Source organism: Myxine glutinosa, chromosome 5, assembly GCF_964187855.1.
Source record: "Myxine glutinosa chromosome 5, kmMyxGlut1.1, whole genome shotgun sequence".
Lineage (NCBI taxonomy): Eukaryota > Metazoa > Chordata > Myxini > Myxiniformes > Myxinidae > Myxine > Myxine glutinosa.
Window position 1 is genome coordinate 69,570,530 of NC_136265.1, and position 127,542 is coordinate 69,698,071.

Consider the following 127,542-nt stretch of genomic DNA (forward strand, 5'->3'; position numbering starts at 1 on the left):
AACTAGGAGGACGACCTTTGACCTTTACACTACGGAGGGTGATATTTACAACAAAATTCATGACACTTACAACAACAAAAAAAACACAGGATTCTCAAATCCGCAACAATATATATATATATATATATATATATATATATATATATATATATATATATATATATATATATATATATATATATATATATATATATATATATATATATATATATATATATACATATACATATATACATATACATATACATATACATACATATATATATATATATATTGTTACGGTACGCGGTTAAAGATGTTATATTTGCCGAGCGGAGGCTCCGCGACCGAACAGTTATTCCCCGTTTCTAAAACCCGATTTATCCCAAACTTTGGCCGGATCGCGCCACCGCTATTCAATCGGGAAAACTCTAAAGCGACCGAATGCAAAGAGGAAGAAGACGTACAGAAGAGTAACTGGGTTTATTATTTACACATATAAGCAAGAAGAAAGCAGTCACGTTTATTTACAGAAGATATTAGATACACAGTGCAACGCTAGCTTACCTACAGTCTTAATTAACCCAGGGACAGAACAAACAAGGACAGACTTATGCGGGGAATGATGATAGGACTGGCGGGAGATGGATGGATGGCTGGCGGGATAGGGAGGTCCAACTGGTCCTGCAACCGATCGACTCGTTGGGCAGCCGCCGCTCCTTCGCGGCCCTGCTCCAAACTGCCGTCCAGGCCTCACGCTGCTGTGGCTGCAGTTTTGGTGGCTCCAGCTGCAGTAAATGCAGTTTCGGTGGCTCGAGCTGCAGTAAATGCAGTTTCGGTGGCTCGAGCTGCAGTAAATGCAGTTTCGGTGGCTCGAGCTGCAGTTCAACTCTGGACTTCTCTCGGACTCAACTCAAAGCGCCTCTCTTGGACTCAACCGCTTGGACTCCCTCTCGTCTCTCTGTAAAAGCTCATCTCTCCGGGAAACGCCCTAGCTGCGGGTTATATAGGCCCCGCCCCTCAACCTTCGCGAACCTCCTCGATGTTTCTCTCCACACCCTCTCCAAGTCCAACCCATTGTTCGTGGTTGGTTGAGTGGGGCTGACTCACTCCTCCCCTCTATGACGAGGTGGGGACCCGCCTTTCTTCCCCAACCCTGCCTCGTGGTCAATGGCGGCAATTGGAGCGGAGGTAGTTTCCAATCGACGAAAAGGGGGAATGGAGGTTTTGGGAATGGGAATGAAGGGAATCTATCTCTTTCACTGGTGCAATGGAGTATTTCAATTAATGGGAGACACAGCCTTACCCTAAAACACATAATAAGATATAAGCTATCGAACAGGGGTATTCTATGATTGGCTGTGGTGTGGATGCTTTATGGACTAATTATGGGACGCCCTTTGACCTTTACACAGCTCCGGAGGCAGGAGGCGCAGAATAAACAATAATAATAATAAAGCACACAATCAAAAAAAATACAGTCCTCATATCCGCAACACTGCACCCTCCTCCTCTTAGGCACGTCCCGGGCCTACAACTTTTATTTAGTGTGACACGTAGGTGTAGTTCCCTCTACTTTTAACCTGACCCTGAGTGCGACAGTTTTTAAAACATAAATAAATGTGTCCCGCTGCTCCATTGCACCCTGCCTCACAGACTTACGCCCACAGTTAACCGAATTGCGGAATGGTCTTCAAACTACACACTGACGGTGGGGAGCATTATTTACAATGACTCTGCTTTTATTTACAAAACTAACCCAGGACCTGTAATTGTTCTTTCTGGGGGGGGGGGGGGGGGGGTGAGTCTGCTCTGCATCGACGCACCATGAAAGCACCCAGAAACGCACCAATATACCCCCAAGCACCAATCGGTGCAGTCATCACTGTTCATCAGTGTTCAATGCATGAAAATAAACTCAACAACCCCTAACCCTGCAGGTGGTCTCTTGCTCTTCGGCTCCCTCTGCTGGTTATTATTATTGTCTTCCAGTTGTTGTCATTTTTCTTTGCTTTCTTACTGGCGGCCTATTTGCAATAAAGCTTGCCCAAACGTGTCCATTTTATTTATTTTATTTATGGCCCACAGGGCCGACTACGTGTGGTTCACCTGTGGGGCATCGGTGCCCTGTGGCCAAGGTCCGCCAGCAAGATTTCGGGCCCTCATGGCTGGTTCCAGCAGAGGGGCCATGCCCCAACCCATGGGGTCCATAAGTGGTGCTCGGCCACAGACATGTGGTGCATCGATGCAGACAGCTGGTTCTGAAAGTTCCGGGCGCACAATGGCCGACTCACGCACGCTCCCCTCGGCGCCCAATGGCGCACAGGTCATGTGGGAGACAAAAGGGGAAAGACAAATGAGCGAGGGGTAAGGTCACAAGGGTACACGTCAATAAGGCAATGCAAGGCGAAAGGCGTACGGAGGGCGAAGTGAGAAAGCTCGTCCCTACCGTACGTCACCCCCCTGTCACCTACACTACCCTTGCCCTTACCCCATATGTACAAAATCTACACATTACAAATTCGTCACTACTGTCACGTCTTCCCCTTATTTCCCTTCTACCAAATTCATCTCCACAATCCCTCCACTTCAAAATTTGCCATCACCCAATTCATCATCAATCCTCATAAGGAGGAAGAGATGGAACATCAAAGCACAATGTCACACCCACGTCATGATGCGTCTCACAATCCAAACATTTGCATCATAAAAAATAATCAAAACATGGCATGGTGTGGAGTACCTGTCACCTCAGGTGAGTGGATGCAGATGGTGCGAGGAGATCCTTCATCCTATCTACCCTTTAAATGACTTTAACACTCTTTACTCTACCTGGGGTCTTGCCCTGCCAATCCATTGGCCACTTACACTATGGGTTCTAAAAACCAATTCCCATTGACCAACTGTGGTGCTTCTCAATTTGGGGTCTCACTCCCCCGATTCATCTCCCGGTGCCCTTGCACAATTTCTGGGCTGCGACGTGTAGCTCTCCCAGCAGGTCTACCCACCTGCACACCTCCACCACTGCAGTTGCCACCCGAGCTTACCTAGCTCCTCACCCTAACCTAACTAACTGGGGAAGGCCCCTCCTGGCTCTGTCACCCCACTCGGTGCCCTCTGGCACTGGGCTACCCAGGTCCGTCCTCCGGATCCTCAGGCCCCATCCACAACAACTACCGGCTCCCAGAGCCCACCTGCGGCCTCACCTGGCCGACATCCTCACAGTGGTGGAGTGCCCAAACCAACTACACACACTAACAGGCTACACGCCCAGCCATTTCCACAACACTAATGCACCCATCCAAACATCATTCTTCCAACCGCACCACAGATGCCAATATCCAACCACAATTTACCTGTACCCTCTACCTAACACTTACACTACCCGCCCCGGGTATCCGTGATGGGGGTCCATCCTTCCCCCATTCACACCTTCGCACCATCCACTCCACTCCACAATTTCCACCATACTCACTCCACGACCATCCATTCCAATACTCCAGATATTCCACACTACCATTTATTCCACACAACCATTCTCCATACCTGTTGTTGCACACCTGTGCACTCACACCTGGTGCCACCTGCACCCTCCCCCTCTTCCTGGACCATTCGGTCAACACAACACGCAATCACCACTACTCCCTCCTACACTGCTCCATACACCTGTTCAGTTGCACACCTGTGCAATCACACCTGTTCAATCCTCACACACTGCTCAATACACTTGAATACACCTCCATCACTCACACGGCATCATCTGATCTACCTGTTACCCTGCTAACTTAGTGCTCCCCGTCTTCCCTTTAAACTAAGCACATACCACGTCATTATCATCCACTCTCATCTACCTGCGTCCCCACTACAGGTGTCATTGTCACTAACTAACCTTAACGTTACCTAATGTCATCTAGGTCCCTACACACAATATCCTAACCCACCCGGGCTAGTTTTCACTGCCATAAACCCCATAAACTAGTGCTCCTTTGCCCCCCGTGTGAGGGATGACAGAGTTGCTATCCCACCACATGGGGGAGGTCCCACTATCAATTTTGCTCGTCCAAATTCAATAAATCAAAAATTTGCCAATCATCTGCCAATCACTGTACCATTACCAATCATCACTCTGCCAATCCTTTGCCAATCATCAAATTTTGTTTTTCTAATTTCGGGGCCAAAACACTATTCTCGTCACACAGTCTACTCACTAATGCCTCTCGGTGCGCCAATTCCTGTCCAAAGCCCGGCTTCGTAAAGCCGCGCAATGAATGCGGGTTGTTTGGTGCCGGCGGCTGGATGCGTCCGACATTCGGTGCAGGGAAGGAGGTTTACCCGGGACGAGATCCCACGCACCACCTCGGCGCGGAGCCATCCAATTGCCCGATCTCGACCTGCCGGAACGCCTTAACAAAAAGGGATCGCCATGACGACCCTTCCTATCGGGCTGCCCGTTCCGCCTAGTGGAGCACGGACGCAGCCGTTCCCAGCGCGGCCCAGCGTGGATCACGTACGGCGGTCCTTTCGAACCCGCCGTGCTTCGGATCCCCGCTGGTTCTCGCGGCACGCGAAGCCCGGCACGCACCGAGGGCCCGATTCGGTTATAAGTCGCTCTAACCGCTAACCCGGTTACCGTCGGTGCCTCACCTGCATGCTTACACGCATACGCTACCCCTTTCTTGCTCATACATCCAGCCGTTTCCCTGCTCTTGGTCATTGCACCTTCTCTTACACACCCAGGTACACTCATTCCGCTCACAGACTTGGTCACACACCTGACCACCGAACACCTTGGCACACATTCGTCGCTCGCACACCTCACCAACACACCTCTTCGCGCCCCCTTCTCCTTCACCTCCTCTGTGACAATCACAGGTGTGCTCTCACTCGCACACCCAACCACGTGCCTCACGACCAACTCAAGTGTGCATTCCCACACACGCTCTACCATTCCAGGTGTGCATCCTTCCATTCCAGGTGTACATCCTCGCTCACCTGTCACAACCAACTCACGCTCCGTGTCACTCTCACTACTTGCACCACCACTCTTGACAGCGCACTCACCCTTACTCTCGACAGCGCACTCTTTCCTCATGCCCCTGTCCGTTACACACCTTTCTCGCGCACACTCTTGCGCACACTCTCCCATTACACCCTCTGTAACACTCACCACAGGTGTGCATTCTTCCTTACTTTTGACAGCGCACTCTTTCCTCATGCACCCGTCCGATACACACCTTTCTCGCGCATCCTCTTGCGCACACTCTCCCGTTACTTCCTCCGTAACACTCACCACAGGCGTGCATGCTTCCGTTACATCCTCTGTAACACTCCTCACTACGCGCTTCCATGTGCTCCCTCGCACACGCGCTACGACCGACTCACTCTCGACAGCACACTCACTCCTCGGCGCACACTTTTTCCTCACACACCCCATGGTCGGACATTCTCGCACACCTCTTTTTTCGCACACCAGACCTGTCGCACACTTCACCAACGGCCTCTCACGAACACCCGGGTCCACAACAACCCCCAAGCCGACTGAAGCTCCCCTCACATCATGTACATTTCCACGTATATCGCCACTCACCTTGGCACCTCGCCTCCGCACCTCTTTCGCCACCTGCAAACTCTTTATTTGGTTAGTGAGCACATCATCATGAGTTGAGCACCGACCTTGTACATATTCCATCACCTCCTGTATTTCTCTCTTAGTTTCTGTCCGTCTCTTCTTAATTTCACTCACCCCTTCCTCCACCTCCTCTAATTTTTCCTTTACTTCCTTCATCTCCCGGTGCGCCCCCTCTATCTCTTCCTCTAACGCCACCTTAACCGTTTCTATGTGCGTCCTCACCTCTCGGTCCTTCGTCTCCATTACTTCTGTCACCTCTTCCAACTTCTTCGTCAACCCCTCATGTACCATCTGACATTCCTTCTGTGTCGCTATTAATTCGTTCTTAATGTCTTTTTGTGTCGCTTTTAACCCCCCGATTATTGCCGTGTTCTTTTCCACTTGGTCCACTAGTTCCTTTTGTCCCACTGTCAGCTGTTCTACTCCCTTCGTCAGACTTTCTATTCCCCCCTGTAACCTAGCCGTATTATTCCTCACCTCTTTCTCTATACGCTTTTCACCTCGCTTTACCTCCTCGCGTACCCCCGAGACCTCCTCACTTACACCTCGTCGTATCTCCTCTTTCATCTCCTCCCTCTCTTTTGTAGATGCTACCCTCATCTGTCCCAGTTCATCCCTCTGAGCATCCAATTTACTTTCTAACCCGATTTTCACCTCCTCTATCTGGTTCCCCATCTGTTCGATTTCCCGGGCGGATTGCTCCCCTATTTCCCGCAATTTGTCTTCCATCCTATTTTCTAACCCCATTAACCCATTTTTCACCCCCTCTGACTGATTCTCCTGGGCAGCCATTCTATTTTCCACCCCTGTTAACCCATTCTTTACCTCTTTTATCCCGTTGTCTAACCCCTCAAATTTGTCGTCTAACTTCCCAAATTTCTTGTCTAATCCCTTAAAATTATTGTCTAACCCCTCAAATTTAGCTTCTAGCCGTTCCCCCATTTCTCCCATTTTGCCCCCCATTTCGCCCCCCATTACCCCCAATTGCTCACTCTGAGCCCTTATTTGCTCACTCTGAGCATCCATCCGGTTCCCCATTTGCTCACTCTGAGCATCCATAATGGCCTTCATTTGGATCATAAAAAGATTCCAATCCACCAGTGGCACTGCTACGGTCGCGGGCGCGGCAAAATTTGGTGCCGCTACACCCACGTGCGCGAGGACCCCATTTTGCGCGTCTGATACTCCCTCAACCACATTGCCAATGTTCTCCTCTACTTCGTCCCTCTGATCCTGGGTTACTCCTAACCCCTCCTCTAGCTCACCCACCGGCATCCGATCGCCTTGACCAGCCATGGCGCGATTTCAAAATTCGGGTTTTTCTTTAAAACAATTTTTCAGCAGCTCGTAATTTTGAGCGCGTTAAGCGCGCTTCGGGCCTCGTATCCCACTCCCGGACACCAATTGTTACGGTAATAACACAATTGGTGTCCAAAATTTGGGCTAAATAAATTTAGTCCCAGGTTCGAATCCCAACTCCTGACTACCAATTGTTACGGTACGCGGTAAAAGATGTTATATTTGCCGAGCAGAGGCTCCGCGACCGAACAGTTATTCCCCGTTTCTAAAACCCGATTTACCCCAAACTTTGGCCGGATCGCGCCACCGCTATTCAATCGGGAAAACTCTAAAGCGACCGAATGCAAAGAGGAAGAAGACGTACAGAAGAGTAACTGGGTTTATTATTTACACATATAAGCAAGAAGAAAGCAGTCACGTTTATTTACAGAAGATATTAGATACACAGTGGAACGCTAGCTTACCTACAGTCTTAATTAACCCAGGGACAGAACAAACAAGGACAGACTCACGCGGGGAATGATGATAGGACTGGCGGGAGATGGATGGCTGGCGGGATAGGGAGGTCCAACTGGTCCTGCAACCGATCGACTCGTTGGGCAGCCGCCGCTCCTTCGCGGCCCTGCTCCAAACTGCCGTCCAGGCCTCACGCTGCTGTGGCTGCAGTTTCGGTGGCTCGAGCTGCAGTAAATGCAGTTTTGGTGGCTCGAGCTGCAGTAAATGCAGTTTCGGTGGCTCGAGCTGCAGTAAATGCAGTTTCGGTGGCTCGAGCTGCAGTAAATGCAGTTTCGGTGGCTCGAGCTGCAGTTCAACTCTGGACTTCTCTCGGACTCAACTCAAAGCGCCGCTCTTGGACTCAACCGCTTGGACTCCCTCTCGTCTCTCTGTAAAAGCTCATCTCTCCGGGAAACATCTCTCATCATTGCTTCGGATATGAAATCTTTCCTCTTCTCCAATGGCTTGATCTCTGATCATCAATTTGGTTTCAGACCAGGTCACTCTACTCTGGACATGCTGCTTCTGCTGTCTCAACAATGGATGGAGGTCCTCAATGCCAAACAGGAAATCAGAGCTGGCTCCCTTGACATATCACGTGCCTTCGATACGGTCTGGCACCCAGCTCTGCTCACCAAACTCTCCTCCTATGGTATCCATGGAAATCTCCATGCATGGCTTGCGGACTTCCTCTCTGGTCGTAGTCAACGTGTGGCCCTGAATGGATTTCTCTCATCTGCCCTTCCCGTTCAGGCTGGAGTTCCCCAAGGCAGTGTGCTGGGCCCTGTGCTTTTTCTGGTCTTTTTCAATGATCTCTCCGACTCTCTGGAAAATCCTCTGTATCTCTTTGCTGATGACTCCACTCTCTGCCGCTCCATTCCTCTTCCCTCAGATCGGCAGTCTGCAGCCTCCTCACTCTCTGAAGACCTGTACAAAATCACAGACTGGTCAAACATGTGGAACATGTCTTTCAATCCTGACAAATCTCACACTCTTACTATGTCTCTCCGAAAAGATCGACTGGAAAACCCTCCCATCTACTTTCTCAACAATCCTCTCCAAGAAGTTCTGTCGCTCAAGCTTTTGGGTCTCACCATCTGCCATGATCTTTCTTGGGAAAACCACATTTCCAAGCTGGCCTCCAAAGCCAGTTGCCGACTGGGCATCCTCCGTCGTGCGAAGTCCTTCCTAGGCACACCTGAGCTCCTCACCACATACAAGGCTTTCATCCGCAGCTCAATGGAATACTGTTCTCCCCTATGGGCTGGTGCTCCTGCCTCACACCTGGCTCGGCTTCACGCTGTTGAATCCAAAGCTTTCAGAATCATTGGAATCTCCCGCGATGAAGCTATCTCTGAGGGCCTTTCACTCACTCACCGCAGTCAGGTAGGTGGTCTTTCTGTCTTCTACCGACTCCTCTCCGGCCTTGCTCCCCCAGCTCTCTCTGTGCTCTGTCCCCCAAATATTCCTACAGGTCGCACAAGATCTGCCAGCCACCCTCTGATGGTTAAACTGCCGAAATCTCGGCTCTCTGCTCACCTTCACTCTTTCATTCCTCTTTTCTCCCGCCTCTGGAACAAACTCCCACACTCACTTCAATCACACTCCTCCCTCCAGGTCTTCAAAACAGCTGTTCACCACCATCTCTTATCTTCCCCCATCCAAAACCTTGATCTTTTCTACCCCCACTAATTCACCCCAGATCCACCTTGTTTGAAATTCCAACTTCTTTCCTGGAAGTCTTGGCAGTGTCCATATGTTTTATACCTCTCCCACCCCCCCCCCCTTCCCATGCCTTCCCCCCAAAGCCCTCTCCCTCCCACAGTTCTCTCGATGTCTCCATGTCTCTCGGTCCCTGCTCTCAAATGTTGTGTTTGTGTCCTTCCCCCCCCCTCTCTCCCCATCTTGTCTACCGCTCCCGATGTTATTTGTTTTGTGTGTCTGTTTGTCTTTCTGTGTGATTAATGTTCGCTCTTTCACGAGCCTCGATCTTGTATACAAAAAAAAAAAAAAAAAAAAAAAAAAAAACGCCCTAGCTGCGGGTTATATAGGCCCCGCCCCTCAACCTTCGCGAACCTCCTCGATGTTTCTCTCCACACCCTCTCCAAGTCCAACCCCTTGTTCGTGGTTGGTTGAGTGGGGCTGACTCACTCCTCCCCTCTATGACGAGGTGGGGACCCGCCTTTCTTCCCCAACCCTGCCTCGTGGTCAATGGCAGCAATTGGAGCGGAGGTAGTTTCCAATCGACGAAAAGGGGGAATGGAGGTTTTGGGAATGGGAATGAAGGGAATCTATCTCTTTCACTGGTGCAATGGAGTATTTCAATTAATGGGAGACACAGCCTTACCCTAAAACACATAATAAGATATAACTATTGAACAGGGGTATTCTATGATTGGCTGTGGTGTGGATGCTTTATGGACTAATTATGGGACGCCCTTTGACCTTTACACAGCTCCGGAGGCAGGAGGTGCAGAATAAACAATAATAATAATAAAGCACACAATCAAAAAAAATACAGTCCTCATATCTGCAACAATATATATATATATATATATATATACAGTGGAACCTTGACTTACGAGTGCACCAACTTACGAGTTTTCCGAGATACGAGCCGTCGCTCGGGCGGTTTATTGCTTTGAGATGCGAGCCGAGATTTGAGTTACGAGCTTTCGCCACCCGCCACCAGGTGGGTTCCGGTCACGTGGTTATCTTGCCGTGCAAGCATATCTGCCGTATATCGCTGCTGTTTTGTTTTTGCATGTTGGTTATTTTGGAGCTTACGCCAGCCGCCACCAGGTGGGTTCCGGTCACGTGGTTATCTTGCCGTGCAAGCATATCTGCCGTATATCGCTGCTGTTTTGTTTTCGCATGTTGGTTATTTTGGAAAATTTCTTAGTTTTAACCATGGGTCCTAAGTAATTGAGTGCCAAGGGCAGTACTGAGAAGAAGAAGAGGTTGATGTGCTTGGATATAAAACACGCAATCGTCGAAAAACATGAGCGAGGTGTGCGTGTTGTCGACTTGGTGAGGCAGATGTGAAGGCAGCTGAAGATTTTATTATAACTTTTGCCGAACTGATAGAAGCCGAACGATACATCCCCCAGCAAATCTTCAACTGTGACGAGACAGGGCTCTTCTGGAAAAAGATGCCGAGGAGGACGTATATAACGGCAGAGGAGAAGAGCATGCCAGGCCACAACTTGTTCAGAGTGCCGGCGATAGCTCGCCTTCTCTTTGTGGAAGACACGGTGAGATTCTTAACATCCAACAACTAATGGGACGCAAACGGGGCGCCCAGTTTAGCGGTACACACATTGATGAATCACCCTGCCTGTGAAACACCGACATGACAGGTTATAGCTGGGTCGGATTCAAACCCAGGCTGGACAGTTTAGAGTCAAGTGTGCGTACCTCCAGTCCAGGCCATCCTGCCAACTTGTATGCTGCATATACAGGTGAAATATAAAGCGCGAGATATTTTTATATATACTGCATATTTAAAAAAAAATTGGTGTGGTTTTTGGCGGGCTGGAACGGATTAATAGCATTTCAATGCATTTTAATGGGGAAATTTGATTTGAGAAACGAGCAAATTGAGTTACAAGCTCGGTCACAGAACGAATTAAACTCGTAAGTCAAGGTTCCACTGTGTATATATATATATATATATATATATATATATATACACACAGTGTATATATATATATATATATATATATACGTATATATGTCGGATTGGGACTTAGGACTTGGGACTCAGAAGACTCAGAAGAAAGGAGCAACGGATATATTTATTGGAACTCGAGTACTCAAGCTTGAGGACAGCAAAGTTGCATTGAAACTCACAAGGAATGACCAACAGTACAACAAGATGCTCTGAAATAATTCAATTAACATTGCTTTATATAAAGAAAGTCAGGGGTGGAGTTAGCTCACAAGACACAGAGACAGAATGGGCTCATTGGGCCTCCCACCATAGTCCCATCCTGTTGTTCAGTTAATTAAAGGAAGTTCATCCAAGGCCAGTCATGGGTTAGCTCTGATAAGGAGATGGTCAGCATTATGTGGCAACATGTTTACAACTTTCTGTATAGCAGCTGGCTTGGGAAAGTACAAAGGGGAGTGGACACTCATAAAACTGTCAACTTGCAAGATAATGGCAGAGTCAGGAGAAAGGCAAAGAGAGATAAGAGTTGCCTCCAAGGCCTGAAAAGGGGAACTAGAGATTGTGCCCACGCAGGCCAGAGCACACAGGCAGAGAACTCCTTATTAGGATATTACACATCCTCAATGCAGTAGAAAGAACTCAGTATCATAAAAGAGTACAGTAGCAAGTCAAAACAAAACATATAATTGGTTATACTTGGTAATTGGTAAAGCAGAAAGGATATACAAAGGGGGAGGGGCATTACAGCTCCCTACATACCGCCCTTTTGGATCTAAGATACAAAGTTATCTACGAGCCAATCAAAGGCCTTTATTTCAAACAAAAACAGAAAAATCATTCAACATATCACGCGAAGGCAGCCCCGTAAGAATGTCCCGTACCAAAGCACCACACAAACTCAGTAGGATGATTCGCGTCTGTATGTGAGTATGCAAGGTAAGGCCGTAAAAGCAGAGTGATCAAATGGCACACAAAATCCACCAAAAGAGGTGGGAGAGAGAGAGAGTGTAACTAAACGTAACGTACCACACGAATGCAGCCCAGTGAGCATGTCCCGTACCCAGTACCGCACAACGAACCCAGCAGGCTGATCCGCGGGTGTGTGGGTGCAAGTGGGTGTAAGTGGATGTATGATGTATGTAAGTCGGGTGTAGATGGGTGTATGAGGTGAGACCGTAGAGACATGAAGATCGAATAGCGCGCCAAATCCACAACGAAGACCTCTGGTTCCACCGGGGTCCACACCCAGGAAGATCTCCGACCCACCCTTGGTCCACAGAGGTGCAGCCGGACTCCTCCCCAACTGGAGCTCGCCCAGGCTTCCCCAAGTGAAATCCTTGTAGATCTTCAGCGCTCAATCGATATTCATGTTCATGAGGTCTCTTACGTGCTGGTGATCTGGGGAAGACACAACATCGTCAGTATCAGGTGGCTCAAACCTATGGCCATGAAATAAAGCATAACGATCCAAAGGTGGGAGAGAAACTTCCTTTGGGTCAAAGTCGAGATCGTCCGAGGCGATGCTGCTTGCTTCGCTGTTATTCAAGGGCGAATCTCCAAAACAATCAGACTCGGAACTCAGAGTATTTTCACGATCGAGTTCCTCTCCATCCGGGCTTGGGTTCACAGCTGGGTCCAAATCCCGAACTGGGTCAGTGGCGTTTGACTCACTGTGGGCTTGTGAGACATAAAGGTGAGCTCGTGAAACATGGAGAGGCAGAGCCTGCATTGAAACATAAACATCAGCCGGGGACCCTCGCAAGTGGCCCACATCATCATTGGTAACATCATCAGTAACATTATTCTCAGGTGGCGTAGGCCTGCGGAGTGGACGGCCCATAGTCATAGCCACGGCATGGCATATCGTGAAGAAACGAGAGGAATCCTTCAGGAAATCGTCGATTTCTTCTTCCGACGTGTCGGGGCCCAGTTTAAACGGCCTTCTGGTAGCCTGAAATGCTTCGAGGTCCGCATAAGTGTACTCGACATCATTATCGGTAATATCAACAATGGAAGAACAATCTTCGGAAGCGGAGATCTCATTGTCGCGGCCCAGGGACTCGTTCAGGTCGTCGTCCCAGGATCCGCGATTGGCAGTTGAGTTGACAGCTGGTGTGTCATCCGGACCCGCGATCCGCTGGTCGATCATCACCATGGCCTTTTCCGGTGTCGTCTTCAGTGTCCATCCTGTGGTAAACTTTCTCGCACACGCAAGGACTAAAGCCTTGATTAGTACACAACAAACCACTAGTCCAAGGACTATTGCCAAGGCGGTCAATATCCACTTTACTATTGTCCCTGTCCATCCTTTAAACCAGTCGGTAAGCCACTGGTGGGAGGCTTCCCGATCCATGCGATCCTTTGTCAATATGTGAGCACTTTCTCTTAACCTTATAATAGCAGCACTGACCCCTTGTGAAGGGTCAGGAATAAAAGTACAACATTTACCCTTAATTATCCCACATACCCCTCCTCGTTCTGCCAGTAGCATATCTAACGCAACCCTATTTTGCATAACCATTGTACGCAGGTGGACAACCGTGTCCAACATTTCGTCGTGTGCTGTAGCGGTGTCGTTGGCCACCCTTTCTAAGATTAACGCAATTTTGTCAATGCGGTAACTGTTCATGACCGTCCCAGCCCATGGGAAGAAGAAGCTAACGGCTTTCTCCCAATCAGCGCCGTGTAAAGTAGTGGTGTCGTCGTCGTGCCAATAGGTGCTTCGTTGTGTCCTTATGAGTGCGGTGGTATTATGCAAGTGCTGTCGCATTTCCATCTCTGGGAAAACTGATCCTAAATAGCAAATTCCTCCCCAATTATCAGGTAAATACGGGTAAGCTTTATTCCCGCATACAAACATGGTCCCGTGCGGAGCCACCAAATGGGTGGTCATGCAAGTGAGAAGGCCTGGGATAGTGTTTGTCCCGTTTTCCCCTTTCCATGCCAACTGGAGGTGTGTGAGGTTATGCAAGGGCGAGCTTGTAACGTTCACTAGCAGCGTGTGTTTCCCTTTTCTCGGGTCCGCGGGAAGGGTATCTCTACACACGGATTTGCCTACCATTACTTGGCCCTTTCCTTCTAAGCAGAGGGCCCCCCATGCCGGCTTGACCCAAACCGGCGCCGGACGTTCCTCAAAGTGTCGGGACAGAATGGGAGGGGAGTACTGGAAAACTCGTTTACACGCGGTTTCATCAGAACCTTGGCTTGTCAGAGTTGTACTAATGCATTTGGTATCTAATGGCTTCGAGCACAAATCATTGAGTGATAGGGGTAACACTACCATTGGTATGCCTGCTGTGCTGGTGCGGGGAAGGTGCATACACATCCAACACTGTGTCCTATTCTGTACTGTGGCCATATGCCGTGCGACCTTCCAGTATGTGTTCTCCTCTGGCTTCCTTCTTACTTCCTGGGCAGGAGGGGGTTTAATAACGTAGGCGGCACAACTAGGCCGGAATTGGTGTTGGGTCTCTCCCCTCTTTTTGTTCCTTCTAATCAGCGTGCGCGGGGGCCATATTCCACATTCAAGTATTATCGTGGTGTGTGGGCCGACGAGGGCATGCGACAGTAGGAGAGTAGTATTGTCGATGCCCGTGCCCCATTGATATCCTGCGGCGGCGTGACTATTCACGGTCCCAGTAAACCTTCCATTTTCCACCTGTCTAACTTTAGTTAAGACTATGCGTGGGGTTGTCATGCGTGCCTGTGGTGTCCCATTATGTACCACCATGGCTTCCATCCATCTTACAGATAACCACTTGAAATGTGTCTCCAACTCACAGCAATGTACTACTATCCCCTGTCCCCGGGGAGCCGTTATGTATTTGACGGAGTAAAGTTTAAATAACGTGTAGTTGTCGTGCCCTGGGTATTTGGGGAGATCCTCTCTCAGTGGGTTAAACTGCAGAAGCCTATCCTTGGCGGGGTTTGTTAGGCAGCTGCCCAGAATTCCCATCATCATGACCGTCATCGCTGCCCTTAGGAGACTGTGGTGCCCTAGACGGTGCATTGTCTTCAGCGGTGTGAGGTGTGGTGTCTGCAGCAATGTGAGGTGCGGTGTCTTGTGTGGCTTGTGGTGCGGGGATGGACAACTTACAATGGGTGGCGTGGATCCACGAAGGTTTACCCTCGCAGAAGACTGCCGTCGGTGTGACCAGTAGCACCTGGAATGGTCCCTTCCACCGTGGCTCCAAATCAGCCTTGCGGGTGAAGTGCTTCACGAGCACCCAGTCGCCGGCCTGAAAGTTGTGGATGGCGTGGCCTATTGGTTCAGGCAGCGCCTCTCGTACTCGAGCATGGATGCTGCGTGCCACATTCGACAAGCCTATGCAAAATCTCAAAAGCATGTCATCCATTACTGGCAAAGCAAGGGTGGACATGTCTGTTGGTGCTGAAACGGGCAAGCTCATAGGTCGTCCCATTAATATTTCGTGGGGGGAAAGGCCCGTAGTGCGACCCGGGGTGGAACGAATGCTCATCAATGCAAGCGGAAGAGCCTCTGGCCACCTCAAGCCTGTGTCTGCGCAAAGTTTCGCTAGTTTATTCTTTAAAGTCTTGTTCGTTCGTTCCACAAGTCCTGAGGACTGTGGGTGGTAGACGCAATGGAAGGATTGTTTAACGCCCAACGCCTTCAGGATGCCCTTAACCACCTGCGCCGTGAAATGGCCTCCTTGATCTGACGAAATTATCTGGGGAATGCCAAATCTGCACATAAAATCCCGCACGAGGCGCTTCACTACTGTCGGAGCATCGGATTTGACGCATGGGTATGCTTCGACCCATTTGGTGAACGTATCTACGATTACCAACACATAGCGAAACGACATGCTTGGTTCCAATTCTGTAAAATCGAACTCAATAGTTGCGAACGGCCCACTAGGCGGGGGTCGTCCCCCATCATGTGCATGTCTCGGTGGCGCCCCTCTATTGTGTTGCTGGCAGACCACACACGATCGGCACACTTCGGATACAATCCGTGACAGTCCTGGCGCTGCCCAAGTGTAGTCTATCTGTCCCATCACCCCCCTCTGGCACACATGACCATTCTGATGAGCCATGCGTGCCAGCCAGGGCAGTAAAGCCTGGGGTGCTATAGGTTTTTCATCAAGGGTCCACATTTCCCCTGGCCCAGGGCGTATCGCTCCTCGTTTGAGCCAGACCTCGTGTTCGGCCGTCGGTGCAGCATTTTGCAAATTTATGATATCGTCCTTAGTTGGTGTGGCGGGTGGTCCCGCAGTCGGTATGTCAGCAATCTGTGCGGCTGTCTTCTGTGCTCGTGTCACCATCGGCATGTTGCGTTCTATCTGTTGGTTGGCGGCCTTTCCTGCCGCCTCGTCCGCCCTTGCGTTGCCCCGGGCAACGTCAGTGTCCGCCCTTTGGTGGCCACGACACTTAATTACCGCGATAGCGCGGGGAAGTAAAATGCTTCGGAGGAGCCCTTCTACCAACGCGCCATTCTTTATCACTGAACCGGCAGATGTGAGAAAACCTCTCATCTTCCAGATGGCTCCTTTATCGTGGACTACGCCGTGAGCGTAGGCCGAATCTGTGTAAATGTTGACGGCAAGGCCTTCCGCCAAGCTGCACGCTCTGGTCAAGGCGCACAGCTCCGCCTGCTGTGCGGAAAATGTAGGTGGAAGACGCCCGCTCTCTACCGTTTCGCTATCCGAGCACACGGCGTACCCGGACAACAGGGACCCGTCCCATGCGCGCCTAGCTGATCCATCGACATAATATGTACAGTCGGGATATTCTAAGGGATTGTCCTTTAAATCCGATCGCACCGTGGAGACCAGCTGCACAACGTCGGTGCACACATGAGGTTCGCCCTCCTCAGGAGTGGGCATCAGTGAGGCTGGGTTGAGCGTCGTGCAACGTTCGATCGTGATGTTGGCTGCAGTGATCAGTGCAGATTCGTATTGCATTAATCTAGTGTTAGACAAATGCTGTGTGCTTTGCTGTAACAGCAGCGAAGTGACGCAATGTGGTACCCGTAGCGTTACTGGGTGTCCCATAACAATGTCCGCTGTTCTTTCTACTGCGTACCTGGCCGCTGCCACGGCTTGCAAGCACACCGGAAACCCTTGTTCGACCGGGTCTAACTTTTTACTAAAGTAGGCCACCGGCCGCTCCTTATCCCCATGGGTCTGTGTCAAAACTGACTGGGCGAAACCTCCCACGGCGTGAGTGTAAAGGGTAAATGGTTTCGCATAATCCGGGAGTCCTAATGACGGTGCCGTAACCAGCGCCTGTTTCAGCCCGTCAAAACATCGCCTCAATTCATCCGTCCATATCAATAGGTCCGGGGCATTTGATTTGGTCGCCTCGTACAGTGGTTTAGCCAGCAGCGCAAAATCAAGTATCCAAGTGCGGCAGTATCCCGTCATACCTAGGAAGCGCAGCATTTGCCGTTGCGAGCGAGGGCGAGGCAGCTCCGTGATAGCGGTCACTCGTCCAGCATCCAATTCTCGTTTTCCGTGCGAAATGGCGTGTCCCAAGTAAGTTACAACCTGCCGCACAAACTGAAGTTTTGGTCTGCCTACTTTGTGGCCTTTGGCCGCCAAGGCCTTTAATAGGGCCAAAGAATCCATTTCGCACGCCTCCTTTGAAGGGGAGCAAATCAACAAATCGTCAACGTATTGCAGCAACACTGACCCTCCCTTCAATTCCACATCCGCCAGGTCGCGGTGCAGCGCCCGGGAAAACAGAGTGGGGCTATCTGAAAACCCCTGAGGTAGTACTGTCCAAGTATACTGGTGCCCCCTATGGGTGAAAGCGAACAAGTATTGTGACTCAGGCGCGATGGGCACAGAGAAAAACGCAGAACAAAGGTCGATGACCGTGAAGTATGTTGCGTCCGGCGGAATTGACATCATGAGGGTTTCTCCGTTTGGAACTAGTGGGTGTATGCCCTGTATCACCTTGTTCACCTCCCTTAAATCCTGTACAAATCTCCATTTGTCCTTTGACGGCTTTTTAACTGGCAAAATTGGTGTATTACATGGGCTGTTAGTTTCTACGATAATCTTCTGTTCCACTAGGGATTGAATCACTGGTGCTATGCCTACGTCGGCCTCAGGTCGTAGCTTATACTGTTTTACGTTTGGCAAGCGCATCCCCGGCTGCACTGCTATCACTAGAGGTTTGGCGTCTCGCATCCGTCCAACCTCACCGTCGCTTTTGGGCCATAAATTGTCTGGCACCTCCGCTAGGAGGTAATCCGACTCACCCGGGTCCGTCAGCACTGCCCTCATGGCATAGGTGCCTTTGGGGGGCAACTCTGCCTCTTCGAACTTTCCGTCCCTCCGTTCTGCCTTAATGTCAATTGAGAACCCTTCACCATTTTCGAGCTGTTTCAAAGTCCAGCGGCCCCTCTTACACCGATAACCATGTAAGGGAACTTCTCGTAACCTCCCTACCATCCAACCTACACTTTCCGGCGGCCACCCTTTGGCAGTAGTGAGGGTAACATGGGCGACCGCTCCTTCGGGGTATTGGGTCAGCGCATGCTGACTCGGGGTTAGGACTACCTCAATTCCTATTCCCTCACGCCCGATCCATACCCGTGACAAGTGTAGAGGCATCCATTCGCCCAGCTTTTCCTTAACCCTTTCCCGGTAGTTCTCGTCCTCACCCGTTGCATCATAGTACGCAGTGCAATGGGGTGGATTATCCTTTAAGTCCTTTATCGAAATTTGGTGCTGTTGCATCCAATCTCGCAGCACTGAACTGTCCAAACACACATTATCTATGATATATGTCCAAGCAGACAAAGCCCCTGGATCCAAGCGCCACCAATACGCGGTGGGGCCGGGACGAGCCAGTGCCGTCATCAACAAGTCGCGTTTAGACTCCGCGACGTCTACGAAAACTCCCTCCTCGGTACATGAGATTTGACAGCCCAAACGGCACAATAAATCCCGTCCCAGCAAATTCGTCGGGGCGGTAGTGGTCATCAAGAAAGCATGTTTAGCCTCCAGCGGGCCGCATGTTACTCGCACTTCCTCCGAAATAGGAAGCGCTTGGGGTAAACCCGAAACACCCAGTATTTGAACGTTCCTGGCCGTAGGGCGCAAAGAGGGCAATTGCCCCTTGTTAATTGTGCTGCGAGTCGCGCCCGTATCTACGAGAAATTCTAATTGTCTTCCCTCCACGTCCAACATCATGGTTGGTTCCTCTGCCGGTGTCATGGTCAAGAGAGGACACTCCTTGGGCGACTCGCCAGCGTCCCGTCAATAGGCCCCTCTATTGTATTGGGGCTGAAACCCCTTACGAGCCTTTGGGCAATCACGTATCCAGTGTCCCATCTGCTTGCAATAATGGCACGGTTCCTGCGGAACCGGTGGTGCGGAGGGCATAGGTCGTCCCTCTACAGCTCCCCTTCCGCCCTGCCTGCGTTCTGGCGGCCCCCAAAGTGACTGGTTCACTGGTTGCCACTGCGGCGGACCCCGAGGCGGGGCCCAGTTCCCCCTTGGTCCGTTCTGCATCCCACTATTGGGGGGTGGTCCGGGGTTTTGGAGAAGGGGTCTTGGTGGATACCAATTTTGGGGAGGGGGCCCTTGCACATTCCAAGTTTGAGGGTTTTGAGGAGGAAGGGGAAGAGGGGGTGGTATTGTCCATTGTTGTTTTACCTCGTTCATATTAATTAGTCCAAAATCTTCCTCAGTACAACCGTCGCAGTTTTCATTTTCGCTGTGGATCCACTCTCCGTTGGGGAATTGGCCCTTATAGAAAAAAGGATAACAACTCCTCCTATGTTCCTCTGGACCTCGAACAGGTCCCCACTTCTGGCACTGTTCGTGTATGTAGTTCTGACTCTGATCCCCTTTTTTATTTTGGTTAAATTGAGCCCGTTTCTCCTGGACAAACATTTGCAATATTTCCTCCTTAATATCCTTCTTCTCCTCTAGGGAGGAGCCCGGGCATTGTTCCAGTTTGTCGCATAATTCGTTGGTTGTCATTCCCTTCCAGCCGAAGAGGACGGTCTGTACCTGTTTCTTTAACACCGGCCGAAGCCCCTCGATTAGATATTGATTTACCAATGGTTGGGGTAGCCCTCCCAGCTGCATCGGTCCCAGTCCTCCCCAGCGCGCCATGGCCTTTTCCAACCTTTCTCGGTACTCTCCAATTGGTTCTCCTGCCTTTTGTTTTATGGCCCCAATTTTTCCCCAATCCGGACCTCCTGCTGGCAACAGCGCATGCTCGATGGCACCCAGCAGCCGGAGCTTCAGTGCGTCCCATTGTGGTACTGTTATCTGGGCCGCTCCTGCTGCCCTTGGATCGACGTGCGGCCAGTGTGCTCTTAATCTAGCCCTTTCCCATACTTTGGGTGGGAGCACGGATACTCCCATATGAGTTATGTCTCGATAGTCGCACTCGCCGGCTAAAAACCAATTCGACATGGTCGGCACTATCTGCCGTGGATCTTCAATAAGCAAATGTTGAATCCTTTCCCTCATTACAGTTAAAGAGGATTCTTTCCATGGTACTCTTTCTCGAACCCCCTGTCCTTGGGCGTCAACTCCGATAACTTGTACAGGGCACAATGTTTTCCTTTCCTCTATTTCCTGACATTCCGATGGGGTAGTTTGTGAGGTCCTTTTCCCCTTACAACCTACCAGTGAGGGGTATAACCCATCCGGTCCTATCGGTGGCGGGAACCCTGCGATGTCGGTCCCGTCATCTATTCCGTTAGCCCCGAGTTGTGCAAACGGCCTTCCCTGGCTCGGGTGGTTCTGGGGTATCTGGGGCGCGATGGTAGCGGGGTTATAGGGAGGTGGTAGCGGGGGCGCAGAAAGGATAGGTGGTGCCTGAAACCCCGGGACAGGGTTTAGGTCTGGGGCTGGGGAGGGTAGATTGGTCGCTACCTCCCCTCTCGCGGGGTCTGGTTTTTCAACGAGCGGCATCAGTCGCGCGTTGGCCTGCCTCTCTATTTCCTTAAGCGCTTCATCCTGCTCTTTATTCGCCTGTTTCCTCAGACCCTTGAGTTTTGTTACCTCACCAGCCAAGCTGGCCTGTTTCGACTTTGCGTGTCGCTTCATCGCTTCTTCCTTCCACCAGCCAAAGACTTTCCAATAGTCAGGCGGAAAGTGTTTCGTGGCCTGTTCGAACTTTTCTAATGTCTCATACAACACGTCCAATTTTTCCAGCGCAAAAGACCCTCCTTCGGGCCACGGTTCTCCTAAATCCTTCGTCAATGCAACCCATGACTTCCCTGGTCTCACAGCAGCATAGCCATACCTCTTAAACATAAAAAATGCTGGGGTATGTCTAAGCGGTTCACCTGCCTTTACTGTCTTATTACCTATACTGTTACCCATCCTAAGAAACCTTAGCTTACCGACGTAGCCTTGTACTCGTGAGGATCTCCCGCCTCGCGGCACAGCTACACTACCTAACTCTGAGAGGCTCGCAGCCTTGTACCCGTGAGGTTCGCCCGCCTCGCGTGGTACGGCCGCGCTACCTACTCTCCTGAGAGGCTCGTCCGCCTACACAGCCGTCTATCCTACCCTTACTGCACTTTCCTGGCGTCCTACGCCCGTGTAATAGTTCTGATCTTACTTAAAACTAAAATCCCGACGTCTCCCGGGTAGGCCTCGGATCGGGACGCCGCCCTTATCCTTACCCTCACAACCCAGAGATCTATTACCCCTTAACCTCAGGCGCCCAACGTGGGGCACTTCTCCTTACGTAACGTTACCCTAACGAGTCCATAAACAATCAGTTGCTCCAGGACCCAAGCGGTCCGTAATTAAATTTAGGTTCGTGGAACAGGTATGAGCAGGGAACGGAACGTACGGCGACCGAGCAAGAGAGAGTGGGTTACAATTTGGACTGACCCCCGGGCTAAAAAGGAAAAAACAAAAGAAAACCACAGCTCACCTGACCCGGATCAATTGCCAGCTGGTCTCTCACCACTCCCTTGCCTGGGACCGCGTCCCGGACTGCCCAGACTGATCCCACCGCTGCCACCAGTCATCGGATTGGGACTTAGGACTTGGGACTCAGAAGACTCAGAAGAAAGGAGCAACGGATATATTTATTGGAACTCGAGTACTCAAGCTTGAGGACAGCAAAGTTGCATTGAAACTCACAAGGAATGACCAACAGTACAACAAGATGCTCTGAAATAATTCAATTAACATTGCTTTATATAAAGAAAGTCAGGGGTGGAGTTAGCTCACAAGACACAGAGACAGAATGGGCTCATTGGGCCTCCCACCATAGTCCCATCCTGTTGTTCAGTTAATTAAAGGAAGTTCATCCAAGGCCAGTCATGGGTTAGCTCTGATAAGGAGATGGTCAGCATTATGTGGCAACATGTTTACAACTTTCTGTATAGCAGCTGGCTTGGGAAAGTACAAAGGGGAGTGGACACTCATAAAACTGTCAACTTGCAAGATAATGGCAGAGTCAGGAGAAAGGCAAAGAGAGATAAGAGTTGCCTCCAAGGCCTGAAAAGGGGAACTAGAGATTGTGCCCACGCAGGCCAGAGCACACAGGCAGAGAACTCCTTATTAGGATATTACACATCCTCAATGCAGTAGAAAGAACTCAGTATCATAAAAGAGTACAGTAGCAAGTCAAAACAAAACATATAATTGGTTATACTTGGTAATTGGTAAAGCAGCAAGGATATACAAAGGGGGAGGGGCATTACAGCTCCCTACATATATATATATATATATATATATATATATGTATATATATATATGTATATATGTATATATATATATGTACATATATATATGTATATATGTATATATATATATATATGTATATATATATATATATATATATATATATATATATATATATATATATATATATATATATATATATATATATATATATATATATATATATATATATATATATATATATATATATGTTATACATCTAGTTTGTGAAGTGCAACATCATACTCTGTTTTTATGAATTCCGTTCGCGAGGCGATATGTCGGCATGGCTCATTCTGTTTGAATATCTTTCCGACACACTCGAACCTCATGCATTTAATCATGCTGCACTTTAATTTAATTATTCATTCAAAACGATGGTTGCGTGAGATTTTTCTCACAGTAAAATGATAAAATTCGAATGAACTCTTTAATTTATTTCCTCGTACATTTTCCCGTTGCAGGTAGAGGTCATTGGCGGTGCAGATAAGTACCAGTCTTTGTGTCGTGTGTGTTATTTGGATCGCTCGACCAATAAGGAGAATCAAATCAACTTGAACATCAAGCTTTCAAGCAGCGGTGCCTTGAAAGTGCGTCCGCTCACCGACACCACGTGCAGGCAGCTGTTTAACTGAGTCTTTTCAGCACCAAGATTCCCATATAATTCCCATTTAATTTTTTTGCCCCTTCATCTTCAACACAGTGAACACCCTCCCCAAGGTTGATTTGGGGGACGGTTAGGATGAAAATATCCCATTGAGTTCCCACTCTTTGACGGACAATTGTTCTTCCACGGAACTGCCGTAACTCCTCCGTGATCGGATGTTCTGAAAGATCAAGCACATGTTCCTCACCCCAGCTTGGTGTTCAAGCGTATGGTATGTTAATGGAATTGGGGGCGTGGTTGTCTCGTACCATAAATTGAGTGGTGTACGGGCAGTGTACTACTTTTGAGTGTTCTTCTGAACCATATCGACCCTAATAGTCATGAAACGTCTCAACCAGCATCAACTGAATGTACTTGTAAGTTTACTCCAAGTTAACTGAGAAATGTCTTTTGGTGTTAAATAAAATATGTAATGATTATCACAACTTACAAAAGTTTGAACAAATTTTAATATCTGTAAATATTTGTTTTATTGATCTATTATTGGGATCTTTCATGTGTGAGAATGGTTTTTTTTTTGGTTTTTTTATTTGAATAAAAATTTTCTCCCACAGAGTTGTTTTCTTTTCAGATTGTCCAAGGTAGCTTCATTAAATGTTCTAGTGTTTAAAAACCTGATCGATTTTGTCTCCGAAGCCGCAGGTATCAGCTTCTCCTTCCTCCATTGGAGGCATCTTTTTTGAGTTGTCCGTGTGTGTGTGTCGTGGATTTTCGTTGGCGCGATCGCTCGTGAACCACTCGAGGGATTTTGACCAAGCTTGGTACAAGTATGGATTCTGATACAACGATGAACTGATTCAATTTTGTGTTCAACAGGTCAAAGGTCATGTGCCCTTTGAAAACCGTTTTGCCAATCATAACTCGAGTTTTGGAGCATTTGACGTTTTCTTTCTTCTACTTATCTTTTTTATTGCACCCTCCCTCACGTGACCTTTAATTTTTCATTTGATTGAAATTATCAGGACTTCACCATGGATAGCTAAGTTATTGAATGACAACACAACCATGAAGTTTAATTTGAATTGTGATCTCTTTGATTGTGTCATGTTCAAAGGCAAAACGTGTACACAGACGATAACAAATTTACCATTGAGCAAAATACTGCAGTTTCTGGAATTCCATAATCAATTTTTGCATTATTTTCTTTGTTTTCATGTCATATTCCAAGACATGCTATTGCCTCCGCCTCCAAAGGTGGATGGAGGTTGTTTTCACTGACATGTATTTGTCTGTGAACAGGATATCTCGGTGGTGGACGGATTCGGATGCAATTTGATGGAGAGGTTAGGTGTATGAAGAGGACGAATTGATTTGATTTGGGTGAATATCTGGATCTGATAACTTTTTTCAGTGATTCTTCACTATTTAGTGATTGTGCCAAAAACAATATATTGCACGATATTTCAAAAGTTGTAAACTAGTGATGACAAAACTAAGTGGATGAGTTCATTAGGTGACCAGAAAAAGCAAATTGGAGTTCAGGAAAAATCTGGCCTATAGGTGGGATACAAAGCAAAATGTTCAGCCTGGTGAAGATACAGTGCCTTCAGAAAGTATTCACACCCCTTGACTTTTTTCACATTTTGTTGTGTTGCAGCCTCAATTTAAAATGTATTGAATTGAGATTTTTTTTTCTCACTGATCAACATATAATACCCCATAATGTCAAAGTGCAATTAATTTTTTTCGAACTCTACAAAATAATTTAAAATGAAACCCAGAAATATTGAATTTCCATCACCAGTATTCAGCCCCCGAGTCAATACTTCATAGAAGCGCCTTTGGCAGCGATTACAGCTTCGAGTCTTCTTGGGTTATTTATCAGATTTGCACATCTGGATTTGAGGAGTTTCTCCCATTCTTCCTTGCAGAATTGCTCCATCACTGTCAAGTTAGATGGAGAACGTCGGTGAACAGCAATCTTCAAGTCTTGCCACAGATTCTCAATGGGATTGAAGTCTGGGCTTTGGCTGGGCCACTCAAGGACTTTCACGTTCTTGTTCTGAAGCCATTCTACTGTTACTTTGTCTGTATGCTTGGAGTCATTGTCCTGTTGGAACATAAATCTTTGCGGCAGTCTAAGGCCTTTTGCACTCTGGAGCAGGTGCTCCTCAAGGATTTACCTGTATTTGGCTCCATTCATTGTTCCCTTTATCCTTACAAGTCTCCCAGTCCCTGTGACAGAAAAGCATTCCCATACCACGATGCTGCCACTACCATGCTTCACAGTTAAGATGGTAATACATGGGTGAAGAGCTGTGCTCGGTTTCTGCCAGACAACGCTTTGTATTCAGGCTAAAGAGTTCAATTTTTGTCTCATCAGACCACAGAATCTTTTGCCTGAGTACAACATGCATTTTAAGGCCATTTTCCCTGCTAGAGCGGGGGTTAGCCTTGCGGTCCCCATGACAATCTTCTCCATTTTGCCCTATTTTCTGCATCTCTCCTTGTTAACCCCCTTGCCCGCATTTCCTCTTTCGCCATCTTTAGCCTAGTCTTTCTCGGTCTTCCCCATCCTCTACTTCCTTCTACATTCATTTCCATCACTCTTCACAACCAGTTACTTTCATCCTTCCTCAACACATGACCAAACCATCTCAACCTGTTCTTCTTCACAGCATCAATCACAGGCTCTATTCCCATCATCTTTCACAATTCATCATTTGTCTTCCTCTCTCTCAACGATACTCCGCACATCCACCGAACCATTCGCATTTCCACCCTTTCCAGCCTTCGTTGCTGCTCCACGTTCATTACCCATGTCTCTCTCCCATAAATCATAACACTTCTCACACATGCAGCATACACCTTTCCCTTCAGCTTCAACGACACTCCCCTCCTCATCAGCACGCCACTCAGTTCCCGAAACCTCTTCCATGCACATCTCACTCGAGCAACCTTTGCCGAGTCTGATCCACCTTCTCCATTCAGCATGTCTCCAAGGAAGCAAAATGTTTTCACACCTTCCAGCTTCACGCCGTCTCCAAGATCCAACTCAACATTTCCTCCATCTGCAGCTCCCTCTGTGCACACCTTACATTTGAATGTAGCTGCCACACTGGTTAATGACCCTTTCAGACCACGACATTTTTGATGAACCCACTCAGCGCACATTGTACATTGAATGGAGTTCACTCCGACACCCTTCCTGCACACAGCACATGGCCACTTCCCAGTTCTTTCCACCTCACCACATGCTTTACCACTTGCCATCACCTTCATCTTTCCGATATTCACCTTCAGACCTTTTGGCTCCATACATTCTTTCCACTTGTTCCATCTTTTCCTTCAGTCCATCCATACTTTCCGCAATCAACACCAGATCATCTGCATACAACAACTCTCACGGTAAACCCTCCTTTACGTTCTGAGCCAGCACCTCCATCACAGCTACAAATAGTAGTGGATTTAGTACCGACCCCTGATGCACTCCCACCTTCACCTCAAACTCACCACTGTTCCCGTCCTTCGTCCTTACAGCTGTGCGCGCTCTTTTGTACATTGCCATCACTACTCTGATCAACCATTCCTCCACTCCTAACTTCCTCAATGCCCATGTCAATACTTCACGTGGAACTCTATCGAATGCTTTCTCCAGATCAACAAACCCAAGAAACAACTTCTTCCTCTTCTCCATGTACCTCTCCTGCAACTGCCTCACAATAAAGAGCGCGTCTGTCGTTCCCCTTCCTGGCATAAATCCAAACTGCATTTCGTCGATCTTCACCTTCTTCCTTATCCTCCTCTCCAACACCCTTTCCAATACCTTCATTCCATGCTCCAATAACTTTATCGCTCGATACGAGCCACACTCCAGAGGGTCACCTTTCCCCTTGTATAGAGGGACGAGGGTACTCAGTTCCCAATCCACTGGAATGTGGCCTTCTTTCACCACCAGATTACAGATCTCTGTCATTCTCTTCACACCCCAAGTTCCTGCTGCCTTCAACATATCTCCCACAACTCCCGTCGGCCCTCCCGCTTTTCTACTCTTCATTGCTTTTATCGCTTCCTCAACGTCCTTCTCAGTTATCTTCTCTGCCGGTCCTAACCAGTTTATTTGATGTATTCATGGTCCTAACCATCTGTATCTGAGTGAACCAGTTTATTTGATGGTGCAACCTCGTGAGCATGCCAAAGTCTGAAGCCTGTGCCTTGTGTCAGGTGTGCTTCGAACCTGTATTTATTATACAGCTTTCGGATGTAAATGAACACTCGGTTTACTTGCGTGTGTTGCACATCATGTGCAGCGAATTTCACCTCCCTGCGCCTTGTATTTATTGTGATAAATTAAAAAAAACGCTTCTGTGCATCACCCTTGAGATTCTGTTTGCATGCCACCATCTACAATTCCAATGTAAGAGACAATTACTCTTATTTTGGGTCTTTGGAGCCCGTTGGGTCTTTTGGGTGCTCGGGGTCTTTTGCATCCTCGGGATATTTTGGTTCCTTGGTGTATTTTGTGTCCTCTCGGTCATTTGGGTCTTTAAGTGTTTTTGAGATATTTTGGGTCTCTTGGGTCTTTGGTGTATTTTGGGTCTTTTTGGTTTTCTGGGTCTTTGGGATTTTTGGGGTCTTTCAGGGTCTTAGTGATATGTTGGGTCTTCAGGGGACTTTTCAGTCTTCAGGGCCTTTTGTGTCTTCAGGGTCTTTTGTGTTTTCAGGGTATTTATGGGTCTTCAGGGGATTTGGGGTTTTTGAGGTATTTTGGGTCTTTAAGGGTCTTCGTGATATTTTGGGTCTTCAGGGGACTTTTCAGTCTTCAGGGCCTTTTGTGTCTTCAGGGTCTTTTGTGTCTTTAGGGTATTTATGGGTCTTAAGGGGATTTGGGGTTTTTGAGGTCTTTTGGGTATTTAAGGGTCTTTGGGGTATTTTGGGTCTTCAGGGTCTTTTGCATCCTTCGGATCTTTTGGGTCCTCTTGTCCTTTTGGGTCTTTAAGGGTCTTTAGGATATTTTGGGTCTCTGGTGTATTTTGGGTGCTTGGTGTATTTGGGGTCTTTCAGGATCCTTGTGATATGTTGGGTCTTTGGGGTCTATTCAGTCTTCAGGGTGTTTTGGGTCTTCGGGGTATTTAAGGGTCTTTGGGGTCTTTTGCATCCTCGGGATATTTTGGGTCTTTAAGGGTCTTTGGGATATTTTGGGTCTCTGGGGTATTTTGGGTGCTTGGTGTATTTGGGGTCTTTTTAGTCTTCTGGGACTTTTCGGTCTTCGGGATATTTTGGGTATTCGGGGGTCTTCAGTCTTCAGGCGCTTTTGTGTCTTCAGGGTATTTTGGGGGTCTTTATGGGTCTTTGTGGAATTTTGGTTCTTCAGGGGCTTTTGGGTTTTTGTGGTCGTTTGGGTCTTCGTGGTCTTTAAGGGTCTTTGGGATATGTTGGGTCTTCGGGGTATTTTCGGTATTTAAGGGTGTTAGGGTCTTTTGGGTATTCAGGGTCTTTTGGCTTTTTGTGATCTGTTGGAGGCTCTGGGTCCTCGGGCTCTTTTAGGTCTTTTAACCGGTGGACACAGTCGTGTTCAAAGATTTCCCAACTCAAATCCCTCCTAACTCAAAGCCTTTAAATTTTTTAAACCTACCCTTATGAAGGGGGTCAGATATCACACAACGTCACAAACACACATTGTGTTTTATTATGGGGTATTATGTGTAGATCAGTGGAAAAAAAAAATCTCAATTCAATACATTGAAGTGCGGTGCTACGCGCGCGACTTGCTACCAAGGAGGAAGCGGACAACGCGGTTAAACAAAAGTGTCTTTATTGACAAGAGGTCACTGTAGCACTGGCGCGCTCCGGGCTGCGCGCCCGGTGTATATCCTGAGGCCACGCCTACCCCTCGGGCGTGGCCGCCGCCCACTTGGTGCGCGGGATGATGTCACCACGCCAGTGGGCTTTCGTGCCCGCCACAACATTTTAATTTCGGCTGTAACGCAACAAAATGTGAAAAAGTAAGGGGGTGTGTATACTTTTTGAAGGCTCTGTATACGCCCCGTAAATACTGAACAGCAAAAGAAACGTCAGTCAGAATCAATATTTTGGAGTTTTTATTTTCAAGTCATGATCAACACGAATTGAGAGTTAGGAACAACATGAAACATTACAGGTATGGTCACCACATTTCAAACAATAACGTGAAATGTTCTGAATAAGAAAAACAAGACCAGATGAGAACAAGGGAGGTCAAAATCAGTATCTTGTGTTACCCCCGTGAGCGTTGATGACAGCCATACATCGTCTGTACATGGAGTGGATTAATCGGTTGATGAAGGCATTTGTCACTTGGGCCCACACTCTGAGAAATGCCTGACTGAGTTGAGCTGCAGTTGTCGGCCTTGGTCGAACGTCATTCAGTCTTCTTTGAAAATCGTCCCACAAGTGCTCTATCGGGTTTAAATCGGGGCTGAGCGCAGGCCAGTGCATGGTTTGGATGCCATTCTGTTGCAGGAAGTCCCTTGTTGCTCTGGCAGTGTGGGCACAGGCGTTGTCCTGCTGGAAGACATGATTTCCGTGACGTCCAAAATGTGGCACAACGTGAGGTCTGAGGACTTGATCGATGTAGCGAGCAGCTGTGACACCATTGCCTCTTCCTGGACCAATATTTTGGAGCACCACAGGACCGACTTTGTGATTGAGAGCAATAGCACCCCATACCATGATGTTTGGACCACCCCACGAGTCTTTCCATTACATGGTCATCTGAGTAGCGTTCCCCACGTCCACAGCAAACTCTCACTCTGCCATCTGCCGTGGAAACACAGTATCGGCTTTCGTCTGAGAAAAGAACGGTTCCCCGCTGCTGGTAACGCCAATTTTGATGCTGTGTGGCCCACTGCAGTCGGTCATGGCAGTGTCGAGCTGTAAGAATGGGGCCACGATACGGCCTGTGACAACGGACATCCCTGTCTTCAAACGTCGACGGACTGTATTACCACTAATGTGTCTCTGGTGGGTTCCAACTGTTTGTCTTGCAGTTTCTGTAGCCCTGGTAAAGCGATCTTGGATGTGATGACGCACAATCTGTCGATCCTGTCGTGGTGTTGTTACCCTCGGTCTGCCACTGCGTGGGCGGTCATCGGTGCTGTTGGTGGCCTGGTATCGTTCCTGTAACCTGTAGATGGTTCTCACGTTGACATGGAAAGCATTGGCAACCATTCGTGCAGTCTGTCCATCATGCAATCTTCCAATAGCCTGGTCTCTCTGAATCCTCGTAAGTCTGGGCATGGCGCTGGCATCGAAACACGAATGATGAACATGTGGCGGACACGCCCGAGGGGTAGGCGTGGCCGCGGGATATACACCGGGCGCGCAGCCCGGAGCGCTCCAGTGCAACAGTGGAGCTCTTGAAATAAAGACTTTTAACTCACCGCGTTGTCCGCTTCCTCCTTGCTAAGCAAGTAGCGCGCGTAGCACCACGCTTCATTGGTGACCCTCCGACGTTGGATCAGCCGTCGCTGACCAACCGAATACGCCATCGCAATGGCAACCAACGCGGTTACAATCAAACTCCCCGTGTTCTGGGAGGCTCAAGCTTAAGTATGGTTCCTGCAGGCAGAAGCCCAGTTCCGACTTCGAGGCATCACGGTGGACGAGACCATGTACTGCCATGTGGTCGCCTCCCTCGGGCCCGGCACGGCCGCCCGCGTCGTGTCGGTCCTGAGGAACCCACCAGCCGACGGCAGGTACGAGGCGATCAAGCGTCTCCTCCTCGCCATGTTCGGCCTCACGGTGGACGCACGGGCCGACCGCCTCCTAGACCTCCCCGAGCTCGGTGACATGCGACCGTCGGTCCGCATGGACCATATGCTGTCGCTGATGGGTGACGAAACCCCGAACGCTCTATTCCGGGCGTTATTTCGACGCCAGCTGCCGGCACGAGTACGCCTCGCGTTGGCCGGTTCTGCGACGACGGAACCCCGAGCTCTCGCTGCCGAGGCCGACAAGTTCTTCGCGGCTTTGGACACGCAGGCGAGTTTTGGCGCGGCCGTCGCGCATCCCGAGGCTGACCCTGATGCTGATGCACCACACCTCGTGGATCTCGAGGCTGATGCACACCGCGTGGCCGCCGCCATGCCACGCCCACCACCACCGCGAAAACCGCAGCCTCCGTCTTCGCCGCAAACCTGGTGCCATTTCCACGCCAGGTTTGGCCACAAGGCGAGGAATTGTCGCCCGCCGTGCTCCTTCGGCAAGTCGGGAAACTACAACGCCGGCGCTCGGTAGCGGCCCTGAGCGTCGGCCATTCCGGCAGCCTTCTTTTTATAACGGACACCTTGTCCGGGCGCCGTTTCCTATGCGACACGGGTGCACAGGTGAGCGTTATCCCTGCCTCTACGTCCGACAAGCGGGCCGGGGCCCCGCGTTGCTTGCCGCGAACGGAACACCCATACACACATTCGGGAAGCGCTGCCTCTCCCTGCGGTTCGGAAGGCAACGCTTCACGTGGACGTTCGTAACCGCTAGTGTCCCCATGGCACTGCTCGGTGTGGACTTCCTCTGTGCAAACGGGTTGTTGGTAGATGTGAAGAACAGACGCCTTGTCCAGGCTGAAACGTTCAGCTCGCTTGCTTGTGCGCTGAGCAGCTCATTGAGCGGCTCACCGAGCGGCTCGCCAAGCGGCTTGCTAAGCGGTTCAGTCCCGGCGAGGTTAGTTTGCACGCTTCCGGCAGCGGACGAATTCACCCGCCTCCTCGCCAGCTTCCCGGCCCTTACGCGGCCCACCTTCTCGGCGGGGGCCGTCAAGCACGGGGTGGAACACCACATCCCCACCGCCGGGCCACCGGTCTACGCCCGGGCACGCCGCCTCGAGCCGACGAAGCTCGCGGTAGCTAAAGCGGAGATCGCTACGCTGGAGCGGCTCGGCATCGTGCGGCGCTCCGAGAGTGCTTGGGCGTCGCCGCTCCACATCATGCCAAAGCCCGGCTGGGGATGGCGACCGTGCGGGGACTACCGGCGCCTCAACGACGCCACCACCCCCGACCGCTATCTCGTCCCCCACATCCAGGACTTCTCCGCCCAGTTGGCGGGCATGTCCTTCTTTTCAAAGGTGGACCTCACACGCGGCTACCATCAGGTCCCCGTCAGGTCGGAGGACATCCCGAAGACGGCGGTCATCACGCCGTTCGGACTTTTCGAATTTCTTCGGATGCCCTTCGGGTTGAAAAATGCGGCTCAGGCGTTCCAGCGACTAATGGACAGCGTCTTGCGGGACTTGGATTTCGTCTATGTCTACCTGGACGACATCCTCGTCGCCAGCGCGTCCCGCGAAGAGCACCTACACCATCTCCGCACGCTCTTCGAACGTCTGGGCCAGCATGGCCTCATCGTGAACCCCGCCAAGTGCCGGTTCGGCGTCGCCGACATCGACTTTTTGGGGCACCGCGTCACCAGGCACGGGGCCGTACCCCTACCGGCCAAAGTGGAGGCGGTGAAGGGGTTTCCGCGCCCCCGCACGATCAAGGGGCTCCAGGAGTTCCTGGGCATGGTAAACCTTTACCATCGGTTCCTGCCCCGCATCGCCCAGCTCCTGCGCCCCTTGCACGAGGCCCTCCGAGGGAAGCCGGGCAAAGGTGACGTTACCTGGACCGAGCAGATGGACGCGGCGTTCGCGGGCGCGAAGCTCGCCTTGGCTAACGCCACCATGCTCGCGCACCCGGCGCCCGATGCACCAATTGCCCTCACCACCGATGCCTCGGACTACGCGGTGGGCGCGGTGCACGAGCAATGGGTGCGTGGTGCCTGGCAACCGCTGGCGTTCTTCAGCCGGCAGCTTCGCCCGCCCGAACGCCATTATAGTACCTTCGACCGCGAGTTGCTCGGGCTTCACCTGGCGGTCAGGCACTTCCGCCATCTGCTCGAGGGCCGTGCGTTCACGGCCTTCGTCGACCACAAGCCACTGGTCTTCGCGATGGGCAAGGTCACCGAGCCGTGGTCGGCCCGGCAGCAGTGTCACCTCTCGGCCGTGTCCGAATATACAACGGACATCCGGCACGTCGCGGGGAAGGACAACCCGGTGGCGGATTGCCTTTCCCGGTCCGTCGCAACACTCAGTCCACCTTGGAATCGACTATGCCCGGATGGCGGCGGACCAGGCCGCCGACCCTGGCATCTAGGCCTTGCGGACCGCCGTCACGGGCCTCCGCGTCACCGAGGTGCCGTTCGACGGCGCGGCACGGCCCTCTTGTGCGACGTCTCCCTCGGGCGGCCTCGCCCCATCGTGCCCGCGGGCTGGCAGCGCCAGGTTTTTGACGCCATCCACGGCCTGTCCCACCCGGGCACGAAGGCCTCCCAGAGGTTGGTCGCCGACAAGTTTGTCTGGCATGGCCTCCGGAAGGCCGTCCGCGGCTGGACCAGGACGTGCCTCACGTGCCAGCGCGCGAAGGTGCACCGGCACACCCAGGCCCCATTGGCCCCGTTTACGGTGCCGGAACGTAGGTTCTACCACGTGCACGTGGACCTGGTGGGACCTCTGCCCCCCTCGCGGGGTTTCACCCATGTCCTGACAATGGTGGACCGCACCACCCGGTGGCCGGAGGCCGTGCCTTTGGCGGCGATGACGGTGGCGGACGTCGCGCAGGCATTCATCGCTACCTGGGTCGCCCGGTTCTGCGCCCCCTCGGACATCTCGTCCGACCGCGGCCCCATGTTCACCTCGGAGCTCTGGGGGGCGGTCGCGCGGGGGCTCGGGGTCCAGCTGTACTGAACCACGGCCTACCACCCCCAGGCCAATGGCCTGTGCGAGCGGTTCCACCGCCCGTTGAAGGCCGCGCTCCGGGCCACCCTCCGCGACGGCGGCTGGGTCGACAGGCTCCCCTGGGTCCTGCTGGGCGTCCGGACGGCGCCCAAGGACGACCTGCGCGCATCCGCGGCGGAGTTGGTCTTCGGCCAACCGCTGCGGGTGCCAGGCGAATTCCTCCCCGACCCCACGGCACCATGGTCCGCGGCGCAGGAGCGCTCCACGCTGCAGGAGACTGCCCGGAGGTTCGCCCCGGTGCCGACGGCGCACCACGGGCACCCGCCTACGCACGTCGCCCCGGAGCTTCGCACCGCGGAGTACGTCTTCGTCCGGCACGACGCCCACCGGACACCACTGCGGGCCCCCGTACGACGGGCCTTTCCGCGTGCTGGAGACCGGGGTGAAACATTTCACCTTGGACATCGGCAGTACTCCCGACCGCGTCTCAGTGGATCGCCTCAAGCCGGCCCACCTCGACGTGGACCACCCACCGCCGGTGGCTCGGCCCCCCTGCGGGCGGACCTCCGGCACCGCCCAGGCCCACCGGCAGGCCGCCCCCCGGTCCTGCACCCATCCTGGGTGCAGCCGGAGGCATCCCAGCTGGCATCCCTGCACCCCGGACGTCGCCAGAGCGTGCTTCGGCCGGGTCATCCGTTTGCCCCGCAAACTGGCCCTCCAGTTGCGCGGGAATTCTGGGGGGGCGCGTGTGGGGGACACGAAAGCTCACTGGCATGATGGCATCATTCCGCGCACCAAGTGGGCGGCGTGGCCCCGGGATATATACCGGGCGCGCAGCCCGGAGCGCTCCAGTGCTACAGTGGAGCTCTTGAAATAAAGACTCTTTTAACTCACCGCGTTGTCCGCGTCCGCTTCCTCCTTGGTTAGCAAGTAGCGCGCGTAGCACCGCGCTTCAAACACACGTTTTGGGGTGCTTTTTATAGGGAAAGTCACAAGGAGACGCACGTGCATTTTGATTTCCATGGGAATCATGCACGACTTTGTACCATCGTCGCTATTTTTGCCTGCGTATAGTATCGTATAGATCACGAGTGTTGTGATTGGCGCTGTATGTACTGTGTTGTGAGTGCTGTGACTGTGAGTGAGCATGGCTTGGTTGTCCGGTGCTTGAAGGCATGATGGTGTTATGTGCTGTGGAAGTGCAGCATCGTCTCCAATAAAGAACTTGATTCCAGCTGTCCTGACTTTACTACACAGAGGACAGACAACAGGGGTATGCCTCTGAACATGTCACTGGTTGTGGTATCTGTCACCTCGGGCCGAGCGGGTTGTAAAATCCGTCCACAACCTTTTGCGATTATAGTGCTCACTGCTCACAACCAGGTGTGAAAATCTAACCCCTGTCCACCTCGGGTGGGTTACGGAGGTAATAATCAGTTCCTGCTTTTCTTCACGTTCTTGTATTTGAATCAACATTCTCAACTCGACAAACGTACAGAAAGGAAGGAAAGGTATGAATTGCCATGGCGGTGTAGTTATCGTTAGTGCCATCGATTGGAGGCTTTTCATAATTGTTTACAACGATTGTTTATTTGATTCCATTGCGTGAGATAAGTATATATTTTAAACAGTAAATATTTAACACCCTTCAGTACGATTAAATGCAGTTTGTAAGGTTAAATTAATTAAAAAGCGGAAGTGGTATTGGGTCGTCGTGTAAACACGAAGGAAGTTGACTATTCTTCTGTCCACTTTGTGAAGGCCGTGGTTACAAAATGCCTGACAGTAAGTGCATTTGATTTGAGAGGAAGTCCGTTTGATTTGATTATAATCATTGGGAATATGCTGCTGCATCACGTCGTGTTTCTCCCACTTACGTTTTTGCTCAAACTCAAACAGCCGAAAAAGATATGAATGCCTCGTAAAATAAACAAACGAGATCTACAGGACAAGGTTTGTTCCATTCCTGAAAGTGAAAGGCCTCACTTATGAGAGATTTAGAAAATGGAATCTTCCATATAGTCGATCGCAGTGCACGAAACATGATTAGGATGAATATCATCAATAGGATATGACGATAAGCTCATCGCAAAAGTTGAAAGTCAGTAGAGTAAGAATGCACGGAATGACTTCTTTACCTCCCACAACTCCCGTCGGCCCTCCCGCTTTTCCACTCTTCATTGCTTTTATCGCTTCCTCAACTTCCTTCTCGGTTATCTTCTCTGCCGGTCCAAAAACTGGGTTACTCTCTATGTTGCCATCCCATTCATTCTCTGTATTCAACAGCATTTCCATATATCTTTTCCATCTTCCTTTAATTCCATCTGGGTCCACAACGATTTGTCCCACTTCATCCTTCAAGCAACTCACCCCCATCACATCACACCTCTCTTTCGCTATCTGCTTTGCAATCCTGAATACCGCTCTCTGACCCTCTTCCGAATCCAAGCTTTCTCCGAACATTTTCCTACATGCCTCCTGCGCCTTTGCTACCTCTTTCTTTGCAGCCTTCTTGGCTGCCTTATAACTTTCATGCTCTTCCTTTTCTGCTCCTGTACCCTTCGCCTTCTGCCACTCCTTGAACTTCTTCCTCTTCTCGTCAATCTTTCCAACTTCATCATCCCACCACCATGTTTCCGAGTGCCTCGGTGGTCCTTTTGTCCATCCACATACCTCACCAACGGCTCCCAACAGACTAGCTTTCATTGACATCCAACCACTTTCAAGCTCAATCACATCATCCTCTACCAACTACCATATTCAGCCTCTATTTTAATGCCTCCCTCACTGTCACCTCTTTTGAACCTCCACACCTTCATTCTCGGTTGGTACTTCACCCGCCGAGCTCTCGCACCTTTCACCCTTATGTCGCAGACAACCAAGTGGTGCTGTGAAACAGCCTCCTCCCCCGGGATCACCTTTGTGTCCCGGAGGTGCCCCCTATCTCGCCTACGCACCATCAGGTAGTCAACGGTTGTCGTCGACACACCTGCCGTGTATGTAACAAGCTTATTATCCTCTTTCTGGAACTGAGTATTACAAATCAACAAATCAGCTCCATCAGCAAACTCCAAAATCCTTTCACCTTCTCCATTTCTCACACCATATCCGCAACCCCCATGAACTCCCTCAAAACCGTCCATACTCCTTCCCACATGTCCATTCAGGTCTCCTCCTACCACAACAACTTCCTCATCTTTCACGTTTTCCATCAGCTTCTCTATAGCACACCAGGACTTGTCCTTCTCTTCATCGCTCCGACCAACCTGCGGAGCATATCCCGAGATGACGTTCACCAAGAGCTTTCCAATCATCATTTTCACCATCATCAACCTTTCACTCACTCTAGTCACACTCACCACACTGTCTACAAACTCCTCAGAAAACAGGACACCAACACCATTCATGCCCTCTGGGCACCCTTGCCACACAAACTTGGATTTCTGCCCCTGCCTACCCTTCACCATTCTCACACCACTTCCCTTCCATCTCGTCTCCTGCACACAACATATGTGCACTCTTCTTCTGACCAATACGTCCACCACTTCTCCTGATCTCCCTGTCATTGTCCCTACATTCCATGTCCCAAACCTCAGAAACCGATCTCCACGTCGGGCATCAGACGTTTCGTCGTCATAAATGGAATGATTTCCACCCTTGCTTCGATCGGGTTCCCCACCTTGAGTTTTGACGAGAGGGAGTGGGGTCCCCCACAGGGTACTTCAGGCTGTACCCTGCCCATATGTAGTTGTAATTGTCATGGTTCTCTTTTTGAGGCAATGTTTTTATGGCTGGATGCCCTTCCTGACGCCAACCCTTTTAGTCGCCTCTTACGACACGCAGGGATACGGTGTACCTATTCTAAACCGGGGTACACACCGGTTACTAATGTGACTAATATAAGGGAAGGATACCTTAAATACTTATATTAGGGAAGGATACCTTAAATACTAATATAAGGGAAGGATATTTTAAATACTAATATATGGGAAGGATACCTTAAATACTAATATAAGGGAAGGATACCTCAAATACTAATATATGGGAAGGAAACCTCAAATACTAATATATGGAAAGGACACCTTAAATACTAATATAAGGGAGGGATACCTTAAATACTAATATATGGGAAAGATGCCTTAATACTAATATATGGGAAGGATACCTTAAATACGAACATAAGGGAAGGATACCTTAAATACTAATATATGGGAAGGATACCTTAAATACTAATTATATAAGGGAACGATACCTTTAATACTAAAATATGGGAAGGATACCTTTAAATTTTTATTGCTTTGTTGCAGATAATATTTAGAGAAATGTGCATTTAAAACAGCAATGCTTTGTTACAAAGGTTTCATAAACTTTTTTTTGTTATTTTCAGATGAATTTTCAAACCCCCTTGCTCCGGATGGGATGGACGATATCTCATCAAGCCACAAGTACGTTGTGCACAGTATTGGGCTTTGAATGTTCAGTTGTTGTTCTTTGGGTTTTTTGCACTCAGATTCTGCTCGTTGGCCTTCATGTAACATGTGTAATGTCACCACTTAAAGTTCAAGGATCCAATGGTTCTTGCAATCCGTGCATCTGACACGTCCGTTGTCCTCAACGGGCTCGCCTGCATGGACCGTGCACGGGTTAACGCATTCATCTTTTTAAACCCACTAATTGTTGGTTTTTATTTAGCACTGCACGCCTCACGAACGAAGATTTCCGAAAACTTCTCATGACCCCACGATCAAACCCCACGGCAGCGCCACCATCCAAACCACGTGGCCATGAGTGAGTTTCTGACAACATAGCTAAGATGTGTGATGTTTGGGATTTAAGCTTTAATTTCTTGGTAACTTGTGGAATATTTTTGGAAACTCCTTGCAAAAGGTATAGGTAAATATTAGTGTTTTTAATTTTTACTCCACTCTACCTTTTTTTCTAAGGTCCGTTTTTATACTTTTTCTATTATTGTGTTTTCATTTCTTTTCTCACCGATAATGTTTGACTGGACAACGTTTTAATAGGATGATAGGTGTTTTGTACGAGGTTGTTGCACCACGAAGATCCTTGCAAATTCTTTAATGTCTCTCTGCTCACTTTAAAATGACGTTGCTGGATGGACGATCGGTAAATGCACCCAAATAAGTCGCCTTTGGTCGGGTCCCGATCGGAACAGGTAAACACGTAAGACTGTGGTTTGGATACAAAGACACGTTGAAAAGAAATCTTAAAAGGTGTCTTATCCCATGCATAATTGGGAAATGTGCTGCTGAGCTTGGGCCCTCAAAAATGCTTTTGGTTCTCATTGACTGCATGCTTTTTCTTTATCCCTTTGTGTGGCAATTTGATTCTGTTTCTGAATGAAAAACGTTGTTGGCACAGAAGGTCGTTGACTGGTGTTGCTGTTGTCTCACACAAACTTGCTCTCGAGTAGACCCAGTAGAGAAGAAAATTGTACATCATCTTTTCCTAGAAATGACTTAATTGTTGTAAAATTGATTTAAAGTTTCCAAATAAACAGCACACCTTTCAGGACTCGGACCGGAACACCTAGAGAGAGGTAGAGGAATCTTTTGATGTTGAAAGTTTCCTTTCTCGGTGTTGTGTTCTCTGGACTTGGTCTGATGACCACTCTTTTTGGGTCCACTTTGTGGACATCTTATTGGGGTGGATTACAATGTGCAGTTGGGTCCCTGGTATTTTTACAAACCAGGTTATAGAAAAAGTATTTTTGGAGTACATTAAAAAAAAAATTCTCATTGTTGTGCTGATGCAGAATGCCAAGGGATTACAATGAAGATGAAGACCCAGCAGCTCGTCGGCGCAAAAAGAAAAGGTTTGTTTGAGTGCATTGAGTGTGATGTCAGCAGCTCCTTGAGTGCAGTTCATTTTTTGGAAATGTGCTGCTGTTATGTTTCTGCCTTCACGAACAGTTAAAGCGTTTGGGCTTCAGTTAGGATTAGGCCAAATGGTTACTCGGTTCAAATGGATGCACATTTTGCAGGTAAGATGGTCCCGGTTGGTCACGTATTTCCAGAAGGTCACAGTTTGCACATAACCGAGATCAAGGCGATCTCTAATGGGAGGGGCACAATTGGATCGCACCCCAAAGCGAAACATCCTCTCCAATCGGAGAACCATATGTTGACCTGAACAACCGAATAGTTAAAGGGAATGAAGAACTAGCTTTACTGCTCGCGGATTCGTCGATTAGTTCCCCATGTGATCAACTCAACCGAACCATGGATGCGCCTCGATCATGATGCCATTGTCAATGAGTGCAATATTAAGTAATAAATAACAAATAAACTGCAGGATATAGTTTGGAGAAATTTTGATTTCAACATAAAAACATACTGCAATATGTAGGTCGAGGAAAATTATTTTGGTGAGACTTCTGCTGCTGATTTATCATTTTATCTTTTGGTGTAAAATCCACCATACTGTTTCTCAATTTTTTTTTGATTTTTATGTATTTGTGAAAACTACATTTCAAACTATAAAAATGATCCATCGAAACAAAATGAAAGGTGTGAAGCAGGGCAGGCCCGAGCTGAAATAGTCTCGCCTTAAATAAACCCTTTTCTTTACCCCGGGAACATGAAACAACATATTTGGACTACAGTTCGATCCCCAACTTCAGTTTTCAGTCTCCACGAGCCTTTAATGTCAAGCATGTAATGTAATTCATCATTTGCTTGAAAAAAGCAATTTAGATTCATTTATTTGTAAAGATCTGTTGTGGCCAACACAGCCTTGAAGCCTCAAACCTTGCAAACATTTTAACCATTCATTAAAAACAAAACATGAGGCCCCATAAACATGCCACCTACTTTATTTTATTCTTACCGGGAAACACTCGTCTCCAAAATATCCACACGTACACCCACTCACGTAAAACACAGCACCTACGCAGGCAACTTGCCGTTTCATGTACACCAGAGGCCTGACGTGTAAAATCCATGAGGAAATGGATTTTACCTTAAAATATTAAAAGAAAATGAGGTGAGGGAAAGGGTGAAGGAAGGGTTTGGGGAAAGAGGGAGGAATGTGGTTGGCTTGGCAGTTTTTTTTTTCTTCTTCTTTTTTCATCTACGAGATTGAAACTCTTGGAAAAGTAAATATGCTTGTTCAGGCTTACACCTGTTTATGTAACACCAAAGTTACCTCAATCACGGTGTGTACCCCGGTTTAGAATAGGTACACCGTATCCCTGCGCATCGTAAGAGGCGACCAATGGTTGGCGTCAGGAAGGGCATCCGGCCATAAAAAACATTGCCTCAAACAGGGAACCATGATTGTCATGGGGCCCGCAAGGCTAACCCCCGCTCTAGCGGGGAAAAATGGCCTTAAAACGATCATTCATATTTCATTCAAGTTACCTCAATCATGTAATGCCGTCTGTCTGTCCCACCCTGAATCTTACCTCGATCACTAGTTAGCATGCCTGCACAACACTGAAACATTCCCTTATCATTTGGGATCGCAGTAAACCTGGGGAAAGTTTCTGCTGAAGACAAAGCTACAGTTTTCTTTTTCAGCTACTACGCTCGTCTTAAGGCCCAGGAGCTGGAACGTGCCGCAGAACTGGCCGAACGGTATCGCGACCGAGCTCGCGAACGGCGTGAGGGCAGCAACCGGGATTATGCCGATCAACCAGCGACGACGACGCACAACTACAGAGCCGTCGGACCAAGCGCCGAGGCGTACGTCTTTTGATCTGAGATTTGGGTTGCACAAAATGGGATAATTTAGTTGAAGTTGTGAAGGCTCTTTTGCCACGAATGATTGTTGTGAACTTAATATGAATAATAACACAAGCTGTTGTGCCTGTTTATAGGATGCACGGCCACATTCTGTGGATATGTTGAGTGGGATTTCTAAACTTGCTGTTGATGTTGAATTGTCAAGGGGAATGGGGTTGTGGAGAGCAAAGTAAATCCCAGGGAAGAATGTGACCAGGTGCAGATAACACTAAATTCCTCAAAATAATCTGGGACGGTCATTAATATGGATTTTGATGTCGGCAAGTGGAAAAGAGTGGGTAAACCTGGGAAGTAGCACCTGGAATTATTATCCAAGTGGGAAAGTAATATATGAAAGTAGATGGCACGAACACTTTGGAGTGATTGTTCTGTTTTTCTCCTCCTCTTCCACATCCTTCTCCTCCCCCCTCTCCTCCTCTCCTCATCATCTTAATAATCACACAATTGTTGAAGTGATAAATCTGCAGCTGAGAAACGTCAACAGCTCATTAAAGAGTCAAAGTTTCTTGGTGGTGACATGGAGCACACCCATCTCGTGAAAGGCTTGGATTACGCACTCCTACAAAAGGTATCATTTGAATCGCAAATAGATTTTTGATCACTTTGTGTGTCTTACAATAATTGGGTTTATATTAATCAAACCCTAAGTTTGTAATTTATTTTAATTTTGTAGTTTACTCTCATCATTTGCTGCTGTTTTTTTAATTTTGCTTGTATTCTACTTAGTTTTTAGTAAGTACATTTAAGATAAAATCGAAAAAAATGAAATTTTACTTTGTACAATTTTAAAATTTCACCTTGCTTGTATTTTACTTAATTTTTAGTACAATTTTTTTAAATTGTTTTTTACTTTGTACAATATTTTTTATTTTACTTTGTATTTTATGTTTCTCTGTCATTCGGTTACTTCTCCAAAATAACCTCGGAGTGCGTCCTGGTGTCTGCACGTAGGGTCGTGGCTAAAAATATTGGCACCCTTGCACTTTTTTCAAATGACTCACAATTTTCTCGAACAATAAGTTGAAATTGACAAAAGTATTTGGTCTCCACAATTCTTTATTTCACTGTTAATATTACAGAACCTTTGTTTTTGATTTAGAACTTAATATATCCTTTAAAATCAGAAAATAAAAATAAATGGTATTGACAAAATTATTGACACCCAAGACTTAATATTTGGTAGCACAACCTTTGGAAAAAATAACTGCAGTCAAGCGCTTCCTATCACCATGAATGAGCTTCCGACACCTCTCTACTGGCAGTTTGGCCCACACTCTTCTTGTGCAAATTGCTCCAGTTCTCCCAGATTTGAAGGGTGCCTTCTCCCAACTACTGTTTTCAGATCTCCCCACAGGTGTTCAATGGGATTTAGACCTGGATTAATTTCTGGCCACTTCAGAACAGTCCAGCGTTTTGTCTTGAACCATTCCTGGGTGCTTTTTGAAGTGTGTTTGGGGGTCATTGTCCTGCTGAAAGACTCATGACCTTCGACAGAGACCCAGCTTTCTGACACTGGGTTGAATATTGCGCTCCAAAATGCCTTGGTAATCTCCTGATTTCATGATGCCATGCACACATTCAAGGCACCCAGTGCCAGAGGCAGCACAGCAACCCCAAAACATCACTGAACCTCCACAATGTTTGACTGTAGGGAAGGTGTTCTTTTCTTTGAAGGCTTCATTTTGTTTTCTGAAAAAATAGTGATGATGATGTGCTTTACCAAAAAGCTCTAATTTGGTCTCATTTGTCCACAGGACATTCTCCCAGAAGGATTTTGGCTTGTACAGGTGTGTTTTGGCAGACTCCAGTCAGGCTTTCTTTTGTCTCTTTCTCAGCAGTGGGGTCCTCCTGGGTCTCCTACCATAAAACCTCCTTTCATTGAGTTGGCGACGGATGGTGTGAGTTGACACTGCCGTACTTTGTGTCTGAAGGTCAACTTGAATCTGTTTGGCAGTTGATCGATGTGCTTTCTCCACCATTCGAACAATCCTTCGCTGCAATCTTCATTCAAGTTTTCTCTTGCGGCCACGTCCAGGGAGGTTGGCTTCAGTGCCATGGGCCTTAAACTTCCTGATAACATTGCGTACGGTGGACTCGGGAACATCAAGGTCTCTGGAGATGGACTTGTAGCCTTGAGATTGTCCATGCTTGGCTATGATCTTGTGTCTGACCTCCTCATACAATTCTCTGGTTTTCTTTCTTTTCCCCATGCTCATTGCGATACACACAGTGACACAAAACGGCAGAATAACTCCTTTTGTCCATTCAAACTGGTTGAATGAGTGATTTTTATATTGCACGCACCTGCAACTCACCACAGGTGAGTTAAATTCCAAATTAAAGGAGAATCACCTGCTTTAAATCTAATTATTTCTCACAACTTCTAAAAGGTGCCAATAATATTGTCTAGGCCATTTTAAGATTTATGTGTTGAATAAGCTATGATTTAGTAATTTTTTCAGCTTTTTTTTGTTTTGTTCCACTGTAAACCAAAGACTGGTTGAGAAGAGTGATGGAAATTAATGTAGAAGGAAGTAGAGGACGGGGAAGACCGAGAAAGACTTGGCTAAAGATGGTGGAAGAAGAAATGCGGGCAAGGGGGTTAACAAGGAGAGATGCAGAAAATAGGGCAAAATGGAGAAGATTGTCATGGGGATCGCAAGGCTAACCCCCGCTCTAGCAGGGAAAATGGCTTTAAAATGCATGTTGTTGTTGTTGTTGTTGTTGTTGTTGTTGTTGTTGTTGTTGTTGTAAACCAAAGAACTACATTTGTGGATACCAAAAGATTTTTTTATTTCAACAATTTTCTGGAAGAATTGGTGCATTATTTGAAAGAAGTGCAGGGGTGCCAATATTTTTGGCCACGACTGTACGTCCATTGACATTTGACTGAAACATCTTATCACAAACTACCCGACCGATATGGACCAAATTTGGTATGATGCATCAGGACAGCAAGGTCTCATGGGGTTGTGCTCCCCACATGCCCCCTGTAAAGTGGATAAAAGGGGGGTTTTGCCCCTAATTTGGGTATTTCTTTCAAAAGATTTCTTAGAAATCAATCGGATCCAGACCAAACTGGCCATGCGGCATCGTGACCATGCCCCAACAAAAGTTGTGCTCCCGATGGCCATATCCCCCGGAAAAAAACATATTTTCCTCTCAAACTGCATGACCGATTTATGAACCAAATTTGGTACGATACATCAGAACAGTAAGATTTCATGGGGTTGTGCTCTCCATCGGGATCCATCCCCTATAAGAGGCTGAAAGGGGGGGGGGGAGTTTCACCTCAAATTCAGGTAATTTATTTTAAAATCATCTCAGAAATCCTAGGGAAATAACCATTTTTTATGTTAACTTTGTTTCTATCGTTGCAATGTCTTTCCATTTCAGTACAAAAGAACTACAATATCAATTTGAACATTTTATTTTGGCCCCTTCTATAGCCAATTATTTAATATTATGATAAGGTCACTGGAAAAATACATCCAATATAGGCTGCATTCTGACCCCAGAAATCATTCACTTTTGTGACTACCATACTGCAACTACATAATATCCTTACATGTTGTCAATAAATATATTTCAATAAATCTGTGAAACTCGTCAAGAGCATAGTGTGCACAAAAGAGAGAAATATGAAAAAAAGTAATGTTTGTACATGTGTTGTACTGCCTTTAAATATCGTTACGGTTATAAATTTTAAGTTTGTCGAATTACAAAATCAAGTTTGATTTAATGTGGGTCGGATAGGTTATTACAAAATAGAGCTGCCACCTTTAGTATACCACCTTTTGTGGTAGTTCTATTTTGTATTAACCTATCCGACCCACATTAAATCAAACTTGATTTTGTAATATGACAAACTTAAATTTATAATCGTAACGAAATTTAAAGGCAGTACAACACATGTACAAACATTACTACAAAAAAAAAGAAAAAAAAATACATTAAATAATTTTGATACAAAATAAAAATTTTAATCCAAGAAATAATTTTTAATACTAAATAGAGCTATAGTGTCTGATATTAGTCAGCAAGTAATGGAGCTTATACTTTGTACCATGATCTAATGCAGTTGCTTTGTTAAATTATTTTTTTCAATGCTGTATTGCCTCCTGATAGATCAGATAAATTAATACACAAGTAAATATCCCTTGCAGGCATACATGATCATTCCTCTGATCATCATCATGTACACTTGTAAATAAACTTCTAAACAAAACTTTCTAAACTTCTGAGTATTTCTAACTTGTCGAAGCCAAAGTTAGAGCACATTGATATTCTGAAAAACAATTAAATTTCACACGTGGTAGGGGAGAAATCCCTTCGATTAGTAAATTGTATTTTTCGTACTAGCAACAGGTACCCGCCCTATGGGCGGGGCTTCAATTGCGAAGCCCAAATGAAAAGGCAAAATATCAGAAATTGAAGGCTTTTTTTATTTTAAACGATTTATATAAACATCCGTTGAATTATATCACACGCAAATCATCAAAATCTAAACAGTACATGGCGCCCATTTTGAAAAAAGATTGTATTCTGCAAAACAGAAGCGGCCGCTGCACGTCTTTCTCAGTCGCACGTTTATGTGTGAAGAGTGCGTGCCGAATCTGTAACACGGAAGCGGCCGCTACACCTGTTTCTCAGTCGCTTTGCACACGCTGCCATGTTACTTTGCAGCCGCACATTTATATAGGAAGAGTTCGTCAAGAGTCGATCTACTCTCTCCTGGTACGTAGAATAAACAGTATTTGTAGAATTTCAACAAAAGTAATTTTTTATGTCCCTCGATCCCTCGATCACTGTTCATATCGGTAAATATTATTCCATCGTGTTTGGAAAAATTGGAAAACTTGGAAAAACTGGAAAAACAATATAGCCTATTTTTGTCCCCCGTCGCACCGCGGAGCGAAAGGGGGACTATGGTTTTCCCCTCCTTCCGTGTGTCCGTGCGTGCGTAAACGAAGGACCGAATACTATCTTGGTGTGTGGGTGCAACCCACGTCAAAATCCAAGATGGCCGCCGCCATGTATGTCTGACGCCATGTATGTCTGAACCTTGTGAGTGGAATATCTTGAAAAATAAGCGAAGTACCAACTTATAATCTGGTGTGTGGGTGTATCTAGGCATAAGGAAGAATGCTATTGAAAATTGGGTCGCCAAGTCAAAATCCAAGATGGCCGCCGCCATGTATGTCTGAACCTTGTGAGCGGAATATCTTGAAAAATAAGCGAAGTACCAACTTATAATCTGGTGTGTGGGACTGTGGGTGTATCTAGGCATAAGGAAGAACGCTATTGAAAATTGGGTCGCCACGTTAAAATCCAAGATGGCCGCCACCATATATATGTCTGAACCTTGTGAGTGAAATATCTTGAAAAATAAATGAACTACTAACTTCTAATCTGGTGTGTGGGTGTATCTACGCATAAGAGAGAACTCTATTGAAAATTGGGTCGCCACGTCAAAATCCAAGATGGCCGCCTTGCGTCTTCCACTTTGTCAACTCGCATCTCTTCACCGATGGGGGACCTAGGCGTAACGCTTGTACTCCCAGGGGTCCCAGGAATACCCACCCAAAATATCGTTGTGATCGGTTGAGCCGTTTTTGCGGTACATTCGAACAGACGGACGGACATTTGGTGAATTATAGTAAGATAATCATATTTCAAGACGGTGTAATGCTGGGAAAAATCTCAACTACATGTATGTTGTACGTAATCAATTAAACATTAACTTTAATAGAGCAGATTACCCCAGTACGTCAGTGATCACATCTACAGGAACACCACGAGATTGGCTTTTAAATATAAACATAGGGGCAATACCCCTGGCGCTCACCTGGTAGAATAAACAGTGCACTGCACTGAATAAAGGTAGTTTTAACCAATTTCAATGATTGCTAGAAGACAGGGCAGCATACAAACATAATCATAAGACTTTAAACAAATAAACAAAAAACTACCTATTTTGGGGGGCAACCCCTTCCCCCTCCCCTAACCCCCTCTCCCTCCCAACCCCATATAGCAATATAGCATCCCTCCAAACCCCATATATCATCCCTCCCAACCCCATATACCTCCTAAGACCCCAATTTTTCTAATGCCTTGAACAAATATTGGTACATCATGGGTGATGAAGGTTGTGGTGAGGTTTCATCGAAATTGCTTGTGTAGTTTCTGAGAAGACAGCAAATACCTATTTTAGGGGGAACCCCCCCCTCCCCCATAGACCCTCCAAAGGGGCAGATTTTTAAAGTGCGGTGAACAAACTTCGGTACATCACGGGTGATGAAGGTTGTGGTCAAGTTTCATCGAAATTGTGTGTAGTTTCAGAGAAGAAAGCAAATTCCTATTGTGGGGGGTCAAACCTGGATCCACTTTGACCCCAGAAACCCGCTTTTTCCACTTTTCAATGCCGTGAACAAACTTTAGTCCCAACACAACAAATATAATTTGTGCCAAGTTTGGTCATAATCCCTTCAGTGGTTCCGGAGAAGAAGTTGCAAGTGTTGACGGACGGACGGACGACGTGCCATCACAAAAGCTCCCCTGAACTTTGTTTCAGGTGAGCTAAAAATTGGACAAGGAAAAAAATTTGTAGGGGATTAGTGTTCTATTTTCTCACTGCTTAACCCGAAATTGTGACGATCAAAGCATCCCTTTCATAGGATGTAAAGCAATATGTCTTCTTAGATTATATAAAATTTGCTTGCAATAATATATTTGAGGTTTCATACTCAGTTTGTACTTCATTTGAGCAGTAATTCCTTGAAAACAGTCATTCCTAATTGTACATGTCCACAATGGGACACAAGGGCGACAAGCAAAAATTATGAAATTTAAAATTATGAATATTAATTAATGTGCAAGTTTTATCCTTGACGACTTTGCGTGCTTATTCACTCTATTTTTCTTCACCTGTCATCCAAATTTCATGTAGTTGCCAGATGGTGGTTGCAAATTTCAAGAAATAGAGCTATTACTGCTTATTGCATTGCAGTCTAATGTAGGAGTAGAGCAGTTTGAGTTTCATGCTTTACCTAAAGTTTGCCCATTTTGGAGGAACAGATAGCTTGGTTGTTGTTGTCCGGCGGCGCTATGGCTTGGTGCACCCCTCCGTCTTTAAATTCCTGGATCCGCCCTTGTGAAGGCTGTAATTCAGACCACTGCTGATTTGGAGGAACACCCTGGGAGCCCTCCAGATCCCCTGGGAGATCCTCTGATACGAAATCGAAAAATCTAAGACCGGGCGATCCTGCAGACCATCGAGTAAAGGGGATATATCGGGTTGCAGACCAATTGGTTGGTAAATGATGGATGAGTAAGGATCATTGGATATGATGGGTTGTTCAACTTGTATCCCCTCCCACCCCCCCCTCTCCCACCCCCCAACATGGGGAGCTCCCATGATCCGAATTCAAAAAATCGAGGAATGGAAGTCTGAGCAATTGTGCGGGCTAGTGTCTTGTATTCATATGTGAAGTTTCAGAGCAGTCATCCAGGTGATGGGGGGGGGGGGGGAGGGGGGGGGTTAGCAAAAATAGCAAAATGTTAATAGACAGACAGACATCCGGACATCACGACCCATTTTATAAGTTGATCTCTTTGAAAATCGAAGTGAGGTGACCGAACAATGTGTTGTTCAACTTGTCATGAAAGCATAATTGGGCCAAGATATCAGCGAAGCCATGCTCCTGGGTTCGAGTGCATTCAGAATCGAGTGCATTCAGAGTTCGAGTGCATTCAGAACCAAAGCATTCAGAATCATTGGAATCTCCCGCGATGAAGCTAACTCCAAGGGCCTCTCACTCACTCACCGCAGGCAGGTTGGTGGTCTTTCCATCTTCTACCGACTCCTCTCTGGCCTTGCCCCCCCCAGCTCTCTCTGGGCTCTGTCCCGCAAATATTCCTACAGGTCGCACAAGATCTGCCTGCAACCCTCTTATGGTCAAACTGCCAAAATCAAGACTCTCTGCTCACCTTCACTCCTTCATTCCTGTTTTCTCCCGCCTCTGGAACAAACTCCCTCACTCTCTTCAATCCCACTCCACCCTCCAGGTCTTTAAAACAGCTGTTCACCACCATCTCTTATCTTCCCCCATCCAAAACCTTGATCTTTTCTACCCCTGCTAATTTCACCCCAATACCACTTTTTTGAAATACCAACTTCTGTCCTGGAAGTCATTGGTGTCCTTGTGTTTTATACTTCTCCCTCCACCCCCCCCCCCCCCCTTCCCATGCCTCCTCCCCCCAAGCCCTCTCCCTTCCACACATCTCCCTGCTCTCAAATGTTGTGTTTGTGTGCTTCACCTTCTCTCCCCATCTTGTTTTCCGCTCCCGCTTTTTGTGTGTTTTGTTTGTCTGGTTGATTTGTTTGTGAAGTAAATGTTAGCTCTTTCACGAGCCTCGATTCAGTATACAAAAAAAAAAAAAAAAAAAAAAAAAATTGAAATATATTATTTGGTGCAAACGCTTTTTCTTGCTTTATTGGGGTTTTTATTTTTTTCACAGGTTCGGGCAGAAATCACCAGTAAAGAAAAGGAAGAAGAAGATGTTTTGGATCAATCTCACAATGAAAACAAGTATGTTATTTGTCTTTTTTTAAACATTTTGGTATACTCGTTTAAAAAAGCAATAATTTGGTATGAAGGGATTGAGAATGATTCACAGTACATCTTTATAATCATGATTTTGTTGTGATAACCTAGTCTCTCATATGCATGGAGACATTAAGTATGATTATATTGTTGTGGTATTGGCACACACACGCCGGGCTCTCGGATTGCATACTCGGACCCACCACCACCACCACTACCAACCCGGAAGCCACTAGGCCACGGATACTCCGCGGCCCAACAGGTTGTTCGGCAAATATGGACACCGGTTGGGATAATTACGTCTAACAGGGTCCTCTCGCCTTATCTGTTGGTGACCGAATGACCTCAACTGAAGTCCGCGCCCTCAGAATTCACTCGTCTTGCTACTACGACAACAAAACTACTACTACTACTACTACTACGACTACTACTACTACTACTACTACTAGTACTACTACTACTACTACAACAACAACAACACCGTGGGGGCAGAACTCCCCATCTATCTATTATGTACATGCTGTCGGATCAATGAAAGGAAGAACGATCAAAATTCAAATTTCTGGAGTATATAGCAATAAAAATAAAAATTTTGACTTCATTGTTCCAACACTTATGGAGGGCAGTGTATAAGTGGGGGAGGGAGGAGAGGTTAAGGGTGGGGAGGATGGGCACTGGTGTCAATGTGGTGTCGTCAGTGTGTGGTGGAGCTGTGTGATGCACCAGGGACTCCATGGCATCACTGCGCTCTCGCCTTGCGTTCCCCTCTCTTTGCTCTGGACCCAGCACAGCTTGTCCTTGACTCAGCGTGATTTGTCCTGAACCCAGTAGCGACCCAGTGCAGTTCGTTCTGGCAGACGATCCTTCAAGCAGACATTGCTCATAATGATGCGTCGCCGGCGCACACACAACAGCAGCGAACCAAGCTGCATTTTGGGCATTTATACTTGCCATGCCAGGCGTGGCTTCGAGGAGAGTATAGTACATGTGAGCATCTTTCGGCCCCGTGCAGCCTTTTCCCATTGGTGCGTGTCCAATAGGTGGGTTCCAGGATGCAGCTGTTGAAAATTCCTGCATCACTCTGTGGAGGCTTTTGATGGAGCCCTCACACCCATCGCTTGTGCACCCGAGCAGCAGGGGAGAGCCCTCGCCCTGCCTTTTGCATGCTCAAATGCTCCACTGTACAGTATGTATATGAGAAGCTTTGTCCCGTGTGAAGAATAGCGAAGTGAAGAGAAGGAAGAACATGTGAAGGTAGTATAACCGGTCTGGAGGATTCATTGTGAGCGAATAAAAGAATGAGGGATCAAATATACAGATGGACTGAAGGGAGAGAATAAACCGATCACAGGGTTGAAGGAAGGACCGATGGGGTGACGAAGATGTTGATGAATTGAGGTTTAGTGAAGTGTACCGATGATATGTTCCGATACCATGATAATGGTATGTGGATACCGATGATGATACCGATGATTTTTTTTTTTTTTTTTTTTTGTATACAAGATCGAGGCTCGTGAAAGAGCGAACATTAATCACACAGAAAGACAAACCGACACATAAAACATATAACATCGGGAGCGGTAGACAAGATGGGGAGAGAGGGGGAAGGACACAAACACAACATTTGAGAGCAGGGACCGAGAGACATGGAGACATCGAGAGATCTGAGAGAGGGCGAGGGCTTTGGGGGGGGGGGGGGCATGGGAAGGGGGCGGTGGGAGAGGTATAAAACATATGGACACTGCCAGGACTTCCAGGAAAGAAGTTGGAATTTCAAACAAGGTGGATCTGGGGTGAATTAGCGGGGGTAGAAAAGATCAAGGTTTTGGATGGGGGAAGATAAGAGATGGTGGTGAACAGCTGTTTTAAAGACCTGGAGGGAGGAGTGGGATTGAAGGGAGTGAGGGAGTTTGTTCCAGAGGCGGGAGAAAAGAGGAATGAAAGAGTGAAGGTGAGCAGAGAGCCGAGATTTCGGCAGTTTAACCATCAGAGGGTTGCTGGCAGATCTTGTGCGACCTGTAGGAATATTTGGGGGACAGAGCACAGAGAGAGCTGGGGGTGCAAGGCCGGAGAGGAGTCGGTAGAAGACAGAAAGACCACCTACCTGCCTGCGGTGAGTGAGTGAAAGGCCCTCAGAGATAGCTTCATCGCGGGAGATTCCAATAATTCTGAAAGCTTTGGTTTCAACAGCGTGAAGCCGAGCTAGGTGTGAGGCAGGAGCACCGGCCCATAGGGGAGAACAGTATTCCATTGAGCTGCAGATGAAAGCCTTGTATGTGGTGAGGAGCTCAGGTGTGCCGAGGAAGGACTTCGCACGACAGAGGATGCCCAGTCGGCGACTGGCTTTGGAGGCCAGCTTGGAAATGTGGTTTTCCCAAGAAAGATCATGGCAGATAGTGAGACCCAAAATCTTGAGCGACAGAACTTCTTGGAGAGGATTGTTGAGAAAGTAGATGGGAGGGTTGTCCAGTCGATCTTTTCGGAGAGACATAGTAAGAGTGTGAGATTTGTCAGGATTGAAAGACATGTTCCACTTGTTTGACCAGTCTGTGATTTTGTCCAGGTCTTCAGAGAGTGAGGAGGCAGCAGACTGCCGATCTGAGGGAAGAGGAATGGAGCGGCAGAGAGTGGAGTCATCAGCAAAGAGATAGAGAGGATTTTCGAGAGAGTCAGAGAGATCATTGATGAAGACCAGAAAAAGCACGGGGCCCAGAACACTGCCTTGGGGAACTCCAGCCTGAACAGGAAGAGGAGATGAGAGAAACCCATTCAGGGCCACACGTTGACGACGACTAGAGAGGAAGTCCGCCAGCCATGCGTGGAGATTTCCATGGATACCAAAGGAGGAGAGTTTGGTGAGCAGAGCAGGGTGCCAGACCGTGTCGAAGGCACGTGATATGTCGAGGGAGACAGCTCTAATTTCCTGTTTGGCATTGAGGACCTCCATCCATTGTTGAGACAGCAGAAGCAGCATGTCCAGAGTAGAGTGACCTGGTCTGAAACCAAATTGATGATCAGAGATCAAGCCATTGGAGAAGAGGAAAGATTTCATATCCGAAGCAATGATGGATTCCATGACTTTGCTGATAATTGGGAGAAGGCTGATTGGTCTGTATTTGCTAGGATCTGTTTTTGCACCTTTTTTGTGCAAAGCGGTGATGTTGGCTGATTTCCAAGCAGATGGCAGTTGACCTTGAGCAAAAGAGAGGGTGAAGAGAACAGAGAGAGGGTGAGATAGAGCAGCAGAGCAGGATTTTAGGACCCGTGGGCTGATGCCGTCGGGTCCAGTTGCAGAATCAGAGTCGAGGGTTGACAGAAACTTTTCCACCTTGTCAGGAGGAAAGGACACGGAGTCCAGGGGCAGCAGGGTACGACTGGGTATGGTGGGTACAGAGAGGGATGGGTTTGGGACACAAGATTTAGAGGCAAACACAGAGTTGAGGCATTCAGCTTTTTCACGTGCGGAGTCAGCTGTGTAGCCGTTTGAGGTAAGGGAGGGGATGGAGGGGGAACAAACACCAGAAACGGATTTGACCAGACGCCACCAGGATTTGGAAGAGGGAGACAGATAAGAGAGTTCGGTCTTGAGAATGGAGAGATATTGTTTCCTGGCTCTCCTGAGGGTGGACACACACTTGTTTCGGGCTTTGTGAAAGGAAATGAGATTTCCTTCCGTTGGATTTGCTTTCCAGGAGACGAAGGCAAGTTGTTTCTGGGCAACAGCCTCACCACAAGATTCCGTGTACCATGGACGGGAGGAAGGGTATGACAACTGAAGACGAGATGGGATAAATCTGTGCATGAGAGAGAGCAATTTACTTTGGAAGAATTCCCAGGATGAGTTGATGTCAGAGGTGGTAGAGATGGGAGACCAGTCCAGATGATTGATGGCTGCTTGAAGACCGTGCCAGTTGGCCTGAGTGAAATGCCAGACTCGTCGACGCTGAGCAGGCTCCCTGAGGATGGTCAGAGAGATGTCCACTTTAACAAGGACATGATCAGATGATCCGATCGGAGCAGAAGAAGAGCAGCAGACATTTTCAGGGAAGTTAGTCATAACCAAGTCCAGAAGAGAAGATGTTCCGTTGACTGAGATCCGGGTCGGGAAATTGACAGATTGTGTCAGTCCCAGTGAGTCGCAGAAGTCCTTTGCTGAAGAGCCATGGCTGGTGAGAGAGGTACCCACACCCAGCCAACTGGCATGGTGACAATTGAAATCACCACATATGAGGAAGAGAGAGTTGATAAATGAATTAAGAGAAAGACATTGTTGGAACGGACCAATGGGAGATTGTTGAATGGACCAATGGTAGATGGAGAGAAAGATTGTTGGAACTGGGGAGATATCGCACATGGAATACATAGACTATTCTAACTACGCATTTCCTTATACCCAAACCTCGAGAGTCTAGACAATGGGCAAAGGTCAATCTTCATACAAGCTATAGAAATAACTGTCTGGGGATTCCTATGGTGTACAATGTACATGAATGCGCACTCTCCCGGGGTACATTTTCCAAAACCGCAACAATATCTTTAAAATCCTCATTTCGTAATGATCACTTCGTCTCTCAATGGCATGGAGACATCAAGTGTGATTATATCTTCGAAATCACTACCTTGTAATAATTGCCCAGTTTCCTAGCTCAAATGCAATGTGATCATCAGTTTCAACATCCTCTTCTCGGGCACTCATCTGCTGTGTGTTATGATAAGTGTACATCCACATTTGAACTCACGACTGAGTGAATGTCTTTGACTCTGTTCAGTGACTCGTGTGATGCAGTTTAATTGGCTCATTTGATTAAAATGTTTGTTTTTTTCTAGACCTGATGAAGATCCAGAATCTAAAATGGAGTTCAGGACAAAAATGGGTGAGCTTATTAATTTATTTTCTGTTTGTGTACTGTAATATTTATCACACTATTATACAAAAAGACAACACAAAGAGAAGCCAGATGTTTTGTCGAAATTAGAAAGTGATTAAAAAAAATCTTGAACCCCTCAACTTTCACATTAAAGGAACACCCCGGGCATTTTAGAAAGGTTTTAATGCATTAATCCAGGTTTCAAAACCTACATCTATGAATACGTGTGACTTGCAAAAACAAGGGAATTAATGCAATGACAACCGTGGGTAGTTTGTACAAGCTTGCTGGGTCACGCCATTATTGGCTGAAGCTTTTGGTGAAGTCATCCGGTCTATGTGAAGTTGAAGCCCGCCCTATTTGTTTGCGATACATGCCATTATCGGCCGACACTTTTGCTGATGTCATCCGGTCTATGTGCAGTTGAAGCCCGCCCTATTTGTTTGCGATACGTGCCATTATCACCTGACGCTTTTGCTGATGTCATCCGGTCTATGTGCAGTTGAAGCCCGCCCTATTTGTTTGCGATACGTGCCATTATCACCTGACGCTTTTGCTGATGTCATCCGGTCTATGTGAAGTCGAAGCCCACCCTATTTGTTTGCGATACATGCCATTATCACCTGACGCTTTTGCTGATGTCATCCGGTCTATGTGCAGTTGAAGCCCGCCCTATTTGTTTGCGATACGTGCCATTATCACCTGACGCTTTTGCTGATGTCATCGGGTCTATGTGAAGTCGTAGCCCGCCCTATTTGTTTGCGATACATGCCATTATCGGCCGACACTTTTGCTGATGTCATCCGGTCTCTGTGAAGTCGAAGCCCACCCTATTTGTTTGCGATACATGCCATTATCGGCCGACACTTTTGCTGATGTCATCCGGTCTATGTGCAGTTGAAGCCCACCCTATTTGTTTGCGATACGTGCCATTATCGGCCGACACTTTTGCTGATGTCATCCGGTCTATGTGCAGTTGAAGCCCGCCCTATTTGTTTGCGATACATGCCATTATCACCTGACGCTTTTGCTGATGTCATCCGGTCTATGTGAAGTCGAAGCGCGCCCTATTTGTTTGCGATACATGCCATTATCGGCCGACACTTTTGCTGATGTCATCCGGTCTATGTGCAGTTGAAGCCCACCCTATTTGTTTGCGATACGTGCCATTATCGGCCGACACTTTTGCTGATGTCATCCGGTCTATGTGCAGTTGAAGCCCGCCCTATTTGTTTGCGATACATGCCATTATCACCTGACGCTTTTGCTGATGTCATCCGGTCTATGTGAAGTCGAAGCCCACCCTATTTGTTTGCGATACATGCCATTATCACCTGACGCTTTTGCTGATGTCATCCGGTCTATGTGAAGTCAAAGCCCACCCTATTTGTTTGCGATACGTGCCATTATCGGCCGACACTTTTGCTGAGGTCATCCGGTTTTTTCACCATATTTAGTTTTTCATCCGTCCAAGAGCATGACGGTACAGTGCACGAAGAGCTGAAAACAGAGATTGGGCATTACCAAGTTTCTGGTTATGTTGTGTGAAAATATTTATCTGCCACATGTCCTATGCATTTATAATCGCATAAATATTTTCAATCAGGGATTACAGACCCCCGCCAGGTCTTGTTTTAGTGGTTTTTAAGGCTTTTCTGTTAAACCAAATATGGCGGCCGAACCACGTGACCGATGACGTCCTCATTATTTTTTTTCCCCACCAATTTATCCATAGATGACATTCAATAAATTATATCTTGATCGGATGAAGTTTTCTACTTGTCGAATTGTGACGTCATAATGGAGGCACCTATGACATCATCATTAACATAAGTTAATGACCCCATGGAGAGTTCTTTACAATGAGCCATGTCTCAATTTTTTTCTGTTCAGTGCTTTCAGAGATATGGAGGTGCAAAGTTTTTCGTTTTTTCCAAGATGGCGCCCATACCACGTGACATATGACGTCATAATTGTCATTAAAAAAATTCTAAAGAAGGAGGTGCCATTATGGTGAGAATTTCCTGTCAATCGGACGAACGGTTGCAGAGAAAATCATATTTATTCTGTGCAGACAAACAGATTCAAATGCAATACCCTCTCCTCTGACGACGGTAAACAACTATTTGATTCTGTGGGAAAAAACGGATTTGTTCAGTCTTGAGGAGATAAATCTGTACTTAACAGATGGTACATATCTACTATATAAGAGAGCTGTTGGTGTGTGTGTGTGTGTGTGTGTGTGTGTGTGTGTGTGTGTGTGTGTGTCTGTGTGTCGCCATTTTTCTCAGAGATGGCCGAACGGATCTTCGTCAAACTTTCAGAGGTTCATCAGTGAGTGCCTGGGAGTGTTTTATGCGGAAAAAGTTCGTTTTTTTAAATAATAATAAAAAAAAAATCGCTCGACAGTGCCTGAGCCTTTTAAAATTAATGACAGTTATATACAAGTACACATTCACATAAATAAATACAAAACAATCACCAGACATTTGATCACAAATAAATCAAACAATTCCAGAAGTGTACGAAGTTAGGCAGTAAGGCTTCTTCTTCTTCCTGATTGGCATCACAGTTAACTCAGAAACGTGACGAACGGCACATTCACCAGCATATATTCAATGAAAAGGTGATGAACCCCCTCCACTCCCCCACTCCCTTCCTCACCCCCCCCCCCCCCCCGCTCTCTCCTGCCTCCTCCCCCTCTTCCCCCTCCCCCCCCCCCCCCCTCCCAGGCAACTCCGGCTACTCTTGCTAGTACTGTATATAACAGAAGTCGTGAGGGAAATCATCCTGTATCGATCTTTAATCATGTCAAATCCATCGTGTGAAGTGTCAAAACCGTTTCTCCGTTGTGCGAAGTCCTCTCTTGGCATGTCTGAGCTCCTCACCACATACAAAGTTTTCATCCGCAGCTTGATGGAGTACTGCTTTCCCCTCTGGGCTGGTGGTCCTGCCTCGCACCTAGCTCTACTTCACGCTGTAGAAACCAAAGCATTCAGAATCATTGGAATCTCCTGTGATGAAGCTGATTCTGAGGGCCTTTCACTCTCTCACCGCAGCCAGGTTGGCGATCTTTCTGTCTTCTACCGACTCCTCTCCGGCCTTACTCCCCCAGCTCTCTGTGCTCTGTCCCCCAAATATTCCTTCAGGACGCACAAGATCTGCCAGCAACTCTCTTCTTGTGAAACTACCAAAATCAAGACTCTCTGCTCACCTTCGCTCTTTCATTCCTCTTTTTTTCCACCTCTGGAACAAACTCCCACACTCTCTTCAACCCTTCTCATCCCTCCAGGTCTTAAAAACAGCTGTTCACCACCAATCTCTTATCTTCCCCCATTCAAAACCTTGATCTTTTCTATCGCCGTTAAAACACCCCAAATCCACCTCTTTCAATCTCCAATTTCTTTCCTGAAATTCCTGGTAGTGTTCATTTGCTTTATACCGTGTACCCCTCACCCTCGCTACCCACCCAGCCCTCTCCCTTTCACACATCTCCTGATGTCCTTGTTCTCTACTGTTGTTGTGCATGTTTGCTTCCCTCTCTCTCCCCCTCTTGTCTCCCGCTCCCTTTATTATATGCTTTCTGTGTCCGTGCATTTTCTGAGGTTTGGGACATGGAATGTAGGGACAATGACAGGGAGATCAGGAGAAGTGGTGGAAGTATTGATCAGAAGAAGAGTGGACATATGTTGTGTGCAAGAGACGAGATGGAAGGGAAGTGGTGTGAGAATGGTGAAGGGTAGGCAGGGACAGAAATACAAGTTTGTGTGGCAAGGGTGCCTGGAGGGCGTGAATGGTGTTGGTGTCCTGTTTTCTGAGGAGTTTGTAGACAGTGTGGTGAGTGTGACTAGAGTGAGTGATAGGTTGATGATGGTGAAAATGATGATTGGAAAGCTCTTGGTGAACGTCATCTCGGGATATGCTCCGCAGGTTGGTCGGAGCGATGAAGAGAAGGACAAGTTCTGGTGTGCGATAGAGAAGCTGATGGAAAACGTGAAAGATGAGGAAGTTGTTGTGGTAGGAGGAGACCTAAATGGACATGTGGGAAGGAGTATGGATGGTTTTGAAGGAGTTCATGGGGGTTACGGATATGGTGTGAGAAATGGAGAAGGTGAAAGGATTTTGGAGTTTGCTGATGGAGCTGATTTGTTGATTTGTAATACTCAGTTCCAGAAAGAGGATAATAAGCTTGTTACATACACGTCAGGTGGGTCGACGACAACCGTTGACTACCTGATGGTGCGTAGGCGAGATAGGGGGCACCTCCGAGACACAAAGGTGATCCCGGGGGAGGAGGCTGTTTCACAGCACCACTTGGTTGTCTGCGACGTAAGGGTGAAAGGTGCGAGGAGAGCTCGGCGGGTGAAGTACCAACCGAGAATGAAGGTGTGGAGGTTGAAAGAGGTGACAGTAAGGGAGGCATTAAAAGAGAGGCTGAGTAGGGTCGAGGATGATGTGGTTGAGCTTGAAAGTGGTTGGATGTCAATGAAAACTAGTCTGTTGGGAGCCGTTGGTGAGGTATGTGGATGGACAAAAGGACCACCGAGGCACTCGGAAACATGGTGGTGGGATGATGAAGTTGGAAAGACGATTGACGAGAAGAGGAAGAAGTTCAAGGAGTGGCAGAAGGCGAAGGGTACGGGAGCAGAAACAGCAAAGCATGAAAGTTATAAGGCAGCCAGGAAGGCTGCAAAGAAAGAGGTAGCAAAGGCGCAGGAGGCATGTAGGAAAATGTTCGGAGAACGCTTGGATTCGGAAGAGGGTCAGAGAGCGGTATTCAGGATTGCAAAGCAGATAGCGAAAGAGAGGTGTGATGTGATGGGGGTGAGCTGCTTGAAGGATGAAGTGGGACAAATCGTTGTCGACCCAGATGGAATTAAAGGAAGATGGAAAAGATATATGGAAATGCTGTTGAATACAGAGAATGAATGGGATGGCAACATAGAGAGTAACCCAGTTTTAGGACCGGCAGAGAAGATAACTGAGAAGGAAGTTGAGGAAGCGATGAAAGCAATGAAGGGTAGAAAAGCGGGAGGGCCGACGGGAGTTGTGGGAGATATGTTGAAGGCAGCAGGAAGTTGGGGTGTGAAGAGAATGACAGAGATCTGTAATCTGGTGGTGAAAGAAGGCCGCATTCCAGTGGATTGGGAACTGAGTACCCTCGTCCCTCTATACAAGGGGAAAGGTGACCCTCTGGAGTGTGGCTCGTACCGAGCGATAAAGTTATTGGAGCATGGAATGAAGGTATTGGAAAGGGTGTTGGAGAGGAGGATAAGGAAGAAAGTGAAGATCGACGAAATGCAGTTTGGATTTATGCCAGGAAGAGGAACGACAGACGCGCTTTTCATTGTGAGGCAGTTGCAGGAGAAGTACATGGAGAAGAGGAAGAAGTTGTTTCTTGGGTTTGTTGATCTGGAGAAAGCATTCGATCGGGTTCCACGCAAAGTATTGACATGGGCATTGAGGAAGTTAGGAGTGGAGGAATGGTTGATCAGAGTAGTGATGGCAATGTACAAAAGAGCACGCACAGCTGTAAGGACGAAGGACGGGAACAGTGGTGAGTTTGAGGTGAAGGTGGGAGTGCATCAGGGGTCGGTACTAAGTCCACTACTATTTGTAGCTGTGATGGAGGTGCTGGCTCAGAACGTAAAGGAGGGTTTACCGTGGGAGTTGTTGTATGCAGATGATCTGGTGTTGATTGCGGAAAGTATGGATGGACTGAAGGAAAAGATGAACACGTGGAAGGAATGTATGGAGACAAAAGGTCTGAAGGTGAATATCGGAAAGACGAAGGTGATGGCAAGTGGTAAAGCATGTGGTGAGGTGGAAAGAACTGGGAAGTGGCCCTGTGCTGTGTGTAGGAAGGGTGTCGGAGTGAACTCCATTCAGTGTACAATGTGCGCTGAGTGGGTTCATCAAAAATGTAGTGGTCTGAGAGGGTCATTAACCAGTGTGGCAGCTACATTCAAATGTAAGGTGTGCACAGAGGGAGCTGCAGATGGAGGAAATGTTGAGTTGGAGCTTGGAGATGGCGTGAAGCTGGAAGGTGTGAAAACATTTTGCTACCTCGGAGACATGCTGAATGGAGAAGGTGGATCAGACTCGGCAACGGTTGCTCGAGTGAGATGTGCATGGAAGAAGTTTCGGGAATTGAGTGGCGTGCTGATGATGAGGGGAGTGTCGTTGAAGCTGAAGGGAAAGGTGTATGCTGCATGTGTGAGAAGTGTTATGATTTATGGGAGCGAGACATGGGTAATGAACGTAGAGCAGCAACGAAGGTTGGAAAGGGTGGAAATGCGAATGGTTCGACGGATGTGCGGAGTATCGTTGAGAGAGAGGAAGACAAATGATAAATTGCGAAAGATGATGGGAATAGAGCCTGTGATTGATGCTGTGAAGAGGAACAGGTTGAGATGGTTTGGTCATGTGTTGAGGAAGGATGAAAGTGACTGGTTGAGAAGAGTGATGGAAATGAATGTAGAAGGAAGTAGAAGACGGGGAAGACCGAGAAAGACTTGGCTAAAGATGGTGGAAGAAGAAATGCGGGCAAGGGGGTTAACAAGGAGAGATGCAGAAAATAGGGCAAAATGGAGAAGATTGTCATGGGGACCGCAAGGCTAACCCCCGCTCTAGCAGGGAAAATGGCCTTTAAAATGCATGTTGTGTTGTGTTGTTGTGTCCGTGCATGTTTTCGTGTTTAATGTGTTAGCTCTTACACGAGTCTCGAATCTGTATACAAAAAGTCAGGAGATTGAACTTCGGTGCCATTCCATTATTAATGGACATGAGAAACAAACAAAAGGCTCTTGGTGCAAGATAACCATCATAGCTCAGCTGAGAAACTGCGATTGGTCGAAATTAAGCCCCATCAATAACTAAATCGGTACAAAAGGAGTTTGTCGCGATAGGTCAAAACCCGTGATATTTAAGGGTTTATTGTACTCTTCAGTAAGTCGCAATTCCTGTATTTAGAAAAACAAACAGATGGACAGTGTTACTATTCGCTCAGATGAATCGAATATCTTTACTGCTGCTAAATCTTGTTATCCTGTGTTCATTGTTGTGCATCCCAGTTCTTGTCGAGTCACCCGATAAATTGTTAACTGCCGTTTTACCTTTATGATTAGTAGTCCAGGATTGTGATCCACTTAAGTTTATTCCTTCAACAATTATGGCTGATGAGGCTTCCTTGGGGGAGCATAGTGCCACACCAAGAACATTTTTAGTCTGCATGATGCCCAACTTGTATGTACAACTTGAGGTGTGCCATAAATAACCGCTGCTTCCTGACCCAAAAAGAAAAGAGAACCATCATTAATTCCTGGGCCGCCCTGTAAAAGATAATAAACAAGTAAATCGATATCCGTAACTTGTTTTCAGTTACTATGTAATGATGTTAAGTTGAGCTCTTTTGTTGAATATGCAGCACGCAACGTTTACCGAGTGCTGTTCAAGGCAAGGCCTTTGGAGCGTAACGAACTGTTTCTTCCTGGACGGATGGCCTACGTGGTGGATTTGGAGGATGAATACGCCGACTCTGATGTCCCGACGACACTCATACGGAGTAAGGCAGACTGTCCTTCACTAGAGGTGTGTTTTGCATTTCATACATATTTGCAATAAAAACATATATATACAACACTTTCTATACTTCAGTCAAAATCAACAGGAATTGTCTGCAACTTATTCTGTGGTTAATTTTGAATGTCCTGCTTACAACTGCAGCACCGCGGAACAATACGTTTTCTAGCGCATGCGCAGGGGGTTGTCAAAATGGCGCTGTGTGGTGATGAGCGTTTTAAGCAACGGCCTGTTATTGAATTTCTTGTGGCGGAGAAGGAATCAGTAACGAACATTCACAGGCGGTTTTAAAATGTATACGGAGTTAATGCTGTTCATAAAAGCACTGTTAGTCGTTGGGCTTCACGAATTGCGGGTTCTGAGAAAGGCCAAGCGGAGCTCAGTGACGCGCCTCGCTCTGGCCGGCCAACAACAACAGTCACTCCGGCGATGCTTCAACGTGCTGATGAACTCATTCGAAAGGACTGACGGATTACAACCAGAAGGCTTGCACCTGAGCTCTCAGTATCCAAGGGAAGTGTGAACAACATTATTGATACAACAACAACAGGCATTTTAAGGCCAATTTCCCTGCTTGAACAACTTTATTGATGCCTTAGGATATTTAAAAGTGTGTGCACGTTGGGTTCCACGAAGCCTAACCGATGATCACAAAACTTTGTGGAAAGAGGGGTGTTCAGATTCGCTCTCCCGTTACGAGGCTGATGGTGTAAGCTTTTTGTCACGGATCGTCACTGGGGATGAAACATGGATCCATCACTTTGAACCGGAGACCAAAAGGCAGTCAATGGAATGGCATCATCCAACTTCTCCTCGGAAGAAGAAGTTTAAGGTGTCATTCCCTTCAGCAGGGAAAGTCATGGCCAGTGTTGTTTGGGATGCAGAAGGGGTGATTTTGGTGGATATTATGCCACGTGGTCAAACCATTAACTCAGATCTGTACATTCATACTCTTAAAAAATTGCAGAAGCATTTTCAGAGAGTTGGACCTCACAAAAATGTAGCTGAAATCCTCCTTCAACACGACAACGCACGACCACACACAAGTTTGAAAACACAAGAAGCAATCACAAAACTGGGATGGACTGTTCTTCTCCACCCACCCTACAGCTCAAATCTTGCTCCCTCAGATTTCCACCTCTTTTGAGCCCTCAAAGATGCCGTCTGTGGGAAAAGCTTTGGGAGTGATGAGGTTATTGAAGAAGTGAAGAAGTGGCTGCGAGTGCAGGATTCAGACTGGTACAAGAAGGAGATACATGCTCTTGTTTCTCACTGGCGCAAGGCTGTTGAATTTGACGGAGATTATGTAGAAAAATGAGTGTAATAAATACATCTAGTTATCCTCTGAGTATGTTCAAATAATTATATAATAAATTACTAGCAATAAAAACTAGCCTGGTGTTGGCTTAGCGGTTAGGGTGTCGGCTTGGGATCCTCGGATCCTGGGTTCGAATCCCGGTCGATCACTGAATTAACGCCAGGTGGGTTGACTCAGCCTGTCATCCTTCCGAGGTCGGCAAATTGAGTACCAGTTCACTGGTAGTTCCGTGTTTGTCGCAAGAGGCGACTTACAGGGTTGGCGGCAGGAAGGGCATCCGGCCATAAAACATTGCTGCAAAAAGGGGACCACGGTGCCCAAATAAGGCCAACCCCTGCTCTGCGGGGAAAAATGGCCTCCAAACGTGGTTCTTCTTCTTCTTCAATAAAAAAATTGTGTTGCAAAACTTTTTGGCAACCCTCATACATATACACATACACGCATGCCTTTGCAACTGCCAGCTCGATGACATACCCTGTCCCGTCTACTGACAATGCTCACCAACTTTATATACCCAACAAACCATCACGCACATGGAGACACTCACAGAAGTGTGATCAGAGCTTCTGTGATTACCAGCTCTCGGGCGCAAAACACATCAGGGCCCTGCACACTGAGCCCCCACATGTCTGATGAAAACATTTCTTTCACAGGATGGCCCAGACTCCTCTGTGCGTCTCCTTGGTTATTGTCTCCTCTGCTTTGACAGGCCTGATCCCTGCACAAGTGGTGGTGTCACTTTGTGTTTGTTCCACCCTTTCGCATGGCCCGTGCACCTCACTGGTCGCCCCCAATCCCATGGAGTATATTCTTTCCATACCAATGTATTGTTTTTGTGTGGTTTACTGTTTCCGCAACTCTTAACTCCCTTTATGAGGCTATCTTTGTAAACGTTGACGCTCTGCTCTCTACTCAGCCTTGTTTGCTCTTCCTTGGATGCATGAGGTGGAAAAGATGGATACAGAAGGAAACTCTAAGGAAGAAAAAACTAGAAAATTGGAAGGAGGTGGCTTTGTGGATGGGGAGTGGGTGGGAGGGTAAATAGGGGTAGAAAAGATCGTGGATTAGAATGGGGATGTGGCGTTATCAAAACCAGAAAGGAGATGGTAGAAGACCGAGAGACCACCAACCTGTCTGTGAGGGGAAAGTGACAGGCCCATAGACTCAGCTTAATTGCAAGAGATTCCAATAATCTTGAAGGCCTTCGTTTCCAAAGCATCAAGCTGAGCAAGGTGTGAGGCAGGAGAGCCAGCCCAAAGGGGATAGCAGTAGCCCATCAAACTGCAAATGAAGGCCTTGTAGGTGGATAGTGGATAGATGCTCAGGTGTGCCAAGGAAGGCTGGCTTTTGAGGCCAACTTTGAAAAGTGGTTTGGCCAAGAAAGATCATGGCTGATAGTGAGATCCAAGAGTTTGAGTGATTGAACCTCCTCAAGAGGATTGTTAAGGACGTAGTTGGGAGGGTTTGCCATACGGTCCTTTTGGGGACAGAGGGTGAACTTCGTCAGGATTGAAAGATCAGCCTGTGAACTTTTTTTGGGGTTTGAAGGTCTGATGTTTGTCAAGGTCTGAAGAGAGGTAAGAGGCTGCAGCCTGCCTGTATGAAGGTTTAGGGATGTCACGACAGAGGGTGGAGTTGTCAGGAAATACATAAAGGGGATTTTCCAGAGAGATCATTGATGAAGATCAGGAATAGGCCTGGGCCCAGAATACTGCTTTGGGGCACTCCAGCCTTTACAGGGAAAGGATCTGAAAGGATTCAGTTGAGAGTCACACGTTGTCTGCGAGAGTAGAGGAAGTCAGTAAGCCATGTGTGGAGTTGGCCTTGGATATCATAGGCAGAGAGTTTGGAGAGTTAGGATGCCAGACTATCAACAGCACGATACAACAACAACAGGCATTTTAAGGCCATTTTCCCTGCAAGAGCGGAGGTGAGCCTTGCGGTCCCCATGACAATCTTCTCCAAATTGTCATGGTTCTATTTTTGAGGCAATGTTTTTTATGGCCGGATGCCCTTCCTGACGCCAACCCTTTTAGTCGCCTCTTCCGACATGCAGGGATACGGTGTACCTATTCTAAACCGGGGTACACACCGTCCATGATATAGTCGATATATTTCCAGAGAGATGACCCTGATCTCACGTCTGTCATTGAAGACCTCCATCCATTGTTGGGTGAGTAGAAGCAGCATGTCCAAGGTAGAGTGGCCTTGTCTGAGATGAAGTTGTTGGAGAAAAGGAAGGATTTCATATCAACTGCAATAATGGATTCCATGATATTACTGATTAATTGGAAATAAGCTAATAGATCTGTAGTTAAGGGGATCAGTTTTTTGCACCTTTTCTTTGTAATGCAGTTTTGTTGGCTTATTTTCCAAGGAGATGGAAGATCACCTCAGGCAAATGATAGGGTTAAAAGGGCAGAGAGAGGTTGTACAAGAGCAGCAGAGCAGGTTTTTAGGACACTTGAGCTGATGCCGTCCAGTCCAGTAGCAGAGCCAGTGTCGAGCATTAAAATAAACTTTGAAAGCGTCAACGAGCGTTTGAGCGAGCGTCAATGAGCGAGCAACGAACTTTGAAACGAGCGTTGAAAGAAATCCTTTGCTGAAAGAAGTGCCATGGCTCTTGTGGGAGAGGTACCACCACCCAGCCAATTTTCATGGTGACAATTGAAATTTCCACATCAATGAAAAGAGAGTTAGAATCGGTGGTTAATAGTTGGTCCATATTACCTGAGATGGAGATAGAGATGGAGATGTAGATGGCGTCTTCACTGTTTGGATGATTGTGCAACACAGACAAACAAGAAGTGGGAGCGAGGGGAAGGTACTCCCGGGAGTTTCGAGATTTAGGATCAGCACAAGGGCAGTGAGAAATTGAGTTATTGATGGAAAGTGCAACTCCACCGTCAGGATGGGATTCAGGCCTATGAAATCAGGAGACAACAGCCGTGGAGGTAATAATTTTTTGTTGAAGGCACGGGGAAAGGTGGTGCTATAGGTGCGGGATGAGGGTGTGTGGACCAAGAGCTTGGGTGACAGACATGTTTTGAAAATAATATTAGTGAAGAAGAAGAGGAATAGATGGAGATGATGAAGAAGAGGAATATGTGGTATACCCATTTGTATGTGGGTACACTGATGCATGTGGTGAGCTCACTTCAAGAAAACAACCTGCATTCTCCTTCATGAAGGGAAACCTTAATGTTGATAACTTTCAGACACCTTGCACAGCTCGGAACCATTCTGTCTCTGTCCTATAAAGGGCCAGCGCCCAACATCAAGCTCACCTGCCATGCAACTTCTCCAGTCTCTCATCATCCTCCAAAGCCCGATGGGAACTGGTGAGGCCTGTGTCTGGTTCACATTCCACCCCCCATTCCTTCTCTCCTAAAGGATGGAGTAATGCTGGACACTGCTCAAGAAAAAGTAGAGTTCATTCAAGTCGGTCTTCACTCAAAAGGTCAAGGTTCCAAATCTGTCCATTCTTATACTCACCCGTTTTACCTTTACAGAATACTTCCTTACAGCTGGGTACTTCTCTCCCCTGATATTGTGGAAAAGCTCAATACCTCTTCTGCAACTGGGCCAGATGGCATTAGTGCTCCAATCCTCAAGGGACTGTGCTTCAGTCCTATCATACCCTCTCGTCTCTTCTTTCACTAGTCCTTCTTGGATAGGTAACTTCTTCCATCTTGGAAAGTTACAAACATCACTTCCATTCATAAGATAAATTCCAAAAATTATTCCCTCAACTGCAGACCAATCTGCCTTCTCCACATCAGAAGTAAAGTAATGGCGTCCATCGTCTAAGCACGATTTCTTCATTTGATATTCAGGACTCCTGCCGAAATGGTTCTCCGATATCCTCTATGCGTGGAAATAGTACGTGATCCTTGATAGTGCCCATTCCGTTTTGGCTGGGGATCTACAAGGTATCTTCTTGGGACCTACAATATTACTGAGTTATATCAATTGTCTATCTGATTGTCTTGAAAACCAACATTTCCATTTTGCCAATGACTCCACCCTGTGCAGAATGACGCATCACGATTTTGAAAGGTAGGCTAATGCTGAATCCCCTCTCATCAGACTCGGGCAAGATAAGTTGCTGGTCAGCTCATTGGAACATGAAGTTCAACTCAAGTGCCATGCTTTCACAGTCTCGCCCGCCAAAGATTGTCAATCAGACTACCCAATTCACTTGTATGGACAACCACTGGAAGAGGTGCGTGCAGTCTCTAGCACTCCTTGGCCTAACCATTTGCCATATTTTCTACATAGGAGGATCACATCACCAATCTAACATCAAAGACCACTCACTCACGGTTTGGGTGTTCTCGATGGTGCCAAGGACTTCCTGAACTGTGCTGAACTCCTCATGGTGCACAAAGCTTTCATGCAGTGTGCCATGGAGTATGGTTCCCCACTTTAGGCAGGTGTTCCTGCTTCCCACCTTGCTCCTCTTGAGGCAATCAACAAAGAAGCTTTCTGCACCATTGTAATCTCAAAACAGAAGGCAGATTCCCAAGGACTGTCACTTTTCCACCAGTGGCAAGTTAGTGGGCTCTATTTTATGCAAGCTTAGATCTGGCTTTGCTCTTCCTGCCCTATCCTACCTCTGCCCTCACCAGGCCACACAAGGTCAGATATGTTCCGAAAGAAACCCTCACCTACTCACTTCCCAAAGTCCAGACTGGTTGCTCACCTGCATTCATTTATCCTCTTATTCTCTCCATTGTGGAAGTGTCTCCCTGTGTCCATTGTCTTGTCTTCCTCATTTTAGCCTTTCAATGCAATGCCCATCACTACCTCATGCGCTCACCCATGCACATCCACGTCCACCTTCTACACAACTGGTTCTTTCCCATTCTGTTCCTGGCCATTGTTACTTGTTTTTGTGACATTTCTCATTGTATTATGTATATCTACCTACCACCCTCCATTGTCCCTTCACCCTCTACCTCCTTTGGTAGTTTGTGAACCTACTGCACTTTGTTGGTCAGCTCATTTGTGAGCCTCCTACCCTCATATTTAAAGAAAGCAATACTTTGAGGTTAAAGCGTAAAATCAGACATGTCCCTGTTAAGATTGGCGTGCCCCTAGGCAGTGTTCTGGGCCCAATCCTATTCTTCATCTTCATCAACGATCTTTGTGACTCTGGAACATCATCCATATTTATTTTCTGACGGCTCCACCCTCCACCGTGACATCCCTCATCCTTCAGACAGGCAGACTGCAGCCTCTTCCCTATCTTCTGACCTTGACAAAGTCACAAGCTGCTCAAACACTTGGCATATGTCTTTCATTCCTGAGAAATCTCACACTCTTACTGTCTTGTCTCTCTCAGAAAGGACCGTCTGGCAACCCGCCCCCTCCTGCATATACTTTCTTAACAATCCGTTGTTCACAGACAGACAGACAAACAAGGGTGAAAACATAACTAAACTCCGTCCACCTTAGTTGTGGTGGAGGTAAGTTTCATGGAATTTATACCAGCATAGCAGAGGGAATTTGATGAACACCCAATGTGACGTCAGGAGTTCAAATATCAAAGGGTGTAAACCATGTGCTCAAGAAGAGAATTATTCTGCTTTTGTGTTTAACACTTACCTCTTGTGTTATTGATTAATCATTTAATCGATTAATTATTTATTGATTAATCAATTAATTATTTAATTTTTTATTAACGACTTATTTAATTAAATTTCTAAAAGATACATCTTCGGATGAAGCACTAGTGGTTTAGTTATGCCATTAGCCAATTGATTAAGAAAATATTTTGTGATAATCTTTTATTGATTTTAATTATACAATTAATCAATCAATTAGTGTACACCTCTCCCTCCCAAATAAATTCCTCCGGTTCCTCGGGCGAGTGAGGCGTGCTTCGAGCTCTTCACGGCATCGAAGTATAAGTGTTTTCCCATTCTTGTCTTTGTCAAATTTCCACTGGTTATTTTGCTGTGTACGTGTTATTGTGTGTTTCTAGTTGGTGTTGGTTTGTGGTTCGTGCAAACTTGTGTGTAATTAATCGTTTTCTGGGTCGTACCTCGTGCGCGGCCTGGTGACTTGGGGCTTCCCTCCCCCCATCGGTGTTTTGTCGGTTTGGGTTATTTCCTTCGCTGTATTGCTTGTTTCTTTTATTTTGTTTTCTCCCCCTCACCTCACCTCCCTAGACAAAGAATTCTATATTGATTCTTTCTCTCCTCCCGGACACGTGCTGTTCGCTCTCCTCCTCGTCTCGGCTTGTGCCCCGCCCCCTGTATCTCGTTTTCTTCCGCCTCTGCCCCTTCTTTCTCAAATCCACGTTCTCGCTTGGAGACTTTTCCCGGATTGTTTTTCATGGTTTTCATGGTTCTGTTTGGAAATTGTTGGAATATGTTTAAACCGCAGCCATGATGCCGACGCCGCCCCCCCCCCCCCCCCCCCCCCCAGAATTTCCATGTTTTAAACGCTTCCCAGTGTGTACCCTGGTCAGAATAGGTACACTGTATCCCTGCGTGTCGTAAGAGACGACTAAGAGGGTTGGCGTCAGGAAGGGCATCCGGCCATAAAAACATTGCCTCAAAAAGAGAACCATGACAATTACAAGTACATATGGGCAGGGTGCAGCCCGAAGTGGAGATCGGTTTCTGAGGTTTGGGACATGGAATGTAGGGACAATGACAGGGAGATCAGGAGAAGTGGTGGAAGTATTGGTCAGAAGAAGAGTGGACATATGTTGTGTGCAAGAGACGAGATGGAAGGGAAGTGGTGTGAGAATGGTGAAGGGTAGGCAGGGACAGAAATACAAGTTTGTGTGGCAAGGGTGCCCGGAGGGCGTGAATGGTGTTGGTGTCCTGTTTTCTGAGGAGTTTGTAGACAGTGTGGTGAGTGTGACTTGAGTGAGTGATAGGTTGATGATGGTGAAAATGATGATTGGAAAGCTCTTGGTGAACGTCATCTCGGGATATGCTCCGCAGGTTGGTCGAAGCGATGAAGAGAAGGACAGGTTCTGGTGTGCGATAGAGAAGCTGATGGAAAACGTGAAAGATGAGGAAGTCGTTGTGGTGGGAGGAGACCTGAATGGACATGTGGGAAGGAGTATGGATGGTTTTGAGGGAGTTCATGGGGGTTACGGATATGGTGTGAGAAATGGAGAAGGTGAAAGGATTTTGGAGTTTGCTGATGGAGCTGATTTGTTGATTTGCAATACTCAGTTCCAGAAAGAGGATAATAAGCTTGTTACATACACGTCAGGTGGGTCGACGACAACCGTTGACTACCTTATGGTGCGTAGGCGAGATAGGGGGCACCTCCGGGACACAAAGGTGATCCCGGGGGAGGAGGCTGTTTCACAGCACCACTTGGTTGTCTGCGACATAAGGGTGAAAGGTGCGAGGAGAGCTCGGCGTGTGAAGTACCAACCGAGAATGAAAGTGTGGAGGTTGAAAGAGGTGACAGTAAGGGAGGCATTAAAAGAGAGGCTGAGTAGGGTATAGGATGATGTGGTTGAGCTTGAAAGTGGTTGGATGTCAATGAAAGCTCGTCTGTTGGGAGCCGTTGGTGAGGTATGTGGATGGACAAAAGGACCACCGAGGCACTCGGAAACATGGTGGTGGGATGTTGAAGTTGGAAAGAGGATTGACGAGAAGAGGAAGAAGTTCAAGGGGTGGCAGAAGGCGAAGGGTACGGGAGCAGAAACAGCAGAGCATGAAAGTTATAAGGCAGCCAGGAAGGCTGCAAAGAAAGAGGTAGCAAAGGCGCAGGAGGCATGTAGGAAAATGTTCGGAGAACGCTTGGATTCGGAAGAGTGTCAGAAAGCAGTATTCAGGATTGCAAAGCACATAGCGAAAGAGAGGTGTGATGTGATGGGGGTGAGTTGCTTGAAGGATGAAGTGGGACAAATCGTTGTCGACCCAGATGGAATTAAAGGAAGATGGAAAAGATATATGGAAATGCTGTTGAATACAGAGAATGAATGGGATGGCAACATAGAGAGTAACCCAGTTTTAGGACCGGCAGAGAAGATAACTGAGAAGGAAGTTGAGGAAGCGATAAAAGCAATGAAGAGTGGAAAAGCGGGAGGGCCGCGGGAGTTGTGGGAGATATGTTGAAGGCAGCAGGAAGTTGGGGTGTGAAGAGAATGACAGAGATCTGTAATCTGGTGGTGAAAGAAGGCCGCATTCCAGTGGATTGGGAACTGAGTACCCTCGTCCCTCTATACAAGGGGAAAGGTGACCCTCTGGAGTGTGGCTCGTACCGAGCGATAAAGTTATTGGAGCATGGAATGAAGGTATTGGAAAGGGTGTTGGAGAGGAGGATAAGGAAGAAAGTGAAGATCGACGAAATGCAGTTTGGATTTATGCCAGGAAGAGGAACGACAGATGCGCTTTTCATTGTGAGGCAGTTGCAGGAGAAGTACATGGATAAGAGGAAGAAGTTTTTTGGGGGGTTTGTTGATCTGGAGAAAGCATTCGATGGGGTTCCTCGCAAAGTATTGACATGGGCATTGAGGAAGTTAGGAGTGGAGGAATGGTTGATCAGAGTAGTGATGGCAATGTACAAAAGAGCGCACACAGCTGTAAGGACGAAGGACGGGAACAGTGGTGAGTTTGAGGTGAAGGTGGGAGTGCATCAGGGGTCGGTACTAAGTCCACTACTATTTGTAGCTGTAATGGAGGTGCTGGCTCAGAACGTAAAGGAGGGTTTACCGTGGGAGTTGTTGTATGCAGATGATCTGGTGTTGATTGCGGAAAGTATGGATGGACTGAAGGAAAAGATGAACAAGTGGAAGGAATGTATGGAGACAAAAGGTCTAAAGGTGAATATCGGAAAGGCGAAGGTGATGGCAAGTGGTAAAGCATGTGGTGAGGTGGAAATAACTGGGAAGTGGCCGTGTGCTGTGTGCAGGAAGGGTGTCGGAGTGAACTCCATTCAATGTACAATGTACGCTGAGTGGGTTCATCAAAAATGTAGTGGTCTGAGAGGGTCATTAACCAGTGTGGCAGCTACATTCAAATGTAAGGTGTGCACAGAGGGAGCTGCAGATGGAGGAAATGTTGAGTTGGATCTTGGAGACGGCGTGAAGCTGGAAGTTGTGAAAACATTTTGCTACCTCGGAGACATGCTGAATGGAGAAGGTGGATCAGACTCGGCAACGGTTGCTCGAGTGAGATGTGCGTGGAAGAAGTTTCGGGAACTGAGTGGCGTGCTGATGAGTAGGAGAGTGTCGCTGAAGCTGAAGGGAAAGGTGTATGCTGCATGTGTGAGAAGTGTTATGATTTATGGGAGCGAGACATGGGTAATGAACGTAGAGCAGCAACGAAGGCTGGAAAGGGTGGAAAGCGAATGGTTCGATGGATGTGCGGAGTATCGTTGAGAGAGAGGAAGACAAATGATGAATTGCGAAAGATGATGGGAATATTGCCTGTGATTGATGCTGTGAAGAGGAACAGGTTGAGATGGTTTGGTCATGTGTTGAGGAAGGATGAAAGTGACTGGTTGAGAAGAGTGACGGAAGTTAATGTAGAAGGAAGTAGAGGACGGGGAAGACCGAGAAAGACTTGGCTAAAGATGGTGGAAGAAGAAATGCGGGCAAGGGGGTTAACAAGGAGAGATGCAGAAAATAGGGCAAAATGGAGAAGATTGTCATGGGGACCGCAAGGCTAACCCCCGCTCTAGCAGGGAAAATGGCCTTAAAATGCATGTTGTTGTTGTTGTTTGTCTCCCTCCCAATGCAGTCTCTATGCGCTGCATGGCGATATTCCCAGGTGCCTCGGGCACCCCATGCAATGCCACACTCGAGGATGTTATTTATTTATTTGGCATGCGGGCGGTGTAATTTGAATGTATCTGTACTTGCTGCCCTCGCCTGAGGAGAGGTTATTGCATTTGAGTCCGTTTGTTTGTTTGTCTGTCTGTTTGTTTGTCTGCACAGAATAAATATGATTTTCTCTGCAACCGTTGGCCCGATTGACAGGAAATTTTCACCATAGGTGCAACTCCACCTGTATAATTTTTTTATGATAATTATGATGTCATAGGTCATGTGGTTCGGCCGCCATCTTGGAAAAACCGGAAAACTTTGCACCTCTATATCTCCAAAAGCGCTGCACAGAGAAAATTGAGACATGGCTCATTATAAAGAACTCTCCATGAGGAATAAAATATGTTAATGATGATGTCACAGGTGCCTTCATTATGACGTCATAATTCGACAAGTACAAAACTTCATTGATCAAGATGAAATTTATTGAGCATAATCTAGGGATAAATTGGTGGAGAAAAATAATAATGATGATGACATCATCGGTCACGTGGTTCGGTCGCCATATTTGTTTTCACACAAAAGCCTTAAAAACCACTGAAATCACATCCTGGTGAGGGTCTGCAATCTCTGATTGCTCTTTCTTGTTTCTTTTGTAATGACGTCATGACATTGCAAATTGTTGTTTTAATGATGACCTATTAAAACTGATTTATTTTGCCATTGCTTTTCCATCCTCTTCCTGTCCCATGCTCTCTGAACAGTCCCACGCCACCCTCACAACAAATGACATTGTCATTAACAAATTGACGCAAATATTATCGTACTTGCGTCAGGGTACCCGTGGAAGGAAGATCAAGCGTAAAGACAAAAGTGAGTTTTATACATTGTGAATCACCTTCAGACAGGTTGTTGGAGTAGCAGGAAATGCATTAGTATGATGCATTATATTCAAACCATAATATGTGATAAATATTGTTCGCTGACACTGATAGTGAAGATTAATATTATTTCCAGCGAGGTTGTGCTTTTCTTGGTTTTATTTCTAAACTTTGGTTTCACCTCGTTAACCAAAGCAAGCATGTATGTTTGCAAGTCATTTGGCATGATTACATAAATCTACAGATAGATCAGCATAGCATGCACCCTGACTTTTAGAAATTTTAGATGTTATCACATCGGCATGGTACAAGGGAAACATGGGTGTTTCATTGACAACTCCATTCAACATATCGGAAGATGAAGGCCCCTAACTATTCCCCCAAGTTGGCATTTTTTCTAGCTTGTTACCAAACCTAAAATAGGATGCATGAAAAATTACTATGCCATTATTCTTTGCTCTGTTCTCAGATAAAATTGATGACAAGAAGGCCCCAGAAGCTGATTTGAGGTGAGGATAGTTTCATTCATTTTGTTTAACCAAGCTGTTTGTGAGTGAATATTTTGGTGTTTTGAGGATGAAGAGTTTGCACGAGGTGTGATTGGTAAATAGCACTGAAGGCTGACTCCAGCTTACTTTTATCGTCACATTGTTGCCTTTTCAGTTTAGTTTGCTATTAATTCCTGTTTTACACGGACACACACACACACACACAGCCCTTGAGCTTGCTGGTCTTTTTTGGTAAAATCTTCCCCAGAGATTGTTGTAAAATGGATACTTGTGGAGCAAATAAGGTTTTGCCAATATGAGTAATTGACATTTGATGCGGTTTTAGCCTAAAGCAAAGGTTTTGAAGCGTACCCTCCACTGAAAGACCATTCTCTGTTGCTTTTAGTTTTTGGTGATTTTGAGTGTGTTTTATAAGACGGAGTGCTTCTTTGTGACTGTTACAGTATATTTGATGAAGTTGGCGATTACATCCCGGTTGCAATCAAAGTGGTTTCGCGCGAGAGCGAGCATCGGCCACACGGTGTTGCATATTTTGAAAAACCACAGATGGAAGAGCCGGTAATATGAACATGCATTCTGTTCTTACTAAATGTGATTGTGACGTTTGCATTTTCCGTGTTATTTAGCGAAGAACTTTGATTGTAAAATGTAGTGCTTGTAAATAAATTTCTGTGTATTAAGGGAGGTGTTGGATAAATAAATTGACAAACCCTGGAGGTAGAAGAAGCAGGACTTGATGGGTAAAAATAATTTGAGTTAGGAAAGGGAAGGAATGCAGATTGGCAGGCCTTCATTTCTGGTTCATATATTGTCCCCTGTCGCACCGCGGAGCGAAAGGGGGGACTATGGTTTTCCCCTCCGTCCGTGTGTGTGGGCGGGCGTGCGTGCGTGCATACGTGCGTGCGTGCATACGTGCATACGTGCGTGTGTAAGCGAAGGACCGAATTCGAATTTGGTGTGTGGGTGCAACCCACATCAAAATCCAATATGGCCACCACCATGTATGTCTGATGCCATGTATGTCTGAACCTTGTGAGCGAAATATCTTGAAAAATAAACGAACTACTAACTTGTAATCTGGTGTGTGGGTGTATCTAGGCATAAGGAAGAACGCTATTGAAAATTGGGTCACCATGTCAAAATCCAAGATGGCCACCGCCATTTATGTCTGAACCTTGTGAGCGGAATATCTTGAAAAATAAGCGAAGTACCAACTTCTAATCTGGTGTGTGGGTGTATCTAGGCATAAGGAAGAACGCGATTGAAAATTGGGTCGCCACGTTAAAATCCAAGATGGCCGCCACCATATATATATATGTCTGAACCTTGTGAGCGAAATATCTTGAAAAATAAACGAACTGCTAACTTCTAATCTGGTGTGTGGGTGTATCTACGCATAAGGAAGACCGCTATTGAAAATTGGGTCCCCACGTCAAAATCCAAGATGGCCACCGCCATGTATGTCTGAACCTTGTGAGCGGAATATCTTGAAAAATAAGCGAAGTACCAACTTCTAATCTGGTGTGTGGGTTTATCTAGGCATAAGGAAGAACGCGATTGAAAATTGGGTCGCCACGTTAAAATCCAAGATGGCCGCCACCATATATATATGTCTGAACCTTGTGAGCGAAATATCTTGAAAAATAAACGAACTGCTAACTTCTAATCTGGTGTGTGGGTGTATCTACGCATAAGGAAGAACGCTATTGAAAATTGGGTCGCCACGTCAAAATCCAAGATGGCCACCGCCATGTATGTCTGAACCTTGTGAGCAGAATATCTTGAAAAATAAGCGAAGTACCAACTTCTAATCTGGTGTGTGGGTTTATCTAGACATAAGGACGAACTCTATTGAAAATTGGGTCGCCACGTCAAAATCCAAGATGGCCGCCACCATATATATGTCTGAACCCTGTGAGCGAAATAGCTTGAAAAATAAACGAACTACTAACTTCTAATCTGGTGTGTGGGTGTATCTACGCATAAGGGAGAACGCTATTGAAAATTGGGTCGCCACGTCAAAATCCAAGATGGCCGCCTTGCGTCTTCCACTTTGTCAACTCGCATCACTTCACCAACGGGGGACCTAGGCGTAACGCTTGTTGCTTGGAATATCGAATATTTTTCAAGTATATTGGTTGGTCTTGTGAGTTATTCTGTCTGTTTGTTATTATTTTGGCAAATTTTTTTTTTTGAAAACTATGTTGATCACTCTGGTTTGTGTGTGTGTGTGTGTGTGTGTGTGTGTGTGTGTGTGTGTGTGTGTGTGTGTGTGTGTGTGTGTGTGTGTGTGTGTGTGTGTGTGTGTGTGTGTGTGTGTGTGTGTGTGTGTGTGTGTGTGTGTGTGTGTGCGCGCGTGCGTGCGCTCACTTATACTTGCCTACAGGTCACAATTTTAAACCGATCTTCACAAAACTTCACCAAACGGTAGAGTTCGTGGTCCGACAAAATCCTATATATTTTTGAGGTCAAAAGGTCAACATAGGCCAAAGGTCAACCACTTTTTTCAAATTTCTAAAATCGTCAATTTTTATCCGATTGACATCAAATTTGAATGGGATTTACATATCAGCGAACTGAATTCAACCACCAATTATTTTGCAGATCAACATCGGCCAAAGCCAAAAGGTCAATATGGGTGAAAGGTCAACAACCATTTCAAATTTCTAAAATCCTCAATTTTCATCTGATTGACTTGAAATTTGAATAGAATTTTCATATCAGTTAACTGAATTCAACCACCAACTATTTTTTTCAATCAACATCGGTCACAAGGTCAACATTGGCCAAAGGTCAACCACTCTTTTCAAATTTCTAAAAACTTAATTTTTCTTCCGATTGACTTGAAATTTGAATGGGATTTTCATATCAGTGAACTGAATTCAACCACCAACTATTTCTAAGATCAACATAGGCCAAAGCTACATTGCTGCATGTTTGGCTCCATTTGGAGCTTCCATCAACTCGATCAAATTTACCGCTGTCATAAAATATTTGTTTAACTGTAAAAATGATTCCAGGGACTCAATGGAGATCATGCCTGGTGTTGGTTCCTGGTTCCACCTCAGATTTGATCATGTTGAATGTCGACTTTGCCTTTTATCTCCTGGTGATATCTGAGTGTGTACAGTGGAAATCGTTGATTTATTAATTTGTTTAATTGTGCTTGTTTTTGTTTTTTTGTTTTCTTTTTGTTTGTTTGTTTATATTGACTTACCTGCTTTTTTTTCTCCCACCTTTCTTTCTGCAGGCTCCTCCTGTGGACACAGGTTTGTACCCTTTTATCTTAAGCATTATGTATTCAGTCTTAAAATGTTATTTGTATCGAGCTTTGCACAATTTAGTCGATTTAGAACGTTGGAATGTTTTGAAAATGTTTTTACCTCAATGCTGGAAACATGACTCGCAGGATGGCCTTGAGGTATGCACACTACCCTCTCAGCTGTCTAGCCTGGGTTGTAATCTCAGCCCGCCCAGCTATACACTGTCATCCTGGTGTTTCACATGCAGTTTTATTCTCCAATGTGTGTGCGGATGGACGTTCAACAAGGCTTCCCGTCTGCCGGCATTAGTTGATGGATGTTAATCCTGAGAAATCCCACACTCTCTTTCCTAAAGGACTGTACCGCAAACCCTCCTATCTACCTTTTCAACAACCCTCTTGAAGAGGTTCAGTCACTCAAACTCTTGGGCCTCCCTCTCAGCCATGATCTCTCGAGGGCAAACCACATTTCAAAGTTGGCCTCCAGATGCCGACTGGGTGGTCATCCTCCTTTGTGCAAAGTCCTTCCTTGGCACACCTGAGCTCCTATCCACCTACAGCTCCTATCCACCTTTCATCTGCAGCTTGATGGAGTACTGCCCTCCCTTCTGGGCTGGCTCACCGCCTCACATCTTGCTCAGCTTGACGCCATGGAAACCAAGGCTTTCAAGATCATTGGAATCTCTCACGATGAAGCTGAGTCTATGGGTCTATCACTTTGCCGACAGGTCAGTGGTCTGTCTTCTTTCATCTAATTTCTGGTCTTGCACCCTCTTCCCTATCAGTACTTTGTCACCTCCCCCTTCCTCCTCCCAGGTATCTGTATGATGCATGCGGTCCACCAGCAACACCCTCCTCGCAAAACTTCCTAAATCCAGAACGACTGCTCAACTCCACTCATTTGTTGCTCTTTTTCCCACCCGTGAAACCACCTTCCACACTCTCTTCAATCTCATTCTTCCTCCAGGTCTTCAAGTCAGCTGTTCATCACTATGTCGTTATTCCCCATCCAAAATTATATTTTCTACACCTGTTAAACCACTGTCCACCCCTCCCAAAATGTTGCTTGTGTGTCCATCCAAAATTTTGCTCAACTTCCTCCATCACCAAGTTAGCCACAACAGCAGAGACCAGTGAACCCATACCTGTGCCAAATATTTGTCGATAGTGAGTACCATCATAGATGAATGTCATGCTACTTCCATACATCTCCAGCAGGCTGGCAACATCCTCAGGTGTTAAATGGCTGTTCTGAAGTCATTTTTCAATTGCTCCTTGAGCGCGAGTCAGCAGTGATCGCCAGAGTGTCATGGATTTTATCGGCCTTGTGCAAGGCGGGGCTTCTGGGAGCAAAGGCTACTGCAGCAACTTTTGACCAGCGCTTGTCACTTTCTCATTGGCCTTTCTTTGCTGCAGTCTGATGCCGTGTTCCTTTCCTGATGTTACCGTGTTCCTTTCCTGATGTTACGTACCGTGGGCGCAGCTTCCGCATCTTGGCAACGCTTTGGCTTTATGGCTTTGATTTGAGGGTGTTTTGTAACGTAATGCGTGTATTGTTAACACATGTTGCGTTGTGTACATAGTTGTGCTGTCGGAAAATGCAGGGGACTAAAGGTTTAAGAGGGATTGAAGGGGATTTATGAAGAGGGATTTTGGAGGGGGGTAGAACCTGCTAGACTAGACACTCAATGCATTTTCCCCATCCCTGATATGATGCAAAAGGTAAATGTGACAAGACACAATTATTCTAAATGTCTAACTGGGTTGGGTGTGGCACCCCCCGCAACAATATTCTTGATCAAATGAGGTATTGAAACTTGTGTTGTGTTGCAAAGGTGGGAATGCAGATATTGTAGGTGGATATTGTACCAAAAACGGTTTAAACTCACAAATCTGTTTTATTAAATGTTCACCTTGCAGAACTATTATTGATATTCCTGATTTTGCATAAATTGTTTGGCTTGTCAATGCAGGTCCTTCTTCAGCAAAAGAACTCATCAAGTCGATCAATGACAAGTTTGCAACTTGGGCTGAAGGAGAGAAGTATCCTTTATAATTTACTTTACAAAGTTTGTATATTGTATATTAAATGGTTGTTCCTCAAACGTTTATAAACCTTCTTTTTTTATATTGCCTTTATTCGGGTCTTGACAAAATGGAGTGCACTTCCCTCTGATCTACAATTTCAAGTCTTTTATGAACAAAGTGGATTTTTGCATTTTTGTTCCATAACAGCATCTTGGTATATTATACAATAACAAGTTTGTCTTTTTTTGCTATTTATCCTTCCATAAGGTGGGGTATTGTTTAACGGTTTAATGACGCAAGAGATCTAACATTTTATTTTAATTTGTTTGTCGGACTGAAACTATCTCTTCAATCTCTGTTATTTTTTTTCTCCTGCGATTCGCTCCATTTCCTTGATTACTTCCATCAGACCACAAAATCTCGAAGGGGCGAAGGCCAAAGGTGGTGACTTCCTGAGCTCAACCAACTCCTATTTGGAGTGCTACCCAGGCTCGTAAGAACCGTGCACAAAAAAACTTTATATGCCATTGTAAGAAGCAAGCCTGGTGTTGGCTTAGCGGTTAGGGTGCCGGCTTGGGATCGGAGGATCTTGGGTTCGAATTCCGGTTGATCGCTGAATTAACGCCAGGGGGGTTGACTCAGCCTGTCATCCTTCCGAGGTCGGCAAATTGAGTACCAGTTCACTGGTAATTCCCTGCGTGTCGCAAGAGGCGACTAACAAGGTTGGTGGCAGGAAGGGAATCCGGCCATAAAACATTGCTTCAAAGAGGGGACCACGGTGCCCAAAAATGGCCAACCACCGCTCTTCGGGGAAAAAATGGCCTCTAAAGGTGGTTCTTTCTTTCTTCTGTTCCATTGTAAGAAGCATAATTTTGTGTCAGTTTGTGTAGTTATATGCACCACACACAAATATCTTTGTCCATTTGTAACACACAAATTTCTCTCAGTGCATTCATAAATTACAGCCAAATACCTCCAAGATAGTTCATTGTATATGTACTCACCAGTTTCATAAACAGTCAAATTTCTCCACATGCATTTGTAAGTCACACAGATTGACACACACACACACACTGACACACACACACACTGACACACACACACACTGACACACACATACACTGACACACACACACACACACTGACACACACACACTGGCACTCACACACACACTGACACTGACATTCTCACACACTGACACTGGCACTCACACTGACACTGACACTCACACACGCTGACACACATACACATGCTGACACACACACACACTCACATGCTGACACTCACACAGACACTCATTTCACTCACACTTATGGATACCACACACCAACGTCTATATGTGCACTCTTAGCATGCACCAACCTCTATATGGGCACTCAAAAATAAAACACACAAAGATTTCAATGTGCTCTCAGAAGTTTACACAAACGTCTGTGTTTTGCAGTCGGAAGTAACACCCATGGAATCTTGGCTTGTACTCAGAAGTAATACACACAAATGTTCCTAATGCATCTCCTTGGCTAATCTCTCCCTAATATAAGCTTTGGAAGAAGTGTTCGGAATGATACAAAATTTTCCACCCAGGTAGTCACAATTTGCTAGTTGCAGATATGTGGAGTTTTCTTCACACTGCCAAGCTAGGTGCGGAATAATAATCAGGCACCCATGAGAACTTTTGCACACAGTTTTCGTGCCGACTGTTACGAGTGTTTTTGCAAACTTTTCATTTAATTCAGCAGGTTTTGAATATTCAGAAATGTCAGCTCATTGTTGTTTTAAAGTTTGAGTTGAAAGAAATGGTTTAACTGTTTTTCATACCTGAAGGATGATGGAGGATCCAGGAGCTGACAGTGATGAGGAAGTGGATTACAGCAAAATGGATCAGGTTTGTGGGTGGTTTTGCCTTGACAAATAATTTTTAACAATGTTCTTGGGCTCATAGAGGAACTTTTCCTTTCACCAAATGTAGAGCAAAGAACTTTAAAAAAACAAAAAACTTTTCCCCTCTCATTCCTTCTTTCATTTCTTTCTGCGATAAACATCTGTGCCTTCGACACCCCGAAAATGTTTTGGAACTTTTGTTGTTTGTTGTCTTGCAGGGAAACAAAAAAGGACCTCTGGGCCGATGGGATTTTGATTCACAAGAAGAGTACAGTCGTTACATGAGTAACAAGGAAGCTTTGCCCAAGTATGTACAAATCGATTGTTTGACTGCCCGACTCCTCTGACCAACAGTGATTATCCTTTATTTTGCAATTGATGATAAATGTCGTCGTTTTGCACTGCCTGCTTTACTATTTATGCCCATTTGCTTCATGTTTCACGGCCTAATTGGGCAGAATCAGCCCTCGTCTTTTTCCATTGCCATTGTCAAACACTTTTAACCACCCATACATAATGTTTTGTTATAATGAAAAAATTGAGAAGGAAATCCCACTGAAAAGGCTACACCAAAGAAGGGTGAACAGAAGAAGGCCATTGAGTTGACGAATGACCATATGGAAACAAACAGTGGCTAAGGATCTAATAGAAACCGTTATTACTTTGGAAGGTCGAGCACAACATCTAGCCAACTGTAGGAAAGGGGAGAGCACGGTGCTTCGTGACTTACACTGCATAGCAGTGGAACATACAGGATAAAGAAAAGGACATCAAATTTTGGACTTTGACTGAAATTATTTTAAATTCTGAAGAAGATTCAGTTTTGATATAAGAATAATCCAGTGGTTTGGCTGGTGTTTGATCTCCGATGCTTCCAAATTACGAAGCAGTGTAAATAATGAAGATTAATGTATCATGTATGGTGAGGCAAATCCAGAGAATGTCGACGATAATCCGCGAAGGTCGATGAAAGTCCCGCAAATGGCGAGGCAAGTCCCACGAATGGAGACGATAAATTTGTGAAGGTCGATGAAAATCACGCAAATGTATGACGCGGCATTGTTTCAATGTCCTGAAAAACCACGAATTCATGGAACACGGCCACGAATAGGAAAAAACCACAATTTTGTGGAACACGGCCGCGAATAGAAAAAATACGCGAATTTGCGGGACACTTTTCTGCGAATAGAGAAACGGGTCGCATTTTATCACCTGCGAATAGCAGAACCGCGAATAGTGGGGTCCGACTGGATATACTTTAATTCGTCTGTCAGAGGCCATCATGAAAAATCGCATCATAAAATTGCTCTCAGCTACTAATTTGAAAACTATAGCATCTACTGAACCGAAGTATACAGCAATTCGTTGGTATGAAGATCAGACATTCAATGATGCGAGTGAGGAAAGTGAAAAAAATTTTTTTAGTGCTTAGTCGTGCAGAAACCGTTGCAGCCTTTTCCAAAGAAAAACGACTAAGGCGTTTTTAAGCAGGCTGAAACAAAGCCCAAGTCCCCTGCGAGGGATAGAGGGCTGACCAAGGACAAAGCCTATTTTTGTTTTCATTTGATAAGCTGGTTAATTATCTTCCAAAGTAGTGTTTTAATTTACCCAAACACCCAGTCTTCATTCCTGCATTTCCTTGGAGTTCCTTTAGTGTGCATGCAAACTTTTGGCCTGCTGGGTTTCATGGTTTTGGAGTTACTGAGGAGACACACACTAACTAACTGACTGGCGCACATTCTCTTTTATTATTAGCCCCCTTTGGACCTAGTCCGAAACGGGGGCTTATGGATTTGGTCTCGTTTGTCGACCTTCCGCAACCATATCTCAGAGATGTATGGACCAATTTTGTTCATACTTGGCACAAAGACAATACATGACGGTATACATATGCACATCATTTTGTTTTGCGATGCGATCAAAAATGGCTCACTGGTGGCCATTCTAGTTGCAAAAAAGCCCGATGTTGAACACCACCTCAATCATTTCTCGGGCATGCATTTGCCGATCTTGTTCAAACTTGGCACACAGACAATGAATGATGGGTTACATATGCAGGCCTTTTTTTCGAGATCAGATCCAAGATGGAGCGATAACAGCACTTATATATATGTATGTATGTATATAATTTTACATATGTGTGTGTGTGTGTGTGTGTGTGTGTGTGTGTGTGTGTGTGTGTGTGTGTGTGTGTGTGTGTGTGTGTGTGTGTGTGTGCGTGCGTTGTCGTTGAATAGTTGCTGAATCTGAAATGACCTGTTGACACTTCGACAATCCTGCTGTTTTTTTTGAAGACCACTTTGAACAGGGGTATTGTGGTTAAAAAAAATATACGTTTTTGACATTTCAGCTATTTTAGCGAATTTGCTTTGCCATAATTTCAACTCTTTCGACAATGAAACTCGTTCAGAATGCAGGCCCCAGTTCAAGTTCAAGATGAAGTTTCATGAGTGGCTTCATGTAGCTGAGATATCGGTGATGAAAGTGGGTGTTTTTCTTTAATTGGTCTCTATTTCATTGCATTTTAGCAAAATTTGCAAATTAGCCACTGCACTCATTTTGTTCTTACGGACGTGAAACTGCAGGGCCATGTAAATATAAGCAGCTAGTTCCTGTAGGAGCAATTTCATACGTCTCAGACTGCGTGCTTCAAAATTATAGACTCCCAATAGTTTCCTTGATTAGTCAAGCTTAGTCATTTCCTTGATTAATGAGTTGCATGTGCTGCAGAGGGTGCATTGTTCCTTTAATTATTGGACTCTGTCATCTTCAATGACTCGGTCAGGTGGCTGACATCCTCTTTGTTGAAATAATATAAATGGCAACTTCATTGCCCGTTTCTCCACCACTTTTCAGCTACTAAGCTTGTGCGGACAGGTGTATAAAGGCTGATCCCTCGGAATCCGTACACTTGGGCTGGGGCTTTAGCAAATTCTTCCTTCAAATCCTGGACCCAGAGTTGCATGTTTCATTGTTTCAATCTCCATAATGTTAACAGTGGACTGGCATGGGTCATCGTCTCGTTGGAGGGAGTGGGGCAGAGAAATACAGTCTGCGTATTACAAATAGATTGTTGGATATTTCAAAATCCAGAGAGTAATGGAAAATTAGCAAGAAAAATCAACCAATTGTGACTGATTAACTATTGCACCACTACAATAATTCACACCAAAAATGCCTAAATTCAGTATTAACGCAGGAAAGAGTTTGAGGAATGGTTCTCGCTGATTGGTTCATTAATTGAACGGAAGAAGTGTTACGGGGTCCTCCCCTATCCTCTGGTCTCGGTAAACCTCCGAACCCCGAGGAAGTCCCCGGCAGAAAGATGTGTTGTCCTTGGTTGAAAACAAGCCAATCAATAACGAGTCCACACCAAGGGTTACGAACAAACCACAATATATTATAAATCCCACACAGGAATCACGACCCCAATTAGTACAGCACTTCACCATATAATTCCTATCTACAGGTGGTACCACCTTATCGAGTCCCTTAATCCCGAAACTCACGGCCCTTTCCCCAATGTCTCTGTACTCCTCCCAGGCAGTGTCGATTCGCTCCAGCGATCGTGGAATCAATTTCCGATTCCAATCTGGGGGCGTAGACGATCGAACCAACCCGCAGGTCACGTGGTCCAATCCCCAGCACGATAGCGGTAGAATGGGAAACCTCCCAAAGCCGATTTCTGGTACGTACACGGTTGCGGTTCAATCCGCGAGTCTCTTCAATAACCCTTCAAAAGACACTGTCTTGTACAGCCGTCCCCGGCAAGCCGCCGGAGAATAACGCCCGGCCAATGCGACACAAGAACCTGGTCACTGCCGGTTGTGCGCGTGGCGAAGATGGCGGACGGCTTTCTCTCACACCCGGTTTTGGAGGTAAGGATACTCGGCAACCTCAGTGAGGATACCCGACTACGCAGGCTCCGCAGCAATCCAGCGATCTCCTATCGCGCGGACTTCTTTTCAAGGAGGCAAAGTTCCCTTGTCCTGTACGTTTGACTGCTCGGTCCGGAGCTGCAATCAGAAACATCTGCTCACGATCTTCCGCCACTCCTTCCCCCCCCCCCCCCCTTCCTTATCTCTTCCGGGTCACGATCCGATTTCCGGCCACATTTTACCAGGAGCGCTTTTAACCCTTTTAACCACAATAAGCATCATCTAGAATCAACCATGATAACAAGAACCACCATAATTAGGGCCGGTATCCGTAACAGAAGTAAAAACATGAACCGTACTGGAAACTGTACTCTGAAAGTTTGATCTTCTGAAACAATGTTTACCAGTAGCTAATATCTGCAGTTGAAGGCATACTATGACACGTGTAGGCAGATGTGTCGGGTCTGCCCACCTTAATCAAAAATGTGACAGACAACTTGATAGACAAAAGGATTATTTATTCGTACTAATGGAAACAAATGCTTGTCCACTTGTCCACTTGTCTCTCTGACTTCTATTCTGTCTGAGTTTTAATTTATACTCAAAAGTTCTATGAGAAAGGAAGACAGAAACAAAGACTGCAGCATGAGATTAGAGCACTGGAATGCAGATATGAGGACATATTTTTGCCAACTCAACGCAGAGACACAGTTCTGCTCGACAACTGTGAGATGGCTTTTTTCCAATGGTGCACACAAGCAATCATATTTCCCTTAGCTTCGCATGACTACACCACATGATGCAAATACCCAGCATGCTTTACGACCATCGGTGCCACTGATTGGTCCAGAAATGACAATTATTCATTTTTACAATTATTCATTCATGTTCGGAAGAAAATACCAAAAGTAACGTCAGACAAGCAGAATTCCCCAACCGCCTCCCTTCCCACACTGGTGGAGCACAAGTGGCAAATTTGATTGGTTGAGACGATGGACAATTTTTCAAAGCTCAGAGCAAAGTACAGTACTGTTAAACTGCAGGTTTTTGGATGTACCAATAACCTGATTCATGTCCTGCAGTGTTCAAAATTAAATTTAAGCTTAGTCGTTCCATGATCATGGTCACAAAACTCAATGATAGAGACCGGTGGTCCACTGCCGATAAATTGTTTGTGATACTGTTGCGGAGCACAAACCCAAACGAGTGGTCGTTGGGACTGTGGAGGAATGCAGAAGGACCCCAAAAGGACACCATATCATCTGGGCTGCCACATGGATTGAACACTCGTTGGAGGTTGTCAGGACCAATGCAGATCTGTGCGTTTCTATTACAAAAACAAAATGTGATTGTGGATATTGTTGTCTTTATTGAAATGTTTCTTGTGTTCATTTCGAGATATACAAATATTTGTTCCTTGCATTGCCCAATCCCTTACATTGCACTTGCAACTTCCCAATCAGAGCCGCTTTTCAGTATGGAATAAAGATGTCCGAAGGTCGCAAAACTCGAAGAAACAAAGAAACAAATGAAAAAGCAGAACTGGACAGGGAGTGGAAAAAAATCAGTGCGGTATGTTGCATTTTGGTTGTGGGATTGGGGGGAGGGCGGAGGTTGTGGTGGCCACATGTTATATTGAGCAATGAGCATGGTGTGAAAAATGTTCATGTATTGTTTGCATGTACTTTATCATGTTGGTTTTTTTTCACCTTAAAAGTAATTAACCTTTTGTTTCTCCAGATAATTGAGAAACGCAAAGCACTTGCGGCGGATGGGTAAGTAAAGACTACAGACGAAAGGGCGACAAATGAACCTGAATTTTGAAAGCATTTTGTTGACTTGTACAAATGCATCGAAAGTTATTTGAGAGAAATGTGACCCTCTGTTACCTCTGCCACCAAAGATGGATGGGGGTTGTGGTTTTTTTGTATATAAAGTCTCGGCTCGTGTAAGAGCTGACACATTAAACACCAAAAAACATAAAACAGACACATAAAACATATAATAAAGAGAGCGAGAGTCGAGAGGATCCAGAAGCAAAATTTTGAGAGGGGGTGGTTTAACAGGTGTTGGAAAGATCATTGTTTTGGAAGGGAGGAGGGGTGATTTGAGATGAAGGTGAACAGCCACCTTGAAGACCTTGAGAGAAGAATGAGATTGAAAAGAATGTGGAGGCTTGGTCCACAGGAGGGAAAAAGAGACAGAAATGAGTGGCGGTGAGCAGTGGTTCTGGATTTTGGCAGCTCCACAAAAAGGGGGGTTGCCAGGGGACCACGTGCATCCTGCAGATACCTGTAAGGAGGGGGGAGGGGCGAGGGTGAGACAAAGCACAGAGAGGGCTGGTGTACAACACGAGAAAGGAGGCAGAAGAAGACAGAGAGATCGCTGACCTGTCGGCGACAGTGAAGTGATGGTCCCACAGACTCAGCTTCATCGCGAGAGAGGCCAATTACGTTCAAGGCCATGGGTTCCACACCGTCAAGCTGAGCAAGGTGGAAGGCAGGGGAGCCAGCTCAGAGGAGAGAGCACTGTTCCATCAAGCTGTGGATGAAAGCCTTGTAAGTAAAGGAGCTTAGGTGTGCCAAGGAAGGATTTTGCACGATGGAGGATGAGTCAACGTCTGGCTTTGGAGCCCAACTTTGAAATGTGGTGCATTATTCACTTTTTTAAAATGTGCCATTAGTTTACTTGTTTTACCCTCCCTCATCATGTACATTGTTGATATCCCCATGATTTTTATGGTGTTATTAGTTTACTTGTTTTACCCTCCCTCATCATGTACATTGTTGATATCCCCATGATTTTTATCGTGTTACTAGTTTACTTGTTTTACCCTCCCTCATCATGTACATTGTTGATATCCCCATGATTTTTATCGTGTTATTAGTTTACTTGTTTTACCCTCCCTCGTCATGTACATTGTTGATACCCCATGATTTTTATGGTGTTATTAGTTGACATGTTTTACCCTCCCTCATCATGTTCATTGTTGATATTCCCATGATTTTATAGTGTTACTAGTTTACTTGTTTTACCCTCCCTCATCATGTACATTGTTGATATCCCATTGATTTTTATAGTGTTATAAGTTTACTTGTTTTACCCTCCCTCATCATGTACATTGTTAATATCCCATTGATTTTTATAGTGTTAGGAGTTTACTTGTTTGCCCCTCCCTCATCATGTTCATTGTTGATATCGCCATTATTTTTTGGTGTTATTCGTTTTTCATGTTTTACCCTTCCTCATCATGTACATTGTTGATATCCCATTGATTTTTATCGTGTTACTAGTTTACTTGTTTTACCCTCTCTTGTAATGTACATTGTTGATATTCCCATGATTTTTATGTTGTTATAAGTTCACTTGTTTTACCCTCTCTTGTAATGTACATTGTTGCTATTCCCATGATTTTTATAGTGTGACTGGTTGACTTGTTTTACCCTCCCTCATCATGTACATTGTTGATATCCCCATTATTTTTATACAGTCACGTGAAAAAGTAAGTACACCCCATGTAAAGTTTTGACTTTTTCAACATATTTCAACATACAGCTATTTGATCTTCATTTCAACAATATTGATAGATAAAGGTGATATAATATTACAAATATCATGAAACATTTACATTTTGTAGTCCATTGTATTATTTAAATAAACATAAATGCAAATTTCGCATGTGGAAAAAGTAAGTATACCCTTGGCTCTAATTGGTGGTATTGCCCCCTTTGGCAGAAACAACCTCAAGTATGCGTTTCTTATAACTGTCTACCAGTCTCTGACATCGACTGGGAGAAATTTTTGCCCACTCCTCCATGCAGAATTATTTCAGCTGTGCGATGTTTGAGGGGTTTCTTGCATGCATAGTTCGTTTAAAATCCCCCCACAACATCTCGATGGGATTTAGATCCGGGCTTTGACTTGGCCATTCCAGAACCCTCCATTTATTTCTTTTCAGCCATTTCTTGGTGGATTTACTGGTATGTTTAGGGTCATTGTCATGTTGCAAGGTCCATCTTCGGTTGAGCTTCAACTTTCCGACAGATGGCCTCACATTATCCTCAAGCACCCTCTGGTACAATGAAGAATTCATAGTGGATTCTATGATGGTGAGCTGCCCAGGCCCTGATGCAGCAAAGCTGCCCCAAACCATAATATTTCCACCACCATGCTTTACAGTTGGTATCAGGTTCTTGTGGTCAAATGCAGTCTTTGGTCTTCGCCAAACATGTCTTCTGGTACTGTGGCCAAATAGCTCTACCTTTGACTCATCTGTCCAGAGCACATTGTTCCAGAAGTGCTGGTCTTTGCCTAGGTGTTCATTGGCAAACCTTAGTCTTGCCCTGATGTTCTTTCTGGACAGCAAAGGTTTCCTCCTGGCACACCTCCCATGTAGATCAAATTTGTGCAGCCTCTTTCTAATGGTAGACACGTGCACTTTGACATCAACAGTGGCAAGAGCTACCTGTTGGTCCCGTGATGACATTCTGGGGTTCTTAGAGACTTCTTTCAGCATCTTGCGGTCTGCTCTCGGGCTGAACTTGCTGGGGCGGCCTGGCCTGAACAAGTTGGCAGTTGTTTGGATTCTTCTCCACTTGTAGATGATCTTCCGGACAGTCAAATGATTGATTTCAAATTGTTTGGAGATCTTTTTAAATCCCTTCCCAGACTCAAAGGCATCTATAACCTTCTTTCTGAAGGCCTCAGAGAGCTCTTTTGATGTAGGCATGGTGACGCTGCACACTTCAACAACAAAGAGCAAACCAAACTAAATGTCTGAGGTTTAAATAAGACAGGTTCCTCCAAGATCCTCTCTAACGATGTTCTAATCATTTGCACCTGAGCTGGTGCACCTGATTCTAATTTTAGGTATTTGAAGTAGTGATAAATGTAGGGGTGTACTTACTTTTTCCACACGAAAAATTTGCATTTATGTTTATTTAAATTATACAATGGACTACAAAATGTAAATGTTTCATGATATTTGTTATATTATATCACCTTTATCTATCAATATTGTTGAAATGAAGATCAAATAGCTGTATGTTGAAACATGTTGAAAAAGTCAAAACTTTACATGGGGTGTACTTACTTTTTCACGTGACTGTAGTGTTATTAGTTTACGTGTTTTACCCTCCCTCATCATGTTCATTGTTGATATTCCCATGATTTTATGGTGTTATTAGTTTACTTGTTTTGCCCTCTCTTGTAATGTACATTGTTGATATTCCCATGATTTTTATTGTGTTACTAGTTTACTTGTTTTACCCTTCCTCATCATGTACATTGTTGATATCCCATTGATTTTTATGGTGTTATAAGTTTACTGGTTTTACCCTCTCTTGTAATGTACATTGTTGATATCCCCATGATTTTTATGGTGTTATTAGTTTACTTGTTTTACCCTCCCTCATCATGTACTTTGTTGATATTCCCATGATTTTATAGTGTTACTCGTTTACTTGTTGTACCCTCCCTCGTCATGTACATTGTTGATATTCCCATGATTTTTATAGTGTTATTAGTTTACTTGTTTTACCCTCCCTCATCATGTACATTGTTGATATTCCCATGATTTTATCGTGTTACTCGTTTACTTGTTGGACCCTCCCTCATCATGTACATTGTTGATATTCCCATGATTTTTATGGTGTTATTAGTTTACTTGTTTTACCCTCCCTCATCATGTACTTTGTTGATATTCCCATGATTTTATAGTGTTACTCGTTTACTTGTTGTACCCTCCCTCGTCATGTACATTGTTGATATTCCCATGATTTTTATAGTGTTATTAGTTTACTTGTTTTACCCTCCCTCATCATGTACATTGTTGATATTCCCATGATTTTATCGTGTTACTCGTTTACTTGTTGGACCCTCCCTCGTCATGCACATTGTTGATATTCCCATGATTTTTATAGTGTTGTTAGTTTACTTGTTTGCCCCTCCCTCATCATGTTCATTGTTGATATCGCCATTATTTTTTGGTGTTGTTCGTTTGCATGTTTTACCCTCCCTCATCATGTTCATTGTTGATATTCCCATGATTTTATAGTTACTTGTTTACTTGTTTTCCCCTCCCTCATCATGTACATTGCTGATACCCCCATTATTTTTATAGTGTTATTAGTTTATGTGTTTTACCCTCCCTCATCATGTTCATTGTTGATATCCCCATGATTTTTATAGTGTTATTAGTTTACTTGTTTTACCCTCCCTCATCATGTACATTGTTGATATCCCCATGATTTTTATAGTGTTATTAGTTTACTTGTTTTACCCTCCCTCATCATGTACATTGTTGATATTCCCATGATTTTTATAGTGTTATTAGTTTACTTTTTTTCCCCTTCCCTCATCATGTACATTGTTGATATCCCCATGATTTTTATGGTGTTATTAGTTTACTTGTTTTACCCTCCCTCATCATGTACTTTGTTGATATTCCCATGATTTTATAGTGTTACTCGTTTACTTGTTGTACCCTCCCTCGTCATGTACATTGTTGATATTCCCATGATTTTTATAGTGTTGTTAGTTTACTTGTTTTACCCTCCCTCATCATGTTCATTGTTGATATTCCCATGATTTTTATCGTGTTACTCGTTTACTTGTTTACTTCTTGTACCCTCCCTTGTCATGCACATTGTTGATATTCCCATGATTTTTATAGTGTTATTAGTTCACTTGTTTTACCCTCCCTCATCATGTTCATTGTTGATATTCCCATGATTTTTATCGTGTTACTCGTTTACTTGTTTACTTCTTGTACCCTCCCTTGTCATGCACATTGTTGATATTCCCATGATTTTTATAGTGTTGTTAGTTTACTTGTTTTACCCTCCCTCATCATGTTCATTGTTGATATTCCCATGATTTTTATCGTGTTGTTAGTTTACTTGTTGTACCCTCCCTCGTCATGCACATTGTTGATATTCCCATGATTTTTATCGTGTTACTCGTTTACTTGTTTACTTCTTGTACCCTCCCTTGTCATGCACATTGTTGATATTCCCATGATTTTTATAGTGTTATTAGTTCACTTGTTTTACCCTCCCTCATCATGTTCATTGTTGATATTCCCATGATTTTTATCGTGTTGTTAGTTTACTTGTTGTACCCTCCCTCGTCATGCACATTGTTGATATTCCCATGATTTTTATCGTGTTATTAGTTCACTTGTTTTACCCCTCCCTCATCGTGTACATTGTTATTATTACCACACCATTTATAATGTTGCCATTGGTTTATTTGTTTTGCAGAATTGACATGAAGAGACCAAAGTACTGAATCAGCAAGATTTTCGCTTTTATTATTGTGCACACTTGAGATTCATTACAGTGGTCAATTTACGGTAATTTTGTTCAAAATATCAATTTGAATTGTAATTTACCATCGGTGTGTGTGTGTTTAATGTGTGTGCGCATGCGTGCGTACATGTAAGATCAGTGTAATGATTTATTTCATCTTCAAAGCATGTCTGGAAATTCCTGTCCTGTTTGTGTTTGTGGAGAAATTTCGTGAGCTTTGCTTTAGTCTTGGTAACGCTTCTTTTTTCTTTCCAAACTTTTCAATAAACCATGCCATAACCATGCTTTTTTTTTCTGATTTGGGATCAAATCCTGCCTCACACCAAGCTCAGCTTCACGCTGTAGAAACCAAAGCTTTCAGAATCATTGGAATCTCCCGCGATGAAGCTGATTCTGAGGGCCTTTCACTCACTCACCGCAGGCAGGTTGGGGGTCTTTCTGTCTTCTACGGACTCCTCTCCGGCCTTGCTCCCCCAGCTCTGACTGTGCTATGTCCCCCAAATATTCCTGCAGGACGCACAATAACTGCCAGCAACCCTCTTCTTGTGAAACTGCCAAAATCAATGCTCTGCTCACCTTCACTCTTTCATTCCTCTTTTTTCCCACCTCTGGAACAACCTCCCACACTCACTTCAATCCCACTCCTCCCTCCAAGTCTTTAAAACAGCTGTTCACCACCATCTCATATCTTCCCCCATCCAAAACCTTGATCTTTTCTATCCCCGTTAAGACACACCAAATCCACCTCTTTCAATCTCCGACTTCATTCCTGAAATTCCTGTTAGTGTCAATCTGTTTTATTCCGTGTACCCCTTCCCTCCTCCCCAGCCCTCTCCCTTCCACAGATCTCCCGATGTCCTTGTTCTCTACTGTTGTGCTTGTGTGCTTCCCTCTCTCTCCACATCTTGTCTCCCCCTCCCTTTATTGTTTTGTGTCCGTTTATGTTTTTTGTGTTTTTGGTGCTAATGTGTGTTTAATGTGCTGGCTCTCACACGAGCCTCGATCTTGTATTGAAAAAAATAATAATAATAACTTCCAGGATGGATACTTAATATTTCTGCTTTGTTTATTTTTATAATTATTCTTCCACCGCATTTTGCAGTTGTAATCCCTTTTAAATTCATTTTATCAGCAACCGTTGATCCAATTGACACAATTTTCACCATAGAATGGGTCTACTCATGTATAATTTTCTAATGATATAATTATAACATCACAGGTCACGTGGTACAGGTGCCATCTTGGAAAAAAGGACCTCTATATCTCCGAAACCATTCCATGGAAAAAATTGAAACTTGACTAATTGTCAAGGACTCCGCATGGGGAATAAGTGTGGTTAACGATGATGTCATTGGCACATCCATTATAACATCATAATTCAACAAATGTAATCTGACCAAAGGTGGCCGACTGGCAGCCTTGAACTCCGTACAGCAAAATTACTAAAACTACAGGGGCTATCACATTTCATGTCTTTTTCTTTGTGTTTACTACCAGCCAAGGTATCCTGCGTTGCTGGGTAATGCATCGTCATTTTGTGACGGGAATATGAAGAAGGGGGGGAAGAGAGAGGAGGGGAAGGGGAGGGAAGGTGGACAGGAAGGGAGGGGTAGGGAGAGGGGAAGATGTGGGGGGAGGGAGGGGAATGGGTAGGAGAGAGGAGGGGAAGGGGAGAGTAGGGGAAGAAGGGTAGGTGATGGAGGGAAGGGGAGAGGAAGGAGAGACAGAGAGTGGCGGGGGAGAGATATGGAGGGGTGTTGGGAAGAAAATGAGAGAAAGGAGTGGGGGGTGGGGGGGGAGGTGAGCAAAGAGAATTATATGTTATTCTTAATGATCAAACACACACGCATACAACATGCCATTTAAAAATCAAGGAGAAATATTGTGGAGGTATAAATGTAATCATTTCGATTCCTTCACCATTTGCCATAAACAAATCACCAACAAAAGAAAGTGAATATTAACTTTATTGTTTGGATAATATGAAGGGAAAAATGATCAACTGCAGAGCAGTAAATAAATTGACAATTTCAGCAAAGCTTTTCTTTAATAATCAATTAAAATCATTCCTGAAAGATATTTGGAATTGTCACCAACAAAAATAGTTTCTCAAGCAACGAAATAAATTGTTGGTGTGATGATGATGATGATGATTTTTTTTGATTTTTTTTTTTTTGATGAAGATGGTAATGTTGATGATGAAGATGGTAATGACCGTGGCAGCGATGTTCAGACCTCTGGCTGTCGATGCGTGCTTGGCGGCTCAGACGTGGTCATTCATTTGACGTCTGTCACGAGACTGATGGAACAAGATGCAATGGAAAGAAAAAAAATTCCATCATGGAAACAAGAGCTTCAAACTTTGGTGAAAAAAAAACAAAAACATTAAAAGTTCTTCTTATCATCATCCATCATACATGTCCTGATGGATGCATACATCGGATCGGTGTGTTACCTATGAAGACTACTCTTCCTCGCTATCCAAAATAGTTGCTTGGGGTGATTGGAGGGATGTACGAGAACTTTGAGGAAAACGAAAGGTACTCCACGCAATGACAGGATGTCCCAAAATCACAGAGAGCGCACACACATTGAAGAAAATGAGCGATAAGTTCAAGATAAGTCCATTCTCATCCTTTTTGAACTCTGTCACCAAAGGTGGAAGGAGGTTAACTTTTCACCCGTCTGTCTGTCTGTCTGTCTGTGAGCACGATATCTCAAAAAGTTATGGACGGATTCGGACGAAACTTGGTGGACAGGTTGGGTGTGTGACAAGGACGAATCGATTCAACTTTGGTGAAGATCCGGATCCGATAATTTTTAAATTGATTTTTGATTTGTTAATTTTTTTTTAGAATGTTTGAGAATTTTTCGGTGATAATTTTTGATATCTCAAAAAGTTATGCACGGATTCAGACGAAACTTGGTGGACAGGTTGGGTGTGTGACAAGGACGAATCGATTCAACTTTGGTGAAGATCCGGATCCGATAATTTTTAAATTGATTTTTGATTTGTTAATTTTTTTTAGAATGTTTGAGAATTTTTCGGTGATAATTTTTGATTTCTCAAAAAGTTATCGACAGATTCGGACAAAACTTGGTGGGCTGGTTGGGTGTGTGACGAGAACGAATTAATTTTGATTTTGGATAAGATCTGCATCCGGAGACGAGATTTTCTTTTTTAAAGTGATTTTCACCATTGAAATATGGAGCATGATATTTCGAAAAGTTATGCACAGATTATGACAGAACCAAGATGGACGAGTTGGTTAGGTGACAACAAGCTGATTAGATTTTGGTTGAGATCCAGATACGGCCCATCAGTGGGATAAAAAAACGTAAACTTTACTTTGCGGAGGTGTGCGCTCGACCGAGCAAGGTTCTAGTTTGTTATTGATCGAAAAGGTTTGCATACAGCATTGATTCGATAACTGGCAACAAATTGTTCCTAAATCACTGAAAACAATCGTTTATTTAATTGGAAACTGGCTTGGTTTTACCTCTCGTCCATGTCATTGTAATCATGTCAGTATTTTGCTTGTTTTTCTCCTCATGAACACACACCAAAACCTTTACTTCTTTATGAACACACCAGCAGCTTTTTGCAAGATCTGCTACAGTGCCTTCAGAAAGTATTCACACCCCTTGACTTTTTTACATTTTGTTGTGTTTCAGCCTGATTATAAAATTGATTCATTGTAGATACCTTGGGATCTCTTGAGGTACAAATGAGACCATTTTTAATGTCTTTCATAAAGTTGAAAACTCTCTCGATAATGTACATTTGTGCTTTCAGTTGGATTCAAAACTCCGGAAATTGAATCAAAAGGAAAAAGCTCATCCTGGGATTGAGGAATTTTGTCATCCCTAAAATGTTTTTGTGACGAATAATACATAGTTGTTGCAGGAGTTCTGTTCATCACTCTTACCCTGATGGAATACACTGTGGCCACATAACCAAGGCAGAATACATTGAGAAAAAGGAAGTTGAAGAGGGACCATGCAAGGTAGTCCTTGGGAGGCTTCATGCCAGATGTTGGTGCGGCATTTTGTGTCATGCTCACAACGGTGGATGCATAGTCAGGTTCGGGTCCCTGTGGTTGCATTTTGATTTCTGAAGAGAAGATGAGAAATATTTACAAATCATCCCTGACAAGTAACCGTGAAAAAAACCAGATAATGTGCAAGGATTTTAATTTAGATTATAAATCTGCATTTCGTCCTCTGTGCAGCCAAAATGGAACTATTTTCATATGTAAAACCGCATTTTTTAAAAAATTCTGCTAATTTTCTTTAATCTAGTTGTTTTTTTAATTCTGCGAATTTTTTTAATCTGCTTTTTTAAAAAATTCTGCTAATTTTTTTAATCTGCTATTTTTTAGCTCACATGGAACGTAGTTCCGGGGAGCTTACGCGATGGCACGTCGTCCGTCCGTCAGCCTGTCATTCCGTAAACACTTGCAACTTCTTCTCTGAAACCGCTGATGGGATTGTGACCAAACTTGGCTAAAATAATATATGTGATGTGACTGAAGTTTGTTCACGGTATTAAGAAAATCAGGGTCTAATGGGGATTTACCAGAGGGGTGGGTGTTGCCCCCCAAAATAGGTATTTGCTCTCTTCTCAGAAACTACACACGCAATTCCGATGAAACTTAACCACAACCTTCAACATTCGTGATGTACCACAGTTTGTTCACGACATTAAAAACATCGGGCCCTTGCGGGGGTGTACTGGCGGGGCTGTCCCCCCAAAATAGGTATTTCTTTGTTTGTTTGTTTAAAGTCTTATGATTACGTTGGTATGATTGTACATGCTGCCCTGTCTTCGAGCAACCATTGAAATTGGTTTAAAATGCCATGATACTGTTTAAAATACTGTTATGGTTTTTAGAACCTTCACTTTGTAAATTTAGTATTAAAATTTCCTATGTACATTTCCCCTTTAATTGGCTGTTAATTGAAATGAGTGCACCGTAGCTAGTCCATATACAAGCACGTAGGCCACCATAGAACCTTTCTATAGTTATTTCTTTATTCTATGTCAGTATAAGGCTCTGTCTCCCACTAGTTGACTCTGCATTGCACCGAATCAAATAAGATAGATCCCCTTTCAATTGCCCAAAACCTCCATTGCCGACCGCATTGCCAACCGCATTACCAACTACACCAGTCCTCCATTACGCACGCGGTCAGCTCGGAGAAGAAAGGTGTGTCTCCACCTCGTCATCAGAGAGAGGAGTGAACCAGCCCCGATCAACCAACCAAGGATGAGGGGTTTGGCTTGAGAGGGCGGAGAGAGAACGATCGGGCAGTTTCGCGAACGTTCCAGGGTGTGGCGCTATATAACCCGTCACGCGACGCCCCCACCGAGAGATGAGTGAGCAGTCCACCGGAGTCCAGTTGAGGAGGAGCTGGGATGCGCGTTTGAACCAACCGCAGCTTTGAGACCACCGTAGTCCAGCCCCCCTCTGGCACGCAGCTTCGACCCGCTGCTACGCGGGAACCAGATTGCGGTGGCATCGGTGGCCGTCGAGGTCGAGCCCGACGTCCCGTGCGGGAGCAAGCTCCAGCTGAACCTTCCTCCCCTTCCAGCCATTCGTTCCTGCCTTCATTCCCCATTCGTGTAAGTCTGATTGTCGTCTGTTTTGTGTGTCTTGTCCTGGGGTATAAGTAAGCTTGTATAGGTAAGCTAGTATTGCACTGTGTCTTCTTCTTCTGTAAATTCTTTTCGTATTTTTCCTCCTCCTTGGTGTAAATTATTTTCGTATTTTTCCTCCTCCTTGGTTTCTTTTGGTCTTGTAAGTATTAGTAATAAATTATATTTGTTCTTCCTTACCTTCTGGTTTCCTCACATCCGATCGTCTTTGTGATTTCCCCCTTTGAATACCTGTGGCACGATTTGGCCAACGTTTAGAATCGGGGTAGTGAATGCTAATGGTTCGAGCCACGGCTACTAATCCGCTCGGCAATTAACATCTTGTTCGCGGTCTCGAACGAGGTTGCTCACCTGCCTCCCTGGAGGGAGCTGGGCAGCCTCAGGACTCACGTCGGTCAGTCACAAACAAGGGGATTAATCCCCCCTTGGTAAGGGGGAAAAGGGCCGACGGGGAGATCCGCAACAATTGGTGTCAGGAGCGAGATTCGGACCTGAAGTGCGCTTAGCGCACTCAAATTACGAGTGGCAAAAAAATTATTTTATAACATCCAAATTAAAAAAATCGTGCCATGGATAATCAAGGCGATCGGGTGCCGGTGGGAGAGTTAGAAGGGGTAGAAGCGACCCAGGACCCCATGGAGGAGGTTGGAGTAATAATGGAGGAGGAGAGCAATGAGGATGTGGTATCGGAGGCTTCAGGCACACGAGATAGCGCCCTCGCGCACGAGGTTTCAGGCGCACAAAATGGCGGCTCGCACGAGGTTGCGGCAGCCGCGCCCGCAGCACCAATGAACTGGGACCTACTCATGCTGCAAATGCAGGCCTTCATGGTCAAGGCGGATGAGGAGAGGGAAAGCAACAGGGGGCTGGGAAACCAAATTAAAGAAATAACTGAGGGACTGGTGAGGGACAGCCGCATATGAAGTAAGGGAAGTGGAGAGGGACAGAGACCGCAGGTTGGGCGAGCAGGTCCCACGGGTGCACGACGAGGTAACGCGGGTCGAGGAGCGCAGGTTGAGCGAGTCGGAGCAAGGCACAGGTAACTGGACGGGTATACAGATCGCGACCCGGGGTTTGGGGAAGCCGGCGACCGCTGAGGTGGAAGAGGGAATTTTAATAAAGCCAGCGGTCGTCGAGGTGAATAAAGAAAAAGCAGTAGTGGGTATAATTGAAATTGAAAAGACGACGGAGGTAGCCCAGCAGTTGGAAGAAGGAATGGAAACTGTAAAAGTCTGTGCTCACACCTTGATGCCGTGCTTAATCCTTATAAAGATTTGCAGGTGTTGGTGCAGGGAGGAAGAAGAACCCCGAAGGTGAGACGGGCTGTATATGGTGCTAAGAGGTTTTTCGGCAAAGTGTTTGGGGCGAAGAGAATTGTCACGCGATTGGGGTCGATATGGCACCAGGGCGTTTGTGGAAGGTCCGTGGGGAGTGGTGTGAGTGGAAATGGCGTGCTTGTGAGGAAAAAGTGTGCGTCAAAGAGTGAGCGTGTTATAAAGTGTACGTGCGAGGGTGAGAGTGACCCGGAGAGTGAGTTGGTGGAGGAGCGGGTGCGAGAATGCACACCTGGGATGAACGGCGAGAGTGTGCGAGAAAGCACACCTGAGTTGGTTGTGGCGCGGGTGTGGGAGAGCCCATTGAAGCGCGTGAGTGGGTGGATGCAAGAGTGCACGCCCATGGTGAGTGTTACGGAGGAGAGGTGTGGAACGAAGTGTGCGAACGACGAGTGTGCCCAAGAGGGTCGCGAGAGGTGTGGTGTGTAACCGGGAGTGCGGTGGTGGAATGGACGGAGTGTGTGGAATGTACGGGCGGTGTTGGAACGCCGGGTTTAGTGAGTGTGAAAAGGGTCGCGTGTGCGTGTGAGCCTGCGAGTAAGGCATCGACGTGGACCGGACCAGCGTTTAGGGCGACGGATAGCCGAGGCGAGCACTCGGGGCGCGGTGCGCTTTGTTGGATGCGCGGATCGGTGCCGCGTCACTTCTCTTCGAAGCGTCGTTGCCGATTCGTGCCTGGCCCCGTCCCGCACGGTCGAGTCCGGGCCTAGCCGGGCAGGGCGGCCGGTCCGGTTCAAGGGCGGGTAGGAGGAAGCGGAACGGTGCCCCCTTGTGGCGGAGACGGGGTTCCGATCGGGCGAGACTGAGCCATCGGGCCGGAGGCCGCAAGGATCAGCGCCGAGATGGTGCGTGGAATCTCGGCCCGACCAAACCGCCTCCCCTGAACCGAATGCCGGACGGATTCAACCTGCAGGTGACCAAACCACCCGAATTCATTGCTCGGCTTTGCGAAGCCGAGTTTTAATGATGTCATGACGCACCGAGGCTCAGATATAGCGGACTGTGATGATAATAGTGTTTTGATCCGAAATTTAGAATAGTGAATAGGATTGGCAGATGATTGGCAAATTTTTAATTGGCTGGAATTGGATGGGCCAAATTGATAGTAGAGGATGCCCGATGTGGTGGGATGGCAACTCTGCCACCCCTCACAAACGGGGGCACATGAGCACTAGCTATGGGGTTTATGGCAGTGTAAGCTCGCCGAGGGAGGGTTTGGATAAAATGATAGGGATCTAGAGAAGATTGACCATAGGTAACGGTAGCGTTAAGTAGCGACATTACACCTGTAGTGGGGACGTAGGTAGATTAGTTTGGATTATAACGACGAGGGAGCGCAATAGTATAAGGGGCGACTGGGAAGCGCAAGTTTCAGAGGGGAGTAGGTAGATCAGATGATGCCATATGTGTGAGAATCTTGATATTGAGCAAATGAGGAATTGCTAGGCAATGCTCAGGAAGGATGTGTGTGTGAGCGTGGGAGAATTTGGGTGCCTGAGGCAATGGTTTGGAGATTTAGAAGTGTATTGTGGAGTGAGTGAGGTGATTGTGAGTTGTATTGAGCGTGGAAGTGTATGAAGCATCGTATGAGGAATAATTGTGATTGTGGATTGTATTGAGCGTGGAAGTGTATGGAGCAGTGTATGAGGAACAATTGTGGTTGTGCATTGTATTGAATGATTGAAGAAGCCTGGGAGGAAGGAGGGTGCAGGTGGCACCAGGTGTGCAAATGAACAGGTGTGTGGAATACATGGAGTATGGAATATATGGAGTATGGAATGGATGGTGTGGAGTGAGTATGGTGGAAACTGTGGAGTGGAGTGAATGGTGCGAAGGTGTGTATGGGGAGGATGGACCCCATCACGAATACCCGGGGAGGGTAGTTTAAGAGTTGGGTAGAGGGAGTAGGTAAATTGTGGTTGGATATTGGCATCTGTGGTGCGTGTGGAAGAATGGTGTTTGGATGGGTGCATTAGTGACGTGGAAATGGCTGGGCGTGTGGCCTGTTAGTGTGTGTAGATAAATGGGCACTCCGCCACTGTTAGGATGTCGGCCAGGTGAGGCCGCAGGTGGGCTCTGGGAGCCGGTAGAGTTGTTGTGGATGGGGCCCGAGGATCCGGAGGACGGACCCGGGTAGCCCAGTGCCACAGAGGGCACCGAGTGGGGAGAGCGCCAGAGGGCCTTCCCCAGTTAGATAGGTTAGGGTAAGGAGCAGGTAAGCTCAGAGGCAACTGCAGTGGTGGAGGTGTGCAGGTGGGTAGACCTGCTGGGAGAGCCACACGACCCAGTCCTGAAATTGTGCAAAGGCACAGGGAGTTGAATCGGGGGAGTGAGACCCCAAATTGATGAAGCACCACAGTTTGGTCAATGGGAATTTGGTTCTTAAAACCGCATAGAGTAAGATGGCCAATGGATTGGCAGGGAAACACCCCGGGTGGTGTAAAGTGTATTAAAGTCATTTAGAGGATAGTGTTGGAGAATGTGAGAAGACTCAGGAGACTCCAATGACCGAAACAGCTTTTACAAATAAGGATTTATTATAATTAATAAGTCACTTGTTTCAAAATAATAAGGAACTATAATAACTAAACGAATTGGTAATTCAAGTCGATGGTTCTCCTTCTTGGCCGGTCCTCTGCGCAGCGCTGTTCACAGGGTTCCGTTCCGTAGGTCAAAGCTTCTGGTGACAAGTCTCTTCCTACCAGGATGTTGTTCACGTTTTATGGTCACAGAAATCTTAATCCTCTCTGCGCTAATCTTAATCCCTTCTCCGCAAACGTTACTCGGTCATCCACGCTCGCCTCACCGGCACCAGCTCACCCCCCCCCCAGGCGTTGACAACCATCCCCTCCTGCTGGGAGATCCTCCAACCCTACATTTGCTTCACAATAGTGAAAGCCTAGGAATGTGCTCTAGCCCGGGGCTGTGACAAGGTGAACAAGAGATTTCCAGGTTTTGCTTATCTTCGTGTTTCCGAGGTCCAAATTCCTGACATTCTCTGAACCATCTGTTCACTCACCAATCTCAACCAATTACAATTAAGGATCTATACTTCCACAATTCCCTCATCTTTTTGTTTTTGTTTATATTAAGCATTAATCTAAACATCAATACAAGTACAAGTAAACAATCAATCACTACAAGTAAACATCAATACAAGTACTCAAACCACAACTTTGGTAATCCAATTCCCTTAGGCATACACCGTCAGCCTGGAAGAATCTGATCACAAAACATTTCGTTGGTCATTGACTCCTTCCATATTGTTAATTCAATCTATTTCATTTGCATCACAAATATCTTTGCAAAACAACACTTCACCATCACCAAGATACAACAATTTCACTTCACCATTTTCAAGTTTTATAAACCATCTGCAACATCTGGCAAAAACGTTTGCCTCCAAACAAATGTTGACTCTTTGTTTGAAAGGAAGGGGCTGATCACTTGTGTTTGAATTCAGGTATGAAACATTTTCCTCTAATGTCTTCATAGCACCTGCACTACTTCGTGTAGGGTTTCGCTGTTGTAATAACTGCGCAGAGTCATAGACTGACCCTGCTCTCCATGTAGCATTCTTGCCACTCTTGCTGTAAACCATAGTAATTCCTGAACAAGGCCTTCGCCCAGTTGTAGTCGACTTGCCTCCTCCCTCATTATGAGTGGGCAGCAAGTATTGGTGTGACGTTGATTGGCCAGCAAGATGTGGAACAGGGATGCCAGATGCATCCACAATGATGTTGGGACCATGGTGTTCAGGTCATCCATGGTCCATACCAGGAGCAACCAGCAGAATCGTGCACAGCTGTTGTGAAAAGGCACAGCCGTTTGCTTGCAGCTCCATGCTGGTTCCCCGGAAGTTGGTGAAGTAATAACATATGTCCCCGCATTTCGCAGAGGTTGCAGGTAAAATGTCGTTGTCCTGCAACTTCTGATGTGATGAATGTTCGAAGCCTTCGAACAAGAGTAAGTGATCGCCTTTCTTTCATATGTTGCAGTGTGATCCAGGCAAATGGTCACATAAATTTCCTTGGTGAAGGTACGCATCCATCTCCAAGTTACACAGGAGAATGTCTTCATCATTCTTTGAGAAGGAGGGTGTATGCCAAGATTAACTTTATTTTTAGCCACAAATTTTCTTTCTCAAACTTCTTCCCAATTCCGTTAGCACTCCCTTCAACATGTGATCTCGTCTTATCCTTATGCTCAGTCACATCTGAATCTGCTTTCCACACACACTGAATCAGATAGGGTACATCTTACCATGAAATCAGCATAATCATGTATATCTTCCGACAGTTTCACATTCAACAATTTGTTGTTTTTCCTTACACATTCAAAAAGTTATATTCATTTATATGCGTCACACAAATAATATTCAATCAGGTATGTATTTTATTACTAAACTAAGAATAGCATCCACAATTGCTTTCAGGTTAATATAGTTCAAAAATTAACTCATGCAGGTATTTTAGCACAACTCGAAGAAAATAAATGCATTTATAATGAGTGTATATGATTGCAATCACAAACAGGAATATCTAATTCCCAACAAATTTTTCAAACCAACAAATTAAGCATAATGTATTATTACCATAATTTCTCCCCACTTTTCTTTTCCCTTTTTTAAATTTATTTATTTATTTACTAACAGTGTGTCACTTGTGGTGATATGAGTTCACTGATCTTGTTATTGACATAATTCATAACATTGTCGTTATGTCATTATCTTAACTCTACTGTATTCATTTGCAACATCACTTGATTTAATCTTTTAATCTCAGTATTTATGTCGCCATAAAAGTCTTCCTCTTGTCACAATTGTGGTTCCACATTTCTTTCCTCATTTGTCACTTCATGCATTATCATAGTGTTGTTGGTTACCTTATTCAAACACACCGTCACTAAGGCTTTCAAGCAAGCCACCACTAAAACAATTGCCAATATAACTACTAAACCAACAAACAAGTATTGGAGTATCTTAGCTGCTACTCCTCCAAATGTGTTTTCCAACCATGCAAAGGCACCCCCTTTTATATAATCGTGGTATCTTGCTCCCTCTTGTCCCACCTGTAGCCATCTGTAAAACATGTGAGCTACCCCTTGTATATGTTCATACCTACAACATAATTATATGTCAATGACATTCAACATTATATACCAAACTAACAAGCTTCCTAAAAGGTAAATAAAGAAAATCCCTTAATATGTAACATAAATCTGATTATTTGCCTTACCCTGATCCCCCTATCTCCCGGGGTCGAACTAAATCCCCTGATCATGAGTGTAGTTGTGATACATTATCACTCATGCTGTACTAATATCAGTAGGTAATTGTATGTCATGTAGGCAAATAAATGTCACTATCCCAAGTAGGAATACTACATGTTGAAAATGCAATGTTTATCAATGCAAGGGGTGTTAAAATGTAATTCAAATGAATGTAAATCACGACTATCATTTATCTGCCACTGAATGTTCTGCTGGGCTGCTAGGTGCAGCCTCATTTTCTGTGGGACCGTCCTCCCTTGCCCCATGTGCTCGCTTGCAATGAGAGGCATGAATCCAACTTTCTATTTTGGGTCCATATTTGTTTCTATTCCTATCAATCTCCTATGGTTTATCAATTCGTTCCAAAATACCGCAACCAAAGGTTTTAACCAAAGCTCTACCAAACTATTTCCAATGTGAACTCAAAATGCCAGTGAAACAATGATTCGAAGAATTAACTTCAAGGGGTCAATAAATTTATTCTATAACCAGATCTAATTTTCCCATCCAATAGTTTGCCTTGCCACATGTCATATTATAATACTTTAATAAACCTTCGAAAAATGTTTCTCATCTCAATAAATTCCCTTTTTACTTCCCAAATACTCATCTGTAAATTACATATTCAATTACAGTTTCTCCCAATTTGTTTGGCCTAAATGGCCACCGAAGTGGCTGCCAACATGCAGTACCGTTTTTATCTACCAAGCAAGTATTCGTCCACATAAGACCTCTACCAATTTTTTATTTTTTTTTAACAAATCTGGGATTTCTGATTATATGGATGCACACTCTCAGGATATTTCAGGCTGCTGTTACAAATCCACTATGATAAATTAATTCCTTTACCCACAATCAAATAATTAGTACAAATTGAGGATATTATCCCTATCACATTCATTTATAGATTCATTATATTGGATCTAATTTTTTCCCATAATTTTCCACTGCTGTAAGGAAGAACAATAGCTCTCATAAGTCTGAGTAATATCGTACTTAATTTACCCAGCATCGAAGAATTTATTTACTATCCATTCTCCTTTTGTTAGCCAGTGACTTTGTTTGAACTCCAAAACTTAATTTGATGAATCCCATCTGTACAGCCACCACTTATTGAAACCCCTACTTTTTATGTTGAAGAAAATATCCAAGTGAGGCAGGTACACGTCACATCGCCTTCTGAGTATAAATAACGTAACAGCGCGTTCATGTCTGCCCCTTGGTTTAAGATTCACAATGCATTCCATTTTAAAACTCACAATAGTTCAAACCAGCAAGATTTTCTTTACTATTTTCCCATATCATCTATGCCTAATACACATCCATACATACAGCACAATTTATATGCTGATAAAATTCAGGGTTTATATATATATATATAAAATGCGTGAGCAGAGTACTCTGGTAAATCAGTGTAAGACCTCTCCCAAATTTGGCTAATTTTGTACTCCCACATTTTTTAAATGAAGCTCAAACATAAATAGCTGTTATTCTCATATAAATTCTATCAAAAATGGAATCCCAAGATTACTTCCAATTTTTTTACTATCAATGAATGGCTGCTCATAACTCAGCAAATCAAATCTTTATATTCCATCTCCCTTGACAAAAGAGATAATTTTCATAATCAAATTATATTTCTATTTTATTTCAATTTCATAAAATTTGTCCTTCAATTTTAGAAATGCTAATACACAAATGGACCAAAAGTCTATTCTTAGAAAACCCCTATAATGTCACCTTGAAATTACCCTTTTTGATTCCCACAATAATTTATCCAGTGCTTTCCCATCTGGTCTATCCTTATTAACATTTCCAGCTCCCTTTTACCTTCCTTGGTCCATTCTCCCCAAAATTTTACCCCAAGATTAATAGCAGATATTTTCATATGCCAGATAACAACAACAACAACAACAACAACATGCCTTTTAAGGCCATTTTCCCTGCTAGCGTGGGGGTTAGCCTTGCGGTTCCCATGACAAACTTCTCCATTTTGCCCTATTTTCTGCATCTCTCCTTGTTAACCCCCTTTGCCCTCATTTCTTCTTCCACCATCTTTAGTCTAGTCTTTCTTGGTCTTCCTCATCTGTCCTCTACTTCAATCTACATTCATTTCCATCACTCTTCTCAACCAGTCACTTTTATCCTTCCTCAATGCATGATCAAACCATCTCAACCTGTTCCTCTTTACAGCATCAATCACAGGCTCGATTTCCATCATCTTTCGCAATTCATCATTTGTCTTCCTCTCTCTCAACGATACTCCGCACATTCCCCGAACCATTCGCATTTCCGCCCTTTCCAGCCTTCGTTGCACACACGCACATATCCTCCCACATGCAGCATACACCTATCCCTTCAGCTTCATCCTATGACTTCTATGTGAGAGTCATGTTATCATTAAATTTCATGCGACTTTCATAGCGTCTCATTAACTGGTAAATCAATTGTTCCGAAAATTGAAATTTGTTCCGAAATTGTTCCGAAAGTTGAAAAGTTCTATTCCCCATGATGCTCCCCCTAAGCACATGTGTTAGTTCAATACAGGGTCTTTTAATTTTAATTTTTTTTCAGAATTTCCATTTCAAATTTATTCTCTTCCTTCCTATGAAATCTTTGTGTGAACTTTATGGAAGGTCACTTCTTTTTCCCAAATTTACTGTAAGTTCAACGATCATGTCCGACCTTGAACATTCCACGAATCCTGCAACAAATTTTCTCATACACACATTAGATCCATTTCACATATCTGTTCATGAAATTTCACAAATGATCACACAAGTAATTATCACATTGTAATGACCTCTAAACATTCCTAAACCAATAAGCTAGCCTGGTGATGCCAAATACCCCACACTTCTGTCATCTTAGAAGTCACTGTTTGCTTTAGACAAGTATTTATCAAAGCCTTCAGACAAACTATTAGCAATATTATTCCTAGGATTAAAATTATTAGGATTATTATCAAATATTTATCAAAATATTAGGATTATTATCATCAAATTGATATATCTTCACATTGATAGTATCTCACAAAGATATCAAAGCTTCTTTCTTGAGACCGCATCCCCATCAATCAATCAATCAATTTCAATTAATCTATCAATATTCATCAATAAATCAAATTAATCACTCTAGATGACAAGCCCTTTCCCCAATGATGTCAGGATAGATCCATCCATTGACTGAGATCGAAGATCATCGGTCGTCACCTCTGATCCATAGCTCATGTTAATTGACGAATCACTGTTCTGTACTAGGGTCATATCTGACATATTTTCCCAATTTTGCCTGGTCACCACAAATACTCTTTGCAACCACTAAAAGCAACTCATCCTTCATTCGTGAGACAGCCAAAATTGATGGCAGATATTAAACAGTTCATTTGGGGGGAAAAAAGTCATTTTTTTTTTAATAGTACCCAAAATCTCTTGGCAATCTAAATTTCGTAGAACTCCTGAAATGGAACTGTAAAACTCCTTCAATCATGCTAAATTTTGAAACTCCATTGCTTGTAATACACAATTGATCCCATAGGGCTTGAAAGCTCTTTTCCAAGTTCGTGCAATCATTCTGCATTGAAGCCCTATGATATCATTCATAATAATCATCATGATTTTATAATCATCTCTCATAATCAACCAACAAGAACAACAAACATTTCCTGTATAAACAGTTTGCATATATCATGACATACATGTCTTCAAAAAAACATTGTATGACCAAGAGAACAATGAACGAAAAGAGTGAAAGGTAAAAATAAAACTAATTAAAACTGCGGGCAGTTATGATCCGGGGACCATACCACTCCATCCTGATTGGACGGGTGCGCGCCAGAGTCGTTGACAACAACAGCCCAGATCCAATTGTTCAAAGTTTCAACTCAATCGATCGAAAAATGATGAAGTGGAGAATCTTCCAAAGAATCTTCAAATAATTCAATAAATGGTTAGATAAACATGTCATTCATTTATTTCTACCTTCTTGTACACTGTAATACAAATGGCAAACAAACAATCAACTGACAGAAATATATATATGTATATAAACAGAAATCGGGCGCTGCTTCTGACTCACCCTGTATATATCTATCTATAATTCCAGTAATCTCTGTGTGTGTGTGTGTGTGTGTGTGTGTCTGTGTGTGTGTTTGTTTGTTTGTCTGTGACCGCTGTTTCTCGACAACCACGGGTCCGATATACTTTAAACTTGCCAGGTATATTGCTGGGGACCCGAGGATGTGCCTTTTCAAGGTTTCATATTAATCGGACAAGTAGTTACCGAGCTATGGCGATTTCTTTACCAAACTCCGCAAGCCGTTCGCTTTGGACCAAACCATTGCATGTAAATAGAGGGGGGGGATTGTCACCGTACTCGCAAGCCGTTCGCTTTGGACCAAACCATTTCATGTAAATAGAGGGGGGGGATATAATTTAAACTCCGCAAGCCGTTCGCTTTGGACCAAACCATTTCATGTAAATAGAGGGGGGGGGGATTGTCACCGTACTCGCAAGCCGTTCGCTTTGGACCAAACCATTTCATGTAAATAGAGGGGGGGGATATAATTTTAGATATATATATAGTACGGGCATGCCCTAGTATATATAATATATAGAAGACAATGTTAAAAAAAAAACAAGGCAATTTCACTTACATTTTCGGATTCAGCGTTCAATTCTGTATAAGTGAGTGTATTTTGAGGCATGTGTGACTTCAAATAAAATTGTAAGCTAGGAAAAGGGTCGTTTCATTCCTTAGGGATACAACATGTAAAACTGGCCCAAACGTGAAAATAAAACTCGCTCATTTTAAGTCGTACAAGCTAATGCGACTACTCATTCTTCTGGGAAGAATCCCGTGCACATGCTGGTCACACTAATAAGTCATCTAAGTCTTTAGAAATTCATCAAATACTGACACCGCGATTGACATTCGCTGAGGTAAATGTTGATATCTCTTCTGAGGTAAAAAAAAAAAAAACAGTTTTAAAGCATTATACGTATCAAACGATACATTTTATGAAACCGGGAAACCTAATACACACTTTCGTGGTTTTAAAATGACAGAATATGTCTTTATTAGAAAAGAAAAAAAATGAACATTGAAGACGACGCTGCTAAAAAGAAATACACCGCTCTAACGCATAACCACGAGTTTAAACTACATTTACAACAAATATGAAAACTATTTTCATATCACAATGTTAAATATAGAATATATAGAAGATAATGTTTTTTAAAAATGAGCCCTATCTTCCAATGGTAAAAAAATCCTTCAAAAAATTCCTCGATCTGGAATAATATCCTGAGCTTCACCAAAAACTAATCAATTCTTCATTCCTTCCTCATCCCACCAACTTTCATCCAAATCCGTTCAGAACTTTTCCAGATATCTTGTTCACAAACACACGAACACACATACGCACACACACACACACACACACACACACACACGGACGGACACGATCGAATGCATTACTCCCTGGCGGGAGTAATAATGCCGCTTCATATTCTTTTGTAGGATCAAGTTGTAGTGGGTATTGGAATGATTCTGTAGAATTACTCTTTCTAAAATTGAAAATAAGTACTGTACTACTTCTCATTTTATATGTGTGATAAAATATCTTTGTATTGACATTTATTAATTATTTTCATATTCATCAACTGATCTAAAATAGCTGATGCTTCATTAAAACAATTGTTGTTTCCCGCTTCCTTACTACCCAACAACAATAATAGTCTATTAACTAATTGTGATGAGTCATTTGGAAGAAAACTAACGCTGGAGCCTGAACTCAATTCAAGCCTACTTAAATCCTGAATAATATTGTTACGGACACGGCTTTTAGATGTTATATGGACCGAGCGGTGGTGTATTTAACCGCGTCCGAACAGTTACTCCCCGATTAAACCCGATTTCACCCGACGTTGACCAGATCGCCCCACGGATATTCAATTGGGAAACCTCTAAAGCGACCGAAAGAGAAGAAGAGAGAAGAAGAAGAATACGGAGGAAGAACAGATTTATTATACACACACAAGCAATATTTTAGAGCGACCAATATTATTTACAGCAATAGATGGAAAAGAGCAGTCACACAGTGCATTGTTAACTTATTCTATTTCATTTACTTAATCCCCATTACAAACGAGTAGGACAGGACGTTCACACTCACACGGTGGATATTGCAGGAAGGAATAGCTGAGGAGTCGATTGCTTGAGAGGAAGGCAAGGTCGGAGGCCGCAGCACCCCTCGCGGTTTTGGCGGGAAAACCTCCGTCGCGTATCCGCGGCCGTCACGCGCTGGCTCGGCACACCTGCTCCTCTTCCTGGGGTGGAGCCGTCTCCCTCCGTTCAGCGCGTCTCTCCAACGCCAGGGGGGTATTGCAGGCAGGCAGGTAGGTAGGTAGGTAGGTAGGTAGGTAGGCAGGGCTTGCGGTGGATTGCGCTCCTCTTCCAGGTCATCCCCCAGCGTATCTCTCAAGGCCTCTCTCCAGTCATCTCTCATCTGGACTCGTAAAGCAGTCCCCTGCAGTCGCTTTTATCACCTCCGGCGGAATTAAGCCGCCGGCTCCGAGGGCACGCCTACCGGGTCACTCACCGCGGTGTTGATTGGCTGTTAGGGCCGGTTCACTCCTTCCCTCTTACGACGAGGTGGAGACACGCCTTTCTTCCCCAACCTTACCTCGTGGCCAATGGTGGTTTGAAGAAAACCAGCCAAAATGCAGAAGGCAATTGGAAGGGAGGTTTTGGGGAAACTGGAAGGGCCTATGCTTATTTTGTTTGATACAATGCAAAGTCAATCTAGTGGAAAACACATACTTAGCCTACATGGAATAAGGAAATACCCTATTTAAAAGATATATCGTGACCTGCGTGTATGTTCTATGAAATTAATTAGGAGGACGGCTGCGACCATTATTTACATTACCAGGATGTTACCATACCAAAACCATACTCTTCACATCCGTTACCCTTCCTCCAAAATTGTTACACTCCTCAAAACCCGTTACACTTCTCAAAACCCGTTACACTTCTCAAAATCGTTACACTGCACCCTCCTTTCTTCAGGCACGTCCTCGGGCCTACTAGACTTAACTGAGTGTGACATGTAGGTGTAATTCCCTCTACAATTAACCTGACCCTGAGTGTGACAATTTTAAAACACAAATAAGTATGTCCCCCTATTGCATTGCATCCTGTCTAACAGACTCAAGCCCACAGCTAACCGAATTACGGAATTATTCTGAAACTATACATTTACGGTGGGGAGCATTATTTACAATGACGTGATTTCTTATTTACAACGCAACCCAGGACCTGTGTGTTTTTTTTCTTTTTCTTTTTAGGGAACAAGAGAAAGAAATTCCTGTTGGGAGGGAGGAGACAGCACGCATTGCATCGATGCACCAGTACCAGTACCAATACCACCAAAGCACCCAAAAGCACCACCAGCACCACAAAGCACCACTCGGTGCGCAGTCACCATGGTTCATAATAAACTCAACAAAACAACTGGTGGTGGTCTTCTCCTTCTCTGCTGGGCCGATGTTCTTCCCGACGTCTTCTGGCTTCATGCGGCCTATTTGGACATACTAAAAAAAGCACAACTTGTGTCCATTTTTATTTAGGGCCTCAGGGGCCAACTAAGGGTGGTCCACCTGTTTGGCATAGGTGCCACCTTACCGAGGTCCGCAAGCAAGATTCCCTGGCCACTATGGCCGGTTTCCAACAGAGGTGCCCTGCCCCAGAACCTGGGGTCCATCAAGTGGTACTTGGCCGCCGAACAGCGGTCCATAAAGTGGTACATCAACGCAATGCGTGCTGGTTCTGGGAATCTCGGGCGCACAATGGCCACCTCACGCACGCTCCCCTCGGCACCCAATGGCGCACAGGTCATGTGGGAGACAAAAGAAAGACAATTGAGCGAGGGGTAAGGTCACAAGGGTACACGTCAAACAAGGCAATGCAAGGTGAAATGCGTACGGAGGGCGAAGTGAGAAAGCTCGTCCCTACCGTACGTCACCCCCCTGTCACCTACACTACCCTTGCTCTTACCCCATATTTACAAAATCTACCCATTTACAAATTCGTCACTACTGTCACGTCTTCCCCATATTTCCCTTATACCAAATTCGTCACCACAATCCCTCTACTTCAAAATTTGCCATCATCAAATTCATCATCAATCCTCATAAGGAGGCAGAGATGGAACATCAAAGCACAATGTCACACCCACGTCATGATGCGTCTCACAACCCAAACATTTGCACAGTAAAAAAAATAATCAAACATGGCATGGTGTGGAGTACCTGTCACCTCAGGTGAGTGGATGCAGATGGTGTGAGGAGATCCTTCATCCTAACTATCCTCTAAATGATTTTAACACACTTTACACTACCCGGGGTCTTTCCCTGCCAATTCATTGGCCAACTTACACTATGGGTTCTAATAACCAATTCCCATTGGCCAAACTGTGGTGCTCCTCAATTTTGGGGTCTCACTCCCCCGATTCATCTCCCGGTGCTCTAGCACAATTTCTGGGCTGCGACGTGTACCTCTCCCAACAGGTCTACCCACCTGCACACCTCCACCACTGTAGTTGCCACCCGAGCTTACCTAGCTCCTCACCCTAACCTATCTAACTGGGGGCAGCCCCTCTCCTGGCTCTGTCACCCCTTGGTGCCCTCTGGCACTGGGCTACCCGGGTCCGTCCTCCGGATCCTCGGGCCCCATCCACACAACTACTACCGGCTCCCAGAGCCCACCTGCGGCCTCACCTGGCCGACATCCTTACAGTGGTGGAGTGCCCAAACCAACTACACACACTAACAGGCTACACGCCCAGCCATTTCCACAACACCAACGCACCCATCCACATACCATTCTGTCACCCGCACCACAGATGCCAATATCCAACTACAATTTACCTATACCCTCTACCTAACACTTACACTACCCGCCCCGGGTATCCGTGATGGGGGTCCACTCTTCCCCCATTCACACCTTCGCACCATCCACTCCACTCCACAATTTCCACCATACTCACTCCACGACCATCCATTCCAATACTCCATACCATTTATTCCACACAGCCACATACACCTGTTCTTCATTCACCTGTCGTTGCACACCTGTGCAATCATACCTGGTGCCACCTGCACCCTCCTTTCTTCCTGGACCATTTGGTCAACACAACACGCAATCACCACTACTCCCTCATACACTGCTCCACACACCTGTTCAGTTGCACACCTGTGCAATCACACCTGTTCCATTCTCCCACACACGGCATCATCTCAGCTAACTCCTCCCCTCTGAAACTTGCGCTTCCCAGTCGTCCCTTTAAACTATTGCGCTCCCACGTCATTATCAACCACACTAACCTACCTGCGTCCCCACTACAGGTATCAGTCACTAACTAACCTTATCGTTACCTAAGGTCATCTTCGCTAGATCCCTATCATTATCCAAGCCCTCCCTGGCTCGTTTTCACTGCCATACACCCCATAATCTAGTGCTCCTTTGCCCCCACCTGTGAGGGATGGTGGATTTGCCATCCCACCACATCGGGGGTCTCTCACTACCAATTTCGCTCGTCCAAATCCAACAATTCAAAAATTTTCCATTTACTGCCAATTCTATTCACTTTTCTAAATTTCGTTTCAAATCACTACTATCACTATCACCATCACCCGTCTACTTATTACATCCTCTCGGTGCGCCAATTCACATCACCCGTCTACTTATTACATCCTCTCGGTGCGCCAATTCACATCTACAGCCCGGCTTCGTACAGCCGAGCAATGAACGCGGGTCGTTTTTTGCCAGCGGCTGGATACGTCCCGCATTCGGGGCAGGGACGGAGGCTTACCCGGGCCGAGATCCCATGCACCACTTCGGCGTGGAGCCATCCAATGTCCCGATCTCGACCTGCCGGCACGTCTCAATAGAAAGTGGTCGCCATGACGACCCTTCCTATCGAGCTGCCCGCTCCGCCTTGTGGAGCCCGGACGCGGCCGCTCCACGCGAGGCCCAGCGTGGATCGCGCACGGCGGTCCTTTCGAACCCGCCGTGGCTCGGATCTCCGCTGGTTCTCGCGGCACGCGAAGCCCGGCACGCACCGAGGGCCCGATCCGGCTAAAAGTCGACCTAACCTTTAACCCGGTTACCGTCGACGCTTCACCTGCAGGCTTACATGCATACGCTACCTCTTTCTTGCTCATACATGCAGCCGTTCCCATTCTCCTCGTACCTTTTCTTTCACACCTCGGTACACTCACTCCGCTCACCGACTTGGTCACACACCTGACCACCGAACACTTTGGCACACATTCGTTGCTCGCACACCTCACCAATACACCGCTTCGCGCCCCCTCCTCGGTCACCTCCTTTGTGACAATCACAGGTGTGCTCTCACCCGCACACCCAACCACGTGTCTCACTACCAATTCCAGCGTGCATTCCCACTCACGCTCTACCATTCCAGGTGTGCATCCTTCCATCCCAGGTGTACATCCTCGCTCACCTATCACAACCAGCTCACGCTCCGTTTCACTCTCACTACTCTCACCTCCACTCTCAGTCGCGCACTCACCCTTACTCTTGACAGCATGCGCTTTCCCCATGCACCCGTCCGTTACACACCTTTCTCGCGCATCCTCCCGCGCACACTTCTTCGTTACTTCCTCCGTAACACTCACCACAGGCATGCATTCTCCCTTACTCTTGACAGCATGCGCTTTCCCCATGCACCCGTCCGTTACACACCTTTCTCGCGCGTCCTCCCGCGCACACTTTTTCGTTACTTCCTCCGTAACACTCACCACACCGCGCTTCCCTGTGCTCCCTCGCACACGCGCTTCGACCAATTCACTCTTGACGGCACACTCACTCCTCGGCGTGCACTTTTTCCTCACACACCCCATGGTCGGACATTCTCGCACACCCCTTTTTTCGCACACCTGTCCTGTCACACACCTCACCAACGGCCTTTCACGAACACCCGGATCCAAACCAATCCCCAAGCCGACTGAATCTCCCCTCACATCATGTACATTGCCACTCACCTCCGTACCTCGTCGCACCTTCTCTGCCACCTGCAAACTTTTTATTTGGTTAGTGAGCACCGCATCATGATTTGAACACAGACCTTGTACACATTCCATCACCTCCTCCCGGATTTCTCTCTTAGTTTCTGTCCGTCCCTTCTTAATTTCACTCACCTCTTCTCCCACTTCCTCTAATTTTTGTTTAACCTCTTTTATTTCCCGGTGCGTCTCCTCAAGTTCGTCCTCTAAGGCTACCGTGACCGTTTCTACGTGCGTCCTTACCTCCCGGTCCTTCGTCTCCATTACTTCTGTCACCTCTTCCAACCTCTTCGTCAATCCCTCATGTACCATTTGACATTCCTTTTGTGTCGCTATTAATTCATTTTTAATGTCCTTTTGTGTTGCTTTTAAACCCCCGATGATTGCAGTGTTCTTTTCCACTTGGTCCGCTAGTTCTTTTTGTCCCACCGTCAGCTGTTCTACTCCTTTCGTCAGATCTTCTATTCCCCCCTGTAACTTTACCGTATTATTTCTCACCTCTTTCTCGATACGCTTTTCGCCTCGCTTTACCTCCTCGCGTAGCCCCGAGACCTCCTCACTCACCCCTCGTCGTATTTCCTCCATCTGGTTCCCCATCTGTTCGATTTCCCGGGCGGATTGTTCCCCTATTTCCCGCAATTTGTCCTCCATCCTATTTTCTAACCCCATTAACCCATTTTTCACCCCCTCTAACTGATTCTCTTGAGCGGCCATTCTGTTTTCTACCCCCATTAACCCATTTTTCACCCCTTCTATCCCATTGTCTAATCCCTCAAATTTCTTGTCTAACTCCTTAAATTTCTTTTCTAATCCCTCACCGGTACCCCTCGCTTCGTCCCTCATTACCCCCATTTGGCCCTCCAATCGCTCACCCTGAGCATCCATCCGGTTCCCCATTACCCCCATTTGGTTTCCCATTACCCCCATTTGCTCACTCTGAGCATCCATTTTTGCTTCTAGCCCCATATTTGCCATTAGTATGGTTGCATTAATCTGCGCCATGAGGTCCCGCACATCAATTCCCGCTATTTGCGCAGCGGGCGCGGCTACCCCGCGCTCGTGCGAGCCGCCCCTTTGTGCGTCTGATACCACGTGCGCGAGAGCGCCATTTTGCGCGTCTGACACCCCCTCAACCGCCTCCTCATTGCTCTCCTCCTCCCTTTCTTCCACATACATTTCCCCTGGTTCCTGGGTTACCCCTAACCCGTCTATCTCCCCCACCGACATCCGATCGCCTTGATTGTCCATGGCGCGATCTCAAAATTCGGGTTTTATAAAACAACACAATTTCGGCAGCTCGTAATTTTGACCAAAAAATTTTTTTTAAACTTTGGGCCTAACAAATTTAGTCCCAGGTTCGAATCCAACTCCTCGACACCAATTGTTACGGACACGGCTTTTAGATGTTATATGGACCGAGCGGTGGTGTATTTAACCGCGTCCGAACAGTTACTCCCCGATTAAACCCGATTTCACCCGACGTTGACCAGATCGCCCCACGGATATTCAATTGGGAAACCTCTAAAGCGACCGAAAGAGAAGAAGAGAGAAGAAGAAGAATACGGAGGAAGAACAGATTTATTATACACACACAAGCAATATTTTAGAGCGACCAATATTATTTACAGCAATAGATGGAAAAGAGCAGTCACACAGTGCATTGTTAACTTATTCTATTTCATTTACTTAATCCCCATTACAAACGAGTAGGACAGGACGTTCACACTCACACGGTGGATATTGCAGGAAGGAATAGCTGAGGAGTCGATTGCTTGAGAGGAAGGCAAGGTCGGAGGCCGCAGCACCCCTCGCGGTTTTGGCGGGAAAACCTCCGTCGCGTATCCGCGGCCGTCACGCGCTGGCTCGGCACACCTGCTCCTCTTCCTGGGGTGGAGCCGTCTCCCTCCGTTCAGCGCGTCTCTCCAACGCCAGGGGGGTATTGCAGGCAGGCAGGTAGGTAGGTAGGTAGGTAGGTAGGTAGGCAGGGCTTGCGGTGGATTGCGCTCCTCTTCCAGGTCATCCCCCAGCGTATCTCTCAAGGCCTCTCTCCAGTCATCTCTCATCTGGACTCGTAAAGCAGTCCCCTGCAGTCGCTTTTATCACCTCCGGCGGAATTAAGCCGCCGGCTCCGAGGGCACGCCTACCGGGTCACTCACCGCGGTGTTGATTGGCTGTTAGGGCCGGTTCACTCCTTCCCTCTTACGACGAGGTGGAGACACGCCTTTCTTCCCCAACCTTACCTCGTGGCCAATGGTGGTTTGAAGAAAACCAGCCAAAATGCAGAAGGCAATTGGAAGGGAGGTTTTGGGGAAACTGGAAGGGCCTATGCTTATTTTGTTTGATACAATGCAAAGTCAATCTAGTGGAAAACACATACTTAGCCTACATGGAATAAGGAAATACCCTATTTAAAAGATATATCGTGACCTGCGTGTATGTTCTATGAAATTAATTAGGAGGACGGCTGCGACCATTATTTACATTACCAGGATGTTACCATACCAAAACCATACTCTTCACATCCGTTACCCTTCCTCCAAAATTGTTACACTCCTCAAAACCCGTTACACTTCTCAAAACCCGTTACACTTCTCAAAATCGTTACACTGCACCCTCCTTTCTTCAGGCACGTCCTCGGGCCTACTAGACTTAACTGAGTGTGACATGTAGGTGTAATTCCCTCTACAATTAACCTGACCCTGAGTGTGACAATTTTAAAACACAAATAAGTATGTCCCCCTATTGCATTGCATCCTGTCTAACAGACTCAAGCCCACAGCTAACCGAATTACGGAATTATTCTGAAACTATACATTTACGGTGGGGAGCATTATTTACAATGACGTGATTTCTTATTTACAACGCAACCCAGGACCTGTGTGTTTTTTTTCTTTTTCTTTTTAGGGAACAAGAGAAAGAAATTCCTGTTGGGAGGGAGGAGACAGCACGCATTGCATCGATGCACCAGTACCAGTACCAATACCACCAAAGCACCCAAAAGCACCACCAGCACCACAAAGCACCACTCGGTGCGCAGTCACCATGGTTCATAATAAACTCAACAAAACAACTGGTGGTGGTCTTCTCCTTCTCTGCTGGGCCGATGTTCTTCCCGACGTCTTCTGGCTTCATGCGGCCTATTTGGACATACTAAAAAAAGCACAACTTGTGTCCATTTTTATTTAGGGCCTCAGGGGCCAACTAAGGGTGGTCCACCTGTTTGGCATAGGTGCCACCTTACCGAGGTCCGCAAGCAAGATTCCCTGGCCACTATGGCCGGTTTCCAACAGAGGTGCCCTGCCCCAGAACCTGGGGTCCATCAAGTGGTACTTGGCCGCCGAACAGCGGTCCATAAAGTGGTACATCAACGCAATGCGTGCTGGTTCTGGGAATCTCGGGCGCACAATGGCCACCTCACGCACGCTCCCCTCGGCACCCAATGGCGCACAGGTCATGTGGGAGACAAAAGAAAGACAATTGAGCGAGGGGTAAGGTCACAAGGGTACACGTCAAACAAGGCAATGCAAGGTGAAATGCGTACGGAGGGCGAAGTGAGAAAGCTCGTCCCTACCGTACGTCACCCCCCTGTCACCTACACTACCCTTGCTCTTACCCCATATTTACAAAATCTACCCATTTACAAATTCGTCACTACTGTCACGTCTTCCCCATATTTCCCTTATACCAAATTCGTCACCACAATCCCTCTACTTCAAAATTTGCCATCATCAAATTCATCATCAATCCTCATAAGGAGGCAGAGATGGAACATCAAAGCACAATGTCACACCCACGTCATGATGCGTCTCACAACCCAAACATTTGCACAGTAAAAAAAATAATCAAACATGGCATGGTGTGGAGTACCTGTCACCTCAGGTGAGTGGATGCAGATGGTGTGAGGAGATCCTTCATCCTAACTATCCTCTAAATGATTTTAACACACTTTACACTACCCGGGGTCTTTCCCTGCCAATTCATTGGCCAACTTACACTATGGGTTCTAATAACCAATTCCCATTGGCCAAACTGTGGTGCTCCTCAATTTTGGGGTCTCACTCCCCCGATTCATCTCCCGGTGCTCTAGCACAATTTCTGGGCTGCGACGTGTACCTCTCCCAACAGGTCTACCCACCTGCACACCTCCACCACTGTAGTTGCCACCCGAGCTTACCTAGCTCCTCACCCTAACCTATCTAACTGGGGGCAGCCCCTCTCCTGGCTCTGTCACCCCTTGGTGCCCTCTGGCACTGGGCTACCCGGGTCCGTCCTCCGGATCCTCGGGCCCCATCCACACAACTACTACCGGCTCCCAGAGCCCACCTGCGGCCTCACCTGGCCGACATCCTTACAGTGGTGGAGTGCCCAAACCAACTACACACACTAACAGGCTACACGCCCAGCCATTTCCACAACACCAACGCACCCATCCACATACCATTCTGTCACCCGCACCACAGATGCCAATATCCAACTACAATTTACCTATACCCTCTACCTAACACTTACACTACCCGCCCCGGGTATCCGTGATGGGGGTCCACTCTTCCCCCATTCACACCTTCGCACCATCCACTCCACTCCACAATTTCCACCATACTCACTCCACGACCATCCATTCCAATACTCCATACCATTTATTCCACACAGCCACATACACCTGTTCTTCATTCACCTGTCGTTGCACACCTGTGCAATCATACCTGGTGCCACCTGCACCCTCCTTTCTTCCTGGACCATTTGGTCAACACAACACGCAATCACCACTACTCCCTCATACACTGCTCCACACACCTGTTCAGTTGCACACCTGTGCAATCACACCTGTTCCATTCTCCCACACACGGCATCATCTCAGCTAACTCCTCCCCTCTGAAACTTGCGCTTCCCAGTCGTCCCTTTAAACTATTGCGCTCCCACGTCATTATCAACCACACTAACCTACCTGCGTCCCCACTACAGGTATCAGTCACTAACTAACCTTATCGTTACCTAAGGTCATCTTCGCTAGATCCCTATCATTATCCAAGCCCTCCCTGGCTCGTTTTCACTGCCATACACCCCATAATCTAGTGCTCCTTTGCCCCCACCTGTGAGGGATGGTGGATTTGCCATCCCACCACATCGGGGGTCTCTCACTACCAATTTCGCTCGTCCAAATCCAACAATTCAAAAATTTTCCATTTACTGCCAATTCTATTCACTTTTCTAAATTTCGTTTCAAATCACTACTATCACTATCACCATCACCCGTCTACTTATTACATCCTCTCGGTGCGCCAATTCACATCACCCGTCTACTTATTACATCCTCTCGGTGCGCCAATTCACATCTACAGCCCGGCTTCGTACAGCCGAGCAATGAACGCGGGTCGTTTTTTGCCAGCGGCTGGATACGTCCCGCATTCGGGGCAGGGACGGAGGCTTACCCGGGCCGAGATCCCATGCACCACTTCGGCGTGGAGCCATCCAATGTCCCGATCTCGACCTGCCGGCACGTCTCAATAGAAAGTGGTCGCCATGACGACCCTTCCTATCGAGCTGCCCGCTCCGCCTTGTGGAGCCCGGACGCGGCCGCTCCACGCGAGGCCCAGCGTGGATCGCGCACGGCGGTCCTTTCGAACCCGCCGTGGCTCGGATCTCCGCTGGTTCTCGCGGCACGCGAAGCCCGGCACGCACCGAGGGCCCGATCCGGCTAAAAGTCGACCTAACCTTTAACCCGGTTACCGTCGACGCTTCACCTGCAGGCTTACATGCATACGCTACCTCTTTCTTGCTCATACATGCAGCCGTTCCCATTCTCCTCGTACCTTTTCTTTCACACCTCGGTACACTCACTCCGCTCACCGACTTGGTCACACACCTGACCACCGAACACTTTGGCACACATTCGTTGCTCGCACACCTCACCAATACACCGCTTCGCGCCCCCTCCTCGGTCACCTCCTTTGTGACAATCACAGGTGTGCTCTCACCCGCACACCCAACCACGTGTCTCACTACCAATTCCAGCGTGCATTCCCACTCACGCTCTACCATTCCAGGTGTGCATCCTTCCATCCCAGGTGTACATCCTCGCTCACCTATCACAACCAGCTCACGCTCCGTTTCACTCTCACTACTCTCACCTCCACTCTCAGTCGCGCACTCACCCTTACTCTTGACAGCATGCGCTTTCCCCATGCACCCGTCCGTTACACACCTTTCTCGCGCATCCTCCCGCGCACACTTCTTCGTTACTTCCTCCGTAACACTCACCACAGGCATGCATTCTCCCTTACTCTTGACAGCATGCGCTTTCCCCATGCACCCGTCCGTTACACACCTTTCTCGCGCGTCCTCCCGCGCACACTTTTTCGTTACTTCCTCCGTAACACTCACCACACCGCGCTTCCCTGTGCTCCCTCGCACACGCGCTTCGACCAATTCACTCTTGACGGCACACTCACTCCTCGGCGTGCACTTTTTCCTCACACACCCCATGGTCGGACATTCTCGCACACCCCTTTTTTCGCACACCTGTCCTGTCACACACCTCACCAACGGCCTTTCACGAACACCCGGATCCAAACCAATCCCCAAGCCGACTGAATCTCCCCTCACATCATGTACATTGCCACTCACCTCCGTACCTCGTCGCACCTTCTCTGCCACCTGCAAACTTTTTATTTGGTTAGTGAGCACCGCATCATGATTTGAACACAGACCTTGTACACATTCCATCACCTCCTCCCGGATTTCTCTCTTAGTTTCTGTCCGTCCCTTCTTAATTTCACTCACCTCTTCTCCCACTTCCTCTAATTTTTGTTTAACCTCTTTTATTTCCCGGTGCGTCTCCTCAAGTTCGTCCTCTAAGGCTACCGTGACCGTTTCTACGTGCGTCCTTACCTCCCGGTCCTTCGTCTCCATTACTTCTGTCACCTCTTCCAACCTCTTCGTCAATCCCTCATGTACCATTTGACATTCCTTTTGTGTCGCTATTAATTCATTTTTAATGTCCTTTTGTGTTGCTTTTAAACCCCCGATGATTGCAGTGTTCTTTTCCACTTGGTCCGCTAGTTCTTTTTGTCCCACCGTCAGCTGTTCTACTCCTTTCGTCAGATCTTCTATTCCCCCCTGTAACTTTACCGTATTATTTCTCACCTCTTTCTCGATACGCTTTTCGCCTCGCTTTACCTCCTCGCGTAGCCCCGAGACCTCCTCACTCACCCCTCGTCGTATTTCCTCCATCTGGTTCCCCATCTGTTCGATTTCCCGGGCGGATTGTTCCCCTATTTCCCGCAATTTGTCCTCCATCCTATTTTCTAACCCCATTAACCCATTTTTCACCCCCTCTAACTGATTCTCTTGAGCGGCCATTCTGTTTTCTACCCCCATTAACCCATTTTTCACCCCTTCTATCCCATTGTCTAATCCCTCAAATTTCTTGTCTAACTCCTTAAATTTCTTTTCTAATCCCTCACCGGTACCCCTCGCTTCGTCCCTCATTACCCCCATTTGGCCCTCCAATCGCTCACCCTGAGCATCCATCCGGTTCCCCATTACCCCCATTTGGTTTCCCATTACCCCCATTTGCTCACTCTGAGCATCCATTTTTGCTTCTAGCCCCATATTTGCCATTAGTATGGTTGCATTAATCTGCGCCATGAGGTCCCGCACATCAATTCCCGCTATTTGCGCAGCGGGCGCGGCTACCCCGCGCTCGTGCGAGCCGCCCCTTTGTGCGTCTGATACCACGTGCGCGAGAGCGCCATTTTGCGCGTCTGACACCCCCTCAACCGCCTCCTCATTGCTCTCCTCCTCCCTTTCTTCCACATACATTTCCCCTGGTTCCTGGGTTACCCCTAACCCGTCTATCTCCCCCACCGACATCCGATCGCCTTGATTGTCCATGGCGCGATCTCAAAATTCGGGTTTTATAAAACAACACAATTTCGGCAGCTCGTAATTTTGACCAAAAAATTTTTTTTAAACTTTGGGCCTAACAAATTTAGTCCCAGGTTCGAATCCAACTCCTCGACACCAATTGTTACGGACACGGCTTTTAGATGTTATATGGACCGAGCGGTGGTGTATTTAACCGCGTCCGAACAGTTACTCCCCGATTAAACCCGATTTCACCCGACGTTGACCAGATCGCCCCACGGATATTCAATTGGGAAACCTCTAAAGCGACCGAAAGAGAAGAAGAGAGAAGAAGAAGAATACGGAGGAAGAACAGATTTATTATACACACACAAGCAATATTTTAGAGCGACCAATATTATTTACAGCAATAGATGGAAAAGAGCAGTCACACAGTGCATTGTTAACTTATTCTATTTCATTTACTTAATCCCCATTACAAACGAGTAGGACAGGACGTTCACACTCACACGGTGGATATTGCAGGAAGGAATAGCTGAGGAGTCGATTGCTTGAGAGGAAGGCAAGGTCGGAGGCCGCAGCACCCCTCGCGGTTTTGGCGGGAAAACCTCCGTCGCGTATCCGCGGCCGTCACGCGCTGGCTCGGCACACCTGCTCCTCTTCCTGGGGTGGAGCCGTCTCCCTCCGTTCAGCGCGTCTCTCCAACGCCAGGGGGGTATTGCAGGCAGGCAGGTAGGTAGGTAGGTAGGTAGGTAGGTAGGTAGGCAGGGCTTGCGGTGGATTGCGCTCCTCTTCCAGGTCATCCCCCAGCGTATCTCTCAAGGCCTCTCTCCAGTCATCTCTCATCTGGACTCGTAAAGCAGTCCCCTGCAGTCGCTTTTATCACCTCCGGCGGAATTAAGCCGCCGGCTCCGAGGGCACGCCTACCGGGTCACTCACCGCGGTGTTGATTGGCTGTTAGGGCCGGTTCACTCCTTCCCTCTTACGACGAGGTGGAGACACGCCTTTCTTCCCCAACCTTACCTCGTGGCCAATGGTGGTTTGAAGAAAACCAGCCAAAATGCAGAAGGCAATTGGAAGGGAGGTTTTGGGGAAACTGGAAGGGCCTATGCTTATTTTGTTTGATACAATGCAAAGTCAATCTAGTGGAAAACACATACTTAGCCTACATGGAATAAGGAAATACCCTATTTAAAAGATATATCGTGACCTGCGTGTATGTTCTATGAAATTAATTAGGAGGACGGCTGCGACCATTATTTACATTACCAGGATGTTACCATACCAAAACCATACTCTTCACATCCGTTACCCTTCCTCCAAAATTGTTACACTCCTCAAAACCCGTTACACTTCTCAAAACCCGTTACACTTCTCAAAATCGTTACAATATGTTTTTCCTTCTTGTTCTTCCTACCTTTAACATCAACATAATCTCTATAACCAAGTGAGTTTAGCAACTCAATTGCCGTTATCCACCGTCAAGACATCAAGACCAACCTCATCTCCATCTCATCTGCTCCATCATTTGAACACCTGGCTTTAAAACTCTCTGGTTACACGCAGTCAGTCATGGCTGTCGTCTACCGCCCTCCCAAACCACACCCATCATTCCTGTCTGACTTCTCCTACTTTCTGACCCAGCTATGTTCCCTCTCCCCCTCAATCCTCCTCCTTGGTGATTTCAATATCCACATGGACTCCACTGACTCCACAATAACCACTGACTTCACTGATTTACTCACCTGCTTTAACCTCACTCAACATGTCGACTTTCCTACCCATATCCGTGGTCACATTTTGGACCTTGTCTGCTCCACTGGATTAAATTTGCACCATCTCTATGGCTCCGACCTCACCCTCTCTGACCACTTAGCCATCACTCTGACCATCAACATCCCCGCCCCAACACCAAGGCATTATCGCACAATCAACTTCCGTAAGCTAAACGCTCTTTCACCTACCTCATTCTCATCCACCCTCTCTGAAAAAATGTCCACTTCTCCCTTCATTGACCTCCACACCCCTTCCGACCTCACTGACTACTACAACCACACTCTCTCCTCCTGCCTTGACCAGCTTGCGCCTGTAAAAACCAAAACAGTTTCTTTCACCCATTCTGCTCCCTGGTTTACCCCTGAACTCCACCTGATGAAAACTCGTGCTCGCCAACTTGAAAGACTCCGCAATAAAACGGGTCTCACAGTTCACTCCCAAGCCTACAAGGACCACATACAACACTACAAAGATGCCCTCTCCCGCGCCCGCTCTGCCTACTACTCTCAAATTATCCACTCTGGCTCCGGAAACCCAAAAGCACTCTTCTCGACAATAAACAAACTCCTCCGCCCCCTGAACACCACCACCCAGTCATTCACAGTAGACAACTGCATCTCCTTCCTCTCTTTCTTCCAACGCAAAATTGACAACATCTACAACAGCTTGACCACCGCCGCACCCGCTCCCCCTCCAACCACCTGCCCCCCCTTGTCCTGCCATCCCCTGTCTCGGTTCTCCCCAATCTCTCCTACTGACCTCTCTGAACTCCTCATAGGAATGAAAACTGCCACCTGCACTC

General features: G+C 46.0%; 2 protein-coding genes across 3 annotated transcripts in view; both read left to right on the forward strand.

The window, feature by feature from the left end:
- TK1 (thymidine kinase 1) overlaps positions 1-23,973 on the forward strand; it is a 45,679-nt gene extending 21,706 nt beyond the window's left edge. For both annotated transcript variants that reach the window (XM_078778160.1, XM_078778159.1), the window contains exon 8: positions 23,218-23,973. In XM_078778160.1, the coding sequence (XP_078634286.1) occupies positions 23,218-23,388 (171 nt within the window). In that variant the 3' untranslated portion in view covers positions 23,389-23,973. The remainder of the gene's footprint in view (positions 1-23,217) is intronic.
- An 11,832-nt stretch (positions 23,974-35,805) lies between these two features.
- On the forward strand, positions 35,806-94,028 carry IK (IK cytokine). Its single transcript, XM_068116991.2, has 20 exons — positions 35,806-35,892; positions 38,495-38,552; positions 38,800-38,895; positions 39,884-39,943; positions 41,649-41,813; positions 42,327-42,441; positions 50,394-50,464; positions 55,307-55,353; positions 62,774-62,937; positions 74,759-74,867; positions 75,345-75,384; positions 75,828-75,942; positions 78,635-78,653; positions 80,620-80,689; positions 81,084-81,167; positions 82,500-82,560; positions 82,775-82,863; positions 87,898-88,006; positions 88,175-88,209; positions 93,697-94,028. Exons 1-20 carry the CDS (start codon positions 35,883-35,885, stop codon positions 93,722-93,724), a joined length of 1,545 nt encoding a protein of 514 aa, XP_067973092.1. The 5' UTR covers positions 35,806-35,882; the 3' UTR covers positions 93,725-94,028.
- Positions 94,029-127,542: the final 33,514 nt, after the last annotated feature.

What these genes read in the sequence shown, in the direction of transcription:
- IK (XM_068116991.2), top strand. An exon ending in GGAGTTCAGGACAAAAATGG is followed by an intron (nt 55,354 to 62,773) that starts GTGAGCTTATTA and finishes TTGAATATGCAG; the next exon opens with CACGCAACGTTTACCGAGTG. An exon ending in AGTGGAAAAAAATCAGTGCG is followed by an intron (nt 88,007 to 88,174) that starts GTATGTTGCATT and finishes TTGTTTCTCCAG; the next exon opens with ATAATTGAGAAACGCAAAGC.